We start from the raw sequence: 125,311 nt of genomic DNA on the forward strand, positions 1-125,311 counted from the left end.
GTTGACTATGGTCCCAGCTGCCTTGAGATCATTGACAAGATCCTCCCGTGTAGTTCTGGGCTGATTCCTCACTGTTCTCATGATCATTGCAACTCCACGAGGTTGGATCTTGCATGGAGCTCCAGGCCGAGGGAGATTGACAGTTATTTTGTGTTTCTTCCATTTGCGAATAATCGCACCAACTGTTGTCACCTTCTCACCAAGCTGCTTGGCGATGGTCTTGTAGCCCATTCCAGCCTTGTGTAGGTCTACAATCTTGCCCCTGACATCCTTGGAGAGCCCCTGACATCCACCCGGGACCACCCATACACAAAAATGTATGCACACATGACTGTAAGTCGCTTTGGATAAAAGCGTCTGCTAAATGGCATATTATTATTATATTTACAATTACAAAATAGGTGTTCAATAGATTCAGTTTCTAGTTCACAAAAACTGCATTCACTGGTAACATCAGGTACAGTGCATTCGGAAAGTATTCAGACCCCTTGACTTTTTCCACATTTTGTTACATTACAGCCTTATTCTAAAATTGATTAAATCGTTTTTTTCCTCAATCTACACACAATAACCCATAATGATAAAGCAAAAACAGGTTTTTAGAAATTGTTAATTTATTAAAAATAAAAAACGGAAATATCACATGTATATAGTATTCAGACCGTTTACTCAGTACTTTGTTGAAGCACATTTGGCAGCGATTACAGCCTCTACCATCCGTTCTATTGGCCAACTTGCAATCACTGGAGAATAAACTGGACGATCTCCGTTTCCGAGACAATCCTAACAATGGGGACATTAAAAAACGGTAATATCTGATGTTTCACCGATTCGTGGCTGGGTTTTCTGTGCATCGGCAGAACAGAACAGCTACGTAAGACGAGGGGTGAGAGGGGAGTAACTGCTGGAGTCGCCATGTCTAATATTAAGGAAGTCTCGAGGTTTTACTCGCCTGAGGTAGAGTACCTCATGATAAAGCTGTAGACCACACTATCTACTAAGAGAGTTTACATCTATATTTTTCGTAGCCGTCTATTTACCACCACAAACTGATGCTGGCACTAAGACCGCACTCAATGAGCTGTAGAAGGCCATAAGCAAACAAAAAAAATGCTCATCATGAATGTACATCACTGGGGCCAAGCTTCCTGCCATCCAGGACCTCTATACCAGGCGGTGTCAGAGGAAGGCCCAAAAAATTGTCAAAGACTCCAGCCACCCTAGTCATAGACTGTTCTCTCTGCTACCGCACGGCAAGCGGTACCGGAGCGCCAAGTCTAGGTCCAAAAGGCTCCTTAACAGCTTCTACCCCTATGCCATAAGACTGCTGAACAATTAATACAATGGCCACCCGGACTGTTTACATTGACACCCCCTACCCCCCCATTTGTTTTTACACTGCTGCTACTCGCTGTTTATTATCTATGCATAGTCACTTTACCCCTACCTACATGTAAAAATTACCTGGACTAACCTGTACCCCAGCCCATTGACTCGGTACCGGTACCCCCTGTATATAGCCTCGTTATTGTTACCTTTAATTACATTTTTTACTTTAGTTTATTTAGTAAATATTTCCTTAACTCTATTTCCTGAGGTTGCACGGAATCAGGGAATAATGTGTACATCACTGGTTAGAGGACAATTTGTAGAAAACAGCTATCTACATTTTGAAGTGTTGCATTTTGATTCAAGAGGGGCGCATATCCGCAGCAGGTCTCCAAGGTGAACAGCCTCTGGCATGTTAGAACAATGTAGGTAAGGGAAGTCGGCAAGTCAGATCTGTAACTTGGGGATAAGGATTGGCTCTAAGGGCTGGGTCGGTCGGGGCTGGGGTGCGAAGCGGGGCTGGGCGGTAAGTGTAACACAATACTTTTTTTTGTTAATTACTTTTTGTACTCTTTCAATTCAGAGCCTGGATTTTCCCCCTGATGAGGTTAATAACCATATCACGCTGAAATCAATAGAACAGGGGGCAAACATTTAAGGGTCTACATTATGACATTATTAATTAAAATACTCCTACTACAATGTTAAAACATTCTACATCGTGACATTATTTCATTGATATCATGGAACAACTCCTTCATGTATGAATTGTCTGATGTTTAACCAGAGATCTTTTATCAGAGTATCTCTTGTCACATTGATCACAGATATGAGGTTTCTCTCCTGTGTGTGTTCTCTGGCGTATAGTACAACAGCTAGATGTAACAAAACCTCTCCCACATTGGTACCACCTATATTCGTTCTCTACAGTGTGAATTCTCTGGTGTGTTTTTAGAGAATCTGACCGTGAGAAACTTTTCCTACAGACAGAGCAGTGGTAAGGCTTCTCTCCTGTGTGCGTTCTGCTATGTACTATCACGCTGCTTGAATGACTAAAACTCTTCCCACATTGATTACAGCTATAAGGTTTCTCTCCTGTATGGATTCTCTTATGTACCATCAGGGAGCCTGAATGACTAAAACTCTTCCCACATTGAGTACAGCTATAAGGTTTCTCTCCTGTGTGCGTTCTCTGGTGTGATTTTAAATGTCCTGACATAACAAAACTCTTCCCACAGTCAGAGCAGCTATAAGGTTTCTCTCCTGTATGGATTCTCTGATGTATTTTAAGGGTTGCTAAAGAGTTGCATCTCCTCCCACAATCAGAGCAGCTGTGTGATTTCGCTCCAGTGTGTATTCTCAGGTGTAATATCAGTGCTTTTGAGTGAACAAAACTCTTCCCACATTGAGTACAGCTATAAGATTTCTCTCCTGTGTGTGTTTTCCGGTGTGATTTGAAATATCCTGAGATAACTGATCTCTTTCCACAGTCAGAGCAGTGGTGAGCTTTCTTCCCTGTGGGTCTCCGCTGGTCTTTGAGATGTTCTGATGTGGAGAGACTCTTTCCACAGTCACAGCAGTGGTGAGCTTTCTTCCCTGTGGGTCTCCGCTGGTCTTTGAGATGTTCTGATGTGGACAGACTCTTCTCTGCCACGTCAGCTTCATGATGTTGTTGAGGCTCCCCAGAGGATCCACGATAGTCACGTCTCTCTCCTGTGTGAACAACAAAGTCAGACAGATGGTTAACCTCTTAAGGATCGGACCCTTTTTTTCAATTTTTCACCTAAAATGACACACCCAAATCGAACTGCCTGTAGCTCAGGACCTGAAGCAAGGATATGCATATTCTTGATACCATTTGAAAGGAAACACTTTGAAGTTTGTGGAAATTGTAAATAAATGTAGGAGAATATAACACATTAGATCTGGTAAAAGATAATACAAATGTTATGTTACATCTATTATGTTTTTGTTCCATCATCTTTGAAATGCAAGAGAAAGGCCACAATATAATATTGCAGTTTAGGCGCAATTTAGATCTTGGCCACTAGATGGCAGCAGTGTGTGTGCAAAGCTTCAGATTGATCCAGTGAAGCATTGCTATACTGGACTATTTTGTATCAAGTCTGCCCAAATGTGCCGAATTGGTCAATTGATACATTTTCAAATACATAACTATAGACTAACTAACATTGTAGTCCGGGTGGCCATTTGATTAATTGTTCAGCAGTCTTATGGCTTGGGGGTAGAAGCTGTTAAAGAGCCTTTTGGTCCTAGACTTGTCCCTCCGGTACCGCCTGCCGTGCGTTAGCAGAGAGAACAGTCTATAACTTGGGTGAACAGAGTCCTTGACTATTTTTTTGGGCCTTCCTCTGACACCGCCTAGTATGTAGGTCCTGGATGGCAGGAAGCTTGGCCCCAGTGATGTACTGGGCCGTACGCACTACCCTCTGTAGCTCCTTACGGTCAGATGCAGAGCAGTTGCCATACCAGGCGGTGATGCAACCGGCCAGGATGCTCTCGATGGTGCAGCGGTAAAACTTTTTGAGGATCTGGGGACCCATGCCAAATCTTTTTCAGTCTCCTGAGGGGGAAAAGGTGTTATCGTGCCCTCTTCACGGCTGTCTTGGTGTGTTTGAACCATGATAGTTCGTTGGTGATGTGGACACCAAGGAACTTGAAACTCTCGACCCGCTCCACTACAGCCCCGTCGATGTTAATCGGGGCCTGTTCGGCCCGCCTTTTCCTGTAGTACACGATCAGATCCTTTGTCTTACTCACATTGAGGGAGAAGTTATGGTCCTGGCACCACACTGCCAGGTCTCTGACCTCCTCCATATAGGCTGTCTCATCATTGTCGGTGATCAGGCATTCCACTGTTGTGTCGTCAGCAATTGGAGTGGGTCTAGGATTTCTGGGATGATGGTGTTGATGTGAGCCATGACCAGCCTTTGAAAGCACTTCATGGCTACCGACGTGAGTGCTACGGGGCGGTAATCATTTAGGCAGGTTACCTTCGCTTCCTTTGGCACAGGGACTATGGTAGTCTGCTTGAAACATGTAGGTATTACAGACTCGGTCAGGGAGAGGTTGAAAATGTCAGTGAAGACACCTGCCAGTTTGTCTGCGCATGCTTTGAGTACACGTCCTGGTAATCCGTCTGGCCCCGCGGCTTTGTGAATGTTGACCAGTTTAAAGGTCTTGCTTACATCGGCTACTGAGAGCGTGATCACACAGTCGTCCGGAACAGCTGGTGCTCTCATGCATGCTTCAGTGTTGCTTGCCTTGAAGCGAGCATAGAAGTAATTTAGCTCGTCTGGTAGGCTCGCATCACTGGGCAGCTCGCGGCTGGGCTTCCCTTTGTAGTTTGTAATAGTTTTCAAGCCCTGCCACATCCGACGAGCATCAGAGCCGGTGTATTAGGATTCAATCTTAATTCTGTATTGACTCTTTGCCTGTTTGATGGTTCGTCTGAGGGCGTTGGGGGATTTCTTATAAGCGTCCGGATTAGTGTCCCGCTCCTTGAAAGCGGCAGCTCTAGCCTTTAGATCGGTGCAGATGTTGCCTGTAATCCATGGCTTCTGGTTGGGATATGTACGGACGGTCACTGTGGGGACAACGTCGTCGATGCACTTATTGATGTAGCCGGTGACTGAGGTGGTATACTCCTCAACGCCATTGGATGAATCCCGGAACATATTCCAGTCTGTGCTGCAAAACAGTCCTGCAGCGTAACTGAGGGAGAGAGAGCCTACTTTTTCATGGTTGGTTGATCAATAGGACTGTAAAGTTCCCAAATGTAAGAGGACTCCCGTGGCATTTACATATTTGCAGAAATCCATTCAGGTGTATTTTTTGTGGCTTTTATCAAATGCGTTCTAATGATCTAAAGTTGTGCTGTTGCAACTGCCTGTAAACACACAGTCCAGTTCAAAGTGAATGATGGCAGGCCTGTGTGCAAATGGCTTGTTTGTATAAAGGCCAACTGTAGATCTGATTGGCTATGGCGCACCGGTCTGTGTAGACTCCGGTCCTGGACGAGACAGATGTTTTTATTAGGTTTTATTTACTGCAGTGTCTATTAATTGTCCAAACGCACGGCCGCTTTCCCACTCTATATTGCTATAGAATTTTCACAAACGCCTTAGTATACATAATTCCCAAACATTCTAACAATTTATGAATACATGAAAATGACCTAAGAGCTCGCTTGTCAGAAAATGTTTCTAAAAGTGTCATATTCTTCCTGGGGGTGTATATGAACAGATATGAATAAGATTTCATGTTGCTAAAATGCTGTCAGTTCCACTTTAAAGGAGTGATCCAGGATTGGTTCATCCATTTTAGTTTTAAACTAATGCTATACTGTATATGAGTCTCTCTATTAATAAAGAGGACAATGTGTGACATTGGGATCACATTTCTAAATGATTGGAAACAAAAGTAAAAACACATTTCATTCAGTTACACATGTGAACTTACATGGACAAAAGACTATATACACGGAGAGTACAAAACATTATGAACACCTGCTCTTTCCATGACAGACTGTCCAGGTGAAAGATATTATCCTTATTGATGTCACTTGTTAAAATCACTTTAAATCAGTGTCGATGAAGAGGAGGAGACAGGTTAACCCCCTAGAGTTGATGTCTGCTGAAATCTAATTTTTAAAAATCTGTCTAAATTAGAGATATAATTTTTTTTGCATGGGCTGTGTCTCAATCCACCACATCCGCCGATCATCTCACGAAAACATCTGTAGCGTCCGAACAGTTTGGGTTCACACTAATATGAACAGTTTGGTTCCAAAATGTCTAATGGTAAGTGTGGAAAGGTAAGTCTCTCAAAAACATGTAGGACCCATAACTTCACCCAACAATAACCCAGACCTACTGTAGGACCCATAACTTCACCCAACAATAACCTAGACCTACTGTAGGACCCATAACTTCACCTAACAACAACATAGACCTACTGTAGGACCCATAACTTCACCTAACAACATAGACCTACTGTAGGACCCATAACATCACCTAACAACATAGACCTACTGTAGGACCAATAACTTCACCTAACAACATAGACCTACTGTAGGACCCATAACATCACCTAACAACATAGACCTACTGTAGGATCCATAACTTCACCTAACAATAACATAGACCTACTGTAGGACCCATAACTTCACCTAACAACATAGACCTACTGTAGGACCCATAACTTCACCCAACAATAACCTAGACCTACTGTAGGACCCATAACTTCACCTAACAACAACATAGACCTACTGTAGGACCCATAACTTCACCTCACAATAACACAGACCTACTGTAGGACCCATAACTTCACCTAACAACAACATAGACCTACTCTAGGCCCCCTAACAATAACATAACAGACCTACTGTAGGACCCATAACTTCCCAAAGATCCTCCTTTAAATCAAGCAGACAATAGCACATTATAAACTAGGGCTGTTCCCGACTAAAAGCGATCTGGGCCGATTTTTAGAAAGTGTATTTTTCCATACCCTATGTTTGAATAAAATCAACTAAACTCCGCAAAAAAAGAAACGTCCCGTTTTCAGGACCCTGTCTTCCAAAGATAATTCGTAAAAATCCAAATAACTTCACAGATCTTCATTGTAAAGGGTTTAAACACTGTTTCCCATGCTAGTTCAATGAACCATTAACAATTAATGAACATGCACCTGTGGAACGGTGGTTGAGATACTAACAGCTTACAGATGGTAGGCAATTAAGGTCACAGTTATGAAAACTTAGGACACTAAAAATCAACTATATGTAAGCAACTGAGCTTGTCTGATGCTTTAAGCACTGTGAGCTCCTGAGTGGCGCAGTGGTCTAAGGCACTGCATCGCAGTGCTAACTGTGCCACTAGAGATCCTGGTTCGAATCCAGGCTCTGTCGCAGCCGGCCGCGACCGGGAGACTCATGGGCGGCGCACAATTGGCCCAGCGTCGTCTAGGGTAGGGGAGGGAATGGCCGGCAGGGATGTAGCTCAGTTGATAGAGCATGGCGTTTGCAACGCCAGGGTTGTGGGTTCGATTCCCACGGGGGGCCAGTATAAAAAAAATATCTAATCGCTAACTGTAAGTCGCTCTGGATAAGAGCGTCTGCTAAATGACTAAAATGTAATTAAAAATTAAGACACAAATGACCAAAGAGGGAGCCAGAGATCAATATAGCCTAACCAGAATTTGAAAGAAAAAAAAACAGTTCCCAACCCCCTCTCCTCCCGCTGCTCGAATGAAAGTCATCTGTTCTTTCGACCAATCGATTGCTAGAAATGTTTAAACATGTATTTTTCCATATATAGACACACACTATGTGTTTTTAGTGAAATCAACTATATGCATTGAGCTTGTCTGATGCGTTAAGCTTACGGTTTGATGCCTTGAGGGCACAAGAGATCCAGATCAACTGACAACCCTTCTCCTCCCGCTGCTGCTGGCCTTCACAGACTCTGCCGTTATGCTCTTGTAGTTGCCGGTAAAAGGGGTACACCAGGGGGTCAAGTTATCCTGCCATTTCTACTGATCTGCGTGTGCCAGTTATGATTTTCATATGCACATTTTCGTGGAACAGTTTTCATTTCATTTATGACAAAGTCTCAATATCTCAAAATTAATGTCATGAGGTTAATAAAAATTATATCTAAATGAAAACGATGCAAGTCTAAAAGTAACTTCTCTTGCCATTGCCAACTACAGTGGGGAGAACAAGTATTTGATACACTGCCGATTTTTGCAGGTTTTCCTACTTACAAAGCATGTAGAGGTCTGTAATTTTTATCATAGTCAACTGTGAGAGACGGAATCCAAAAAATCACATTGTATGATTTTTAAGTAATTAATTTGCATTGTTATGGCTTTATAGAGTGAACTATGAATGTCTTATCTCCCGCATTTGTTATGGTTTTTTAGTGTCCACTCCGACAATGAGAATGTTTAAAGACTGTAATAATAATATATTGAATGCATTAACAGAAGTTTCCGTAACCAAACAAACATTGTAGATTAGAAATGGGAATGAATGGTAAATGTACTACTGGTGATATATGTATTGGGGGAATTGATAGACACTAACAATCCAAGGGCAAACAATTCACACCATGAAGTTAGGAAACAATTAATGTGCACGAATTGGTGGGAGAGAGCGCCTTCTGGAGAGAGACGTGCCTTGAGCATCTTACGCCGGGTGGACACTACACGACTTTCAAAATCCTAACATGGCTGAGCCTCTCACATTAAACAACCCGTCTTTCCTCTAGTTTTAAGTCTTGCCAGTGTAGTGGTGAGCGCACTAAACGATCTGGCACAGACGGGGTGTCACATACTACAATATTCTCCACTTGGTCGTGAGGATTCTCCATACCACCACGCTGTCTGGTGAAAACAATGATGTGATGATGTGATTAGATTGTTAACATAGCTAGAACAAGCTGTGGTTCAAAAGCAGCCTCATAAACATTTTCAAATCAGACATTCATCCTTGCCCTACAGAGTGGAAATATCTACCAAACATGTTGAATTGAATAACATTGCTTGTAACGATTTTCACGCCGTCTTTGGTTAAAGGCACAAACGCATCCTATTAGTGATCGCTCCTGCTCGAGAGTCTGCCCAACGCCATCATCTCGCTGGCTTCCCCTCTCTGGCGAGCTCTCATTGGCTGTTGCTGATCACCCGTTCTCAAAACTTGTCGTTGCACATCTCACACTAAAAGAGCATTGCAGATTTTTTTTTTTTTTTTGCAGATAAAATCAAAACATGCTTGAAAATATCGGGACGCCTGGGGACTGCTCAAAGACGTGATCGGTAGCCCTCAGATGGTGTCTCTGACCCGTTAACATTAAACGAGTGTCGGTGACGGCCGCACACCCCGAGTAGGCAAACGACATGGGGATTTTGTCGCCGATCTCAAAACTTGTCTGTGACAGCTAAAACCGGGGCCAAAATCATGTAATGCCCCCTTCTTTGGACTGTACCATCCCCGCAGCCTCCGCAATGGATTAGACCACTGAGACAGGCGCGAATCAGACAGGTGTCTCTTGTGCCATAAAACAAATATATATTTGCGACTGCTCAACAAAAAAATCTTGGTCGATCAACAGCCCATCGACCAAACAAATGTTTCAACTGTCTTACACCATCAGAAACCAAAATATAAGCTTGTATAACGCCACTGTTTGTAAACAAACACTCTATATCTACAAAACCAGGTTAAAACTGTGATTTTGACCTTATGGATGGCCAGTCCTTGTATTCGTAGTGTAGTGAATTCAGGGGGTAGCCCTGAGCTGGACTCAACATTATAGTTTTGAGGCAGTGTTGGTTTACATGTGTTATATTCTTCAAGAATCAATGGATGTAGCAATTGCAGATTTCCCCTTTAACACCACACATCAGTTCAACAACTGCAGTATGTGCCTTTGTTTTTAAGACAGTACTTACTAGTGTTAATCAGGGCCCGGTTTCTCAAAACCATCTTACGGCTAAGGCTAAGTTCATCATTAGAACCATTGGATGCCTTAAGATGCCTTTGGGAAACCGGAACCAGATATCCAGTTTCCTCCTCTTCTTCCTCCTCCTTTTTCGATGTGACAGTCATCTCCCCCTCCTCCTCTTTCACTCTGAACGCGTATTCCTCTAATTTCACTGTAACATCTTCCTCCTCTTTCACTCTGAACGCGTCTTCCTCTTCTTTCACTGTAACATCCTCCTCCTCTTTCACTCTGAACGCGTCTTCCTCTTCTTTCACTGTAACATCCTCCTCCTCTTTCACTCTGAACGCGTCTTCCTCTTCTTTCACTGTAACGTCTTTCTCTTCTTCTTTCACGGTAACAGCCTCACCCTCTACTTGTTTTTGTATTGTAACATCCTCCTCTTCCTCCTCCTCTTTCACTAGAGCTTCTTTCTCCGTCCAGCAGATCTCCTCTTCTTTAGCAGGAGGAGAGTAGCTTAGTGAGCTCATGGTCGGGGATGTTAGCTAGCTAGGCTAGTGCTAACTTAACCAGCCAGCTAGCTAGCTGACCAATAACAACAACACCGTAAATATGAAATTAAATGGGATAACTAACTAGACGACAGAAGTGGGTTTAAAACCCAGTGGCTAATATACACGAAAGCGTCTAAAGAGCTTTATTAGTTGGGCTATTTTGTCTAGCAAGCTACCGAGGTGTCTGACTAACTGTTGCTGCTGTTGAAAGAAGCGTCCCGTCCACTAGATTATACGTCACACTAGCAGCATAGCCTTAAAGTTCCACATCGCCATCTGCTGACTGGAGTGGGTAACGAAGTTGAGTAAAATGTAGATTTTATTTTTTGAATAAAAGTTCAAAGGTAGGAAGCCAATGTAACAACACAGTGTGGTTAAATACTTAGTAACTTAGTTGTAGTCACGATCTGGTTACCTATTAAGTACAAGCAGTTATGTTTTAGCATTATTACATATTTATTCACTTATTTCCGGATATCTTCTAAACTACCCGCAATGCATTATTTCTCAACGTCATATTGATGTACTCTTTTTTTATTTATTGTTTAAAATATTTTTTATTGAACAGTAACATGCATATTGGTCTACTCTGTGCTATCGAGTTTGAATGCTATCTCTGCAGCTAGCTCAAGCTGGCTAACGTTAGCCACACCTGGACTTGTGTGGCTAAAGACTTGAACTAACCCAAGATAGACCAGAGCCTGTCGTTTCCGATAGGAGCAAATTAATCATAGTGGGCAGAACAAGCAAGGAGGTGGGCAGAGCCAAGCAGGAGCAAGAGAGCTCCTATTGGCGCGTTCTAGCATTTATTTGCATTATTCCGTTAGGGAATGGCTACTGTGCAATAACTCAATTCGCCCTTGCACTCCTTCTAAACAACACAATTATTAGAAACTTTGGCAAAGGTTAAAGTCTACAAAACGTAGTCCACTCTGTTTGACACAGATTCTAGTTTTGAAAATAGAAAACTGTATTGAGATCAAACGTTCATCATGAGAAAATTAGCATAATGTCGGATAAAATCCATCTCGCTCCATCTTCTCCCACTGCCGGCCACTTCCTTCCTTCTGTGTTTATTATAGATTCAAGTTTTGGAAACATAAAAACTGTATTGAGATTAAATGTTTAATCGAGGAGAAAATGTGCAGAATGTCTGACTCGATCTCCATCTTCTCCCGCCACTGGGCTTCCTCTCATCACCATATTTGGTAGTGAGCGGAAACGTCAACCGGATGCTTAACATTTATACATCAGGTGAAATATCTGGCTCATTGTTCTATCTGTGGTGTGGTTGTGTTATTAGGTGGTGGGCAGAAGCTGAAAAGAGCGAAGTTAATCGATGCCAGTCGAGGGAGGACCTGATTTTTGTATATGACAGTAAAATATTGTTATGATGACTATAACATTTGTTGGCACCTTCAATTCTTGCACATTTTCGAAAGACCGGCGGGGGGTTGAGACCGAGTCAAGACCGAGACCGGAAGGGGGACAAGGGGTCCGAGACCGAGACCGGGAGGGGGACAAGGGGTTCGAGACCGAGTCAAGACCGAGACTGGGAGGGGGACAAGGGGTCCGAGACCGAGTCAAGACCGAGACCGGGAGAGGGACAAGGGGTCCGAGACCGAGTCAAGACCGGGAGGGGGACAAGGGGTTCGAGACCGAGTCAAGACCGAGACCGGGAGGGGGACAAGGGGTCCGAGACCGAGTCAAGACCATGGGAGTCCAATTCAAGACCATGATTGAAATTTTGTCAAATCACCACCATAATAAGAGTCCAAAATGTCCAGTATTTCTGTGTTCATATTTCAGAACAACATATGGATTCTTTAGACATTCAGATTAGTGAAAAAATGCATGCTTTGGGATAAAAATGATGACTAACCCAAACACATGAGCAATGGGCCTTCTACGCCTTCAGAGAAGGGCTAAGTATTTAAATTATAATTATAATTATATTATTATTTTCAGTGATGTTCTGATTTAATCTCTGCAGCTTTTGTTGGAAAGGAATCGGTTAACACTGAAGAGATAAAAATATTATTTTCTGGTCTCTGGGGAGATAAATCTAGCTGGCAAAGTCAGCCATTGGCTAGGTCATCAGAAGCCAAATAGAAGGCATCTGCCATTCAACTGTATTAGGGGGAAAATGTTGGAGTGACAGTAGAATCAACCAATCACATTTTGACTTAATGGGTGGGAACGTTTTTACAAAAACTTCTGCCTTCTTGAAGGCAAACAGGTCACTGCACAATAGCGAGCAATAGTTTTCCCACGGTCTAGCTAGCTAGCTTTTGTTGTCGGCTAGTTTGCAGCGGTTGCAGCAGGTGTTATCAAAGAGGATGTTGTTGCTAATTTGTTAGCTATATCAGGTTGGATGGGGAGCGTCACTGCACAGCTATTTTCAGATCTCTCCAGAGATGTTCGATCGGGTTCAAGTCCGGGCTCTGGCTGGGCCACTCAAGTACTTCAACAAGAAGTTAAGTTTCAAATGATCATCATCTCATGAGTGGAACTGTGTTTTTTATTGCAGCATGTTTGCTGTTGTTAGCCATCTCTTTGAAAATAACTTCTGTGTGTGAAACATTGTTGCATTTAAAGTGGAACTGACAGCAACCCTAACCCTAACCCTAACATTCGGAAAGTATTCAGACCCCTTCCCTTTTTCCACATTTTGTTGGATGGGGAGTGTCACTGCACAGCTATTTTCAGATCTTTCCAGAGATGTTCGATCGGGTTCAAGTCCGGGCTCTGGCTGGGCCACTCAAGGACATTCAGAGACCGAAGCCACTCCTGCGTTGTCTTGGCTGTGTGCTCAGGGTCGTTGTCCTGTTGGAAGGTGAACCTTCACCCCAGTCTGAAGTCCTGAGCGCTCTGGAGCAGATTTTCATCAAGGATCTCTCTGTGGGCCTCCCGAGTGGCGCAGCGGTCTAAGGCATTGCATCGCAGTGCTAGAGGCATCACTACAGGGCTGTATCGCAGCCAGCCGCGACTGGGAGACCCATACAATTGGCCCAGCGTCGTCCGGGTTAGGGGAGGGTTTGGCCGGCCGGGATGTCCTTGTCCCATCGTGCTCTAGCGACTCCTTGTGCGGCCGGACGTATGCACGCTGACTTCAGGTCACCAGCTGTACGGTGTTTCCTCCGACACATCGGTGCAGCTGGCTTCCCGTTAAGCGAGCAGTGTGTCAAGAAGCAGTGCGGCTTGGCGGGTCGTGTTTCGGAGGACGCATGGCTCTCGACCTTCGCCTCTCCCGAGTCCGTACGGGACTGTAACTACCAATTGGATATCACAAATTTTTTAAATAATAATAATAATAATGAAACATGTAAAAAAGGATCTCTCTGTACTTTGCTCCGTTCATCTTTCCCTCGATCCTGACTAGTCTCCCAGTCCCTGCCACTGAAAAACATCACCACAGCATGATGCTGCCACCACCATGCTTCACCGTAGGAATGGTGCCAGGTTTCCTCCAGACGTGACGCTTGGCATTCAGGCCAAAGAGTTCATTCTTGGTTTCATCAGACCAGAGAATCTTGTTTCTCATGGTCTGAAAGTCCTTTAGGTGCCTTTTGGCAAACTCCAAGCGGGCTGTCATTTGCCTTTTACTGAGGAGTGGCTTCCGTCTGGCCACTCTACCATAAAGGCTTGATTGGTGGAGTACTGCAGAGATGGTTGTCCTTCTGGAAAGTTCTCCCATCTCCACAGAGGAACTCTGGAGCTCTGTCAGAGTGACTATCGGGTTCTTGGTCACTTCCCTGACCAAGGCCCTTTTCCCCTGATTGCTCAGTTTGGCCGGGTGGCCAGCTCTAGGAAGAGTCTTGGTGGTTCCAAACTTCTTCCATTAAGAATGATGTGTTCTTGGGGACCTTCAATGCTTTTCCCCTGATTGCTCAGTTTGGCCGGGTGGCCAGCTCTAGGAAGAGTCTTGGTGGTTCCAAACTTCTTCCATTAAGGCCACTGTGTTCTTGCGGACCTTCAATGCTGCAGAAATGTTTTGGTACCCTTCACCGGATCTGTGCCTCGACACAATCCTGTTTCTGAGCTCTACGGACAATTACTTCGACCTTATGGCTTGGTTTTTGCTCTGACATGCACTGTCAACTGTGGGACCTTATATAGACAGGTGTGTGCCTTTCCAAATCATGGCAAAACAATTGAATTTACCACAGGTGGACTCCAATCAAGTTGTAGAACCATCTCAAGGATGATCAATGGAAACAGGATGCACCTGAGCTCAATTTCGAGTTTCATAGCAAAGGGTCTGAATACGTACTGTTTAAAAAAAAAAATTAATACATTTGCACACACATTTTTTAAAACTGTTTTTGCTTTGTCATTATGGGGGTATTGTGTGTAGATTGATGAGGGAAAAAATATGTAATCCATTTTAGAATAAGGCTGTAACGTAACACAGTGTGTAAAAAGTCAAGGGGTCTGAATACTTTCCGAAGGCTCTGGAATTGATAAGTCGTATTCCTCCACTACATTACTATCACATGCATCAGTAGGGATTAACCAATGAGTATTACGCAACGCCCACTGAAAAAGGAAGTGGGTTTACGGTTTATACCTGCGTATAGCCTCCACTACACCACTGGCCCTTTGGGTTTACGGTTTATACCTGCGTAGAGCCTCCACTACACCACCGGCCCTTTGGGTTTACGGTTTATACCTGCGTAGAGCCTCCACTACACCACTGGTCCTTTGGGTTTACAGTTTATACCTGCGTATAGCCTCCACTACACCACTGGCCCTTTGGGTTTACGGTTTATACCTGCGTAGAGCCTCCACTACACCACTGGCCCTTTGGGTTTACGGTTTATACCTGCGTAGAGCCTCCACTACATCACTGGCCCTTTGGGTTTATGGTTTATACCTGCGTATAGCCTCCACTACACCACTGGCCCTTTGGGTTTACGGTTTATACCTGCGTAGAGCCTCCACTACACCACTGGCCCTTTGGGTTTACGGTTTATACCTGCGTATAGCCTCCACTACACCACTGGCCCTTTGGGTTTACGGTTTATACCTGCGTAGAGCCTCCACTACACCACTGGCCTTTTGGGTTTATGGTTTATACCTGCGTAGAGCCTCCACTACACCACTGGCCCTTTGGGTTTACGGTTTATACCTACGTAGAGCCTCCACTACACCACTGGCCCTTTGGGTTTACGGTTTATACCTGCGTAGAGCCTCCACTACACCACTGGCCCTTTGGGTTTATGGTTTATATCTGCGTATAGCCTCCACTACACCACTGGCCCTTTGGGTTTACGGTTTATACCTGCGTAGAGCCTCCACTACACCACTGGTCCTTTGGGTTTATGGTTTATACCTGCGTATAGCCTCCACTACACCACTGGCCCTTTGGGTTTACGGTTTATACCTGCGTAGAGCCTCCACTACACCACTGGCCCTTTGGGTTTATGGTTTATACCTGCGTAGAGCCTCCACTACACCACTGGCCCTTTGGGTTTACGGTTTATACCTGCGTAGAGCCTCCACTACACCACTGGCCCTTTGGGTTTACGGTTTATACCTGCGTATAGCCTCCACTACACCACTGGCCCTTTGGGTTTACGGTTTATACCTGCGTAGAGCCTCCACTACACCACCGGCCCTTTGGGTTTACGGTTTATACCTGCGTAGAGCCTCCACTACACCACCGGCCCTTTGGGTTTACGGTTTATACCTGCGTAGAGCCTCCACTACACCACCGGCCCTTTGGGTTTACGGTTTATACCTGCGTAGAGCCTCCACTACACCACCGGCCCTTTGGGTTTACGGTTTATACCTGCGTAGAGCCTCCACTACACCACTGGCCCTTTGGGTTTACGGTTTATACCTGCGTAGAGCCTCCACTACACCACTGGCCCTTTGGGTTTACGGTTTATACCTGCGTAGAGCCTCCACTACACCACTGGCCCTTTGGGTTTACGGTTTATACCTGCGTAGAGCCTCCACTACACCACTGGCCCTTTGGGTTTACGGTTTATACCTGCGTAGAGCCTCCACTACACCACCGGCCCTTTGTGTTTACAAAAAGTGAACTCTCCTACATGAGTTCTCTGGTATTACGGTTGCTGTTCTTTCAGAATCACGAACCTGTCACACTCTGAAGTCCTATAGGTTCACCACTGTCACCACTGAAGGCCTATAGGTTCACCACTGTCACCACTGAAGGCCTTTAGGTTCACCACTGTCACCACTGAAGGCCTATAGGTTCACCACTGATCAAACAAGTCTATAATAGATAACGTTGTTAAGATATTAATGTATCAATGAAGGAGTGTATATATTTGGCCTGGATAAGCGGTTTTATGCACTGACTAAATGGAAGCTGATAATGATGAGTTTTCTACTCTGCTGGTCTCGGCTGGTCTCGGGAGTCCTCACCGTCCGAGACCGAGTCAATTCAGAGTATAAATGTATCCGACACCGGTCCTCTGTAGCTCAGCTGGTAGAGCACGGCGCTTGTAACGCCAGGGTAGTGGGTTCGATCCCCGGGACCACCCATGAGTAAAAATGAATGCGCACATGACTGTAAGTCGCTTTGGATAAAAGCGTCTGCTAAATGGCATATTATTATTATTATTATTATTATTATTAAGACCGAGACACTCAATATTTGGTCTCGAGACCCGACTCGCGTACTACAATACTGCCTAATAGTACTGTAGAGCTCTTTAGGATCGTTCTGCCACCCTGGGGGTCCACCGCCCTGCAGCGCTCCAAACCAACACACCCCACTCAGCTTTAGGATGTTAGTGAAACGTTCATTATTGGTTTTGAGTGTGTTAGGCCAAGGCCAGAGTGACAACCAACAGTACAGCAGACCCCCAGGGCCAGGACTGAGCAGCCCAGCAGACCCCCAGGGCCAGGACTGAGCAGTACAGCAGACCCCCCAGGGCCAGGACTGAGCAGCCCAGCAGACCCTCAGGGCCAGGACTGAGCAGTACAGCAGACCCCCAGGGCCAGGACTGAGCAGTACAGCAGACCCCCAGGGCCAGGACTGAGCAGCCCAGCAGATCCCCAGGGCCAGGACTGAGCAGCCCAGCAGACCCCCAGGGCCAGGACTGAGCAGTACAGCAGACCCCCCAGGGCCAGGACTGAGCAGCCCAGCAGACCCCCCAGGGCCGGGACTGAGCAGTACAGCAGACCCCCCCCCCCCCCAGGGCCAGGACTGAGCAGTACAGCAGACCCCCAGGGCCAGGACTGAGCAGCCCAGCAGACCCCCTGGGCCAGGACTGAGCAGTACAGCAGACCCCCAGGGCCAGGACTGAGCAGTACAGCAGACCCCCAGGGCCAGGACTGAGCAGTACAGCAGACCCCCAGGGCCAGGACTGAGCAGCCCAGCAGACCCCCAGGGCCAGGACTGAGCAGCCCAGCAGACCCCCAGGGCCAGGACTGAGCAGCCCAGCAGACCCCCAGGGCCAGGAGCAGTACAGCAGACCCCCAGGGCCAGGACTGAGCAGCCCAGCAGACCTCCAGGGCCAGGAGCAGTACAGCAGACCCCCAGGGCCAGGACTGAGCAGTACAGCAGACCCCCAGGGCCAGGACTGAGCAGCCCAGCAGACCCCCAGGGCCAGGACTGAACAGCCCAGCAGACCCCCAGGGCCAGGACTGAGCAGCTCAGCAGACCCCCAGGGCCAGGACTGAGCAGCCCAGCAGACCCCCAGGGCCAGGACTGAGCAGCCCAGCAGACCCCCAGGGCCAGGACTGAGCAGCCCAGCAGACCCCCAGGGCCGGGAGCAGTACAGCAGACCCCCAGGGCCAGGACTGAGCAGTACAGCAGACCCCCAGGGCCAGGACTGAGCAGCCCAGCAGCTAGGGATTTCCTAAATAGGTATCTCCCTTGATGTGGGCGTGTTTTCAATACAGACTCCTTTAGTCGTCCAGTATCTGATATAAGGCATCCAGACCTTATGAAAGTTGCCCAGTAGACCCTTCATCGTGTAATAAATCAAATCTGGTGATACATAACTTGACATTTCTCCCATCCATTGTGACATTGTGGGAGGATAACCAACCTTCCAATTAATGGCAATGCATTTCCTAGCCGCTATAAATGCTTGATTACACAGTTTCTTCTGATAACAGTCTCCAGTATCAACATTTCCAAGCAAACAAAAAGCAGGGAGAAGGGAGAATCTGTAGACATGCTGAGATAAAAGTACATACTCTTTGCCAGAATTCCACCAGCCTTCACAAGACCATAAAATATGCAATTACTTTTTTTGTGTTTTACACCTCCAGTTTTACACCTCCAGCAGAGGAATTACTTTTCTGAGTGCATGTAATTCAGTTTCACTGGCACATAGTACGTTCTATGGATGGTCTTAAACTATGTCTGAGATTATATGAACATGACTGGGCATTCAAACATATCTGTATCCATTCATGATCATCAATAGCTTCTACCAGGTCTTCCTCACATTTTTGTTTGACATATTTTGTGTCATCGGGAAAAGCCTCTATCAACCCCTGATACAGTTTGTAAATTAACATTGGAGGTTTTGTCAGACTGCCTTAAAATAGTTTCAATCTTTGAAGCTTCTGGCTTGTCCAGTGTTTGCTGCACAGATAGAATAAAGTGTTGTATCTGCATCTGCAGATATTACTACTCAGCTCCATCACAGCCTGGTCTTCCCTGGCTGCCTGACCCTGCTGTCCCCATCTGATCCCCCTAAAATGAGGCATGACAAATAAATACCTTGGTGTACATTTATTTATATATTTATTTAATCTTTATTTAACTAGGCAAGTCAGTTAAGAACATATTCTTATTTACAATGACAGCCTACACCGGCCAAACCCGGACGACGCTGGGCCAATTGTGCGCCGCCCCTATGGGACTCCCAATCACTGCCGGTTGTGATACAGCCTGGAATCGAACCAGGGGGTCTGTAGTGATGCCTCAAGCACTGAAACGCAGTGCCTTAGACCACTGGCGCCACTCGGTCTGTAGTGACGCCTCAAGCACTGAGACACAGTGCCTTAGACCACTGGCGCCACTCGGTCTGTAGTGACGCCTCAAGCACTGAGACGCAGTGCCTTAGACCGCTGCAAAATTCACCTGAGCTCCGCAGACTGGTCTTCCCTGGCTGTCTGACCCTGCTGGGACACCATCTGATCCTGCTAAGACATGATGAGCACAGCGTTGTGTACTGACACTGCACCACGACAGTGAAGCCCATAGAGCTGTTTATTACCGTGTCAGTGTGAAAGGTAGGGAATTAGCTTGGGAAACTGACAGACCAATAATGTTACATTGCTATACTGACTAATAAAAAAACTCACATTGCACTGAAAAAAATACGTCTGAATATCGGTCTTCAATCGTTCGGCCGCTGGTTTCATCATTTGATTCAGGTCTAGTGTGATTGAGGCAAAAAAGAATAGCTAATGTTAGCATTATTGTTAGCATAGCATAGCATTACGGTTAGCATAGCATAGCATTATGGTTAGCAGTGTGGTTAAGGATGGGGTAATTTACTGGTAAAATCTAGCAAAGTTCATCTACTTCTGAAAAGGGAAAAAAAAGGCTACAAAAACATTTCCATACCAACAACAGCTGTTAGATAGTAATGATGAAACATTTACACAAGTTTACATACACTTTAGCCAAATACATTTAAACTCAGTTTTTCACAATTCCTGACATTTAATCCTAGTAAAAATTCCCTGTCTTAGGTCAGTTAGGATCACCACTTTATTTTAATAATATGAAATATCAGAATAATAGTAGAGAGAATTATTTATTTCAGCTTTTCTTTCTTTCATCACATTCCCAGTGGGTCAGAAGTTTATTAGTATTTGGTAGCATTGCCTTTAAATTGTTTAACTTGGGTCAAACGTTTTGGGTAGCCTTCCACAAGCTTCCCACAATAAGTTGGGTGAATTTTGGCCCATTCCTCCTGACAGAGCAGGTGTAACTGAGTCAGGTTTGTAGGCCTCCTTGCTCGCACATGCTTTTTCAGTTCTGGCCAGACATTTTCTATAGGATTGAGGTCAGGGCTTTGTGATGGCCACTCCAATACCTCGACTTTGTTGTCCTTAAGCCATTTTGCCACAACTTTGGAAGTATGCTTGGGGTCATTGTCCATTTGGAAGACCCATTTGCGACCAAGCTTTAACTTCCTGACTGATGTCTTGAGATGTTGCTTCAATATATCCACATAATTTTCCTTCCTCATGATGCCATCTATTTTGTGAAGTGCACCAGTCCCTCCTCCAGCAAAGCACCCCCACAGCATGATGCTGCCAACCCCGTGCTTCACGGTTGGGATGGTGTTCTTCGGCTTGCAAGCAACCCCCTTTTCCTACAAACATAACGATGGTCATTATGGCCAAACAGATCTATTTTTATTTCATCAGACCAGAGGACATTTCTCCAAAAAGTACAATCTTTGTCCCCATGTGCAGTTGCAAACCGTAGTCTGGCATTTTTATGGCGATTTTGGAGCAGTGGCTTCTTCCTTGCTGAGCGGCCTTGCAGGTTATGTCGATGTTGGTCTCGTTTTATTGTGGATATAGATACTTTTGTACCTGTTTCCTCCAGCATCTTCACAAGGTCCTTTGCTGTTGTTCTGGGATTGATTTGCACTTTTCGCACCAAAGTACGTTCATCTCTATGAGACAGAACGCGTCTCCTTCCTGAGCAGTATGACGGCTGCGTGGTCCCATGGTGTGAACAAAGAACACCATCACAAATAGTGTTTCACCATTTATTGAGTAGGGAGACAAATAGCAAAGGTGTCTCAGGCAGTATGTGAAGTATCTAAATATAGTGCAACCTACCAATCAATGTGTATCAAGTGCTATGGAGAGCACAATCTTACAATGTTGCAGTCCAGAAATGAGAGCTTTACCCTCTATGCCAAAGTCTGGGCATCTGATGGAGGCTGTAGAACTGTCAAACATATGCTTCAGTATTCCCCCTTCTCTCTAGGAGCATTTGTGTGCCCAGTCCCCAAAGGTGTATGGAAAAGATGCCACCCTGGTCACCAATGTAGCTGACCGATGTAGAGAGACAAGTGCCTTAGCAGAATAAAATCTAAAGCTTGTGTGGTCCAGAGATGAGAACATTACCATCCATGGTAAAAGCCTGGCCTACTGACGGGGACAATAGAATTCTCCCCATTGCATGTCGTTACATGTCAGTTACACTAGCTAATAGCTCAGCACCGGGAATAAACACTACTTTAGTTTTTTTCTGTTAAGTTAAACAGCAGTTACCTTGCCAGCTACATCAATCAACTAAAGAGTAGCCAGTTTCTGTTCTGCTTGCTTTTACAACTGGGAAAAAGAGCAACACACAGACTCTTTGCCACTTTTTGTATCATATTGCAATGATAAAACTGGGGGGGTGGACAAAAGTGCAATTTCTGAATGTGGGTGGGACGTGACCCCCCCCCCGTCTCCAGTGAAAGTTGCGGCCCTGCAAATATCCCTTTTCAGTAGTGCTCAAAGCATGCCTTTCCGAGAACAGCATTTCTTTTTCAACTAGAAGCAATGAGCCGAATCAGTCCTCCATGACAACAAAATCATAAACAACAGAGTAGGTTAATAGGTCCTTAGTTTATGAGTTACAGTGCATTCGGAAAAGTATTCAGACCCCTTTCATTTTCCACATTTTGTTATGTTTCAGCCTTATTCTAAAATGGATTAAATAAAAGGAGTCCATTGTTTTCACCCCTCATCAATACCCATAATGACAAAGCAAAAACAGGTTTTTAGAAATGTTAGAACATTTATAAAATAAAATAAACAGAAATACACCAAGCCATGAGGTCGAAGGAATTGTCCGTAGAGCTCCGACACAGAATTGTGTCGAGGCACAGATCTGGGGAAGGGTACCAAAAAATGTCTGCAGCATTGAAGGTCCCCAAGAACACGGTGGCCTCCATCATTCTTAAATGGAAGAAGTTTGGAACCACCAAGACGCTTCCTAGAGATGGCCGCCCGGCCAAACTGAGTAATCGGGGGAGAAGGGCCTTGGTCAGGGAGGTGACCAAGACTCTATGGCCTGAATGCCAAGGCTGCAAGAAAAATACATGTGTTCAACTTTCACTTTCAACCAAATGCAGATTATATGTCGGGTATAGTCTTCTTTTCAACATCTTTTCAACAACATTTTGCTAGGTGGGGTAGCCCAATATCAAAACACAGTTTTATTGTGTTCAATAATGATATTACTTGTATTTTTTTAAACGAGCATCTTAAAACAACAATGTTGTTTTGTGGCAATAAATCACTGATATCGATTAAATTACGTTGTACGTGCAGTTGAAACTAACTAAAAAGTCACATGGAAATGGGAGATATCTTTTACCTCACTGGTTGGAGGACAACCTGCAGAATACAGTCAGCTACATTTTAAGTGATGCATTTAAATTCAGGGGTCCCCAAAACAAAGACAAATGCAATACTTATTTGTCATCACTCATCGATATCACGTTGAAATCAATTGGGGAGGGGGGAGATGAGGTTGCTGGTCCTGTTAAAACTAACAGCTCAAAAAACCACACAGAATCTGGGAATAATGTGTAGAGGAACATTTGTAGAAAACATCTAGCTACATTTTGAAGTGTTGCATACATTCTAAATCATGACATTATTCATTAAAATACTCCTTCTACATTGTTAAAACATTCTACATTGTGACATTATTTCATTGATATCATGGAACACCTCCTTAATGTATGAATTGTCTGATGTTTAATCAGACATCTTTTATCAGAGTATCTCTTGTCACATTGATCACAGCTATGAGGCTTCTCTCCTGTATGGATCCTCTGATGTACTATCAGGCTGCTTGAGTTACTAAAACTCCTCCCACATTGATTACAGCTAAAAGGCTTCTCTCCTGTGTGTGTTCTCTGGTGTCTAGTCAGCTTGTTAGATGCAACAAAACGCTTCCCACATTGATCACAGCTATGGAGGTTCGCTCCTGTATGGATCCTCTGATGTACTATCAGGCTGCTTGAGCGACTAAAACTCTTCTCACATTGATCACAGCTATAAGGCTTTGCTCCTGTATGGATCCTCTGATGTACTATCAGGCTGCTTGAGTGACTAAAACTCTTCTCACATTGATCACAGCTATAAGGCTTCGCTCCTGTATGGATCCTCTGATGTACTATCAGGCTGCTTGATTGAGTAAAACTCTTCCCACATTGATCACAGCTATAAGGTTTCTCTCCTGTGTGTGTTCTCGTGTGTATTTTTAGTGAATCTGAGCTTGAGTAACTCTTCCCACAGTCAGAGCAGTGGTGAGATTTCTTCCCTGTGGGTTTCCGCTGGTGTTTCTTGAGGTGTTCTGATCTGGAGAGACTCTTCTCTGCCTCGTCAGCTTCATGATGTTGTTGAGGCTCCCCAGAGGATCCACAATAGTCACGTCTCTCTCCTGTGTGAACAACAAAGTCAGACAGATGGTTAATGTCCCACAACAGCAGATATCCACTGTTTATTTGAGCTAAAATGTGATGTCCATGATGCTGTACATCAATTTACGTCTGTAATTCATGTTTAAATGCTTTTACAAACTTATTTGACAATTGTCTTAATAAGACATCAAGTGAGCAACAACAGCCATATTCTGTCTTATTTTTTCACTAGTATAGTGAATGATTCTAGGCTAGAAATGAGTTATTAAAGTTTCTGAAACCCTAAGCACTTTGCCAGATGACTTTTGGTCACCAATATAGGCCCATTTCTGTGATTGCAAGAATTGCAGCATTAAGATCTGTGTCGGTATTCACAATTTCACCACCGTGGGGTAAACTCAAGGAGTTCTCAGAGGCTGCCAGCAAAAATAGCCTCCATTTACAGAGTGCATTTCACACTACTTTTGGATTATAATTGTAAGGCTCGTTTGAACGTCCTGTTTAATATAATGTTTGTGCCATCGTCTCAAATCAACAGCTTTATACTTTAAAAAACACTTCAACTTCAACCAGTAAAATGCTCTTTGGCTAGCTTTGCTACCAGCCTGTTAATGAGCGTTAGCATTCAAGCTAACAAGTGCTGCATCCAAAATACATATTTTGCAACTATCACAAACAAATATGTGACCCACCGTCCCTTTTCAGTCTCATGTAGTTACATATATTTAGAAAAGGAATACTTTCACCAAATTGCCAAAATGGATTCTCTGAACATTATCTCACCAGGTTACCTGATTAGGCAAACCATTAACATTATTACATTGTCTACTGTTGGATAGCTACAGTACTGCTCTTTGTTAGGGTTAGATCATCAGATCCTTCTACTGTTGTATAGCTACAGTACTGCTCTTTGTTAGGGTTAGATCATCAGATCCTTCTACTGTTGTATAGCTACAGTACTGCTCTTTTTTAGGGTTAGATCATCAGATCCTTCTACTGTTGTATAGCTACAGTACTGCTCTTTGTTAGGGTTAGATCATCAGATCCTTCTACTGTTGTATAGCTACAGTACTGCTCTTTGTTAGGGTTAGATCATCAGATCCTTCTACTGTTGTATAGCTACAGTACTGCTCTTTGTTAGGGTTAGTGTAACCCTAAGCCAGGACATGTAATGTCCACGGCCTTTTCATTGCAAAAGTCCTGCTCTTCTCAGAAATATATGTTTGCTGGGTTGTGTCTAGTCCGGGGGATGCTTTCACGGCAGAATGCAACTGGCCAGCTCAGCTATCTGTCTTAACGTTGCTTCATCCCGCAACGAGACATCTGTAAACAATGGTTTGTTGCTATAGGGACTTAGAAGACTTCTGTAAACAATAGCTTGTTGCTATAGGGACTTAGAAGACTTCTGTAAACAATGGCTTGTTGCTATAGGGACTTAGAATACTTCTGTAAACAATGGCTTGTTGCTATAGGGACTTAGAAGACTTCTGTAAACAATGGCTTGTTGCTATAGGGACTTAGAATACTTCTGTAAACAATGGCTTGTTGCTATAGGGACTTAGAAGACTTCTGTAAACAATGGCTTGTTGCTATAGGGACTTAGAATACTTCTGTAAACAATGGCTTGTTGCTATAGGGACTTAGAAGACTTCTGTAAACAATGGCTTGTTGCTATAGGAACTTAGAAGACTTCTGTAAACAATGGCTTGTTGCTATAGGGACATAGAAGACTTCTGTAAACAATGGCAAGCTATAACGGTACCTGTATGCAACTGTCTAGCTAGCTAGCTATATAGCTAATATGAAAATGACTTTTTGATACAGTTGAGACAATAACGTATGTACATGTAGCTATTTTAGCATTTTACCTGTAGACTCTTACCGGTGTATGGATTATGATAATTCATGGCAGACAAACACTTTCTAAATAATCCTTCCCACTCAGCTTCAACCAGTTCAGACTGCTTTAGCCACAGTAGACAGAACTGTGTCGATACCAGCGGCTGTATTCAGGACAACACTGGTATTGAAAGCTGTAGATACACTTTGCATGTAGTCCATGATGAAAATATTAGTAAATCCAATGGATCTTTGAAATATCCACGGTAGCAGAGAGCAGGACGTGCCATTTGACAGAGAAGCCTTGAGTCACAGAATAGACTCTCTTTCACCTGAATGTCCCACACCCTCATTATCTCAACCAATCATGGCTAGGCAAGATTCTGTAATTTCTCCATGTCTAATCAGCTTAGAGAGTTCACATTTTATTTATATTTCCAGATTACATAAGAGTTTGTTATTAAGGCACATGAAAGTTCACGTTATTTATATTTCCAGATTACATAAGAGTTTGTTATTAAGGCACATGAAAGTTCTAGTTTTTCTGCAAAAAAAAAAAAGCGACTGTTCAAGCAAGAATCAAGACAACAATTGTAAGTCTACGAGAACGCAAAAAAAGTGTCTATTGTTTAGAAGTAATAACCTGGTAAATCTAGGATGTTGAATGGTCCCAGATGGTGAACAGCAGTTTATTTAGAAGTAATAACATGGTAAATCTAGGATGTTGAATGGTCCCAGATGGTGAACAGCAGTTTATTTAGAAGTAATAACCTGGTAAATCTAGGATGTTGAATGGTCCCAGATGGTGAACAGCAGTTTATTTAGAAGTAATAACCTGGTAAATCTAGGATGTTGAATGGTCCCAGATGGTGAACAGCAGTTTATTTAGAAGTAATAACCTGGTAAATCTAGGATGTTGAATGGTCCCAGATGGTGAACAGCAGTTTATTTAGAAGTAATAACCTGGTAAATCTAGGATGTTGAATGGTCCCAGATGGTGAACAGCAGTTTATTTAGAAGTAATAACCTGGTAAATCTAGGATGTTGAACGGTCCCAGATGGTGAACAGCAGTTTATTTAGAAGTAATAACCTGGTAAATCTAGGATGTTGAATGGTCCCAGATGGTGAACAGCAGTTTATTTAGAAGTAATAACCTGGTAAATCTAGGATGTTGAATGGTCCCAGATGATGAACAGCAGTTTATTTAGAAGTAATAACCTGGTAAATCTAGGATGTTGAATGGTCCCAGATGGTGAACAGCAGTTTATTTAGAAGTAATAACCTGGTAAATCTAGGATGTTGAATGGTCCCAGATGGTGAACAGCAGTTTATTTAGAAGTAATAACCTGGTAAATCTAGGATGTTGAATGGTCCCAGATGGTGAACAGCAGTTTATCTAGAAGTAATAACCTGGTAAATCTAGGATGTTGAATGGTCCCAGATGATGAACAGCAGTTTATTTAGAAGTAATAACCTGGTAAATCTAGGATGTTGAATGGTCCCAGATGGTGAACAGCAGTTTATTTAGAAGTAATAACCTGGTAAATCTAGGATGTTAAATGGTCCCAGATGATGAACAGCAGTTTATTTAGAAGTAATAACCTGGTAAATCTAGGATGTTGAATGGTCCCAGATGGTGAACAGCAGTTTATTTAGAAGTAATAACATGGTAAATCTAGGATGTTGAATGGTCCCAGATGGTGAACAGCAGTTTATTTAGAAGTTATAACCTGGTAAATCTAGGATGTTGAATGGTCCCAGATGATGAACAGCAGTTTATTTAGAAGTAATAACCTGGTAAATCTGTATGGTTGAGAGGCATGACGCAAAAGGAATGGCATATAAGTCTGGCTGCATAACCGATTAGCATACGTACTGAAAATAAAATAAAATGTATGCACTCTGGATAAGAGCGTCTGCTAAATGACTAAAATGTAAATGTAAAATGTTTTACTGCAAATTGAGAAATCATGTGTCTAAACTGAATAAAAATAACAAACTACCCAATGAAACAAAGATAAATTACAAAGAATGATAGTAAAAAGCTTTGGAACAGCTTAAATTACATTTTGGACAAAAATACAAACTCGGCTCCATCATTCATTGAATCAGATGGCTCATTCATCACAAAACCCACTGATATTGCCAATTACTTTAATGATTTTTTCATTGGCAAGATTAGCTAATTTAGGCATGACATGCCAGCAACAAACGCTGACACTACACATCCATGTATAACTGATCAAATTATGAAAGACAAGCAATTGTAATTTTGAATTCCGTAAAGTGAGTGTGGAAGAGGTGAAAAAAGTATTGTTGTCTATCAACAATGACAAGCCACTGGGGTCTGACAACTTGGATGGAAAATTACTGAGGATAACAGCGGACGATATTGCCATTCCTATTTGCCATACATTCAATTTAAGCCTACTAGAAAGTGTGTGCCCTCAGGCCTGGAGGGAAGCAAAAGTCATTCCGCTACCTAAGAATAGTAAAGCCTCCTTTACTGCCTCAAATAGCCGACCAATCAGCCTGTTACCAACCCCTAGTAAACTTTTGGAGAAAAAAATGGTTTGACCAGATACAATGCTATTTTACTGTAAAAAAAATTGACAACAGACTTTCAGCATGCTTATAGGGAAGGACATTCAACAAGCACGGTACTTACACAAATGACTGATTGGCTAAGATAAATGAATTATAAAAAGATTGTGTGTGCTGTTTTGTTAGACTTCAGTGCGGCTTTTGACATTATCGATCATAGTTTGCTGATGGAGAAACGTATGTGTTATGGCTTCACACCCCCTGCTATATTGTGGATAAAGAGTTACCTGTCTAACAGAACACAGAGGGTGTTCTTTAATGGAAGCCTCTCCAACATAATCCAGGTAGAATCAGGAATTCCCCAGGGCAGCTGTCTAGGCCCCTTACTTTTTTCAATCTTTACTAACAACATGCCACTGGCTTTGAGAAAAGCCAGTGTGTCTATGTATGCGAATGACTCAACACTATACACGTCAGCTACTACAGCGGATGAAATCACTGCAACACTTAACAAACAAAGAGCTGCAGATAGTTTCAGAATGGGTGGCAAGAAATAAGTTAGTCCTAAATATTACAAAAACTAAAAGCATTGTATTTGGGACAAATCATTCACTAAACCCTAAACCTCAACTAATTCTTGTAATGAATAATGTGGAAATTGAGCAAGTTGAGGTGACTAAACTGCTTGGAGTAACCCTGGATTGTAAACTGCCATGGTCAAAACATGTTGCTACAACAGTAGCTAAGATGGGGAGAAGTCTGTCCATAATAAAGCGCTGTTCTGCCTTCTTAACAGCACTATCAACAAGGCAGGTCCTACAGGCCCTGGTTACAAATACATGGGACCAACACTTTACATGTTGCGCTTATATATTTGTTCAGTGTAGTTCAATGTCGAGACCTAATTTAACTGTTAAATGCTTAATACATCATATGACAAGCGTAACGGTATGACTATAACTACTGTTCCCTGAAGGAGGGAAACTAGGTGCAACATACTATTAAATCCACGCCTCGCTGGAAGCCCCGCCTTCCACAGGTGATGAGCATGAGGCTCGGATTTATTCCTTCAATTTAATACCGTTGGGGGGCGGCTAAACTGACATATGGAATCATTTTAAGATGATCGTACTATGGATTACTTAGGTTACTTAGACTGAAGCAAATTTGCATCAGTCTACTCTAAGGGGTTAATGATATGATCACGTATGATCATGCTCTCCTTAGCCGATGTGAGTAAGACCTTTAAACAGGTTAACATTCACAAAGCCGCAGGGACAAACGGATTACCAGTCTTCACTGCCATTTTCAACGTCTCCCTAACTCAGTACCTACATGTTTCAAGCAAACCACCATAGTGTTCCACACCATAGTGCCCTCAAAGCTCATCACTAAGCTAAGGACCCTGGGACTGAACACCTCCATCTGCAACTGGATGCTGAACATCCTGACAGGCTGCCCCCAGGTGGTGAGGGTTGGCAACAGTTGAACTAAGCTCATGAGGAGGTTATATTCTTCAAGAATCAAAGGCTATATATAAATAATTTAAAAGTCTAAATATGGATGTACTACAGATTTCAGCTTTAAAACCACAGAGCAGTTCAACAACTGCAGAGTTTGTGCCTCTGTTTTTAAGACAGTAATTACTAGTGTTAATCAGGGCCCGGTTTCTCAAAACCATCTTACGGCTAAGTTCATCATTAGAACCATTGGATGCCTTAAGATGACTTTGGGAAACCGGAACCAGATATCCAGTTTCCTCCTCTTCTTCCTCCTCCTTTTTCGATGTGACAGTCATCTCCTCCTCCTCATCTTTCACTCCAAAAACTGCATCCTCCTCCTCTTTCACTCTGAACGCGTCCTCCTCTTCTTTCACTGTAACGCCTTTCTCTTCTTCTTTCACGGTAACAGCATCACCCTCTACTTGTTTTTGTATTGTAACATCCTCCTCTTCCTCCTCCTCTTTCACTAGAGCTTCTTTCTCCGTCCAGCAGACCTCCTCTTCTTTAGCAGGAGGAGAGTAGCTTAGTGAGCTCATGGTCGGGGATGTTAGCTAGCTAGGCTAGTGCTAACTTAACCAGCCAGCTAGCTGACCAATAACAACAACACCGTAAATATGAAATTAAATGGGATAACTAACTAGACGACAGAAGTGGGTTTAAAACACAGTGGCTAATATACACGAAAGCGTCTAAAGAGCTTTATTGGTTGGGCTATTTGGTCTAGCAAGCTACCGAGGTGTCTGACTAACTGTTGCTGCTGTTGAAAGAAGCGTCCCGTCCACTAGATTATACGTCACACTAGCAGCATAGCCTTAAAGTCCCACATCGCCATCTGCTGACTGGAGTGGGTAAAATATCACAGTAAAATATTATGATGACTATAACATTTGTTGTCACCTTCAATTCTTGCACATTTACTCATAAAAAGTATGTATTTTCCGAACTCCTAAACTCGGAACCAATCAGAGGTCCCGTACATATCCCTCGTGATGAAGGCAGCCAATGGCCTGCTTCTATCTACGATGTAACTACAGCCTCTTGTGAAAACTGCTGTTTGATGAAGAGAAACAGATATATGTAGCTCCCGAAGACTGAAATCAGATAAATATAATGTTTCGAGTGCACTTGAAATATTCAGCATGCAATACAAATTGTCTTGATAGTATGAAGAGGTAACTCCATGGACCATTTATCAAATGTATTGAAAGCTAGTCAATGTTACAGTTTGAATAGCCTAGCCAGCTACTGTAAATGTCAATTTGTGTTTCATTAGCTAGCTATCTCCCTGTCAATGAATTACATTTTGAATCATGTTTTGGCATGATTATATGTCTCATTTCAAGTAACTAGCTGCAGGCTTAAAGAAACATTCCAATCACATACTTTGCATAGAAACCCAAATATGATTACATTATAAATACATAAATACATTATTCTAACTATGACTGAGTGTGAGACAAGTTTTCCATAATGTACGTTTCATGCATATACATTTGAACAAAGAACACTATAACAAAAAGTGTTTCACCATTTATTGAGTACGGAGAGAAATAGCAAAGGTGTCTCAGGCAGTATGTGAAGTATCTAAATATAGTTTAACCTACCAATCAATGTGTTTCAAGTGCCATGGAGGGCACAATCTTACAATGTTGCAGTCCAGAAAAGAGACATTTACCATCTCTGCCAAAAGTCTGGGCATCTGATGGAGGCTGTAGAACTGTCATCAACACATGCTTCCATATTCCCCCTTCTCTCTAGGAGCATTTGTGTGCCCAGTCCCCAAAGGTGTATGGAAAAGATCCCCCCCCTGCTCACAAATGTAGCTGACCGATGTAGAGAGACAAGTGCCTTAGCAGAATGCTATCTTTTACAATTCGGAAAAGAGTGTAACACACTGACAGCAGCTCCCTCTGTTCAACTCTCCCGTGCTGGTCCAGCCAGCCTTCCAGAAGTTTAGCCTTTCACACAGCCTGTCCGCTCGCTCAGTGGTGTCTGCACAGTCCTAAATCCAGCAGACTGAAAACTCCAAACAGACTACCCGACCTCTCTGAGGCGTTCGCATGATCCTAATGCACACCGTTACCGCTTGTTGTATCACATTGCAATGATAAAACAGGGGGGGAGTGCAATTTCAGAGTGTGGGAGGGACATGACCCCCCCACCCCCCTGTCTCCAGTGAAAGTTGCTAACCTGCAAATAGTACTTTTTGTTGCTGCTGAAATAAAGCATTTCTGATAGCAGCGTTTATTTTTCAACTGGAAGCAATAAGTTCTCCATGACAACACAATCATAAACAACAGAGTAGGTTAATAAGTCCTTAGTTTATGAGTTATGCTCAGGTAAAACTATTTGGCTAATCTATACTTCCATAATTCCAAATCCTATTCTTGAAGACTGGAAATCTGACAGACAGTTTTTTCTGTAGGCCTAAAGATATAACCTAATCGTATTATTATCTGTAGTAGAAAGCAATGGGTTAGAAGAATCCTATATAACAAACTCATAAAGTTAAATGCAACATCTAATATGGCCAGCTATGTAAACTCTAACATTGATTTATCCTGCAATAGATGTTCAATTGGTAATATTAAATGTGTCTTCTTCTAATGCCTCTTAAGCAGGTTGACGTTTATTGTGATGAGTCTTGTCCTGGAGGCAGAACTGAGGGATTTCCGCTAGATGGGCCAGCTGCAGTCAACATTTGCTATATAGTAAAAATTCATGAAAACAAAACAATGTAAGGTAAGAGTTAGGCATTAGGGTTAGCAGTGTGGGTAAGGTTAGGCATTAGGGTTAGCAGTGTGGTTAAGGTTAGGCATTAGGGTTAGCAGTGTGGTTAAGGTTAGGCATTAGGGTTAGCAGTGTGGTTAAGGTTAGGGTTAGGCATTAGGGTTAGCAGTGTGGTTAAGGTTAGGGATATTTAAGGTAAGAGTTAGGCATTAGGGTTAGCAGTGTGGTTAAGGTTAGGGTTATTTAAGGTAAGGTTTAAGGTATTAGGGTTAGCAGTGTGGTTAAGGTTAGGGTTATTTAAGGTAAGAGTTAGGCATTAGGGTTAGCAGTGTGGTTAAGGTTAGGGTTATTTAAGGTAAGAGTTAGGCATTAGGGTTAGCAGTGTTGTTAAGGTTAGGGTTATTTAAGGTTAGGGTTAGGCATTAGGGTTAGCAGTGTGGTTAAGGTTAGGGTTATTTAAGGTAAGAGTTAGGCATTAGGGTTAGCAGTGTGGTTAAGGTTAGGGTTATTTAAGGTAAGAGTTAGGCATTAGGGTTAGCAGTGTGGTTAAGGTTAGGGTTATTTAAGGTAAGAGTTAGGCATTAGGGTTAGCAGTGTTGTTAAGGTTAGGGTTATTTAAGGTTAGGGTTAGGCATTAGGGTTAGCAGTGTGGTTAAGGTTAGGGTTATTTAAGGTAAGAGTTAGGCATTAGGGTTAGCAGTGTGGTTAAGGTTAGGGTTATTTAAGGTAAGGTTTAGGTATTAGGGTTAGCAGTGTGGGTAAGGTTAGGGTTATTTAAGATTAGGGATAGGCATTAGGGTTAGCAGTGTGGGTAAGGTTAGGGTTATTTAAGGTTAGGGATAGGCATTAGGGTTAGCAGTGTGGTTAAAGTTAGGGATAGGTATTAGGGTTAGCAGTGTGGTTAAGGTTAGGGTTATTTAAGGTTAGGGATAGGAATTAGGGTTAGCAGTGTGGTTAAGGTTAGGGATAGGCATTAGGGTTAGCAGTGTGGTTAAGGTTAGGGTTATTTAAGGTTAGGGATAGGCATTAGGGTTAGCAGTGTGGTTAAGGTTAGGGTTATTTAAGGTTAGGGATAGGCATTAGGGTTAGCAGTGTGGTTAAGGTTAGGGTTATTTAAGGTTAGGGATAGGCATTAGGGTTAGCAGTGTGGTTAAGGTTAGGGTTATTTAAGGTTAGGGATAGGCATTAGGGTTAGCAGTGTGGTTAAGGTTAGGGTTATTTAAGGTTAGGGATAGGCATTAGGGTTAGCAGTGTGGTTAAAATGAGATTTAAAGTCAGATTTTATGACTGTGGTACTAAACTGTGCTCTTAAGGGGAAATTAATCTAAAAGCAATCAGCCTTATTCTAAAATGTATTAAATTGTTTTTTTCCTCATCAATCTACACACAATAATGACAAAGCAAAATACATGTAATTATTTTAGCAAATGTATTAAAAATAGAAAACTGAAATATTACATTCGCATAAGTATTCAGACCCTTTACTCAGTACTTTGTTGAAGCACCTTTGGCAGCGATTACAGCCTTGAGTCTTCTTGGGTATGACGCTACAAGCTTGGCACATCTGTATTTGGGGAGATTCCCCCATTCTTCTCTGCAAATCCACTCAAGCTCTGTCAGGTTGGATGGGGAGCGTCGCTGCACAGATATTTTCAGGTCTCTCCAGAGATGTTTGATCGGATTCAAGTCCGGGCTCCGGCTGGGCAACTCAAGGACATTCAGAGACTTGTCCTGAAGCCACTCCTGCGTTGTCTTGGCTGTGTGCTTAAGGTCGTTGTCCTGTTGGAAGGTGAACCTTCGCCCCCAGTCTGAGGTCCTGAGTGCTCTGGAGCAGGTTTTCATCAAGGATCTTTGCTCTGTTCATCTTTCCCTCGATCCTGACTGGTGTCCCAGTCCCAGCCGGTGAAAAACATCCCCACAGCATGATGCTGCCACCACCATGCTTTACCGTAGAAAGTGATCTAAAAGTAACTGAAAGTAATGAGATTACGTTACTGAGTTTGGGGAATCAAACAGTTACGTTACTGATGACAATTTTGGACAGGTAACTAGTAACTGTAAAGACTCCATTTAGAAAGTAACCTACCCAACCCTGGATCCAGTATATAGGTCTCTCCATGGGTGGGAGATGGATATTTAAGCTGATCAACACTCTCTTTATATGACTGACTGGTTGACTGATTGATCCATTCATCCTTCCATCCCTCCTCAGCCAGAGAGGTGAGAGGTCACACATGGTTTAGATGGTAAATATTTATGTCCCCTTAGCGGTTCATCACGTGAGCAAAAGGGAACATGTTCCATCATCTATGTTAACTTACATTAGTGCAAATTGTCACACATTTGTTCTTTGTTAGTACGAAGGTAATTTGCGTATACTGAACAAAAATATAAACGCAACATGCAACAATTTCAAAGATTTTACTAAGTTACTAAGGAAATCAGTCAATTGAAATAAATTCATTAGGCCATAATCTATGGATTTCATGTAACAACTCCTTCATAAATGAATTTTCTGATGTTTAATCAGAGATCTTTTATCAGAGTATCTCTTGTCACATTGATCACAGCTATGAGATTTTCTCTCCTGTGTGTGTTCTCTGGTGTGATTTTAAACTTCCTGACGAAACAAAACTCTTTCCACAGTCAGAACAGTGGTAAAGTTTCTCTCCTGGGACCAACACTTTACATGATGCGTTCATATTTTTGTTCAGTGCAGAATGTACTTTCCCCCATCATTCACCCCATCTCTTTACATTGCTTATGCATATTCGGTGGCCGGACTGCTCCAGACTGTCAAACTCCGAACCCATCCTAGCAGATCTAAACCTAATTCGAGCACATTGTTACTTTTGTGCATCCAGACCTAATGCAGCTTGATCGGATGACAGAAGTCACATTTAAGTGTCGGGTGTAACTGAGGCCGTAGATGCTCCATATCCATTACTTTGAGGGTTTTATATAATATGACTAAATGTGTTTCTTTCTGTGTTGGAGGGGCAGTCAAGAAATGGAACGGCAAGGCCACAGAACATGACATATGCAGAGCTGTGGGAGACAACCTCAAGCATGCCCCTGGTAGAGCCGGGGGTGGTGTTAACCAAGGCCACCACGCCTTCAGCAGGCTTGAAAAGTGGGATTGATCTGTTTGATCCATTTGTTTGTTTCAGTTTTCAGTAGTTGAATCCTTTGACGTATTGTTGATTTTAAAAATTTCATTTTCAACACAAATGCACTGGATTGGTTGAAGTCAGTCATTGGGTTAATTTGTTTTGCAATTTGTTCAAATCAAGCTTTATTTATACATTTAATTTGTTTATTTATCCCATTTTTTATATTGCGTTTATAGGCTGCAAGTACGTTCAATTTAGTTGTTTTCAAGTCGTTGAAAAAACGACCTGAAAAATACATCCTTTAAACTTTTACTTTCAACCAAAACGTAGATTGGACATCGGGCATAGTCTTATTTTCAACGTATTTTCAATGACATTTTGCTAGGTGGGATAGCACAATATCAAAACACAGTTTTAATGTGTCCAAATCAATAACCAATATGCAAAAACAGTTTGTGATACAGTTGAAGTCAGACGTTTACATACACCTTAGCCAAATACATTTAAACTCAGTTTTTCACAATTCCTGACATTTAATCCTAGTAAAAATTCCCTGTCTTAGGTCAGTTAGGATCACCACTTCATTTTAAGAATGTGAAATGTCAGAATAATAGTAGAGAGAATGATTTATTTCAGCTTTTATTTCTTTCATCACATTCCCAGTGGGTCAGAAGTTTATTAGTAGTTGTTAGCATTGCCTATAAATTGTTTAACTTGGGTCAAACGTTTTGGGTAGCCTTCCACAAGCTTCTCACAATAAGTTGGGTGAATTTTGGCCCATTCATCCTGACAGAGCAGGTGTAACTGAGTCAGGTTTGTAGGCCTCCTTGCTCGCACATGCTTTTTCAGTTCTGGACACACATTTTCTATAGGATTGAGGTCAGGGCTTTGTGATGGCCACTCCAATACCTTGACTTTGTTGTCCTTAAGCCATTTTGCCACAACTTTGGAAGTATGCTTGGGGTCATTGTCCATTTGGAAGACCCATTTGCGATCAAGCTTTAACTTCCTGACTGACGTCTTGAGATGTTGCTTCAATGTATCCACATAACTTTCCTTCCTCATGATGCCATCTATTTTGTGAAGTGCACCAGTCCCTCCTCCAGCAAAGCACCCCCACAGCATGATGCTACCAACCCCGTGCTTCACGGTTAGGATGGTGTTCTTCGGCTTGCAAGCAACCCCCTTTTCCTACAAACATAACGATGGTCATTATGGCCAAACAGATCTATTTTTGTTTCATCAGACCAGAGGACATTTCTCCAAAAAGTACAATCTTTGTCCCCATGTGCAGTTGCAAACCGTAGTCTGGCATTTTTCTGGCGGTTTTGGAGCAGTGGCTTCTTCCTTGCTGAGCGGCCTTGCAGGTTATGTCAATATTGGACTCGTTTTACTGTGGATATAGATACTTTTGTACCTGTTTCCTCCAGCATCTTCACAAGGTCCTTTGCTGTTGTTCTGGGATTGATTTGCACTTTTCGCACCAAAGTACGTTCATCTCTAGGAGACAGAACGCGTCTCCTTCCTGAGCAGTATGACGGCTGCGTGGTCCCATGGTGTTAATACTTGCGTACTATTGTTTGTACAGATGAACGTGGTACCTTCAGGCGTTTGGAAGATTTCTTTTGATTTTCCCATGATGTCAAGCAAAGAGGCACTGAGTTTGAAGGTAGGCCTTGAAATACATCCACAGGTACACCTCCAATTGACTCAAATGATATCAATTAGCCTATCAGAAGCTTCTAAAGCCATGACATCATTTTCTGGAATTTTCCAAGCTGTTTAAAGGCACAGACAACTTAGTGTATGTAAACTTCTGACCCACTGGAATTGTGATACAGTGAATTATAAGTGAAATAATCTGTCTGTAAACAATTGTTGGAAAAATTGCTTGTGTCATGCTCAAAGTAGATGTCCTAACCGACTTGCCAAAACTATAGTTTGTTAACAAGAAATTTGTGGAGTGGTTGAAAAAATTAGTTTTAATGACTCCAACCTGTACGTAAACTTCCGACATCAACTGTATATTTAAAACATAAAATGTACTATCTACACAAACATGTGCTGAAAAATCATAGTCAATCGATCAATAATATAATAATACTTTTAGCAAAAATGTTTATTTTCAATTTACAATCTGTAGAAACAATGAGAATAGAAAGGTTCAGAACTTTTGTAAAACATCACAGTACAGTTGAAAAATATATGGCAAATAGAAATCCAATATGGGTGGTGTTAAGAGATAGATGGGTGGTGTTGAATGGAGTTGAAGGATGGGAATAATAACAACTAACAACAACTAATAACAAGATAACTAATAATGTAAGCATACTGTGTCCATAATAAGTATATAGGTTGGGAGCTTTTGTGAAAGAGCACAGTTAGAAAGATATGGCATATAGAAGCAAACCGGATGGACATCATGAAAATGATCGGAGAGGTTGAGAGTAGAAGAAGTTCAGGAGAAAAAACAAACAAAATATAATTATTGTAAAATTGACTGTGTCCATAAAATGTATATAGTATGTATAAGCTGGAAGTAGAGGCCTAAGCATTGTTGTTCACTAGTTTACTCCAATTAGGGAAGGGGTGGTGGGGTTGGAAAGTAATAAAGGGAAATATATATATTTTTAAAGGATATGTATGTGTATATATGGATGTATGTATGTAAATGTGTATGTATATGTGTGTATGTATGTGTATATATATATACACAGTGGGGAAAAAAATATTTAGTCAGCCACCAATTGTGCAAGTTCTCCCACTTAAAAAGATGAGAGAGGCCTGTAATTTTCATCATAGGTACACGTCAACTATGACAGACAAATTGAGAAAAAAAAATCCAGAAAATCACATTGTAGGATTTTTAATGAATTTATTTGCAAATTATGGTGGAAAATAAGTATTTGGTCATCTACAAACAAGCAAGAGTTCTGGCTCTCACAGACCTGTAACTTCTTCTTTAAGAGGCTCCTCTGTCCTCCACTCGTTACCTGTATTAATGGCACCTGTTTGAACTTGTTATCAGTATAAAAGACACCTGTCCACAACCTCAAACAGTCACAATCCAAACTCCACTATGGCCAAGACCAAAGAGCTGTCAAAGGACACCAGAAACAAAATTGTAGACCTGCACCAGGCTGGGAAGACTGAATCTGCAATAGGTAAGCAGCTTGGTTTGAAGAAATCAACTGTGGGAGCAATTATTAGGAAATGGAAGACATACAAGACCACTGATAATCTCCCTCGATCTGGGGCTCCACGCAAGATCTCACCCCGTGGGGTCAAAATGATCACAAGAACGGTGAGCAAAAATCCCAGAACCACACGGGGGGACCTAGTGAATGACCTGCAGAGAGCTGGGACCAAAGTAACAAAGCCTACCATCAGTAACACACTACGCCGCCAGGGACTCAAATCCTGCAGTGCCAGACGTGTCCCCCTGCTTAAGCCAGTACATGTCCAGGCCCGTCTGAAGTTTGCTAGAGTGCATTTGGATGATCCAGAAGAGGATTGGGAGAATGTCATATGGTCAGATGAAACCAAAATATAACTTTTTGGTAAAAACTCAACTCGTCGTGTTTGGAGGACATAGAATGCTGAGTTGCATCCAAAGAACACCATACCTACTGTGAAGCATGGGGGTGGAAACATCATGCTTTGTGGCTGTTTTTCTGCAAAGGGACCAGGACGACTGATCCGTGTAAAGGAAAGAATGAATGGGGCCATGTATCGTGAGATTTTGAGTCAAAACCTCCTTCCATCAGCAAGGGCATTGAAGATGAAACGTGGCTGGGTCTTTCAGCATGACAATGATCCCAAACACACCGCCCGGGCAACGAAGGAGTGGCTTCGTAAGAAGCATTTCAAGGTCCTGGAGTGGCCTAGCCAGTCTCCAGATCTCAACCCCATAGAAAATCTTTGGAGGGAGTTGAAAGTCTGTGTTGCCCAGCGACAGCCCCAAAACATCACTGCTCTAGAGGAGATCTGCATGGAGGAATGGGCCAAAATACCAGCAACAGTGTGTGAAAACCTTGTGAAGACTTACAGAAAACGTTTGACCTGTGTCATTGCCAACAAAGGGTATATAACAAAGTATTGAGAAACTTTTGTTATTGACCAAATACTTATTTTCCACCATAATTTGCAAATAAATTCATAAAAAATCCTGCAATGTGATTTTCTGGATTTTTTTTCCTCATTTTGTCTTTCATAGTTGACGTGTACCTATGATGAAAATTACAGGCCTCTCTCATCTTTTTAAGTGGGAGAACTTGCACAATTGGTGGCTGACTAAATACTTTTTCCCCCCACTGTATATATAAATAAACGGTGGATTGGAAGTGATGCAGACAATTACATTGATGGAAGTTACAATCTATCTGCAATATTAAGCTGATCTACCCTATAAAAAATATGTAAAAAAAACGTGCCACAATAGTAATTAAATTACTGGTATTGTTATGTGCTGTTGAAACTAACACAACTAAAAACACACATGTAAATGGGAGATATATTTTACCTCACTGGTTAGAGGACAACCTGCAGAAGACAGTCAGCTACATTTTGGAGTGATGCATTTCAATGTAGGGGTCCCCAAAACTAAGAAAAACGCAACACTTATTATATATTGAAATCAATTGCGCGAGAGGGGGGAGATGAGGTTGCACGTCCTGTTAAACCTAATAGCTCAAAAACCACACGGAATCTGGGAATAATGTGTACATCACTGGTCAGAGGACAATTTGTAGAAAACAGCTAGCTACATTTTGAAGTGTTGCATTTTGATTAAAGTGGGTCGCCAACGGGGTAAGTGTAACGCAACACTTTCAATGTTAAAGACGTTCTACATTGTGACATTATTTCATTGATATCATGAAACAACTCCTTCATGTATGAATTTTCTGATGTTTAATCAGAGATATTTTATAAGAGAATCTCTTGTCACATTGATCACAGCTATGAGGTTTCTCTCCTGTGTGTGTTCTCTGGTGTGATTTTAAACATCCTGCTGAAACAAAACTCTTTCCACAGTCAGAGCAGTGGAAAGGTTTCTCTCCGGTGTGTGTTCTCTGATGTATTTTAAGACCACTAGCTGTAAAAAAACTCTTCAAACATTGATTACAGCGATAAGGTTTCTCTCCTGTGTGTGTTCTCTGGTGTATAGTCAGCGGCCTAGATCCAGTAAAACTCTTCCCACATTGACCACAGCTATAAGGTCTCTCTCCTGTGTGTGTTCTCTGGTGTACTATCAGGCTGTTTGAGTGACTAAAACTCTTCCCACATTGATCACAGCTATAAGGTCTCTCTCCTGTGTGTGTTCTCTGGTGTGATTTCAGGCTGTTTGAGTGACTAAAACTCTTCCCACATTGATCACAGCTATAAGGTTTTTCTCCTGTATGGATTCTCTGATGTATTTTGAGGGTTGCTAAACAGGTGCATCTCTTCCCACATTCAGAGCAGCAGTGAGATTTCTCTCCTGTGTGTGTTCTCTGGTGTGATTTTAAACATCCTGATGAAACAAAACTCTTTCCACAGTCAGAGCAGTGGAAAGGTTTCTCTCCGGTGTGTGTTCTCTGATGTATTTTAAGATGGCTAGCTTTTAAAAAACTCTTCAAACATTGATTACAGCTATAAGATTTCTCTCCTGTGTGTGTTCTCTGGTGTGATTTTAAACATCCTGATGTAACAAATCTCTTTCCACAGTCAGAGCAGTGGAAAGGTTTCTCTCCGGTGTGTGTTCTCTGATGTATTTTAAGATGGCTAGGTTTAAAAAAACTCTTCCCACATTGATCACAGCTGTAAGGTTTCTCTCTAGTGTGATGTCTCTGGTGTGCTTTTAGTAACTCTGAGCTTGAGTAACTCTTCCCACAGTCAGCGCATTGGTGAGGTTTCTTCCCTGTGGGTCTCTGCTGGTGTTTCTTGAGGTGTTCTGATGTGGAGAGACTCTTCTCTGCCTTGTCAGCTTCAAGATGTTGTTGAGGCTCCCCAGAGGATCCACGATAGTCACGTCTCCCTCCTGTGTGAACAACAAAGTCAGACAGATGGTTAAAGGTCCACAACAGCAGAAATCCAGTTTATTTGAGCTAAAAGGTGATGACCATTATGTTGTACAACAATTTGTTTGGATGATTCTAGACAAAAAAATCAGTTCTTAAAGTTGCTGAAACCCTAAGCAGTTTGCCAGACGACTTTTGGTCACCAATATAAGCCCCTTTCTGTGTTTGCAAAAATGGCTGCATTAAGATCTGTGTCGGTTTCACAATTTCACCACCGTGGGGGAAAACTCAGGGGAGTTCTGGTAGGCTGCCAATTTCACCACCGTGGGGGAAAACTCAGGGGAGTTCTGGTAGGCTGCCAATTTCACCACCGTGGGGGAAAACTCAGGGGAGTTCTGGTAGGCTGCCAATTTCACCACCGTGGGGGAAAACTCAGGGGAGTTCTCGTAGGCTGCCAGCAAAAATAGCCTCCATTTACAGGTTGCTTATGATTGCATTTCCCACTACTTTTGGATTATAATTGTAAGACTCATTTGAATGTCCTGCTTAATATAATGTTTGTGCCATCGTCTCAAATCAACTGCTTTATACTTTAAAAAACACTTCAACTTCAACCAGTAAAATGCTCTTTGGCTAGCTTTGCTACCAGCCTGTTAATGAGCGTTAGCATTCAAGCTAACAAGAGCTGCATTCAAAATACAAACTATTAACAGTATTACATTGTCTACCGTTGCTATTAAATATTTTATTAACTTCAAGTACTAAAGGTAGTAGATTACAATTAGGGAAAACCTAAAACCCAAAGACAAAAACAATATCTAGACCTAGGGCCTATATCATCAGATCCTCTGAGGAACTTTGGTTGAACAAATTAACCCCTTTGGGGCTGGACATTTAATGAACTACACGGCAGGACCTGGTCAATGACCTGAAGAGAGCTGGGACCACAGTCTCAAAGAAAACCATTAGTAACACACTACGCCGTCATGGATTAAAATCCTGCAGCGCACGCAAGGTCCCCCTGCTCAAGCCAGCGCATGTCCAGGCCCGTCTGAAGTTTGCCAATGACCATCTGGATGATCCAGAGGAGGAATGGGAGAAGGTCATGTGGTCTGATGAGACAAAATAGAGCTTTTTGGTCTAAACTCCACTCGCCGTGTTTGGAGGAAGAAGAAGGATGAGTACAACCCCAAGAACACCATCCCAACCGTGAAGCATGGAGGTGGAAAAATCATTCTTTGGGGATGCTTTTCTGCAAAGGGGACAGAACGACTGCACCGTATTGAGGGGAGGATGGATGGGGCCATGTATCGCGAGATCTTGGCCAACAACCTCCTTCCCTCAGTAAGAGCATTGAAGATGGGTCGTGGCTGGGTCTTCCAGCATGACAACGACCCGAAACACACAGCCAGGGCAACTAAGGAGTGGCTCAGTAAGAAGCATCTCAAGGTCCTGGAGTGGCCTAGCCAGTCTCCAGACCTGAACCCAATACAAAATCTTTGGAGGGAGCTGAAAGTCCGTATTGCCCAGCGACAGCCCCGAAACCTGAAGGATCTGGAGAAGGTCTGTATGGAGGAGTGGGCCAAAATCCCTGCTGCAGTGTGTGCAAACCTGGTCAAGACCTACAGGAAACGTATGATCTCTGTAATTGCAAACAAAGGTTTCTGTACCAAATATTAAGTTCTGCTTTTCTGATGTATCAAATACTTATGTCATGCAATAAAAAGCAAATTAATTACTTAAAAATCATACAATGTGATTTTCTGGATTTTTGTTTTAGATTCCGTCTCTCACAGTTGAAGTGTACCTATGATAAAAATTACAGACCACTGTATAACATTCTATTGGTTGCAAGAATTGTATATAATAATTTAAATTTAACAATTCTACGTTTTGAATCCGGCGTCGTTTTGCATGTCAGTTCATACACCATGTGCCATGGAATGGAAAATGTATTCCCAACTATTTTGCATCTATACGGCACAGCTGTCAATTGGTATGTCCTTGAAACTGGTATAAAAAAAATGTATCAACATTTTCTTTAACCAATTTTGGTCTTTAATGCAGGGCCGACAGACAAGTTCCTTACCTATTCCCCCTTCCATTTTTGCGGTAATGCTGCAATTAGTTGGTTGTAATTGTGGGTAGAGCAGACATTTCCATATATTTTTGTTAGCTGCATGTGTGACATACAGTGAGGGAAAAAAATATTTGATCCCCTGCTGATTTTGTACGTTTGCCCACTGACAAAGAACGGTGAGGAATCAGCCCAGAACTACACGGGAGGATCTTGTCAATGATCTCAAGGCAGCTGGGACCATAGTCACCAAGAAAACAATTGGTAACACACTACGCCGTGAAGGACTGAAATCCTGCAGCGCCCGCAAGGTCCCCCTGCTCAAGAAAGCACATATACAGGGCGGTCTGAAGTTTGCCAATGAACATCTGAATGATTCAGAGGAGAACTGGGTGAAAGTGTTGTGGTCAGATGAGACCAAAATCGAGCTCTTTGGCATCAACTCAACTCGCCGTGTTTGGAGGAGGAGGAATGCTGCCTATGACCCCAAGAACACCATCCCCACCGTCAAACATGGAGGTGGAAACATCATGCTTTGGGGGTGTTTTTCTACTAAGGGGACAGGACAACTTCACCACATCAAAGGGACGATGGACGGGGCCATGTACCGTCAAATCTTGGGTGAGAACCTCCTTCCCTCAGCCAGGGCATTGAAAATGGGTCGTGGATGGGTATTCCAGCATGACAATGACCCAAAACACACGGCCAAGGCAACAAAGGAGTGGCTCAAGAAGAAGCACATTAAGGTCCTGGAGTGGCCTAGCCAGTCTCCAGACCTTAATCCCATAGAAAATCTGTGGAGGGAGCTGAAGGTTCGAGTTGCCAAACGTCAGCCTCGAAACCTTAATGACTTGGAGAAGATCTGCAAAGAGGAGTGGAACAAAATCACTCCTGATATGTGTGCAAACCTGGTGTCCAACTATAAGAAACGTCTGACCTCTGTGATTGCCAACAAGGGTTTTGCCACCAAGTACTAAGTCATGTTTTGCAGAGGGGTCAAATACTTATTTCCCTCATTAAAATGCAAATCAATCTATAACAGTTTTGACATGCGTTTTTCTGGATTTTTGTTGTTGTAATTCTGTCTCTCACTGTTCAAATAAACCTACAATTAAAATGATAGACTGATCAAGTCTTTGTCAGTGGGCAAACGTACAAAATCAGCAGGGGATCAAATACTTTTTTCACTCACTGTAACTCCACCAGTCCTATTTATGATGTCATTTACAAAGATTATAGCTTTTTAAACATTTTATCGAAAAATACCGTTTTTTTTATCAATTAGTATATTTGAGATTTACCACAATATTTGTTGTATTATTTGTTCAGTCCTTTCTGGTAGATTAAACTGAAATTGCAACCAACTTTCTATGGCTTGTTTTAAAAATAACTATATTTTGGAGATGATTTCGTTTTTCAAATAATGGCCTTTTTCTGAATAAAGGGAAAAAGGCCATTCTTGAACATAGGGTGAGACATTCTTACTAATCAGCTAGAGAACCAGTTCGGATTTAAGTATAACTTTTGTATGACTGATGCCTTTAGTGAGAGGTCTAATGCTTTAATATTTAATAATTTCTGCCCTCTGAATTCAAATTCATTATATAAATAGGCCCTTTATAATTTTGTCTGTCTTGCCATTCCAAATAAAATTGAATATTTTTTGCTCATATAATTTCTTTAAAAACAGGTCGCTAGGTGTTGGCAAAACCATAAGCAAATAGGTCAACTGAGATATGACAAAAGAGTTAATCAGGGTGATTTTTCCACAAATAGACAGGTATTTTCCTTTGCATGGTAGCAAGATCTTATCTATTTTTGATAACTATCTATTAAAATGTGAGATCATTTATTTATTTCGGGATACGTATACCGAGTATGTCCACATCCCCATCAGACCATTTTATTGGTAAACTACAAGGTAATGTAAAAGTTGTATTTTTTAGTGATCCAATACGTAATATAGTACACTTATCATAATTTGGTTAGAAAAAGTGTCTAGATCCTCTATGAGGCTGTGGATTGATCCTAATTTGTGGATTTTAAAGAAAACATTAAAATCATCAGCGTACAATGACACCTTTGTTTTTAAGCCCTGGATTTCTAATCCCTTAATATTATTGTTGGATCTGATTTTAACAGCTAACATTTCAATGGGCATAATAAATAGATATGCCGATAATGGACAACCTTGTTTTACTCCTCTTGACAGTTTAATACTTTCTGAGAAGTAACCATTATTGACTATTTTACACCTAGGGTTACTATAACTTTAACCCATTTTATAAGAGATTTTCCAAAATTGAAATATTCCAGGCATTTATATATAAACTCCAGTCGTACTTTATCAAAGGCCTTTTCAAAGTCAGCTATGAATACCAGGGCTGGTTTCCCTGATTTTTCATAGTCTTCTATCGTTTCCAGTACTTGTCTTACAGTGGGGGGAAAAAGTATTTAGTCAGCCACCAATTGTGCAAGTTCTCCCACTTAAAAAGATGAGAGAGGCCTGTAATTTTCATCATAGGTACACGTCAACTATGACAGACAAATTGAGAAAAAAAATTCCAGAAAATCACATTGTAGAATTTTTTATGAATTTATTTGCAAATTATGGTGGAAAATAAGTATTTGGTCACCTACAAACAAGCACGATTTCTGGCTCTCACAGACCTGTAACTTCTTCTTTAAGAGGCTCCTCTGTCCTCCACTCGTTACCTGTATTAATGGCATCTGTTTTAACTTGTTATCAGTATAAAAGACACCTGTCCACAACCTCAAACAGTCACACTCCAAACTCCACTATGGCCAAGACCAAAGAGCTGTCAAAGGACACCAGAAACAAAATTGTAGACCTGCACCAGGCTGGGAAGACTGAATCTGCAATAGGTAAGCAGCTTGGTTTGAAGAAATCAACTGTGGGAGCAATTATTAGGAAATGGAAGACATACAAGACCACTGATAATCTCCCTCGATCTGGGGCTCCACGCAAGATCTCACCCCGTGGGGTCAAAATGATCACAAGAACGGTGAGCAAAAATCCCAGAAGCACATGGGGGGACCTAGTGAATGACCTGCAGAGAGCTGGGACCAAAGTAACAAAGCCTACCATCAGTAACACACTACGCCGCCAGGGACTTAAATCCTGCAGTGCCAGACGTGTCCCCCTGCTTAAGCCAGTACATGTCCAGGCCCGTCTGAAGTTTGCTAGAGTGCATTTGGATGATCCAGAAGAGGATTGGGAGAATGTCATATGGTCAGATGAAACCAAAATATAACTTTTTGGTAAAAACTCAACTCGTCGTGTTTGGAGGACAAAGAATGCTGAGTTGCATCCAAAGAACACCATACCTACTGTGAAGCATGGGGGTGGAAACATCATGCTTTGGGTCTGTTTATCTGCAAAGGGACCAGGACGACTGATCCGTGTAAAGGAAAGAATGAATGGGGCCATGTATTGTGAGATTTTGAGTGAAAACCTCCTTCCATCAGCAAGGGCATTGAAGATGAAACGTGGCTGGGTCTTTTAGCATGACAATGATCCCAAACACACCGCCCGGGCAACGAAGGAGTGGCTTCGTAAGAAGCATTTCAAGGTCCTGGAGTGGCCTAGCCAGTCTCCAGATCTCAACCCCATAGAAAATCTTTGGAGGGAGTTGAAAGTCCGTGTTGCCCAGCGACAGCCCCAAAACATCACTGCTCTAGAGGAGATCTGCATGGAGGAATGGGCCAAAATACCAGCAACAGTTTGTGAAAACCTTGTGAAGACTTACAGAAAACGTTTGACCTGTGTCATTGCCAACAAAGGGTATATAACAAAGTATTGAGAAACTTTTGTTATTAACCAAATACTTATTTTCCACCATAATTTGCAAATAAATTCATTAAAAATCCTACAAAGTGATTTTCTGGATTTTTTTTCCCTCATTTTGTCTGTCATAGTTGACGTGTACCTATGATGAAAATTACAGGCCTCTCATCTTTTTAAGTGGGAGAACTTGCACAATTGGTGGCTGACTAAATACTTTTTTTCCCCACTGTATATTATCTCCAATGTATCGTCCATGTAAAAAACCTGTCTGATTAGGATGAATAATAGCCGACAATACCTTTTTCATTCTATGCGCTAAGCATTTTGCTAGAATTTTTTGCATCACAACACTGAAGTGTAAAAGGCCTCCAATTTTTTTAATGGACCTTTATATTTACTACTTGTGTCCTGTTTCAGTAATAATGAAATCAGACCTTCTTGTTGAGTGTCCGATAATCTACCATTTATATAGGAGTGGTTAAAACATGCTAATAACGGTCCTCTGAGTATATCAAAAAAGGTTTGGTATACCTCCACTGGTATGCCATCCAGCCCAGGAGTTTTCCCGGACTTAAAGGCTTTAATTGCATCAAGATGTTCCTCCTCTGTAATATGGCCTTCACATGAGTCTTTCTGTACAGCTGTTAATTTTACATTATTAATAGAAAATAAATCCATACAATTAGCTTTGGTTAGTGGAGATGGAGGAGACTGAAACGAAAACATATGCTTAAAGTACTTTGCTTCCTCTTTCAAAATATCGTTTGGTGAATCATGGGTGACTCCATCATTTGCAACAAGTTTCAGTAAATCCTTTTTGGTAGCATTTCTATGTTGATGATGGCAAAATAATTTGATGCATTTTTCCCCATATTCCATCCAGTTCATTTAATTTTAATAATATATTACACTGGATCTTTCTTGAGTAAGTTCCTCCATTTCTTTTTGTTTTTCCTCTAACTTATCCTGAGCCTCTTTGGTACAGTTTTTATTGCTATCTATCTGTACTGTTAGTCCTTCCATTTCCTTTGTTAATATGGAGTCTTTTGACCTAAATTGCTTTAGTTTTAGAGATGAGTACTGAATTGCATGACCTCTAAACGCACATTTAAAAGTGTCCCACACAATTAAGGGGATCTGCTGTACCTATGTCATGTCGGAAAAATTAAGTTATAAATTCCTCTGTCCTAGTTAAAAACAAATTATCATCCAATAGGCTTTGATTAAATTCCAATACCATTGCCCACGTGGAAATTCAGTAAGGGTAATGTATATGCCAATTATATGATGGTCTGACCAAATTCTGTCCCCATCAACACTTTTTAAACTTTTGGTGCCAGCGAGAATGAGATACGAAAGTAGTGAAGACGACTAGCTTGATTGAGTCTCACTGGGTCAGGATATTTAAGCCTCCATATATCCCTAGCAAGTTGTGGGATACACACACACACACACACACACACACACACACACACACACACACACTCATTAACACTCAACCCCTTTCCCCCACAAACAACCATAAACTCAGATGCTCAACAGATGTTCACATCCCAGAGCCCAACTCAAGAAAGGACTTGATTTACAAATGCATATACAGTTGCAGCTGTAGGAGAAGGCAATGCAAAATTGAGTAAAAAATGGCAGAAACAGGGAGATTTGATGAACCATTGTCAAGTCCTAGGTGATGGAGATCAGATCCACCCCCTTCCCCTGAAACACACACCCACTAGTCCCCTGTTGTGACCATTTCCCCCAGCATCTCTGTCCAGTCAGACCTTTGACGTGCCTTGAGTATCTTACGCCGGGTGGACACTACACGACTTTCAAAATCCTATTAGCCTCATTAACGTTTTCAAATCAGACATTCATCCTTACCAAACATTTTGAATTGAATAACATTGCTTGAGAACTTCAAAGCTGTAACGATTTCACACTGGCTTTGGTTAAAGGCATGTACACCTCATAACCGTTACGCAAAGATGTCTGAACTTCTTGACGAGGTCGCTAGGTTTTGGGTTACGGTTGCTACAATAGCTTTCTCTATGAATTTGAGAGTGGTTACATTTCTCCAGCCCCCATCCCTCAGCTGTTTACCAAACCAAGTCTCAGGGCAGCCATTTTGTTGCTGTTTAAAAACCTAGGTTGTCCCTTTAAAAAAAGCCACTCATCAATCAATCAACCAATCTGCAGTTCAAACAATAACAAAGCTGTCATTCCACCACTGTTTTGGTAATAAGATGATGGATGGGACTGGAGAAATGTAACTACTCTCAAAATCATAGACACACCTAGGGTAGGTAAGGGTAAGGGTAGGTAACAACACATCTGCCACACTGATCCTCAACACGGGGGCCCCTCAGGGGTGCGTGCTCAGTCCCCCCCTGTACTCCCTGTTCACCCATGACTGCATGGCCAGGCACGACTCCAACACCATCATTAAGTTTGCCGACGACACAACAGTGGTAGGCCTGATCACCGACAACGATGAGACAGCCTATAGGGAGGAGGTCAGAGACCTGGCCATGTGGTGCCAGGATAACAACCTCTCCCTCAACGTGACCAAGACAAAGGAGATGATTGTGGACTACAGGAAAAAAAAAGAGGACTGGGCACGCCCCCATTCTCATCGACAGGGCTGTAGTGGAACAGGTTGAGAGCTTCAAGTTCCTTGGTGTCCACATCACCAACGAACTATCATGGTCCAAACACACCAAGACAGTCATGAAGAGCGCACGACAAAGCCTATTCCCCCTCAGGAGACTGAAAAGATTTGGCATGGGTCCTCAGATCCTCAAAAAATTATACAGCTGCACCATCGAGAGCATCCTGACTGGTTGCATCACCGCCTGGTATGGCAACTGCTTGGCCTCCGACCGCAAGGCACTACAGAGGGTAGTGCGTACGGCCCAGTACATCACTGGGGCCAAGCTTCCTGCCATCCAGGACCTCTATACCAGGCGGTGTCAGAGGAAGGCCCTCAAAATTGTCAAAGACTCCAGCCACCCTAGTCATAGACTGTTCTCTCTGCTACCGCACGGCAAGCGGTACCGGAGTGACAAGTCTAGGTCCAAAATACTTCTCAACAGCTTCTACCCCCAAGCCATAAGACTCCTGAACAGCTAATCATGGCTACCCGGACTATTTGCACCGGTACCCCCCTGTACATACAGCCTCCCTACTGTTATTTTATTTGACTTCTGCTCTTTTTTTCTCAACACTTTTTTTGTTGTTGTTTTATTTTACTTTTTTATTAAAAATAAATGCACTGTTGGTTAAGGGCTGTAAGTAAGCATTTCACTGTAATGTCTGCACCTGTTGTATTCGGCGCATGTGGCCAATAAAATTAGATTCGATTTGATTTGAAACCTATGGATGCAAGGATTGACCATCCATGATATCACCATTATAGTTTTAACCATGTTGAGGCGATACAGTGTTGGTTTACATTTACATTGTTTCTAAACATTGGAGTAAAAAAAGCTTACTTTAGGTTCTGATGGGAGTACAACAGTTGAACTAAGCTCATGAGGCATGTGTTATATTCTTCAAGAATCAATGGCTATATATAAATAATTTAAAAGTCCAAATATGGATGTAGCAACTACAGATTTCACCTTTAACACCACACATCAGTTCAACAACTGCAGAGTTTGTGCCTCTGTTCTTAAGACAGTACTTACTAGTGTTAATCAGGGCCCGGTTTCTCAAAACCATCTTACTGCTAAGTTCATCATTAGAACCATTGGATGCCTTAAGATGCCTTTGGGAAACCGGAACCAGATATCCAGTTTCCTCCTCTTCTTCCTCCTCCTTTTTCGATGTGACAGTCATCTCCTCCTCCTCCTCTTTCACTCCAAAAACGGGAGCCTCCTCCTCTTTCACTCTGAACGCGTCTTCCTCTTCTTTCACTGTAACATCCTCCTCCTCTTTCACTCTGAACGCGTCTTCCTCTTCTTTCACTGCAACATCTTTCTCTTCTTCTTTCACGGTAACAGCCTCACCCTCTACTTGTTTTTGTATTGTAACATCCTCCTCTTCCACTCTGAACGCGTCTTTTTCTTCTTTCACTGCAACATCCTCCTCTTTCACTCTGAACGCGTCTTCCTCTTCTTTCACTGTAACATCCTCCTCTTCTTTCACTGTAACATCCTCCTCTTTCACTCTGAACGCGTCTTCCTCTTCTTTTACTGTAACATCCTCCTCCTCTTTCACTCTGAACGCGTCTTCCTCTTCTTTCACTCTGAACGCGTCTTCCTCTTCTTTTACTGTAACATCCTCCTCCTCTTTCACTCTGAACGCGTCTTCCTCTTCTTTCACTGTAACATCCTCCTCTTCTTTCACTCTGAACGCGTCTTCCTCTTCTTTCACTGTAACATCCTCCTCCTCTTTCACTCTGAACGCGTCTTCCTCTTCTTTCACTGTAACGTCTTTCTCTTCTTCTTTCACGGTAACAGCTTCACCCTCTACCTGTTTTTGTATTGTAACATCCTCCTCTTCCTTCTCCTCTTTCAATAGAGCTTCTTTCTCCGTCCAGCAGACCTCCTCTTCTTTAGCAGGAGGAGAGTAGCTTAGTGAGCTCATGGTCGGGGATGTTAGCTAGCTAGGCTAGTGCTAACTTAACCAGCCAGCTAGCTGACCAATAACAACAACACCGTAAATATGAAATTAAATGGGATAACTAACTAGACGACAGAAGTGGGTTTAAAACACAGTGGCTAATATACACGAAAGCGTCTAAAGAGCTTTATTGGTTCGACTATTTTGGCTAGCAAGCTACCGAGGTGTCTGACTAACTGTTGCTGCTGTTGAAAGAAGCGTCCCGTCCACTAGATTATACGTCACACTAGCAGCATAGCCTTAAAGTGCCACATCGCCATCTGCTGACTGGAGTGGGTAAAATATCACAGTAAAATATTATGATGACTATAACATTTGTTGTCACCTTCAATTCTTGCACATTTCCTCATAAAAAGTATGTATTTTCCGAACTCCTAAACTTGGAACCAATCAGAGGTCCCGTACATATCCCTCGTGATGAAGGCAGCCAATGGCCTGCTTCTGTCTATGATGTAACTACAGCCTCTTGTGAAAACTGCTGTTTGATGAAGAGAAACAGATATATCTAGCTCCCGAAGACTGAAATAAGATAAATATGTTTTCGAGTGTACTTGAAATATCCAGCATGCAATACGAATTGTCTTGATAGAATGAAGAGGTAACTCCATGCACCATTTATCAAATGTATTGAAAGCTAGCCAATGTTACAGTTTGAATAGCCTAGCCAGCTACTGTAAATGTCAATGTGTGTTTCATTATCTAGTGCTCTCTCTGTCAAGTGAATTGAATTTGAATCATGTTTTGTCATGATAATATTTCTCATTTCAAGTAACTAGCTGCAGGCTTAAAGAAACATTCCAATCATATACTTTGCACAGAAACCCAAATAAAAGCATGTATATAGAAAGAAGTGTGTGTGTCATGTCTGCTAGAATGGAGGTTTAGAAACGACAGCAGCATATTAACCAGTACATATGGCATAGCCTACACATATAGTATACCTTGCAGTACAATCTACTCTAAAAACAGTTGTACAATGTGCTGTGCAATAAGATACCCAGAGTTTGATTTCTAAACCAGATGAGTTCTCAAATAGCAGCTGACCAATACCATGGTGGGCATAATGTTGGATGCATTGGAATATAAGACATGGAGACTGATAAAGAGCCTGTAGGATTATAGAAAAAACTGTTGGGAAATGAATGTTTGAATTTCAAATACTAAATGTTCAGTGAATGTGAGTATATTTAGGTGGTTTTCATGATTCACTTTCCTACTAACCTTCTAAAAGTCGACGGTGCCAAAATATTGCCGATCCATTCATTATTCTACTAACTATGAACGAGACATGTTTTCCATAATGTACGTTTCATACATATACATTTGAACAAAGAACACCATCACAAAAACTGTTTCACCATTTATTTAACGATTAAAGAGCAGCCAGTTTCTGCTCTGCTTGCTTTTACAACTCAGAAAAATAACGCAACAAACTGACAGCAGCTGCCTCTGTTTAACTCTCCCGTGCAGTCCTAAATCCAGCCATCTGAAAACTCCAAACAGCTCTCAGGCGCCCGCATGGTACTAAAGCACACCGTTGGCGCAATTTCAGTATGTGGGAGGAACACCCCCCTGTCTCCAGTGAAAGTTGCGCCCCTTCAAAATAGCACTTTTAGGTGCTGCTCAAATAAATCATGCCTTTCCGAGAGCACCGTTTATTTTTCAACTGGAAGCAATGAATCCATGACAACACAATCATTAACAACAGAGTAGGTTGATAAGTCCTTAGTTTATGAGTTATGCTCAGGTAAAACTATTTGGCTAATCTATACTTCCATAATTCCAAATCCTATTCTTGAAGACTGGAAATCTGACAGACAGTTTTTTCTGTAGGCCTAAAGATATAACCTAATCATATTATTATCTGTAGTAGAAAGCAATGGGTTAGAAGAAGCCTACATAACAAACTCATAAAGTTAAATGCAACATCTAATATGGCCAGCTATGTAAACTCTAACATTGATTTATCCTGCAATAGATGTTCAATTGGTAATAATAAATGTGTCTTCTTCTAATGCCTCTTAAGCAGGTTGACGTTTATTGTGATGAGTTGGGGCGGCACACATTTGGCCCAGCGTCGTCCAGGGTAGAGGAGGGAATGGCCGGCAGGGATGTAGCTCAGTTGGTAGTGCATGGCATTTGCAACGCCAGGGTTGTGGGTTCGATTCCAGTATAAAAAAATATTTAAATGTATGCACTCACTAACTGTAAGTCGCTTTGGATAAGAGCGTCTGCTAAATGACTAAAATGTAAATGTAAATTAGTCTTGTCCTGGAAGAAGAACTGAGGGATTTCCGCTACATGGGCCTGCAGCAGTCAAAACATTGCTATATTGTAAAAAAATAATGAAAAAAAAAATTAAAGGTTGGGGTTAGGCATTATGGTTAGCATAGCATAGCATTATGGTTAGCATAGCATAATGGTTAGCATAGCATTATGGTTAGCATAGCATTATGGTTAGCATAGCATTATGGTTAGCAGTGTGGTTAAGGTTGGGGTTTAGCATTATGGTTAGTATAGCATAGCATTGTGGTTAGCATAGCATAGCATTATGGTTAGCATAGCATAGCATTATGGTTAGCAGTGTGGTTAAGGTTGGGGTTTAGCATTATTGTTAGCATAGCATAGCATTATGGTTAGCAGTGTGGTTAAAGTTAGGTTTAAAATCAGATTTTATGAGCACTAACCTATGCTCTTAAGGGGAAAGTAATCTAAAAGTAACTGAAAGTAATGAGATTACGTTACTGAGTTTGGGGAATCCAACAGTTACGTTACTGATGACACTTTTGGACAGGTAACTAGTAACTATAAAGACTCCATTTAGAAAGTAACCTACCCAACCCTGGATCCAGTATATAAGTCTCTCCATGGGTGGGAGATGGATATTTAAGCTGATCAACACTCTCTTTATATGACTGACTGGTTGACTGATTGATCCATTCATCCTTCCATCCCTCCTCAGCCAGAGAGGTGAGAGGTCACACATGGTTTAGATGGTAAATATTTATGTCCCCTTAGCAGTTCATCACGTGAGCAAAAGGGAACATGTTCCATCATCTATGTTAACTTACATTAGTGCAAATTGTCCATTGATATTTGTGTGATTTCTCTCCCCTTTTGGCTGTATGAAAGTTAATATCCCCTCAGGCACACACATTTGTTATTTGTTAGTATGAAGGTCATTTGTGTAGAATTTACTTTCCCCACTCATTCACCCCAACTCTTTACATTGCTTATGCATATTCGGTGGCCTGACTGATTGGACAAAACCGAGAGTAGATTGGACGTCAACGGCAGAGGCATGGAATAATTACAAATGTATCTTTTGTCAGGCTGAATGTTTGAAACATGAGTAGGTGATTTGAGTCATGCTTATTTAGTTGTGGAATAAAGACAATTAGCACTTGAATGTTGTCAAGAAATACTGGAGTGATGTAAGATCGTTAATAAAATTGTTCATAGACCAATTTTTTATACTGCGTCCACGTGTAAGCTGCAAGTACGTTGAAAGTAAGTTGTTTTCAAGTTGTCTCTTCAACTTTCAACCAAAACTGAACTTATATTGGACGTCGGGGATAGTCTTTGCTAGGTCACACAGTTTTAACGTGTGTGAATCAATAACCAATATCCAGAAACAGTATGGGATATATTGAAAACATAAAATGTACTTTTCATGTATTAAATGTCAGGAATTGTGAAAAACTGAGTTTAAATGGATTTGGCTAAGGTGTATGTAAACTTCAGACTTCAACTGTATATTGAAAACCTAAACATTAAATGTACTATCAACACAAACATGTGCCACAATAGTAATCATAGTACTTGTATTTATTCAAACAACCACCTTATTAACTGCACAAGCACCAAAAACACTGTTGTTTTGACAAGTGGCAATAAATCACTGATATCCATTAGGGGGGGAAATCAGCTGCTGTTGAAACTAACACAACTAAAAACCACATGGAAATGGGAGATATCTTTTACCTCACTGGTTAGAGGACAACCTGGTGTATAACAACTCTTTTTGTTAATCATTTTTTATTCATCACATGAACTCTTTCAATTCAGAGACTGGATTTTTCCACCTGTTGAGGATAATATCCATATCACGCTGAAATCAATAGAACAGGTGGAAAACGTTTAGGGTTCTACATTGTGACATTATTAATTATCTACACCCTACCTAATAACGTGTTCCATCATCTATGTTCATTTTTGTTCAGTGCAGAACGTACACTCCCCAATCATTCACCCCATCTTTTAACATTGCTTATGCAGATTTGGTGGCCTGACTGCGCCCAGACTGTCAAACTCCGAACACAACGCCCATCCTGGCAGATCTAAACCTAATTCGAGCACATTGTGACTTTTGTGCATCCAGACCTAATGCAGCTTGATCGGATGACAGAAGTCACATTTAAGTGCCGGGTGTAACCGAGGCCGTAGATGCTCCATATCCTATTACTTTGAGGGTTTTATATAATATGACTAAATGTGTTTCTTTTCTGTGTTGGAGGGGCAGTCAAGAAATGGAACGGCAAGGCCACAGAACATGACATATGCAGAGCTGTGGGAGACCACCTCAAGCATGCCCCTGGTAGAGCCGGGGGTGGTGTTAACCAAGGCCACCACGCCTTCAGCAGGCTTGAAAAGTGGGATTGATCTGTTTGATCCATTTGTTTGTTTCAGTTTTCAGTAGTTTATTCCTTTGATGTTGTTGATTTCAACATTTTAAATAAAAAAAAGTAAAAAATGCACTGGATTGGTTGAAGTCGGTAATTGGGTTAATTTGTTTTGCAATATGTTAAAATACAATCAAGCTTTATTTATACAGCACATTTCAGACATGGATGCAACACAATGTGCTTCACAGGAAAAAACTAATAAAAACTATGAAAATAAACACTGAAATATTTACTAGACAACAAACATAAGAGAATAAAAAAACTAAAGAATATCAACGAAAGCTAAAAGACTAAAGAGCATCTAATGAAATAACATTGGTTAAAACAGTAAGAATATGATGTAATATCCAGCCCAAAATATAAGCTGGTTTTACTACACTGTTTATAAACAATATAATTGTGCAAAAAATAAATCTGTTAATCACATAAATTATTATGATTACTAAATGTTACATAAAATGCAAATATGATGAAATATCAAAACCAAATGTACACCCCTTTGTTAATATGTATTGGCAATAATTAACTTAAAGGTGAGGCATGGGATAATTAAACATGTATATTTTGTCAGGCTGGATGTTTGAAATATGAGTAGGTGATTTGAGTCATGCTTCTTCAGTAGTGGAATAAAGACAATTAGCACTTAAATGTTGTAAAGAAATATTGGAGTGATGTAAGATTGTTAATAAAACTGATCATAGACCAATTAATGATACTGGGTCTATGTGCATAGACTGCAAGTACGTTGAATTTAAGATGTTTCCAACTTTCACTTTCAACCATAACCAAACATAGATTGGACTTAGGGCATAGTCTTCTTTTCAACGTCTTTTCAATGACATTTTGCTAGGTGGGAAATCCCAATGTCAAAACACAGTTTCAACATGTCCAAATCAATAAGCAATATGCAGAAACAGTTTGTGATATATCGAAAACATAAACATAAAATGTATTATCGACACAAACATGTTCCACAATAGTAATCATAATACATATCCCTCGTAATGAAGGCAGCCAATGGCCTGTTTCTATCTACGATGTAACTCCTTGTGAAAACTGCTGTCTGATGGAGAGAAACAGAAATATCTAGCTCCCAAAGACTGAAATAAGATAAATATAATGTTTCGAGTGCACTTGAAATATTCAGCATGCAATACGAATTGTCTTGATAGTATGAAGAGGTAACTCCACGGACATTTTATCAAATGTATTGAAAGCTAGTCAATGTTACAGTTTGAATAGCCTAGCCAGCTACTGTAAATGTCAATTTGTGTTTCATTAGCTAGCTATCTCTCTGTCAGTGAATTGAATTTGAATCATGTTTTGTCATGATTATATGTCTCATTTCAAGTAACTAGCTGCAGGCTTAAAGAAACATTCCAATAATATACTTTGCATAGAAACCCAAATAAAAGCATGTATATAGAAAGAAGTGTGTGTATCATATCTGCTAGAATGGAGGTTTAAAAATGACAGCTACATATTAGCCTGACCCTGCCAGCCGTTCTGTACCTTGTCACACCACCCTGGATTATTGACCTCTGCCTGCCCTGAGACTGCCTGCCGTTCTGTACGTTTTGGACTCTGATCTGGATTACTGATCTCTGCCTGCCCTTGACCTGTTGTTTACCTGCCCCCTGATTTTGCATTAACCTTTTGTTACTTCGACACTGTCAACATCTGAGTCTTCTCCTGGATTGGTTGAAAACTGATACTGAAGTTACATACTATATTGACCAAGATATGTGTTGATTTTGCACCATATTGGTCGGTCATTGGGTTCATTTGTTTTGCAATATGTTCAATTCAAATCAAGCTTTATTTATACAGCACATTTCAGACATTGATGCGACACAATGCGCTTCACAGGAAATAACTAATAAAAACAATGAAAATAAAAACTGAAATATTTACACAACAATCGCAAGGATAAAAAAAACTAAAGAATAACAATAAAAGCTGAAAGACTAAAGAGCATCTAAGGAAATAACATTGGTTAAAACAGTAAGAATATGATGTAATATCCAGCCCAAAGTATAAGCTAGTTTTACTACATTGTAAATAATAGAATTGTGCCAATAAAATTCAGTTAGTCGCATAAATGATTGTGATGACTAAATGTTACATTACATTGAACATTATGAAATATCAAAACCGAAACCCCATTGTTAATATGTATTGGCAATAATTCACTTCCAATAGGGAGTCATGGAATAATTAAAAATGTATCTTTTGTCAGGCTGGATGTTTGAGATATGAGTAGGTGATTTGAGTCATGCTTCTTCATTAGTGGAATAAAGACAATTAGCACTTGAATGTTGTAAAGAAAATACTGGAGTGATGTAAGATTGTTCATAAAATTGTTTATAGACCAATTTTCTATACTGCGTCAATGTTTATAGGCTGCAAGTACGTTGAAATAAGTTATTTTGAAGTCGTTGAAACAACGACCTGAGAAATCTCTTCAGCTTTCACTTTCAACCAAAACCGAACATAGATTGGACCTCGGGCATAGTCGTCTTTTCAACTACATTTTGCAAGGTGGGATACTGCCCAATGTCAAAACACAGTTTTAACGTGTCCAAATCAATAACCATTATGCAGAAACAGTTTGTGATAAATGGAAAACATAAACATAAAATGTACTATCAACACAAACATGCCACAATAGTAATCATAATACTTGTATTTTTTTTTAACAACCACCTTATAAACTGCACAAGCACCAAAAACACTGTTGTTTTGACAAGTGGCAATAAATCACTAATATCGATTAGGGGGGAGATCAGGATGTACGTGCTGTTGAAACTAACACAACTAAAAAAACACATGGAAATGGGAGATATCTTTTACCTCACTGGTTAGAGGACAACCTGCAGAAGACAGTCAGCTACAGTGATGCATTTACATTTAGGGGTCCCCAAAACGAAGAGAAACTTAACACTTATTTTGTGTTTATGTTAATCACATAAAAGTACTCGTTAAGGGTTCTACATTGTGAAATTCATTAAAATCCTCCAACTACAATGTTAAAACATTATTTCATTGATATCATGAAACAACTCCATGTATGGACTTGCTGATGTTTAAATCAGAGCTCTTTGACCAGCATTTCTCTTCCCACATTAAGCACAGCAGTAAGATTTCTCTCCTGTGTGTGTTCTCTGGTGTATAGTCAGACAGCTAGATGTAACAAAACTCTTTATCACATTAAGCACAGCTATAAGGTTTCTCTCCAGTGTGTGTTCTCAAATGTACCATGAGGTTGCTTGAGTGAGTAAAACTCTTCCCACATTGATCACAGCTATAAGGTTTCTCTCCTGTGTGTGTTCTCTGGTGTGATTTTAAATATTGGGATGAAACAAAACTCTTTCCACAGTCAGAGCAGTGGTAAGGTTTCTCTCCTGTGTGTGTTCTCTGGTGTATAGTCAGCTGGCTAGATGAAGTAAAACTCTTCCCACATTGATCACAGCTATATGGTTTCTCTCCAGTGTGCGTTCTCAAATGTACCATCAGGTTACTTGAGTGAGCAAAAATCTTCCCACATTGATCACAGCTATAAGGCTTCTCCCCTGTGTGGGTTTTCTGGTGTGATTTTAAATATTGGGATGAAACAAAACTCTTTCCACAGTCAGAGCAGTGGTAAGGTTTTGCTATTGTGTGTCTTCTCTTGTGTGATTTTAAATATTGGGAAGAAACAAAACTCTTTCCACAGTCAGAGCAGTGGTAAGGTGTCTCTCCTGTGTGTTTTCTCTGGTGTATAGTCAGCTGGCTAGATGTAGTAAAACTCTTCCCACATTGATCACAGCTATAAGGTTTCTCTCCTGTATGGATTCTCTGATGTCTATTAAGGTCTGTTGAAGAGGTGAATCTCTTCCCACAGTCAGAGCAGTGGTGAGATTTTTTCCCTGTGGGTTTCCGCTGGTGTTTCTTGAGGTGTTCTGATCTGGAGGGACTCTTCTCTGCCTCCTCAGCTTCATGATGTTGTTGAGGCTCCCCAGAGGATCCACGATAGTCACGTCTCGCTCCTGCGTGAACAACAAAGTCAGACAGATGGTTAAAGGCCAACAACAGCAGAAATCCACTTTTTATTTTTAGCTAAAAGGTGATGCCCATGATGTTGTACAACAATGTATATCTGTAATGAATGTTTAAATGCTTTAAACTTTTTTGACTATTGTCTTAATAACAACTGAGCAACAACAGATATATCTAGGATGTTGAATGGTCCCAGATATTAACAGCAGTTTATTTAGAAGTAATAACCTGGTAAATCTAGGATGTTGAATGGTCCCAGATGATGAACAGCAGTTTATTTAGAAGTAATAACCTGGTAAATCTAGGATGTTGAATGGTCCCAGATGATGAACAGCAGTTTATTTAGAAGTTATAACCTGGTAAATCTAGGATGTTGAATGGTCCCAGATGGTGAACAGCAGTTTATTTAGAAGTAATAACCTGGTAAATCTAGGATGTTGAATGGTCCCAGATGGTGAACAGCAGTTTATTTAGAAGTAATAACCTGGTAAATCTAGGATGTTGAATGGTCCCAGATGATGAACAGCAGTTTATTTAGAAGTAATAACCTGGTAAATCTAGGATGTTGATTGGTCCCAGATGGTGAACAGCAGTTTATTTAGAGGTAATAACCTGGTAAATCTAAGATGTTGAATGGTCCCAGATGATGAACAGCAGTTTATTTAGAAGTAATAACCTGGTAAATCTAAGATGGTGAATGGTCCCAGATGGTGAACATCAGTTGTTTCCCCCCACGGTGGCCGTTGTCCTTGTTTATGACGTGACTCTGAGTCATCAGGTTGCCATGGGCTACATGGGGTGTTTTAGTTTCACTCTGGGTTGAGTAGAGAAACAGAGAGGGGACAGAGTCTCTCCTATTTCAGTGGCTGATAATACAGGGGGCGATCCAGGATTGGTTCATCCATTTTAGTTTTAAAACTAATGCTATACTGTATATGGGTCTTTTGTGACATTGGGATCACATTTTCTAAAAACACATTTAAATGCAGTTCCACATGTGAACTTACAGGAATAAAATGCATTACAAACTGTGGGTTCGAGCCCTGAATTCTGATTGGCTGACAGCCGTGGTATATCAGACCACGGGTATGACGAAACCTTTATTTTTACTGCTCTAATTGGTAACCAGTTCATAACAGCAATAAGGCACCTCGTGGGTTTGTGGTATACGGCCAATTGCAATGCGTTGTGCCTAAAAACAGCCCTTAGCAGTGGTATATTGGCCATATATCACACCCCATCATGTCTTATTGCTTAAATATACACTGAGTGTACAAAACATTCTCTTTCCATGACTGACTGCCCAAGTGAATCCAGGTGAAAGCTATGATCCTTATTGATGCCACTTGTTAAATCCACTTCTATCAGTGTTGATGAAAGGGAGGAGACGGGTTAAAACCCCTAGAGTTGATGTCTGCACCTCCGGTGAAATCTAATTAGCATAGTACACAAATCCCCATATAAATATATCTGTTTAACACAGACCTACTGTAGGACCCATAACTTCACCTAACATTAACATAGACCTACTGTAGGACCCATAACTTCACCTAACAATAACATAGACCTACTGTAGGACCCATAACTTCACCTAACAACATAGACCTACTGTAGGACACATAACTTCACCTAACAACAACATAGACCTACTGTAGGACCCATAACTTCACCTAACAATAACACAGACCTACAATAGGACCCATAACTTCACCTAACAACATAGACCTACTGTAGGACCCATAACTTCACCTAACAATAACATAGACCTACTGTAGGACCCATAACTTCACCTAACAATAACATAGACCTACTGTAGGACCCATAACTTCACCTAACAATAACATAGACCTACTGTAGGACCCATAACTTCACCTAACAATAACATAGACCTACTGTAGGACCCATAACTTCACCTAATAACATAGACCTACTGTAGGACCCATAACTTCACCTAACAATAACACAGACCTACTGTAGGACCAAATAATACTTTGTAAATAATCCCACTAGGCTACTCTGTAATGTGTTGTCATTCTAAATGTCCTGAATAAAGGAAAATAGCTATCTATGTTTTGCAATAGCCAATCCATCAAGGAACAGTTCTCTACACATTACGCACAACATTACGCTCCGTTTCAGTCGGTCAACTCCGGTACAATATACTATGGGGAAATAGAATCCCGCCCCAAACCAACCCCAACGAATACTAAATGAAAAGGCCCATTGCAGACCACCCAGACCTGACCCAGCAAGATGCGGCAGTCTGGGTATTTCACACACGGTGCACTGCCTAGTGACTGGGAGCAGTGACGTCCAAGTCTCCCCCAGCTGTTAGCACACTGGGAGCAGTGACGTCCAAGTCTTCCCCAGCTGTTAGCACACTGGGAGCAGTGACGTCCAAGTCTCCCCAAGCTGTTAGCACACTGGGAGCATTGACGTCCAAGTCTTCCCCAGCTGTTAGCACACTGGGAGCAGTGACGTCCAAGTCTTCCCCAGCTGTTAGCACACTGGGAGCAGTGACGTCCAAGTCTTCCCCAGCTGTTAGCACACTGGGAGCAGTGACGTCCAAGTCTCCCCCAGCTGTTAGCTGTTAGCACACTGGGAGCAGTGACGTCCAAGTCTTCCCCAGCTGTTAGCTGTTAGCACACTGGGAGCAGTGACGTCCAAGTCTTCCCCAGCTGTTAGCTGTTAGCACACTGGGAGCAGTGACGTCCAAGTCTTCCCCAGCTGTTAGCACACTGGGAGCAGTGACGTCCAAGTCTCCCCGAGCTGTTAGCACACTGGGAGCAGTGACGTCCAAGTCTTCCCCAGCTGTTAGCACACTGGGAGCAGTGACGTCCAAGTCTTCCCCAGCTCTTAGTACACTGGGAGCAGTGAAGTCCAAGTCTTCCCCAGCTGTTAGCTGTTAGCACACTGGGAGCAGTGACGTCCAAGTCTTCCCCAGCTGTTAGCTGTTAGCACACTGGGAGCAGTGACGTCCAAGTCTTCCCCAGCTGTTAGCACACTGGGAGCAGTGACGTCCAAGTCTTCCCCAGCTCTTAGTACACTGGGAGCAGTGAAGTCCAAGTCTTCCCCAGCTGTTAGCACACTGGGAGCAGTGACGTCCAAGTCTTCCCCAGCTGTTAGCACACTGGGAGCAGTGACGTCCAAGTCTTCCCCAGCTCTTAGTACACTGGGAGCAGTGAAGTCCAAGTCTTCCCCAGCTGTTAGCTGTTAGCACACTGGGAGCAGTGACGTCCAAGTCTTCCCCAGCTGTTAGCACACTGGGAGCAGTGACGTCCAAGTCTTCCCCAGCTCTTAGTACACTGGGAGCAGTGACGTCCAAGTCTCCCCGAGCTGTTAGCACACTGGGAGCAGTGACGTCCAAGTCTTCCCCAGCTGTTAGCACACTGGGAGCAGTGACGTCCAAGTCTTCCCCAGCTCTTTGTACACTGGGAGCAGTGAAGTCCAAGTCTTCCCCAGCTGTTAGCTGTTAGCACACTGGGAGCAGTGACGTCCAAGTCTTCCCCAGCTGTTAGCACACTGGGAGCAGTGACGTCCAAGTCTTCCCCAGCTGTTAGCACACTGGGAGCAGTGACGTCCAAGTCTTCCCCAGCTCTTAGTACACTGGGAGCAGTGAAGTCCAAGTCTTCCCCAGCTGTTAGCTGTTAGCACACTGGGAGCAGTGACGTCCAAGTCTTCCCCAGCTGTTAGCACACTGGGAGCAGTGACGTCCAAGTCTTCCCCAGCTCTTAGTACACTGGGAGCAGTGACGTCCAAGTCTCCCCGAGCTGTTAGCACACTGGGAGCAGTGACGTCCAAGTCTTCCCCAGCTGTTAGCACACTGGGAGCAGTGACGTCCAAGTCTTCCCCAGCTCTTAGTACACTGGGAGCAGTGAAGTCCAAGTCTTCCCCAGCTGTTAGCTGTTAGCACACTGGGAGCAGTGACGTCCAAGTCTTCCCCAGCTGTTAGCTGTTAGCACACTGGGAGCAGTGACGTCCAAGTCTTCCCCAGCTGTTAGCACACTGGGAGCAGTGACGTCCAAGTCTTCCCCAGCTCTTAGTACACTGGGAGCAGTGAAGTCCAAGTCTTCCCCAGCTGTTAGCACACTGGGAGCAGTGACGTCCAAGTCTTCACCAGCTCTTAGTACACTGGGAGCAGTGAAGTCCAAGTCTTCCCCAGCTGTTAGCACACTGTGAGCAGTGACGTCCAAGTCTTCCCCAGCTGTTAGCTGTTAGCACACTGGGAGCAGTGACGTCCAAGTCTTCCCCAGCTGTTAGCACACTGGGAGCAGTGACGTCCAAGTGGTAAAACCTCACAGAAATGTGTGGTGATGCCCAACTCGCCACAGCGCAAATACCTCCTACAGGCAAACCTTTAAATATCGCCCAAGACGTTGCCAGATCCCTGGTGGAGTGGGAGCGTACACCGCTGGGTAACCTTTGACCCTTGCTGCTATACGCCAGTGGGAGAGAGACCCCTGGTGGAGTGGGAGCGTACACCGCTGGGTAACCTTTGACCCTTGCTGCTATACGCCAGTGGGAGAGAGACCCCTGGTGGAGTGGGAGCGTACACCGCTGGGTAACCTTTGACCCTTGCTGCTATACGCCAGTGGGAGAGAGACCCCTGGTGGAGTGGGAGCGTACACCGCTGGGTAACCTTTGACCCTTGCTGCTATACGCCAGTGGGAGAGAGACACTGTGCAGGGAGCGCCCTACCGTGAGCCTGAATATCAAAACAGACAAAGGGCTGGTCACATAACCAGATATCCTGGGTCCGAAAAGCTCGGACCGGACACAGGGCATGTAACCTCTGTTGCTCTTCAGACCCAAAAGGAGGAGGTGAAAAGGGAATTCACTCCAAAGCTAAGGACTGGACACAGGGCATGTAACCTCTGTTGCTCTTCAGACCCAAAAGGAGGAGGTGAAAAGGGAATTCACTCCAAAGCTAAGGACCTGTAGGACATAGCCATGACTTTAGTGGGCAAAGGCCGCATTTGGACGCAACGTCACCTTAGAGTCGCCCGGGGCGAACTGAGTACAGGAAGGGTGTATGGATAACGCGTGGAGGTCCCCCAACACATTTAGCCGAAGCCACAAGGTTTTATAGTAGAGGATCTTCAGATCCACAGAATCCTGTGGTTCAAAAGGGGGCCTCACACAGAGCATCCAAAACCAAATCCCAACGGGCGCAATATGTTTACAAACCGGTCCGAGACGGTGCACACCCTTTAGGAACCGCACCAACCCCAGGCACAAGCACCCGCCTGGCGCCATCAACCCTTTAGGAACCGCACCACACCAGGCACCCGCCTGGAGCCATCAACCCTTTAGGAACCGCACCACCCCAGGCACCCGCCTGGCACCATCAACCCTTTAGGAACCGTACCACCCCAGGCACAAGCACCCCGCCTGGCGCCATCAACCCTTTAGGATCCGCACCACCCCAGGCACAAGCACCGCCTGGCGCCATCAATTCTCAGATGAAATGATGAGTCAGGTGAACACCTAAACAACATTTGGCATCTCTAAGCTTTACATATAAACAACACCTCCCCCATTGGCATTCCTGTCTTTCCTGTAGATGTTAAATCCTTGTATTGCTACTCCTGTATCATCAAAAGGAATGATATACAGCGCCTTGCTAAATTATTCATCCCCCTTGGCATTTTTCCTATTTTGTTGCATTACAACCTGTAATTTAAATGGATTTTTATTTGGATTTCATGTAATGGACATACACAAAATAATCCAAATTGGTGAAGTGAAATGAAAAAAATAACTTGTTTCAAACAATTCTAAAAAAATTAATAACGGAAAAGTGGTGCAAATGTATTCACCCCCTTTGCTATGAAGCCCCTAAATAAGATCTGGTGCAACCAATTACCTTCAGAAGTCACATAATTAGTTAGATTGCACACAGGTGGACTTTATTTAAGTGTCACATGATCTGTCACATGATCTCAGTATATATACACCTGTTCTGAAAGGGCCCGGAGTCTGCAACACCATCAAGCAAGCGGCACCATGAAGACCAAGGAGCTCTCCAAACAGGTCAGGGACAAAGTTGTGGAGAAGTACAGATCAGGGTTGTGTTATAAAAAAATATCCGAAACTTTGAACATCCCACGGAGCACCATTAAATCCATTATTTAAAAATGGAAAGAATATGGCACCACAACAAACCTGCCAAGAGAGGGCCGCCCATGAAAACTCACGGACCAGGCAAGGAGGGCATTAATCAGAGAGGCAACAAAGAGACCAAAGATAACCCCTGAAGGAGCTGAATAGCTCCACAGCGGAGATTGGAGTATCTGTCCATAGGACCACTTTAAGCCGTACACTCCACAGAGCTGGGCTTTACGGAAGAGTGCCCAGAAAAAAGCCATTGCTTAAAGAAAAAAAGGCATGTGGAAGTCTCCCCAAACATATCGAAGAAGGTACTAGACTCCACCCACACACTAACTGGACTCTACCCACACACTCACTGGACTCTACCCACACACTCACTGGACTCTACCCACACACTCCCTGGACTCTACCCACACACTCCCTGGACTCTACCCACACACTCCCTGGACTCTACCCACACACTCACTGGACTCTACCCACACACTCACTGGACTCCACTCACTGGACCCTACCCACACACTCCCTGGACTCTACCCACACACTCACTGGACTCTACCCACACACTCCCTGGACTCTACCCACACACTCCCTGGACTCTACCCACACACTCACTGGACTCTACCCACACACTCACTGGACTCTACCCACACACTCACTGGACTCCACTCACTGGACCCTACCCACACACTCACTGGACTCCACTCACTGGACCCTACCCACACACTCACTGGACTCCACTTACTGGACTCTACCCACACACTCACTGGACTCTACCCACACACTCACTGGACTCTACCCACACACTCACTGGACTCTACCCACACACTCACTGGACTCTACCCACACACTCACTGGACTCCACTCACTGGACTCTACACACACACTCACTGGACTCTACCCACACACTCACTGGACTCTACCCACACACTCCCTGGACTCTACCCACACACTCACTGGACTCTACCCACACACTCACTGGACCCTACCCACACACTCACTGGACTCTACCCACACACTCACTGGACTCTACCCACACACTCACTGGACTCTACCCACACACTCCCTGGACTCTACCCACACACTCCCTGGACTCTACCCACACACTCCCTGGACTCTACCCACACACTCACTGGACTCTACCCACACACTCCCTGGACTCTACCCACACACTCCCTGGACTCTACCCACACACTCCCTGGACTCTACCCACACACTCCCTGGACTCTACCCACACACTCACTGGACTCTACCCACACACTCACTGGACTCTACCCACACACTCACTGGACCCTACCCACACACTCCCTGGACCCTACCCACACACTCCCTGGACTCTACCCACACACTCCCTGGACTCTACCCACACACTCACTGGACTCTACCCACACACTCCCTGGACTCTACCCACACACTCACTGGACTCTACCCACACACTCCCTGGACTCTACCCACACACTCACTGGACTCTACCCACACACTCCCTGGACTCTACCCACACACTCACTGGACTCTACCCACACACTCCCTGGACTCTACCCACACACTCACTGGACTCCACTCACTGGACTCTATCCACACACTCACTGGACTCCACTCACTGGACCCTACCCACACACTCCCTGGACTCTACCCACACACTCACTGGACTCTACCCACACACTCCCTGGACTCTACCCACACACTCACTGGACTTTACCCACACACTCACTGGACTCCACTCACTGGACCCTACCCACACACTCACTGGACTCCACTCACTGGACCCTACCCACACACTCACTGGACTCCACTCACTGGACTCTACCCACACACTCACTGGACTCTACCCACACACTCACTGGACTCTACCCACACACTCACTGGACTCTACCCACACACTCACTGGACTCTACCCACACACTCACTGGACCCTACTCACACACTCACTGGACTCTACCCACACACTCACTGGACTCTACCCACACACTCACTGGACTCTACCCACACACTCACTGGACTCTACCCACACACTCACTGGACTCTACCCACACACTCACTGGACTCTACCCACACACTCCCTGGACTCTACCCACACACTCACTGGACTCTACCCACACACTCACTGGACTCTACCCACACACTCACTGGACTCTACCCACACACTCACTGGACTCTACCCACACACTCCCTGGACTCTACCCACACACTCCCTGGACTCTACCCACACACTCACTAGACTCTATCCACACACTCCCTGATGTCGCCGAAACTACTCTCAAATTCATAGACAGACCTATGGATGCAAGGACTGACCATCCATGACATCAACATTATAGTTTTAACCATGTTGAGGCGATACAGTGTTGGTTTACATTTACATTGTTTCTAAACATTGGAGTAAAAAAAGCTTATTTTGGGAACTGATGGGGTACGACAGTTGAACTAAGCTCATGAGGCATGTGTTATATTCTTCAAGAATCAATGGCTATATATAAATAATTTAAAAGTCCAAATATGGATGTAGCAACTGCAGATTTCCCCTTTAACACCACACATCAGTTCAACAACTGCAGAGTTTGTGCCTCTGTTTTTAAGACAGTACTTACTAGTGTTAATCAGGGCCCGGTTTCTCAAAACCATCTTACTGCTAAGTTCATCATTAGAATCATTGGATGCCTTAAGATGCCTTTGGGAAACCGGAACCAGATATCCAGTTTCCTGCTCCTTTTTCGATGTGACAGTCATCTCCTCCTCCTCCTCTTTCACTCCAAAAATGACATCCTCCTCCTCTTTCACTCTGAACGCGTCTTCCTCTTCTTTCACTGTAACATCCCCCTCCTCTTTCACTCTGAACGCGTCTTCCTCTTCTTTCACTGTAACATCCTCCTCCTCTTTCACTCTGAACGCGTCTTCCTCTTCTTTCACTGTAACATCCTCCTCCTCTTTCACTCTGAACGCGTCTTCCTCTTCTTTCACTGTAACGTCTTTCTCTTCTTCTTTCACGGTAACAGCTTCACCCTCTACTTGTTTTTGTATTGTAACATCCTCCTCTTCCTCCTCCTCTTTCACTAGAGCTTCTTTCTCCGTCCAGCAGACCTCCTCTTCTTTAGCAGGAGGAGAGTAGCTTAGTGAGCTCATGGTCGGGGATGTTAGCTAGCTAGGCTAATGCTAACTTAACCAGCCAGCTAGCTGACCAATAACAACAACACCGTAAATATGAAATTAAATGGGATAACCAACTAGACGACAGAAGTGGGTTTAAAACACATTGGCTAATATACACGAAAGCGTCTAAAGAGCTTTATTGGTTGGGCTATTTCGTCTAGCAAGCTACCGAGGTGTCTGACTAACTGTTGCTGCTGTTGAAAGAAGCGTCCCGTCCACTAGATTATACGTATTCTTCTTCTATGGTATAACGGCGTTCGCAACAATTAAATGTGCATTCCGCCACCTACTGTGCGGGTGGATAATAGAGATGCCAAAAAGGGAAAACATTTGGGTAACAATTAAAATATCATCCAAACTACCCCAAAATAAATTAACTAAAGTAAATCAACCTGATTTTCTGTAAAAAGAAAAACTCATTCTAATCAGGTCCCAACACAGGCTCAGAAGCCTCCTGTGACGGCGGGACATTTCCTAGCGACAAATGTCCTTGTAGTGCTTCTGCCGTGAAGTCTTGGAGCCCCCCAAAAACGTATCGGATGCAGATAATGATATTCAGCTTCTTTGACACGTGTGCTGTACAATTAATCACTGTGGCTATAAATGCCACAAAATCCATCTTCTTCCAATCCATGCAATCTGGTTTCCCGAGCTGGTCGTGGGTGCCATGAAGCCGATTCTAGATTTAACTTTGGATTGGAGATGCTTAATGTGTGTCTGGAAGGAGAGTTTACGGACTAACCAGACACCTAGGTATTTGTAGTTGTCCACATATTCTAAATCAGACCCGCCGAGAGTAGTGATTCTAGTCGGGGCGGGCGGGTGCAAGCAGCGTTCGATTGAAGAGCATGCATTTAGTTTTGCTAGTGTTTAAGAGCAGTTTGAGGCCACGGAAGGAGTGTTGTATGGCATTGAAGCTCGTTTGAAGGTTTGTTAACACAGTGTCCAATGAAGGGCCAGATGTATACAAAATGGTGTCGTCTGCGTAGAGGTGGATCTGAGAGTAACCAGCAGCAAGAGCGACATCATTGATATACACAGAGAATAGAGTCGGCCCGAGAATTGAACCCTGTGGCACCTATATAGAGACAGCCAGAGGTCCAGACAACAGGTCCTTTACTTCGGCGATGTCATTTACAAAATAGCCTCCAACACTCTAATCAGCAAATTGGATGTAGTCTATCACAGTGCCATCCGTTTTGTCTCCAAAGCCCCATATACTACCCACCATTGTGACCTGTACGCTCTCGTTGGCTGGCCCTCACTACATATTCTACAAAAAAAAAATATATATATATATATATATATTCGTCACCAAACCCACTGGCTCCAGGTCATCTATAAATCACTGCTAGGCAAATCCCCGTCTTACCTTAGCTCACTGGTCACCATAGCAACACCCACCCGTAGTATGTGCTCCAGCAGGTATATCTCACTGGTCATCCCCAAAGCCAACACCTCCTTTGGCCGCCATTCCTTCCAGTTCTCTGCTGCCAATGACTGGAACGAACTGCAAAAATCTCTGAAGCTGGAGACACTTATCTCCCTCACTAACTTTAAGCATCAGTTGTCAGAGCACCTTACCGATCACTGCACCTGTACACAGCCCATCTGAAATTAGCCCACCCAACTACCTCATCCCTATATTGTTATTTATTTTGCTCATTTGTACCCCAGTATCTCTATTTATATCTCTTTTACACATCTATCACTCCAGTGTTAATACTAAATTGTAATTATTTTGCACTATGGCCTATTTATTGCCTTACCTCCATAACTTACTACATTTGCACACACTGTATATATTATATTCTATTGCATTTTTGACTGTACGTTTTGTTTACCCCATATGTAACTCTGTGTTGTTGTTTTTATCGCACTGCTTTGCTTTATCTTGGCCAGGTCGCAGTTTTAAATGAGAACTTGTTCTCAACTTGTTCTCTACCTGGTTAAATAAAGGTGAAATTAAAAAAATTCACAATGAGTGTATCCAGATCACCCGATTGATTTAAAACACTAGCAACCGGTTGCAGTGCATCCACCATCATATCTACACTGTTGCCTCTTTCCCCTTCGACTCTCTTCACCGCCTCCACATAGGAGATCCGCTGCGCGGCCCTGATCCTTCACACCTCGACCTCCTCCACCCAAACAGGGCACTCTGGGAAGTCCCGGAGTATGATCCTCACCACAGTTGCAACATTTTCCATTCACGGATTCTTCAATATCATACTTCTCCCGTCTGCAAACATTTGACACGTGACCATACCCTTTACAATTTCCACACTGTAATGGTTTGGACACAAATGCTCTCACCGCATACCTCACATATCCAAGCTTCACATATTCAGGCAGACTCTCCTCAAACAATAATAATAATAATATCGACAGGCTTTTCTCCTTCCTCCCATGTACCATACGGGTCAGGCGACGTGCACTGACCACCCCTGGGGATTTTCTGACTACGGTAATAATATAATATGCCATTTAGCAGACGCTTTTATCCAAAGCGACTTACAGTCATGCGTGCATAATTACACTCTGTTCTCTCTGAGCTGTGTCCCAGTTAGAGAGCCTATATAACAGAATACACTCTGTTCTCTCTGAGCTGTGTCCCAGTTAGAGATCCTATATAACAGAATACACTCTGTTCTCTCTGAGCTGTGTCCCAGTTAGAGATCCTATATAACAGAATACACTCTGTTCTCTCTGAGCTGTGTCCCAGTTAGAGATCCTATATAACAGAATACACTCTGTTCTCTCTGAGCTGTGTCCCAGTTAGAGATCCTATATAACAGAATACACTCTGTTCTCTCTGAGCTGTGTCCCAGTTAGAGATCCTATATAACAGAATACACTCTGTTCTCTCTGTTCTCTCTGAGCTGTGTCCCAGTTAGAGAGCCTATATAACAGAATACACTCTGTTCTCTCTGTTCTCTCTGAGCTGTGTCCCAGTTAGAGAGCCTATATAACAGAATACACTCTGTTCTCTCTGAGCTGTGTCCCAGTTAGAGATCCTATATAACAGAATACACTCTGTTCTCTCTGAGCTGTGTCCCAGTTAGAGAGCCTATATAACAGAATACACTCTGTTCTCTCTGTTCTCTCTGAGCTGTGTCCCAGTTAGAGAGCCTATATAACAGAATACACTCTGTTCTCTCTGTTCTCTCTGAGCTGTGTCCCAGTTAGAGAGCCTATATAACAGAATACACTCTGTTCTCTCTGAGCTGTGTCCCAGTTAGAGATCCTATATAACAGAATACACTCTGTTCTCTCTGAGCTGTGTCCCAGTTAGAGAGCCTATATAACAGAATACACTCTGTTCTCTCTGAGCTGTGTCCCAGTTAGAGATCCTATATAACAGAATACACTCTGTTCTCTCTGAGCTGTGTCCCAGTTAGAGAGCCTATATAACAGAATACACTCTGTTCTCTCTGAGCTGTGTCCCAGTTAGAGAGCCTATATAACAGAATACACTCTGTTCTCTCTGAGCTGTGTCCCAGTTAGATATCCTATATAACAGAATACACTCTGTTCTCTCTGAGCTGTGTCCCAGTTAGAGACATAACAGAAAACACACTCTGTTCTCTCTGAGCTGTGTCCCAGTTAGAGACATAACAGAATACACTCTGTTCTCTCTGAGCTGTGTCCCAGTTAGAGACATAACAGAATACACTGTGTTCTCTCTGAGCTGTGTCCCAGTTAGAGATCCTATATAACATAATACACTCTGTTCTCTCTGAGCTGTGTCCCAGTTAGAGAGCCTATATAAGCAGGCCGTGAGCACAGTACCAGTCAATAGTTTGGACACACCTACTCATTCAAGTGTTTTTCTTTATTTTTACTATTTTATACATTGTAGAATAATAGTGAAGACATCAAAACTATGAAATAACACATGGAATCATGTAGTAACCAAAAAAAGTGTTAAACAAATCTAAATATATTTTATATTTGAGATTCTTCAAAGTAGCCACCCTTTGCCTTGATGACAGCTTTGCACACTCTTGGCATTCTCACAACCAGCTTCACCTGGAATGATTTTCCAACAGTCTTGAAGGAGTTCCTACATATGCTGAGCACTTGTTGGCTGTTTTTGGTAGGCCAATTGTTTTTGATGGTAGGCCACTCTGGTTGGCCTACATTATGATCCAATAGCCACAGTAGCCTACTTGGCCACTGTTAAAACTGTAACTTAAAGCGGATACAGCCTCAGTGTTCACAGTAAATGTGCGTCGGAAGTTGCACAGAATTCTCACAGCGTTAAAGTTTGTACTCAGTAGACCTCAAATTTGCTCAGTGCCTACATTTTTTTGAGGGAACGTTGCTCTGGTGAGAAGCCTTACCATTGCTCCTAATGTGGAAAGAGTTTTAACCAGTTAGACCATTTAAAATTACACGAGAGGACAGGAGAAATGCCCTACCACTGCTCCCAGTGTGATGTGTTTCACCCAGTTACAGCACCTAAAATCACATTACATTTACGTCATTTAGCAGACGCTCTTATCCAGAGCGACTTACAAATTGGTGCATTCAACTTATGATAGCCAGTGGGACAACCACTTTTTTTTTTATGGGGAGGGAGGGGTGGGGTAAAATGATTACTTTTAGACTATTCCAGGTATTCCTTAAAGAGGTAGGGTTTCAAGTGTCTCCGGAAGGTGGTCAGTGACTCCGCTGTCCTGGCGTCGTGGAGGAGCTTGTTCCTCCATTGGGGTGCCAGAGCAACGAATAGCTTTGACTGGGCTGAGCAGGAACTGTGCTTCCGTAGAGGTAGGGGGGCTAGCAGGCCAGAGGTGGATGAACGTAGTGCCCTCGTTTGGGTGTAGGGTCTGATCAGAGCCTGAAGGTAAGGAGGTGCCGTTCCCCTCACAGCTCCGTAGGCAAGCACCATGGTCTTGTAGCAGATGCGAGCCTCAACTGGAAGCCAGTTTAATGACAGGACACACACAGGACAATCTACCACGGCTCTCTGTATGGAAAGACATTTAACCGGTTAAGACATCTGAATAAGCATGAAAGAATACATACACAGGAGGAGAAGACATACCACTGCTCTCATTGTGGAAAGACATTTTCCCAGTCAGAGGACCTGAAATCACATGAGAGAATGGAGAGGCTGTGTTCCGACTTTTGACTGAGAATGTATGTCTTTGTTTATGCCACACAAAACCAAATTGTATATATGAAAGCTTGCTCAAAAACAGGCCTACATTTGTTTGGCATCTCGAGACATAGTCATACCTAAATTCAGATAAATAAGTGTATTTTATTTTGATTATGAACTTGGTGATTGGATACAAACCCTTAGATGTTGTTTTATTATGGATATTGGCCTTAAGTGTTGTTTGGATATTGGAAAATGTAAATTATTATATAGATGGATGGAATTTACCCTTTCTTGATTCTAACTTTGAATATTGCAAAATGTATATTATTATATAGATGGATGAAATTTTCCCTTTCTTGATTCTAACCTTGAAACCGTTTGAATTTGACTTGATATATGATTTGGATATTGATAAATACATTTGATTGGATATATGATTAAGATTTTTCAACAACAACAAAAATGTGGATGGATTTATGATTTGGATATTGCGAAATGTACATTATTAAATGGATGAATATAATGGGCATTTATTAATTATAACCTTGAAACCCCTTGAACTGAGTCGTTTTGTTTCATTGAGATAATCTGTGTAGTATTCATCAAGCTAAATAATACATGTTTTCACTTTTTCATTATGGGGTATTGTGTGTAGATGGGTGAGGGGGGAAAAAATGTTTTTCATATATTTTGAATTCGGGCTGTAACAACAAAATGTGGAAGAAGTCAAAGGGTCTGAATTGTTTCTGAAGGTCCTATCCATCTACATTAGGTATTGGTACACCGTGTAGGAGCAGTATGGACCTAGTGTAGGGGTATGAATTATTTCTGAAGGTCCATCTACATTAGGTATTGGTACACCGTGTAGGAGCAGTGTGGACCTAGTCTAGGGGTATGAATTGTTTCTGAAGGTCCATCTACATTAGGTATTGGTACACTGTGTAGGAGCAGTATGGACCTAGTCTAGGGGTATGAATTGTTTCTGAAGGTCCATCTCCATTAGGTATTGGTACACCGTGTAGGAGCAGTATGGACGTAGTCTAGGCGTATGAATTGTTTCTGAAGGTCCTATCCATCTCCATTAGGTATTGGTACACCGTGTAGGAGCAGTATGGACCTAGTCTAGGGGTATGAATTGTTTCTGAAGGTCCATCTACATTAGGTATTGGTACACCGTGTAGGAGCAGTGTGGACCTAGTCTAGGGGTATGAATTGTTTCTGAAGGTCCATCTACATTAGGTATTGGTACACCGTGTAGGAGCAGTATGGACCTAGTCTAGGGGTATGAATTGTTTCTGAATGTCCTATCCATCTACATTGGGTATTGGTACACCGTGTAGGAGCAGTGTGGACCTAGTCTAGGGGTATGAATTGTTTCTGACGGTCCATCTACATTAGGTATTGGTACACCGTGTAGGAGCAGTATGGACCTAGTCTAGGGGTATGAATTGTTTCTGAAGGTCCATCTACATTAGGTATTGGTACACCGTGTAGGAGCAGTGTGGACCTAGTCTAGGGGTATGAATTGTTTCTGAAGGTCCATCTACATTAGGTATTGGTACACCGTGTAGGAGCAGTATGGACCTAGTCTAGGGGTATGAATTGTTTCTGAAGGTCCATCTACATTAGGTATTTGTTGTCCAACCAATCAAAGGATCAGAGAATTCCTCTAGTACTGAAAGCATAAGCTACAGCTAGCTAGCTATCACTGCAGTGCATAAAATGTGGTGAGTAGTTGACTCAAAGAGAGAGAATGTGATGAGTGTGATAGAAGGAGTCAGGCGCAGGAGGGTAAATCACCGAATACAGAGTTTATTCCGTCGTACACAATTGCGCTGGATAGCGACACACGAAAACAGGCACAGTGGAAACTATCTACCCTGGCAATACACGGTACAGGATACTCCAACAAATTACATGCTTTTCCTTCACTCTGCGGTTCGACTCATCCCAAACCATCTCAATTTGGTTGAGGTCGGGGGATTGTGGAGGCCAGGTCATCTGATGCAGCACTACATCAATCTTCTTCTTGGTAACATAGCCCTTACACAGCCTGGAGGTGTGTTGGGTCATTGTCCTGTTGAAAAACAAATGATAGTCCCACTAAGCCCAAACCAGATGGGATGGCGTATCGCTGCAGAATTCTGTGGTAGCCATCCATGCTGGTTAAGTGTGCCTTGAATTCTAAATAAATCACAGACATTGTCACCAGCAAAGCACCCCCACACCATAACACCTCCTCCTCCATGCTTTACGGTGGGAAATACAATTGCGATCATCTGTTCACCCACACCGCATCTCACAAAGACATGGCGGTTGGAACCAAATATCTCAAATTTGGACTCCAGACCAAAGGACAAATTTCCACCGGTCTAATGTCCATTGCTTGTGTTTCTTGGCCCAAGCAAGTCTCTTCTTCTTATTGGTGTCCTTTAGTAGTGGTTTCTTTGCAGCAATTCAACCATGAAGGCCTGATTCACACAGTCTTCTCTGAACAGTTGATGTTGAGATGTGTCTGTTACTTGAACTCTGAAGCATTTATTTGGGCTGCAATTTCTGAGGCTGGTAACTCTAATGAACTTATCCTCTGCAGCAGAGGTAACTCTGGGTCATCCATTCTTGTGTCGGTCGTCATGAGAGCCAGTTTCATCATAGCGCTTGATGGTTTTTGCAACTGCACTTGAAGAAACTTTCAAAGTTCTTGAAATTTTCCGGAGTGACTTACCTTCATGTCTTAAAGTAATGATGGACTGTAGTTTCTCTTTGCTTACCTTGTCACAACACAACTGATTGGCTCAAACTCATTAAGAAGGAAAGAAATTCCACAAATTAACTTTTAAGAAGGCACACCTGTTAATTGAAATGCATTCCAGGTGACTACCTCATGAAGCTGGTTGAGAGAATGCCAAGAGTGTGCAAAGCTGTCATCAAGGCAAAGGGTGGCTATTTGAAGAATCTCAAATATAAAATATATTTAGATTTGTTTAGATTTTTGGAGCCCAGGAAGAGTGGCAGCAGCTAATGGGAATCCCTAATAAATACAAATACAAACACTTTGTTGGTTACTACATGATTCCATATGTGTTATTTTATAGTTTTGATGTCTTCACTATTATTCTACAATGTAGAACATAGTAAAAATGAAGAAAAACCCTTGAATGAGTAGGTGTTCTAAAACATTTAACCGTTAGTGTATGTAAATTAGATATTTCTGTATTTCAATAGATTTGCATTTTTAACAACATGTTTTCACTTAGCCATCATGGGGTATTGTGTAAGGGGGAAAAAAATAATTTAATTCATTTTGAATTCAGGCTGTAACACAACAAAATGTGGAGTAAGTCTAGGGGTATGATTCCATTCGATAATAATAATAATAATATATAATATGCCATTTTCATCCATACATTATTTGTGTATGGGTGGTCCCGGGGATCGAACCAACTACCCTGGCGTTACAAGCGCCGTGCTCTACCAGCTGAGCTACAGAGGACCACAATTCTGAAGGCACAGTAGCTATAGATAGTACACTGAATAATGAAACAATCCCTAGTAAGCTAATTGTCGTGTATTAGGATTACACCTTTGTTAAATGTTTTTAAGTGGAACTGAAAGAATGTTGATTTTAGTATCAAGAGGGAATGTTTTAGTGTAACGCCACATACAACAGACAGGAAGTGTGTTGTAGACAGGGGATTGGACAGTAGAGGGAGCCACCCACATCTTGGGGAGTTTATATATACTGGGGGGAAAACGAAGAAGGGTCAGAAGCATTCAGATTAAATTGGGAAGGGGCTTCTCCAGACTCCGCGGGTCTGTAATTTACGCTGTAACCTCGTGATTTTAATAAAAGCCTTTGAACACGGACTCCTTGATTGACGGCAACAGCCACGAACAACAGACACGACATAATGTTTCGAGGGCGTGCTGACAGTATTATTTGCCATTAATAGACTGGTTTTACGCACAACAGCGTTCTATCCAAGCTGGGAGAGAGCACGAGGAGGGTTCATGTCATGCAGGTTCAGATAGCAGCTACAGGACAGTTGTATATTATTTTAAACATCAATTGGTAGCTGATTAGTATGCATGGTTAATTTATTTAAAAAATCTGCAATGTTTGAATGTCCAGCTTTAATTACTGAACAATAATGGCATTATTACCACCAGCCAGCAGTCTAAAAAAATTGCAGCATTATGACACCGTGTATAGATTTCGTTAAACGTTAGACCCCGTGTAGTTCAGTTGGTAGAGCATGGCGTTTGCAAAGCCAGGGATGTGGGTTCGATTCCCACGGGGGGCAGTATGAAAAAATAAAATAATGTATACACTAACGAACTGTAAGTCGCTCTGGATAAGAGCGTCTGCTAAATGACTAAAATGAGAAAATGACAACCAAATAGAGGCCTACCAATAAACCTTTATATATATTATTTAAAGCAAAGCTTTACATGCTCTTGCACCACAGGAACCCTATCATCGATTAATTAGGCATGAAGCCGCATAGACATGTCTCTATTTCAGCACGATGTACAGCGATCGGTTTGTGAGTGGATATCTGGCTGGAACATTCGATTTTATTTCATATATAGAGGCCCAAAGTCCAACCTTGCGGGGTCCAGAGAAACTGCATTAACTTTAGAAAATGAGTTACTAAAAGCAGAAGGCTTCCTACGACTGGAGTATTATTTGTATGTTGGCCGAATCCCAACGTTTCAGTTGAACGGAAGTGAAGGCGGAGCCTGGCTCTTTTCTCTTGTGACTTTACGCTCCGTGCAGAGTAGAACACCAGACAACATGATTGAACAAAGGAGGAATGTTAAAATGATATCGGACTGTAACTTTTGAAAATGAGCTAAGCAGACTACTGCTGTATTATTATTTGTATGTTGGCGGAAGTCCTATTTTTCATTCGAACCGAAGCGAAGGTGGAGTCACATGTTCTCTATTCTCCATTTTGTCTTTTGACTTTAGGCAGAACTTCGCAATTGACCATAAACACACGTTTCTACAATGAATCAGGTGAGTTCAGATTAATTTTACAAATTTTTATAACGGTTCTTTGTAGCCTACTTCATGCTTTTACACTGCACGCATTTAATGGTCCTTGACTTTTGGAAAATCGTTTGTGTAGTTTAGCTGGTTACTCGTAGCCAAGCCCGGCGCCAGGATGAACTCGGCAAGGGGGCATCAGAAATGACTAAGGGGCACAACTATTTTCGCTTGCTGATAACACAGGATTGATAATAATCGATAGTACAATTACACACATTGCTGTCTTGCAGCAAGAATACAGGCTACTGCACCGCTTTACAAACATGGACAGTTCATAAATCGCAAGTTATGACAACGCTACACAGCTACATGCACAATATCCAACAATCCAATGCAAAACAGTGGCTAATTACCGTAATACAATGCATTTCCAATCGCGGAAAGCAAACAATAATGTACAATGCACTACCAACAACTTATTGGTACAATGCAGCTTGGACGCAGCTACCAAGCTGTCTTCCCACTAGAGTGCCATACTACGCTGCGTGTGATAACAGTGAAATTACTATTCCATAGCTACGAGTTGTTTATGGCAACACTATAGCTACATCGTTACTCATCCATTGTTCAAGGTCTGCTCACCCTCATCAATGTAATGCAAAGCACCTCTTCTACATTATAAAACAATCCAATTATATTATAAACCAAACATTTCCAATCTAATCACAAAAAGGCCAATAAAGAAAATCACGTCTACGCCTATTTTTGACGTTTGCCACGCATTTCCAAAAGCTAGCAAATAACAAAATAACCCAAGCCCAGCCAGGCTGCCTGTTCTTACCCAGATTCAAGAGTTGTAGCCTCCTTGATGCTGTGTTGAACCTCCTCAGCAGTCTCTTGTTCCCCACGGAATGTGCTTGTAAGATCCCTCTCATATCCATATATAGATTAATAAGATAAGTCTTGCTGACATTTCTCCCAGTACAGCATCCAGACTCTGTTCCACTCCCTCTCATTGTCCTCTTCTAGCTGGCCCATTGTTGTTTCCACCACATATTCTTTCAGATTACTACTCACTACTCTTTGCCATTTGCTTGGGGGGGGGGGGGGTCCAAGTGTGCTTGCATTTCTCCCATAACTCATCAAACTGCATCTGCCTTTGAACCACGCGCTACAAAATGCCCATTTTCTCTCCCAGTCCAGGCGGGTTGGGTATTTCCCCAGACAAACCTGTGCTGGGTCCTCATCACCTCCTATGTCACCAGGCTGCAAGACGGTTGCTCAGGTGCCTTTGCTGCTGGGCTCGGCGGCCTTGGCCTCAGTGATTAGCGTCGGCCCAGCGGCCTTGCCTTTGGCCTCTGTGGCAGGCTTCTCCCAGCCGCTTTGATCCGATGCTGCCGTTGTGCCCTGTCGAAGCCACTTTGATGTCTTCACTATTATTCTACAATGTTAAACATTTTCAAAAGAAAGGAAAACCCTTCAATGAGTAGGTGTTCATATGTTACTGGCCAAGTACTGGTCAAAACTGACTTCCTGTTTCTGATCATGAGAGAAATACGTGTATTTCTCAAATGTGATGTTCTGGCTTGCTTCAAAGTACTCCTCAAATTTAGACATGAGCACAGTCAATGTCAAGTTTGCCTCGTCTAGCTGAAAGCTATTTTATACAGTGCATTCGGGAAGTATTCAGACCCCTTGACTTTTTCCAGATTTTGTTACGTTAGTCTAAGTCTAAAATTGATTAAATCATTTATTTTCCCTCATCAATCCACACACTACCCCATAATGACAAAGCGAAAACATATATTTTCAGACCCTTTGCTATGATTGTGTCGAGGCACAGATCTGGGGACGGTACCAAAACAATTCTGCATTATTGAAGGTTCCCATGAACACAGTGGCCTCCATCATTCTTAAATGGAAAAAGTTTGGAACCACCAAGACTCTTCCTAGAGCTGGCTGCCAGGCCAAACTTAGCAATCGGGGGAGAAGGGCCTTGGTCAGGGAGGTGACCAAGAACCCGATGGTCACTCTGACAGAGCTGCAGAGTTCCTCTGTGGAGATGAGAGAACCTTCCAGAAGGACAACCATATCTGCAGCACTTCACCAATCAGGCCTTTATGGTATAGTGGCCAGACAGAAGCCACTCATCAGTAAAGGGCACGACAGCCTGCTTGGAGTTTGCCAAAAGGCACCTAAATGACTCTCAGACTAATGAAACCAAAATTGAACTCTTTGGCCTGAATGCCAAGCGTCACGTCTGGAGGAAACCTGGCACCATCCCTACGGTGAAGCATGGTGGTGGCAGCATCATGCTGTGGGGATCCTTTTCAGCGGCAGGGACTGGGAGACTTGTCAGGATTGAGGGAAAGATGAACACCGCAAAGTACAGAGAGATCCTTGATGAAACCTGCTCCAGAGCGCTCAGGACCTTTGACTGGGGCGAAGGTTCACCTTCCAACAGGACAACGACCCTAAGCACACAGCCAAGACAACGCAGGAGTGGAATATGGTCTGGGTAAAGCATAATATAATTAGTCTCTGACATCCCTGACCTAGGGAAACAGCACGTGGTCTGGGTAAAGAATATTATATAATTAGTGTCTGACATCCCTGACCTAGGGAAACAGCACGCGATCTGGGTAAAGCATATTATAATTGGTCTGACATCCCTGACCTAGGGAAGCAGCATGTGGTCTGGGTAAAGCATATTATAAATAGTCTCTGACATCCCTGACCTAGGGAAGCAGCATGTGGTCTGGGTAAAGCATATTATAAATAGTCTCTGACATCCCTGACCTAGGGAAACAGCACGTGGTCTGGGTAAATTGGGGGGTTAAAGCCAATCCAGAGATCACTGGGGTTTTTTGTTGGTGTGGGCATGGGCGGACTCTGATCTTTTGGAGCAATATGCACCTGTTGGTAACATGATATCCTCACCGTTCCATGTGTGCCTAGACCCCCGAATAGCAATATTCACAATGGGGATAGCAGTGACTCTCCATTTGGGATAAAAGCAAAACATGATCCTGTTGAAAACATCACCACTGTTAGCTCATTTCAAAGAAATGGCATATTTGAATAGTAGCTACATGTAATACAAGTTTAGGTTTGTATTACATTTACATCGTTTTGTGCCAGTTGGCTGTAGGCTACTCTACTAGCAGTTTACCAGTTGGAGGTAGGCTACTCTACTAGCAGCTTAGCAGTTGGCTGTAGGCTACTCCACTAGCAGCTTGCCAGTTGGCTGTAGGCTACTCTACTAGCAACTTACCAGTTGGCTGTAGGCTACTCCACCAGCAGCTTACCAGTTGGCTGTAGGCTACTCTACTAGCAGCTTACCAGTTGGCTGTAGGCTACTCCACTAGCAGTTTACCAGTTGGCTGTAGGCTACTCCACTGGCAGCTTACCAGTTGGCTGTAGGCTACTCTACTAGCTGCTTACCAGTTGGCTGTAGGCTACTCCACTATCAGCTTGCCAGTTGGCTGTAGGCTCCACTAGCAGCTTACCAGTTGACTGTAGGCTACTGTAGGCTACTCCACTAGCAGCTTGCCGGTTGGCTATAAGCTACTCTGCTAGCAGCTTACCAGTTGGCTGTAGGCTACTCCGCTAGCAGCTTACCAGTTGGCTGTAGGCTACTCTGCTAGCAGCTTACCAGTTCGCTGTAGGCCACTCCGCTAGCAGCTTACCAGTTGGCTGTAGGCTACTCCGCTAGCAGCTTACTAGTTGGCTGTAGGCTACTCCGCTAGCAGCTTACCAGTTGGCTGTAGGCTACTCCACTAGCAGCTTACCAGTTGGCTGTAGGCTACTCCGCTAGCAGCTTACCGGTTGGCTGTAGGCTACTCCGCTAGCAGCTTACCAGTTGGCTGTAGGCTACTCCGCTAGCAGCTTACCAGTTGGCTGTAGGCTACTCTACTAGCAGCTTACCAGTTGGCTGTAGGCTACTCCACTAGCAGCTTACCAGTTGGCTGTAGCTTACTCCACTAGCAGCTTACCAGTTGGTTGTAGGCTACTCTAATAGCAGCTTACCAGTTGGCTGTAGTCTACTCCACTAGCAGCTTGCCAGTTGGCTGTAGGCTACTCCACTAGCAGCCTACTAGTTGTCTGTAGGCTACCCTACTAGCAGCTTACCAGTTGGCTGAAGGCTACCCTACTAGCAGCTTACCAGTTGGCTGTAGGCTACTCCACCAGCAGCTTACCAGTTGGCTGTAGGCTACTCTACTAGCAGCTTGCCAGTTGGCTGTAGGCTACTCCACCAGCAGCTTACCAGTTGGCTGTAGGCTACTCCACTAGCAGCTTACCAGTTGGCTGTAGGCTACTCCACTAGCAGCTTGCCAGTTGGCTGTAGGCCACTCTACTAGCAGCTTGCCAGTTGGCTGTAGGCTACTCCACTAGCAGCTTACCAGTTGGCTGTAGGCCACTCCACTAGCAGCTTACCAGTTGGCTGTAGGCTACTCCACTAGCAGCTTGCCAGTTGGCTGTAGGCCACTCCACTAGCAGCTTGCCAGTTGGCTGTAGGCTACTCCACTAGCAGCCTACTAGTTGTCTGTAGGCTACCCTACTAGCAGCTTACCAGTTGGCTGAAGGCTACCCTACTAGCAGCTTACCAGTTGGCTGTAGGCTACTCCACCAGCAGCTTACCAGTTGGCTGTAGGCTACTCTACTAGCAGCTTACCAGTTGGCTGTAGGCTACTCTACTAGCAGCTTGCCAGTTGGCTGTAGGCTACTCTAATAGCAGCTTGCCAGTTGGCTGTAGGCTACTCTACTAGCAGCTTGCCAGTTGGCTGTAGGCTACTCCACTAGCAGCTTACCAGTTGGCTGTAGGCGACTCCACTAGCAGCTTACCAGTTGGCTGTAGGCTACTCCACTAGCAGCTTACCAGTTGGCTGTAGGGTACTCCACCAGCAGCTTACCAGGTAGGCTACTCCACTAGCAGCTTACCAGTTGGCTGCAAAACACTCTACTAGCAGCTTACCAGTTGGCTGTAGGCTACTCCACTAGCAGCTTGCCAGTTGGCTGTAGGCTACACCACTAGCAGCTTACCAGTTGGCTGTAGGCTACACCACTAGCAGCTTACCAGTTGGCTGTAGGCTACTCCATTAGCAGCTTACCAGTTGGCTGTAGGCTACTCCACTAGCAGCTTACCAGTTGGCTGTAGGCTACTCCACTAGCAGCTTACCAGTTGGCTGTAGGCTACTCCACCAGCAGCTTACCAGTTGGCTGTAGGCTACTCTACTAGCAGCTTACCAGTTGGCTGTAGGCTACTCTACTAGCAGCTTGCCAGTTGGCTGTAGGCTACTCCACTAGCAGCTTGCCAGTTGGCTGTAGGCGACTCCACTAGCAGCTTACCAGTTGGCTGTAGGCTACTCCACTAGCAGCTTACCAGTTGGCTGTAGGCTACTCCACTAGCAGCTTGCCAGTTGGCTGTAGGCTACTCCACTAGCAGCTTGCCAGTTGGCTGTAGGCGACTCCACTAGCAGCTTACCAGTTGGCTGTAGGCTACTCCACTAGCAGCTTGCCAGTTGGCTGTAGGCGACTCCACTAGCAGCTTACCAGTTGGATGAAGGCTACTCCACTAGCAGCTTACCAGTTGGCTGTAGGCTACTCCACTAGCAGCTTACCAGTTGGCTGTAGGCTACTCCACTAGCAGCTTACCAGTTGGCTGTAGGCTACTCTACTAGCAGCTTACCAGTTGGCTGTAGGCTACTCTACTAGCAGCTTGCCAGTTGGCTGTAGGCTACTCTACTAGCAGCTTGACAGTTGGCTTTAGGCTATTCCACTAGCAGCTTACCAGTTGGCTTTAAGCTACTCCACTAGCAGCTTACCAGTTGGCTGTAGGCTACTCCACTAGCAGCGTACCAGTTGGCTGTAGGCTACCCTACTATCAGCTTGCCAGTTGGCTGTAGGCTACTCCACTAGCAGCTTGCCAGTTGGCTGTAGGCTACACCACTAGCTGCTTACCAGTTGGCTGTAGGCTACTCTACTAGCAGCTTGCCAGTTGACTGTAGGCTACTCTACTAGTAGCTTACCAGTTGGCTGTAGGCTACTCTGCTAGCAGCTTACCGGTTGGCTGTAGGCTACCCTACTAGCAGCTTACCAGTTGGCTGTAGGCTACTCCACTAGCAGCTTACCAGTTGGCTGTAGGGTACTCCACCAGCAGCTTACCAGTTGGCTGTAGGCTACTCTACTAGCAGCTTGCCAGTTGGCTGTATGCCACTTTACTAGCAGCTTACCAGTTGGCTGTAGGCTACTTTACTAGCAGCTTGCCAGTTGGCTGTAGGCTACTTTACTAGCAGCTTGCCAGTTGGCTGTAGGCTACTTTACTAGCAGCTTACCAGTTGGCTGTAGGCCACTTTACTAGCAGCTTACCAGTTGGCTGTAGGCTACTCCACTAGCAGCTTGCCAGTTGGCTGTAGGCGACTCCACTAGCAGCTTACCAGTTGGATGAAGGCTACTCCACTAGCAGCTTACCAGTTGGCTGTAGGCTACTCCACTAGCAGCTTGCCAGTTGGCTGTAGGCCACTCTACTAGCAGCTTGACAGTTGGCTTTAGGCTATTCCACTAGCAGCGTACCAGTTGGCTTTAGGCTACTCCACTAGCAGCTTACCAGTTGGCTGTAGGCTACTCCACTAGCAGCGTACCAGTTGGCTGTAGGCTACTCCACTAGCAGCTTACCAGTTGGCTGTAGGCTACTCCACCAGCAGCTTACCAATTGGCTGTAGGCTACTCTACTAGCAGCTTGCCAGTTGGCTGTAGGCTACTCTACTAGCAGCTTGCCAGTTGGCTGTAGGCCACTCTACTAGCAGCTTGACAGTTGGCTTTAGGCTATTCCACTAGCAGCGTACCAGTTGGCTTTAGGCTACTCCACTATCAGCTTGCCAGTTGGCTGTAGGCTACTCCACTAGCAGCTTGCCAGTTGGCTGTAGGCTACACCACTAGCTGCTTAATAGTTGGCTGTAGGCTACTCTACTAGCAGCTTGCCAGTTGACTGTAGGCTACTCTACTAGTAGCTTGCCAGTTGGCTGTAGGCTACCCTACTAGCAGCTTACCAGTTGGCTGTAGGCTACTCCACTAGCAGCTTACCAGTTGGCTGTAGGGTACTCCACCAGCAGCTTACCAGTTGGCTGTAGGCTACTCTACTAGCAGCTTGCCAGTTGGCTGTAGGCCACTTTACTAGCAGCTTACCAGTTGGCTGTAGGCTACTCCACTAGCAGCGTACCAGTTGGCTGTAGGCTACCCTACTAGCAGCTTACCAGTTGGCTGTAGGCTACCCTACTAGCAGCTTGCCAGTTGGCTGTAGGCTACTCCACTATCAGCTTGCCAGTTGGCTGTAGGCTACTCCACTAGCAGCTTGCCAGTTGGCTGTAGGCTACACCACTAGCTGCTTAACAGTTGGCTGTAGGCTACTCTACTAGCAGCTTGCCAGTTGACTGTAGGCTACTCTACTAGTAGCTTACCAGTTGGCTGTAGGCTCCTCTGCTAGCAGCTTACCGGTTGGCTGTAGGCTACCCTACTAGCAGCTTACCAGTTGGCTGTAGGCTACTCCACTAGCAGCTTACCAGTTGGCTGTAGGGTACTCCACCAGCAGCTTACCAGTTGGCTGTAGGCTACTCTACTAGCAGCTTGCCAGTTGGCTGTAGGCCACTTTACTAGCAGCTTACCAGTTGGCTGTAGGCTACTTTACTAGCAGCTTGCCAGTTGGCTGTAGGCTACTTTACTAGCAGCTTGCCAGTTGGCTGTAGGCTACTTTACTAGCAGCTTACCAGTTGGCTGTAGGCCACTTTACTAGCAGCTTACCAGTTACATTTACATTTACATTTTAGTCATTTAGCAGACGCTCTTATCCAGAGCGACTTACAGTTAGTGAGTGCATACATGTTTTCATACTGAATGTTCCGGGCATTCAGTATGAATGTATAGAATAGCTCCAACACTACTTTTTCGCCAGGGCCGGCTTACCGAACGGGTATGCAAGGCACATGCCCCGGGCCCCCAGATAGCATATGACAGAAAAAATTGTAGAATTGTACAAAATGTGCTTTAAACTGCATATTTTTCTCTCAGCCTCATTGCAGAATGTTTAGAATAGCAGGAAATTTGCTTTAAAACAGCAACATTTTCTCTCAGCCTAATGGCAAAATGTGTACAAAAGCATGAGATGAGCTATAAAACAGCACACGTTCTTCTCTGCCCCATGGCAGAAAGTGTAGAATTAGCTATAAAACTGAAACATTTTCTTAGCCTCATGACAAAATGTGTAGAATAGCATTCTAAAACTGCTAATTGTTCTCTGTGCACCATGGCAAAATGTGTTCAAATGCAGGTGGTTAGCAGATTTCACTCCGCTCCCCATGAAAATATACATTTTTGGGGGTGGGGGCCCCCAAATGCGGTAGTATGGCCCTGTTTTTCCCCCAGAATGTTAGATCTCTAGTCCAAGTATTACCTTACCCATTCTTCTCCCTTTCCGCATGAACTTGAGACAATGTTGGAAATACATTACCAGGGTCCCTGCGGTCCACACATCTTGTGACGGTCCAAGGTGTTAAAATCAAGCTGCCCCTCTAGGGCTCGGCGATATGGACAAAATATCATATCACAATATTTTTGACAGTACGCCGGTATTGGACAGTATTTTATGTTTTTTAATAATAAAAGTTCTAAATATGCTTTATGAGTAGTTCATGACCCTAGGGTGGCAACAAAGTGATTTCAATGGGGCTTTCTCCGTTTATACTGTTCAATCCAACTTGATAAATTCCCTGCACTTTTATTATTTCCACACTTTGCCACGCAGCATGATATGGGCAAAAAATATAGGCCTAGTTAATTGGTGAACTGTTGGAATCATGGAAATATGATTATTCTATATTTAACACAAAATAAAAAAGCAAAATGCAACATTTTCAACAATTTTACTGAGTTACAGTTCATATAAGGAAATCAGTCAATTGAAATAAAATCATTAGGCCCTAATCTATGGATTTCACGACTGGCACTACAGAAATGCATCTGTTGTTGGCTGTAGGCTACTTTACTAGCAGCTTGCCAGTTGGCTGTAGGCTACTCTACTAGCAGCTTACCAGTTGGCTGTAGTCTACTCCACTAGCAGCTTACCAGTTGGCTGTAGTCTACTCCACTAGCAGCTTACCAGTTGGCTGTAGGCTACTCCACTAGCAGCTTGCCAGTCGGCTGTAGGCTACTCTACTAGCAGCTTGCCAGTTGGCTGTAGGCTACTCCACTAGCAGCTTACCAGTTGGCTGTAGGCTACTCCACTAGCAGCTTACCAGTTGGCTGTAGGCTACTCCACTAGCAGCTTGCCAGTTGGCTGTAGGCTACTCCACTAGCAGCTTACCAGTTGGCTGTAGGCTACTCCACCAGCAGCTTACCAGTTGGCTGTAGGCTACTCTACTAGCAGCTTACCAGTTGACTGTAGGCTACTCCACTAGCAGCTTGCCAGTTGGCTGTAGGCTACTCCACTAGCAGCTTGCCAGTCGGCTGTAGGCTACTCTACTAGCAGCTTACCAGTTGCCGATTTATTGTGAATAGTCACATGTACAGGGTTGCAGGTGGTCATTATTGGGGATTATTGTGAACATCTTTGACGTGTCTGGGTGGCTTAATATACCATACACAACATCATTATTAACAGAGGTAGGGTTAGTCATTCAAAAAAATCATGTTAACCGCTATTATTTTACAGTCCATATCACTTATTATGTGATTTCTTACCACTAACTTTACTTATGAACTAATTTAGGCTTACCTAAACAAAGGGGGTGAATACTTATGCAATGACTATATTTTAGTTATTTGTTTGTACAAATTTGTAGAATTTTGTTTTCACTTTCACATTATGGAGTATTTTGTGTAGATCAATTACAAAAAATTATAATCAAATCTATTTCAATCCCACTTGGTAAAGCAACATAATGTGAAAAAAGTTATAGTGGGTGTAGACTTTCCATAGGAACTGTATAGCCTAATAATATTTAGGAAGTTAATTTCCTTGGGAAGATAACTGCCGTGCTTATCTGTCCATTCATATATAGACTACTCTATTTAATTGAGACCAAACGCTCACCTGATCTGGCACGCCCAACTAGGAGAGGAGAGGTATGGCTGCTGAACTAGGAGAGGAGAGGTATGGCTGCTGAACTAGGAGAGAAGAGGAGAGGTATGGCTGCTGAACTAGGAGAGGAGAGGTATGGCTGCTGAACTAGGAGAGGAGAGGTATGGCTGCCCAACTAGGACGGGAGAGGTATGGCTGCTGAACTAGGAGAGGAGAGGTATGGCTGCTGAACTAGGAGAGGAGAGGTATGGCTGCTGAACTAGGAGAGGAGAGGTATGGCTGCTGAACTAGGAGAGGAGAGGTATGGCTGCTGAACTAGGAGAGGAGAGGTATGGCTGCTGAACTAGGAGAGGAGAGGTATGGCTGCTGAACTAGGAGAGGAGAGGTATGGCTGCTGAACTAGGAGAGGAGAGGTATGGCTGCTGAACTAGGAGAGGAGAGGTATGGCTGCTGAACTAGGAGGGGAGAGGTATGGCTGCTGAACTAGGAGAGGAGAGGTATGGCTGCTGAACTAGGAGAGGAGAGGTATGGCTGCCCAACTAGGACGGGAGAGGTATGGCTGCTGAACTAGGAGAGGAGAGGTATGGCTGCTGAACTAGGAGAGGAGAGGTATGGCTGCTGAACTAGGAGAGGAGAGGTATGGCTGCTGAACTAGGAGAGGAGAGGTATGGCTGCTGAACTAGGAGAGTAGAGGTATGGCTGCTGAACTAGGAGAGGAGAGGTATGGCTGCTGAACTAGGAGAGGAGAGGTATGGCTGCTGAACTAGGACAGGAGAGGTATGGCTGCTGAACTAGGAGGGGAGAGGTATGGCTGCTGAACTAGGAGGGGAGAGGTATGGCTGCTGAACTAGGAGAGGAGAGGTATGGCTGCTGAACTTGAAACAGCAAGAAAGATGAGCGGTCCGTTGCACTTTTTCTTGACCTACGTTTTGCATGTAGGATATAACCTGTCTTTTAGGAGCGGGAATATTTTCAGTCAGAGACAAATAAATGGATAATTAATATATATTGAAAAGGACAAGACTCAACGCTCGATCCCCATGTTGCGCCTTTTGCTTTATATTGATAATCACATTTTGGGATTTCACCTCGACTCACGTTGGTTGAGCGTCCCCAACTTCTTTCTATTAACAGACACTGTAGTAAACTATAGCCTAATTATATTTAAGTGAATTTCCTTCGAAAGATAACTGCCAAGTGATTTATTCGCCCATTCATAGGTAGCCTGGTAGGCTAGTGTGTGAATAATTTGACAGAGGTGCTTTTAGTACAATAGCTAGGCTAACGCATACACACCAGAAAGACACCGTTTCCAAATAATCTGCGGAACAAGTATATTTATCACAACGTTTTCTGTCTGACTGCCCTCAACGTGTAAAATACGGACCGCGCTGCAATGATCTCTGTCGGAGGCCACAGCCCTCTACCTCTAAACGACTTTGTTGTACCATTTGAAAGTGGAAAGAAATATATACAGTACCAATCAAAAGTTTGGACACTCCTACTCATTCAAGGGTTTTTCTTTATTTTTACGTTGTAGAATAATAGTGAAGACATCAACACTATGAAATAACACATATGGAATGATGTAGTATCCAAGAAAGTGTTAAACAAATCAAAATATATTTTATATTTGAGATTCTTCAAAGTAGCCACCCTTTGCTTTGATGACAGCTTTGCACACTCTTGGCATTCTCTCAACCATCTTCATGAGGTAGTCACCTGGAATATATTTTGATTTGTTTAACACTTCGTTGGTTACAGCATGATTCCATATCACATCGATTACAAAAAAAATATATTTAATATATTTAAATCCCACATTGTAATGTAACAAAATGTGAAAAAGGTTCAAGGGAGTGCAGACGTTCTAAAGGCAATGTATTATATTAGGTTAACATTTCAAAATAGTCTGATGCATATCCTGTAGATCAGATCAAATAGCCTGTAGATCAGATCAAATAGCCTGTAGATCAGATCAAGGAACGCTGTCTATACTTCCATCCCTTTGGTTATTGGCTGATTCCATCGCCAGCAATGCCCAAAAATATTATTGGAATTCTCACATAGAAAGTAATTGGAGTCTGTTATGATGAGTTTCTGTTCAAAGAATCAAGGATATACTTAGACATTCTGTATTTAATGATCGGTACCGGGTTAGAAACACCAACGGACATAGCTATGCCGTTTTGCTGTTTCCAACTAACTAACAAAGAAGACCCTCTACCTTTTATATACCCTCTTGGTCCTCCTTCCTTTCACATCCACCTGGAAACCATCATAGGCCACCCTGTCTCTGTTCTTATTGCCCTTTGCCCTCAGGTCACTACATCCTGTCCATCACTCACACTACCCTGACCATCACTAACCTACTTTGACATAAGGAATGTAGACTTCCTGGCACCAGACTAATTATCTAGTAACTCTGTCCCCACAATACCATGACATTGCATCATTACAGAGTCTAAAATAAAAAATAAGCTAAATCAATTTGCCCTTTTTCCCGATAGGGAATGTCCTATTGGTCTGAAGTGTAAGATATTGGTTTCTCCCTTGGGAGCCCCGGGTTCATATCGTGCGTGTTACATACAGTTACAATATTTTGAGCGCTGGAAATCTGCGTAGCAAGCAAACAGACTGTGGATTATCTTTAACATTCTGTGAAAGTAATACTCACTTTTAGGAATGGGTAATCGTTTACAAGTTGCAAGCTATATCATGAACCCATTGTTGAAAAACACATTTTTGTTTGGTAACTTCCTGTTGTTCAACGGACCGGAATGAAGAAGCAGTGTTTGGAAAAAATGTATTTGGTGTCCATTAAGTCTTAAACAGCAAGGGGGCATTGTTTCCACTCCGTTGTGGCCGTCCCCATTTAAATGCAAGACCTCATACCATTGTTGTGTTGTTTTACCCTCAGTGTACTAACTTGAACTCCACTACCCTCTTTTTGGGATTTACAGGAAACACCTATCCCCCCCCCCTCCTCCCTCTCCCTCCAACCCTCCTCCCCCCCCCCCCCCCCCCCCCCCCTTCTTGGGGTCCCCAGATCGTGCCTCTCCTGGTAACTTACTGCTGGGTCTGAAGAGGGTGTCTGTGCTGCTGGTCGACTGCAGGAAAACACCGGGACAGAGTGGGTTTATGCTCTTACATACATTTATTTTGGGACACTCCCTAGATGTCCTTAATTACCATTAAATACAATCACTAACCTTCTTAAAATGTATAATCATTAGAAGCACTCCTACCCCATTGGTTACATTGATGATTTTAACCCATCCAAAATGCTCAAATCTGATCACAAGAGTTTGGAAAGCTGGGCCTTTAACTAACTTCGATATGAAGAAGGAACCCTAACTGTCTGTCTTTGTTTCACAGGGGACAGCCCTAACCGTCGCTCTCTCATTAGAAGGGGCTTATCATCTGGGGAGGCTAACCAACATCATGATGCTGACGAGGCAGAGAAGAGTCTCTCCAGATCAGAACACCTCAGAAAACACCAGCAGAGCCTTACAGGGAAGAAACCTCACCGCTGCTTTGACTGTGGAAAGAGTTTCACCTCTTCAGCAAGACTTAAAACACACCAGAGAATACACACAGGAGAGAAGCCTTACAGCTGTGATCAATGTGGGAAGAGATTCACTGAGTCAGGAAGCCTGGTTGAACACAAGAGAATACACACAGGAGAGAAGCCTTTTGGTTGTGATCAGTGTGGGAAGAGATTCACTCAGTCAGGAAGCCTGGCTTTACACAAGAGAATACACACAGGAGAGAAGCCTTTTGGTTGTGATCAGTGTGGGAAGAGATTCACTCAGTCAGGAAGCCTGGTTGAACACAAGAGAATACACACAGGAGAGAAGCCTTACCACTGCTCAGACTGTGGAATAAGCTTAACCACTTCAGGTGGACTTCTAGTACACCAGAGAACACACACGGGAGATAAATCTTATAGCTGTAATCAATGTGGGAAGAGATTCACTCGGTCTGGAAGCCTGGTTTTACACAAGAGAATACACACAGGAGAGAAACCTTACAGCTGTGATCAATGTGGGAAGAGTTTTCCTAGATCAGACCATCTGGTAATACACCAGAGAACACACACAGGAGAGAAGCCTTACCACTGCTCAGACTGTGGAATGAGCTTCACCAATTCAAACGGACTTGTAGTACACCAGAGAACACACACAGGAGAGAAGCCTTACCACTGCTCAGACTGTGGAATGAGCTTCACCACTTCAAACGGACTTGTATTACACCAGAGAACACACACAGGAGAGAAACCTTTTGGTTGTGATCATTGTGGGAAGAGATTCACTCAGTCAGGAAACCTGGCTTTACACAAGAGAAAACACCACACTGTTGGGTAACCTTTCCACTTTTGTTAGCTTAATCCAGTTAATGGTAGACTAGTGTACATACACCGGAGAGAAGCCCTACAGGGTGAGTTTTGCCACCTCAAGCTTTCTTAATGTGGCCTTCCTTAGTGTAATTTGATGTACTGTCAACAAGGGGTCCACCCTCTGATAACTTTAACTATCTATTATTTCCAGATTTCTATTAATTGCAATGTGAGTGAAATAGTCTGTGTTTGAATGGTGTGGGCGTACGTACCCCAACAACAGAATGGTGTGGGTGTTTCCCAACAACAGGATTGGTCAGCTCAGAGAAAGCAGGGCGGTAGCTCCTCCCCATCTCTCTGCAAGTCTATCGTTAGGGTTAAGGCAAGGGTCCGTTTAGCATGTTGACTAGTTGGGATGTGGTCAGAAAAGTCCCTTAAGTCGCTGCCGTCCCACAGTCTGTTGACAGATGCTATGATACCAGTTAAGTCTGTTCACCAGAGATTACAGAAATGTTGGCAGGTAGATTTCTTTGGTTTGCTTAGCGAGCAAGTTAGAGGGATCTGAAGACTGATAACAATGTCTGAGGACAATTCACCATCACCATGATCAACCCTGTCTACCATCCAACTCACCATGATCAACCCTGTCTACCATCCAACTCACCATGATCAACCCTGTCTACCATCCAGCTCACCTTATTTTGAAATGACATGATATTGTTTGGCAGAATGAACACAGTGTAGTGAATATTTTCCCAAACTGCGTTACCCACTCCAGTCAGCAGATGACGATGTGAGTCTTTTAAGAGCTGTTTCCTCCAATGGACAGGACGCTTTTTCAACAACAACACTGACTCATCAGCCGCCTCGGTAGCTTGCTAGAAAACAAACAAACCACACAGTTTGCTGCTTCAGTGTTTTTTAGATATTTTTCTCAGATGTTACTATGGTATACTGAAGTATAATTACAAGCATTCCATAAGTGTCAAAGGCTTTTATTGACAATAACGTTAAGTTCAGGCAATGAGTTAATATTTGCAGTGTTGACCCTTCTATTTCAAGACCTCTGCAATGGCATGCTATCAACATCCTGACTGATGGCAGCCCATTCTTGCATAATCAATGCTTGGAGTTTGTCAGAATTGGTGGGTTTTTGTTTGTCCACCCGCCTCTTGAGGATTGACCACAAGTTCTCAATGGGATTAAGGTCTGGGGAGTTTCCTGGCCCATGGACCCAACATTTCGATGTTTTGTTCCCCAAGCCACTTAGTTATCACTTTTGCCTTATGTCAATGTGCTCCATCATGCTGGAAAAGGCATTGTTCGTCACCAAACTGTTCTTGGATGGTTGGGAGAAGTTGCTCTCTGAGGATGTGTTGGTACCATTCTTTATTCATGGGTGTGTTCTTAGGCAAAATTGTGAGTGAGAGAGCATTTAATGTGATTCATTGGAAATAAATGACTGTCTTTGATACAGGACCACATTTTTTTCATGAAGATTGTATACATATTTCATATACATTACCCTATGTTTCAGTCTGTTTTAACATCTAAGATTTCCCTTCATGCCAACAACTGTAAGAATGCATTTGCTGGCCTCCTGAGTGGCGCAGTGGTCTAAGGCACTGCATCGCAGTGCTAGAGGTGTCACTACAGACCTGGGTTCGATCCCAGGCTGTGTCGCAGTTGGCTGCGACCGGGAGACCCATGAGGTGGCGCACAATTGGCTCAGCGTCATCCTGGTTAGGGGAGGGTTTGGTCGGCCGGGATGTCCTTGTCCCGTTGTGCTCTAGCAACTCCTTGCGGCGGGCTGGGCGCATGCACGCTGACATCGGTCGCCAGTTGTACGGTGTTTCCCGCCGACACATTGGTGCGGCTGGCTTCCGGGTTAAGTGAGCAGTGTGTCAAGAAGCAGAGCGGCTTGGCGGGGTCGTGTTTCGGAGGATGTGTGGCAATGGACCTTCGCCTCTCTCTCGAGTCCGTACGGGAGTTGCAGCGATGGGACAAGACTGTAACTACCAATTGGGGAGAATAATGCATTTGCCTACCAGCAGCAGATAACCATTGTCACATTCAGTTTGCTTATAGTGAGGTGTTAAGTTATTTATCTTCTAATAAATTCATTAAAAATCTTACAATGTGATTTTCAGGATTTGTTTTTCTCATTTTGTTGACGTGTACCCATGATGAAAATTACAGGCCTCTCTCATCTTTTTAAGTGGGAGAACTTGCACAATTAGTGGCTGACTAAATACTTTTTTTCCCCACTGTAGTTTTGATGTCTTCACTATTATTCTACAATATAGAGCATAGTAAAAATTTAGAAAAACCCTTGAATGAGTAGGTGTTCTAAAACTTTTGACTGGTAGTGTATGTAAATTAGATTTTTCTGTATTTAATTTAAATAGATTTACGCACAACAGCGTTCTATCCAAGCTGGGAGAGAGCACGAGGAGGGATCATGTCATGCAGGTTCAGGTAGCAGCTAAAGGACAGTTGTATGTTATTTTAAAAATCAATTGGTAGCTGATTAGTATGCATGGACAATTTATTTTAAAATCTGCAATGTTTGAATGTCCATTTTTAATTACTGAATTAGAAATGACATTATTACCACCAGCCAGCAGACTATAAAATTGCAGCATTACGACACCGTGTATAGATTTCGTGAAATGTTAGGCCCTGTGTTGCTCAGTTGGTAGAGCATGTCGTTTTGAAACGGCAGGATTGTAGGTTCGATTCCCGCGGGGGGCCAGTATGGAAAATATATATATATGCACTCACTAACTGTAAGTCGCTCTGGATAAGAGCATCTGCTAAATGACTAAAATGAGAAAATGACGACCAAATAGAGGCCTACCAATAAACCTTTATCCATTAGCTAAAGCAAAGCTTTACATGCTCTTGCACCACAGGAACCCTATCATCGATTAATTAGGCACGCAGCCGCATAGACATGTCTCTATTTCAGCACGATGTACAGCGATCGGTTTGTGAGTGGCTGTCTGGCTGAAACATTCAATTTTATTTTATATTAGGGAGAGGCCCAAAGTCCAACATTGTGGGGTCCAGAGAAACTGCGTAAACTTTAGAAAATTAGTTACTAAAAGCAGAAGGCTTCCTAAGACTGGAGTAAAAGTAATTTCCTCTCAATCTTAAATAAGCATGCCCCATTCAAAAAATACAGAACTAAGAACAGATATAGCCCCTGGTTCTCCTCAGACTTGACTGCCCTTGACCAGCACAAAAACATCCTGTGGCGTACTGCATTTGCATTGAATAGCCCCCGCGATATGCAACCTTTCAGGGAAGTTAGGAACCAATATACACAAGCAGTTAGAAAAGCAAAGGCTAGCCTTTTCAAACAGAAATTTGCATCCTGTAGCACTAACTCCAAAAAGTTTTGGGACACTGTAACGTCCATGGAGAATAAGAGCACCTCCTCCCAGCTGCCCACTGCACTGAGGCTAGGAAACACTATCACCACCGATAAATCTACAATAATCGAGAATTTCAACAAGCATTTTGCTATGGCTGGCCATGCTTTCTTCCTGGCTACCACTACTCCAGCCACCAGCTCTGCAGACAGTGATGTTCTGAAAGAGCTGCAAAATCTGGACCCCTACAAATCATCTGGGGTAGACAATCTGGACCCATTCTTTCTAGAATTAGCCGCCAAAATTGTCGCAACCCCAATTACTAGCCTGTTCAACCTCTCTTTCGTAACGTCTGAGATCCCCAGAGATTGGAAAGCTGCCGCGGTCATCCCCCTCTTCAAAGGGGGTGACACTCTAGATCCAAACTGTTACAGACCTATATCCATCCTGCCCTGCCTTTCGAAAGTTTTTGAAAGGATCACCGACCATTTCAAATCCCACCGTACCTTCTCCGCTATGCAATCTGGTTCCCGAGCTGGTCATTGGTGCACCTCAGCGACGCTCAAGGTCCTAAACGATATTATAACCGCGATCGATAATAGACAGTAAAACATTAAACATTTAAACATTTTAGTCATTTAGCAGACGCTCTTATCCAGAGCGACTTACAGTTAGTGAATACATATATATATTATTATCTTTTATACTGGCCCCCCCTGGGAAACGAACCCACAACCCTGGCGTTGCAAACGCCATGCTCTATCAACTGAGCTACATCCCTGCCGGCCATTCCCTCCCCTACCCTGGACGACGCTGGGCCAATTGTGCGCCGCCCATGAGTCTCCCGGTCGTGGCCGGCTGCGACAGAGCCTGGATTCGAACCAGGATCTCTTGTGGGACAGTTAGCACTGCGATGCAGTGCCTTAGACCACTGCGCCACTCAGGAGAAGCAGTACTGTGCAGCCGTCTTCATCGACCTGGCCAAGGCTTTCGACTCTGTCAACCACCGCATTCTTATTGGAAGACTAAATAGCCTTGGTTTCTCAAATGACTGCCTCGCCTAGTTCACCAACTACTTCTCAGATAGAGTTCAATGTGTCAAATCGGAGAGCCTGTTGTCTGGACCTATGGCAGTCTCTATGGGGGTGCCACAGGGTTCAATTCTTGGGCCGACTCTTTTCTCTGTGTATATCAACGAGGTCGCTCTTGCTGCTGGTGACTCTCAGATCCACCTCTACGCAGACAACACCATTTTGTATACAGCTGGCCCTTCATTGGACACTGTGTTAACAAACCTCCAAATAAGCTTCAATGCCATACAACACTCCTTCAGTAGCCTCCAACTGCTCTTAAACACTAGTAAAACTAAATGCATGCTCTTCAATCGAACGCTGCTGGCACCCGCCCACCCGACTAGAATCACTACTCTCGACGGGTCTGACCTAGAGTATGTGGACAACTACAAATACCTAGGTGTCTGGTTAGACTGTAAACTCTCCTTCCAGACTCACATTAAGCATCTCCAATCAAAAGTTAAATCTAGAATTGGCTTCCTATTTCGCAACAAAGCCTCCTTCACTAATGCTGCCAAACATGCACTCGTAAAACTGACTATCCTACCGATCCTTGACTTCGGCGATGTCATTCACAAAATAGCCTCCAAGCAAATTGGATGTAGTCTATCACAGTGCCATCCGTTTTGTCACCAAAGCCCCATACACTACCCACCACTGTGACCTGTATGCTCTTGTTGGCTGGTCCTCACTACATATTGGTCACCATAGCAACACCCATCCGTAGTATGCGCTCCAGCAGGTATATCTCACTGGTCATCCCCAAAGCCAACACCTCCTTTGGCCGACATTCCTTCCAGTTCTCTGCTGCCAATGACTGGAACGAACTGCAAAAATCTCTGAAGCTTGAGACTCTTATCTCCCTCACTAACTTTAAGCATCAGTTGTCAGAGCACCTTACCGATCACTGCACCTGTACACAGACCATCTGAAAGTAGCCCAGAAGCCTACTGCTGGAGTATTATTTGTATGTTGGCGGAAGTCCTATTTTTCAGTCGAACTGTAGTGGTGGAGTCACATGTTCTCTATTCTCCATTTTGTCTTGTGACTGTAGGCAGAGAGTCACATGTTGAAATATAACGTTTCGGTCCTCTACCTCCCTGATCTAAAAGGTCCGTAGACTAGAGATAAACATCTAGTTAACTTCGCCTGAACTCTGCAATCGACCATAAACACGTTTCTACAATGAATCAGGTGAGTTTAGATTAATTTAAACGTTTTTATAACGGGTCTTTGTAGCCTGCTTCATGCTTTTACACTGCACGCATTTAATGGTCCTTGACTTTTGGAAAATCATTTGTGTAGTTTAGCTGGTTACTCGTAACCAGTCCGGGGTAAGGATGAACTCGACAAGGGGGCATCAGAAATGACTAAGGGGGCACAACTATTTTGGCTTGCTGATAACACAGGATGGATAATAATCGATAGTACAATTGTAATTATCTAGACAATTTTTGCTGATGTTTGCAAATGGTGTCTTAGAGGATGTTGACTCAGCTTGTAGAAGCATCTGGAGAGCATTTCTATAGGGGAACCCTAAAACTGAGGAAGTCTGTTATGTGGAGTCCTGGGATTGGTCTGGAAAACACCTATATCAGGTTACATAGGATATATATATACTATGGTTTGGGACAAAGGAGGGGGGAACAACATATTAAGAGATTGGGCCGTTGTTCTCCAGATGTCTGCAGAAGTCTGTAAATTGGCGCTGAAATCTTCAAATGTAATAAATAATTATAACGAGGACAGTGTCAGCGGATTCCTTGTTCTCACAGCATCTCAGCATCGTTTCTCGACACAATTACACATTACACAGGTCTCAGGCAGCCTCTGGAACTGCCGTTCTGCTGCCAACAAGGCAGAGTTCATCCCAGCCTATGCTACCCTCCAGTCCCTCGACACCTTGGCGCTGACAGAAACATGGATTACCACTGAAAACACTGCTACTCCTACTGCTCTCTTCTCGTCTGACCATGTGTTCTCGCATACCCCGAGAGCATCTGGTCAGCGGGGTGGTGGCACAGGAATCCTCATCTCTCCCAAGTGGACATTCTAAATTTTTCCCCTGACCCATCTGTCTATCTCCTCATTTGAATTCCATGCTGTCACAGTCACTAGCCCATTTAAGCTTAATATCCTTGTCATCTATCGCCCTCCAGGTTCCCTTGGAGAGTTCATCAATGAGCTTGACGCCTTGATAAGTTCCTTTCCTGAGGATGGCTCACCCCTCATAGTTCTGGGGGATTTCAACCTCCCTACGTCTACATTTGACTCATTTCTCTCTGCCTCCTTCTTTCCACTCCTCTCCTATTTTGACCTCACCCTCTCACCGTCCCCCCCTACCAGTGGCGGCTCCTGAAAAAATTCTCAGGAGGGGCAATTTTTCTGATGATTTAGGTGACCTACACACATTTTAAAAAAGATATGTCCAGCAACAACATGAAGACAGGGGCAGCATATAAGTCAATACCAGAAGCATTTATTGACTGATCTGGGGAGATGGATTCCAGTTTCTGTGACAGATTATAAATAATCTCTGATGCCTTTGTTATATTAGCTTTTGGTTGAATGTACTGTCGTAGTAAATATATAATGTTATAGCTTGGTCTGACTAAAATCTTGTGCATGACCCATTTTGTGTTGGGCGTTTGTTTTCAATCAATGCTGTTCCTATCCTATAACAATGGACAAAATAGTCCTATCTTGTCAGCCTTGTCAGCAGGTGGCCAAGGACAACACCCACGCCATAGGTCTCTCAGTTCTTCCAACTCACAAGTTCTTGCTCTGAGGACACACACACACACACACACACACATCATCACTGATAACACACACACACACACACATCATCACTGTTAAACACACACACACACACACACATCATAACTGTTAAACACACACACACACACACACACAAAAATCCCCTCTCTTTAGGCTGAACATTTGAAGACAGAGAACCCGACTCAGAGCCAATGCAACAGTGGAGGGGACCTCGCCCAACTCATCAGGACCAATCAGAAGATCAGAACTACTAGATTCAACCTACATCATTTATTGTATAAAATGTCTGCACACAATGTTTTCGGGGCTCTCTTCAGATAGCTCCCTAAGAGTTTGACGAACGAGTCCGTGCACGCGATTCCAGATATCTTTACCTCTGAATAAACTGCCTTTATTATACCATATCCACCCTGTCCAAAGTCTCTACTTGGTCTCAGTTCTCCAGTAAACTTGTGATTATCAACAGTACACAACGGTAACAAACAATTGGGGGAACTCACGGGGCAGATAGTAAGGTCGCAGTGACACAGAAAGCAGTTCAATGTCGGGGCTCGGGGGTACAGAGTCGCTCTCTTACCAGGATCGATTTTCCCTGTGACTGTCAGATCGCGGTCCGCTCTGACCAGGGTGAAGCCGGCCGGCTCCACTTCTCTGTCCGGGACTCTGTCATCCAGCCAAGTCTCCCAGCTGTATTGGATTCCGCTGCCAGCAACGTTTTCATTATTTAGTCCGTTCGTAGCGGGTATGTACACGATCAACAAGATCAGTCCAAAACCCACCACTGGAAATCCATGGTTGGCAGAATGTTTGTAAACTAAGTGTACAAATTAAAAACATAAAATAACGCCACTAAGTGTACAAATTAAAAACATAAAATAACGCCACACTGCAGGTCGCAACAGAGACGCTGCTAGCCGCTATTTTCTTAGTTACGTTCATGGTTACATCACGTATGACGAAAGCGCGTAAGTGCAAGCCCACAGACACCCATAGAGATTGTACTGAAAGCTTTGAAATTTGAAAAAAATAGATTTTACATGACAGGCTATGAGAGACTTCTGGGCGATTTTCAACCTGACTGAAATCGCCCCAAAAACGGGCGGGGCCATTTGAAGCACGACTTTAGCCTGATTTGACATTTAGTGGCAGTCAGATCAGATTAGAACACTGATAACTACTGTTGCCGTGATATAATTGATTAGAAAAAAAATCCCTTCCTTTTCCCGTTTGGCAGTGCGTCGCCCATATCGCCCTATTGAACAGGCCGTCCCTGCCCCCTACTCACAAGGCAGGCAATACACTTGACCTCATCTTTACTAGATGCTGTTCTTCTACTAATCTCACTGCAACTCCCCTCCATGTCTCCGACCACTACTTTGTATCCTTTTCTCTCTCCCTCTCCTCCAACACTACTCACTCTGCCCCTACACAGATGGTAATGCGCCGTCGCAAACCTTCGCTCTCTTTCTCCCGCTACTCTCTCCTCTTCCATCCTATCATCTCTTCCCTCTGCTCAATCCTTCTCCCTCCAATCTCCTGATTCTGCCTCCTCAACCCTCCTCTCCTCCCTTTCTGCATCCTTTGACTCTCTATGTCCCCTATCCTCCCGGCCGGCTCGGTCCTCCCCTCCAGTCCTTTGTTTAAGACATGGTATTTATATCCTATGTGACATAATATGGCACAATTAACACAGGATGGATAATAATCGATAGTACAATTACACACAATGTATTTGCAGCCACGCACGGCTGTCTTGCAGCAAGAATACGAGAATACAAGCTACTGCACCGCTTTACAAACATGGACAATTCATAAATAGCAAGTCATGACAACGTTACACAGCTACATGCACAATACCCAACAATCCAATGCAAAACAGTTGCTAATTACCGTAATAACACTTTCTCATGCCAATACAATGCATTTCCAATCGCGGAAAGCAAACAATAATGTACAATGCACTACCAACAACTTATCGGTACAATGCAGCTTGGATGCAGCTACCAAGCTGTCTTCCCACTAGAGTGCCGTCCTACGCTAGTATGATAACAGATAAATTACTATTCCATAACTACCAGTTGTTTATGGCAACACTATAGCTACATCGTTACTCAACCATTGGTCAAGGTCTGCTCACCCTCATCAATGTAATGCAAAGCACCTCTTCTACATTATAAAACAATCAATTATATTATAAACCAAACATTTCCAATCAAAGAAATTAAGCAGTATACTTGGCTGCAACGGCAATAAAGAAAATCACGTCTACGCCTATTTCTGACGTTTGCCACGCATTTCCAAAAGCTAGCAAATACCAAAATAACCCAAGCCCAGCCAGGCTGCCTGTTCTTACCCAGATTCAAGAGTTGTAGCCTCCTTGATGCTGTGTTGAACCTCCTCAGCAGTCTCTTGTTCCCCACGGAATGTGCTTGGAAGATCCCTCTCATATCCAGATATAGATCCACCACATATTCTTTCAGATTACTACTCACTACTCTTTGCCATTTGCTTGGAGCGGGGGTGTACAAGTGTGCTTGAATTTCTCCCATAACTCATCAAACTGCATCTGCCTTTGAAACACGCGCTACAAAATGCCAGTTTTCTCTCACAGTACAGGCGGGTTGGGTATTTCCCCAGACAAACCTGCGCTGGCTCCTCATCACCGAGGTCGTCAGGCACTAACGGAGGCGTCGGTGCTTGTAATATACTGTCGGTGCTGCTGCTAGGTTCGGTCTTGGCGGCTGCAGGCCCCTCCTCGGGTTGGTTACCTCCTATGTCACCAGGCTGCAAGACGGTTGCGCAGGTGCCTTTGCTGCTGGGCTCGGTGGCCTTGGCCTCTGTGATTAGCGTCGGCCCAGCGGCCTTGCCTTTGGCCTCTGTGGCAGGCTTCTCCCCGCCGCTTTGATCCGATACTGCCGTTGTGCCCTGTCGAAGCCACTTTCTAATATCCATCATACTATCAGCTACCTACCTAACTGTTAACATTAGCTAAATTCCATCCAGCTGTGCGGTGAATGTTTTTTTTTCTTCGTAGTACGTAACTTTGAAAGTAAACCTAAACAGTCAAATTGACCCCACCCTTCTACTGTGAAAATCATCCTTAATTACTGTGAAGGCCAATCAAAATCTGGGTTTTTTCAACCGGTAAAATGTGTTTGACGTACGTATGATACCTGCAAGGGAGTTGCATGAATGAAGCACAACAAATGGGTTGAGCATGACGGAGGGGGCAGATTGTGGGACAGAACATTGAAAGTAAACCTAAACCGTCAAATTGACCCCGCCCATCTACTGGGCTTATTGTGGGACAGAATATGGGCACAGTATTCCAACTAAGGGGGCATTGGCCCCTTTTTGCCCCCTGGTGGCGCCAGGCCTACTCGTAACCTACATTTCTGCCCACAATGTAAAGGCTGACACACTTTGTTTATTCTTTCGTAAAGAACAGAATGTCCCGGCCACCGAACAAAGTGTAACTTGAAGTCAACCTCGTTCGTGATGTCCGAGGAAGTAGGTGTAGGGTGAAGTTTAGCGTTTTCCCACTAATAATTAAGGTTAGGATTGTGAGAGGCTAACTGAGCCTAGATCTGTAGGGAGGGAGTGAAGCAAAGTCTAGGCTACACCATCGATGGTTCTGAATTCTCATAATGTCAGTACATTGCTTTTATAATCGAATGAGACAAGTAATGTGATGTTTTGTAAAAATGATGATTCATTTGACGGATGACTATCAATGCAAACAAACTCTGTGCAATGTTTGTTCCTTGTTTAATGACAAACCGTACTCTCTAATGACAAACCGTACTCAGTCAGTAGTGATTCTTGGTCATTTTCAGTCTGTGATGTCACTACCGACACTCTTTTCATCAAATTGAGCTTTTCACATGCTCTGATTCCTAGAATAGGCTGTACACTATTTTCCACGATCAGCAGCTGTGCTTTTGAACTGTTTCCCTTAGTGCTGTAAAGTTACTATGCAGCTTCCTGTGACTGGTACGTTCTCCCCAGTAGAACCAGTAACCTTCCTGTGACTGGTACGTTCTCCCCAGTAGAACCAGTAACCTTCCTGTGACTGGTACGTTCTCCCCAGTAGAACCAGTAACCTTCCTGTGACTGGTACGTTCTCCCCAGTAGAACCAGTAACCTTCCTGTGACTGGTACGTTCTCCCCAGTATAACCAGTAACCTTCCTGTGACTGGTACGTTCTCCCCAGTAGAACCAGTAACCTTCCTGTGACTGGTACGTTCTCCCCAGTAGAACCAGTAACCTTCCTGTGACTGGTACGTTCTCCCCAGTATAACCAGTAACCTTCCTGTGACTGGTACGTTCTCCCCAGTAGAACCAGTAACCTTCCTGTGACTGGTACGTTCTCCCCAGTAGAACCAGTAACCTTCCTGTGACTGGTACGTTCTCCCCAGTAGAACCAGTAACCTTCCTGTGACTGGTACGTTCTCCCCAGTATAACCAGTAACCTTCCTGTGACTGGTACGTTCTCCCCAGTAGAACCAGTAACCTTCCTGTGACTGGTACGTTCTCCCCAGTATAACCAGTAACCTTCCTGTGACTGGTACGTTCTCCCCAGTAGAACCAGTAACCTTCCTGTGACTGGTACGTTCTCCCCAGTAGAACCAGTGACCTTCCTGTGACTGATACGTTCTCCCCAGTAGAACCAGTAACCTTCCTGTGACTGGTACGTTCTCCCCAGTAGAACCAGTAACCTTCCTGTGACTGGTACGTTCTCCCCAGTATAACTAGTAACCTTCCTGTGACTGGTACGTTCTCCCCAGTAGAACCAGTAACCTTCCTGTGACTGGTACGTTCTCCCCAGTAGAACCAGTAACCTTCCTGTGACCGGTACGTTCTCCCCAGTAGAACCAGTAACCTTCCTGTGACTGGTACGTTCTCCCCAGTAGAACCAGTAACCTTCCTGTGACCGGTACGTTCTCCCCAGTAGAACCAGTAACCTTCCTGTGACTGGTACGTTCTCCCCAGTATAACTAGTAACCTTCCTGTGACTGGTACGTTCTCCCCAGTAGAACCAGTAACCTTCCTGTGACTGGTACGTTCTCCCCAGTAGAACCAGTAACCTTCCTGTGACCGGTACGTTCTCCCCAGTAGAACCAGTAACCTTCCTGTGACTGGTACGTTCTCCCCAGTAGAACCAGTAACCTTCCTGTGACCGGTACGTTCTCCCCAGTATAACTAGTAACCTTCCTGTGACTGGTACGTTCTCCCCAGTAGAACCAGTAACCTTCCTGTGACTGGTACGTTCTCCCCAGTAGAACCAGTAACCTTCCTGTGACCGGTACGTTCTCCCCAGTAGAACCAGTAACCTTCCTGTGACTGGTACGTTCTCCCCAGTAGAACCAGTAACCTTCCTGTGACTGGTACGTTCTCCCCAGTAGAACCAGTAACCTTCCTGTGACTGGTACGTTCTCCCCAGTAGAACCGGTAACCTTCCTGTGACTAGTACGTTCTCCCCAGTAGAACCAGTAACCTTCCTGTGACTGGTACGTTCTCCCCAGTAGAACCAGTAACCTTGGATTTTCACGGGGCCTCCCGAGTGGTTGTTGTGGAAAATCGTCCTTATCTGCATTAAAAAAAGAAATAGAGACCAGCTGGTCTGCAGAGCGACTACTCTTCAGCTTCTGTTTGTTTTTAATGGTGCCGTAATATGACTTCTCCTCCTGTTACTACTCAGTTTTTAGAAACAATAGTGACGTGACCAAACCCTATTTAGTAAAAATAACAGAGCCATTTCAGCCACCTAGGGGTTTTAAACCTTCTTTCCATAGCCCCTATTCAGTCAGATTATATTCTATCAAAAAGTAACGGTTTCCATTTATATTCCTGATACCCCATCCCTAATGTTTTACTAGGTTTCGCTATGTGTACTCTCCCTCGCGGACACCTACCTGACAATTTTTCCTGATTTTAAAGCAGAACCTGTACAGGGCAGTAAGAGACTGGTCCTCAGCCACTTGGAACCGGCTTGCCTCTGCTACCTACAGTGAGGGGGAAAAGTATTTGATCCCCTGCTGATTTTGTACGTTTGCCCACTGACAAAGACATGATCAGTCTATCATTTTAATGGTAGGTTTATTTGAACAGTGAGAGACAGAATAACAACAAAAAAATCCAGAAAAACGCATGTCGAAAATGTTATAAATTGATTTGCATTTTAATGAGGGAAATAATTATTTGACCCCTCTGCAAAACATGACTTAGTACTTGGTGGCAAAACCCTTGTTGGCAATCACAGAGGTCAGACGTTTCTTGTAGTTGGCCACCAGGTTTGCACACATCTCAGGAGGGATATTGTCCCACTCCTCTTTGCAGATCTTCTCCAAGTCATTACGGTTTCGAGCCTGACGTTTGGCATCTCGAACCTTCAGCTCCCTCCACAGATTTTCTATGGGATTAAGGTCTGGAGACTGGCTGGGCCACTCCAGGACCTTAATGTGCTTCTTCTTGAGCCACTCAAGCCACTCCTTCGTTGCCTTGGCCGTGTGTTTTGGGTCATTGTCATGCTGGAATACCCATCCACGACCCATTTTCAATGCCATTTTCAACCCATCCTCTTCCTGCCACTACCCCATATAGACATTCTGGGTTTTCATAAGGGCAGTCAAGTGGTCCTCCTTTGATGTTGCAGGGCTTCCCACTAGCATTTGTATAATGTCCTGGTTTCACTGGGACTGGGATCACCACTGTCAAACTCATGCCCCATTCGGTTCTGGTCCTTATGGTCCACTACTAAGAAAGTCGCAAGCTTTATGATGAAACTGGCTCTCATGAGGACCGCCACAAGAATGGAAGACCTAGAGTTACCTCTGCTGCAGAGGATAAGTTCATTAGAGTTACCAGCCTCAGAAATTGCAGCCCAAATAAATGCTTCACAGAGTTCAAGTAACAGACACACCTCAACATCAACTGTTCAGAGGAGACTGTTTGAATCAGGCCGTCATGGTTGAATTGCTGCAAAGAAACCACTACTAAAGGACACCATTTCGCTATGTGTACTCTCCCTCGCGGACACCTACCTGACCATTTTTCCTGATTTTAAAGCAGAACCTGTACAGGGCAGTAAGAGACTGGTCCTCAGCCACTTGGAACCGGCTTGCCTCTGCTACCTACAGTGAGGGGGAAAAGTATTTGATCCCCTGCTGATTTTGTACGTTTGCCCACTGACAAAGAAATGATCAGTCTATAATTTTAATGGTAGGTTTATTTGAACAGTGAGAGACAGAATAACAACAAAAAAATCAGGAAAAACGAATGTCAAAAATGTTATAAATTGATTTACATACTGTGTAACTGAATACAAAACCAACATTGTTATACATATGATTAGATCGGCATATTACACCAACATTCATTTATATTATTACACCAACATTCATTTATATTATTACACCAACATTCATTTATATTATTACACCAACATTCATTTATATTATTACGCCAACATTCATTTATATTATTACGCCAACATTCATTTATATTATTACACCAACATTCATTTAAATTATTACACCAACATTCATTTAAATTATTACACCAACATTCATTTATATTATTACACCAACATTCATTTTTAACATGATCATCTAAATATGGTAAGCGCAGCACTTATTCACATTCATTAATGAATAACTTCATGACTTCCAATGGAGTACCACAGTATGAGTCATAATACCCATAAAACCGAACCTAACCTAGGCTAGTATCTCAGATCTGGAGCAAGCCCTATTAAACAACCTTGTCTCAAAACCTGAATATGAATACCTTTGCTGCAAATGTGCCATACGTCCGTGCCTGTACATTTTGCCGAAATTACACAAACCTAAAACACAACAAGGCAATTATCCAGGCAGACCAGTGGTTGCAGGAATAGACTCAATGTTAAAGCCATTGTCGAGCTTTGTAGACTATTTTATTAAATCTCATGTGCAAAAGCATTGCCATCATATGTGAAATACTCTATAGACTTCATAAACAAGATCTCACCAATAAGGGGATTAACAGAAGACTGTATTTTGGTCACATTAGATGTGGAGAGTCTGTATAGCAGCATTCCCTACACGAGGGCTGGCAGCCTTAGCTCACTACTTGAGAGACCGAGACACGAGGGCTGGCAGCCTTAGCTCACTACTTGAGAGACAGAGACACGAGGGCTGGCAGCCTTAGCTCACTACTTGAGAGACCGAGACACGAGGGCTGGCAGCCTTAGCTCACTACTTGAGAGACCGAGACACGAGGGCTGGCAGCCTTAGCTCACTACTTGAGAGACCGAGAATCTGACAAACACCCACCTACAAACTTTATTCTAGAGCTGAATGTGTTTTGACATAATTTATAACTATTTAAGGTTTGATGATGAATACGACCTCCAAACGAATGGAACATGGATGGGCTCCACATTCGCTCCAAGCTATGCTAACCTTTATGTGGTCTGTTTGAAAATCGTTTTTGTTAACAATGAAATACCATTATTGAATAAAACCCTGAAGTGGTATCGATATATTGATGACATTTTTTGCATATGGGGAGGAACGGGAGAAGAGCTGTCAGACTGTATGGCATTACTCAATGACATTGACCCTAATCTCAAATTCACTATTGAATGTGACACTAAACATGTTCATTACCTCGAGCAAAGTGTGAGATGCTGTCAAGAAACAATGGCATGTTTTATCATCGGACCCAGCTCTGCCAGCTGAATTTAAGAAACCACCACTTATTGTACAAAGGAGAGGTTGCAATTTACGCGACATGTTGGTCGATGCCAACTGCCAGCCACAAAATAAAATGAGCCAGGCTCGTTTACGCCCTCTTCCGAATGGCAGCTATCAAATAAAATCCAATCAGATTTTATTTGTCACATACAGTGGGGGAAAAAAGTATTTAGTCAGCCACCAATTGTGCAAGTTCTCCCACTTAAAAAGATGAGAGAGGCCTGTAATTTTCATCATAGATCCACGTCTACTATGACAGACAAATTGAGAAAAAAAATCCAGAAAATCACATTGTAGGATTTTTTATGAATTTATTTGCAAATTATGGTGGAAAATAAGTATTTGGTCAATAACAAAAGTTTCTCAATACTTAGTTATATACCCTTTGTTGGCAATGACACAGGTCAAACGTTTTCTGTAAGTCTTCACAAGGTTTTCACACACTGTTGCTGGTATTTCGGCCCATTCCTCCATGTAGATCTCCTCTAGAGCAGTGATGTTTTGAGGCTGTCGCTGGGCAACACGGACTTTCAACTCCCTCCAAAGATTTTCTATGGGGTTGAGATCTGGAGACTGGCTAGGCCACTCCAGGACCTTGAAATGCTTCTTACGAAGCCACTCCTTCGTTGCCCGGGCGGTGTGTTTGGGATCATTGTCATGCTGAAAGACCCAGCCACGTTTCATCTTCAATGCCCTTGCTGATGGAAGGAGGTTTTCACTCAAAATCTCACGATACATGGCCCCATTCATTCTTTCCTTTACACGGATCAGTCGTCCTGGTCCCTTTGCAGAAAAACAGCCCCAAAGCATGATGTTTCCACCCCCATGCTTCACAGTAGGTATGGTGTTCTTTGGATGCAACTCAGCATTCTTTGTCCTCTAAACACGACGAGTTGAGTTTTTACCAAAAAGTTATATTTTGGTTTCATCTGACCATATGACATTCTCCCAATCCTCTTCTGGATCATCCAAATGCACTCTAGCAAACTTCAGACGGGCCTGGACATGTACTGGCTTAAGCAGGGGGACACGTCTGCACTGCAGGATTTGAGTTCCTGGCGGCGTAGTGTGTTACTGATGGTAGGCTTTGTTACTTTGGTCCCAGCTCTCTGCAGGTCATTCACTAGGTCCCCCCCGTGTGGTTCTGGGATTTTTGCTCACCGTTCTTGTGATCATTTTGACCCCATGGGGTGAGATCTTGCGTGGAGCCCCAGATCGAGGGAGATTATCAGTGGTCTTGTATGTCTTCCATTTCCTAATAATTGCTCCCACAGTTGATTTCTTCAAACCAAGCTGCTTACCTATTGCAGATTCAGTCTTCCCAGCCTGGTGCAGGTCTACAATTTTGTTTCTGGTGTCCTTTGACAGCTCTTTGGTCTTGGCCATAGTGGAGTTTGGAGTGTGACTGTTTGAGGTTGTGGACAGGTGTCTTTTATACTGATAACAAGTTCAAACAGGTGCCATTAATACAGGTAACGAGTGGAGGACAGAGGATCCTCTTAAAGAAGAAGTTACAGATCTGTGAGAGCCAGAAATATTGCTTGTTTGTAGGTGACCAAATACTTATTTTCCACCATAATTTGCAAATAAATTCATTAAAAATCCTACAATGTGATTTTCTGGAAAAATAATTCTCAATTTGTCTGTCATAGTTGACGTGTACCTATGATGAAAATTACAGGCCTCTCTCATCTTTTTAAGTGGGAGAACTTGCACAATTGGTGGCTGACTAAATACTTTTTTCCCCCACTGTACACGTGTTTAGCAGATGTTATAGCGGGTGTAGCGAAATGCTTGTGCTTCTAGCTCCGACAGTGCAGTAATATCTAACAATTTCACAACATATACCCAATACACACAAAACTAGTAAGGAATGGGATTTAAGAATATATACATATATGGACAAGCAATGACAGAGCGGCATGGACTAAGATACAGTAGAATATTATAGAATAGAATGCAGTATATACATATGAGATGAGTAGTGCAAGATTTGTAAACATTATTAAAGTGACTAGTGTTCCATTTCTTAAAGTGGCCAGTGATTTCAATAGGCAGCAGCAGCCTCTAATGTGCAAGTGATGGCTATTTAACAGTCTGATGGCCTTGAGATAGAAGCTGTTTTTCATTCTCTCGGTCCCAGCTTTGATGCACCTGTACTGACCTCGCCTTCTGGATGATAGCGGGGTGAACAGGCCGTGGCACGGGCGGTTGATGTCCTTGATGACCTTTTTGACCTTCCTGTGACATCGGGTGCTGTAAGTGTCTTGGAGGGCGGGTAGTTTGCCCCCCGGTAATGCGTTCGGCAGACCGCACCACCCTCTGGAGAGCCCTGCGGTTGCGGGCGGTGCAGTTGCCGTACCAGGCGGTGATACAGCCCGACAGGATGCTCTCAATGGTGCGAGCTAATAATGTAAAAAATAATACATAAGAGTTGGATGACCATTGAAATAAATGTTTCACAGTCAGAGCTTGTTTTTCCGAGCTACTTTAAAGGGGCAATCTACAATTGCTACATCCAATTTCAAACTTTTAAATTAATTATATATACCCATTGACTCTTTTAAGAATGTAACTTGTAAATAATATGCCCACACTGTAATCCCAAACAGTTGTACTAGCTCATAAGTAATAAGGTCATAACAGTCAAATGTCGTTATGCAGTTGACCAAACTATAAAGTGTTGAGCTCTGTTGAGATTTAAGCCACTTTAATGGAAGAGGGCTCAATATTTTATAGGTAATTTGTAGGGGTGTAACGATTCATCTACTACATCGATGTATCGATTTATATTCATATGATCCAACTACATCGATCTGTGCGCGGCGAGTTGGCCTTTTGGACAACATATATCGATCTAACATCGTTTTAAAATGTAATAAATCGATTGTATCGATACTAGGAAATAACCCATTGGATTTAAGCACGTCAGACTTTATATGCAGGGGTGCACATAACTGGTACGCAGATACGCAAGCGCGACAAAAATCAGGAATGCGTAATGTCACTTGTGTTACTACGCGCCTTTGCGTACTTGACCGATCTTCTCATCTAACCTTACACATGACATGTTGCTTGTCAACTACTGTCAGGGATGTCCAAAAAGCAACAGACATTAAGCAGCCTTTTTGGCGTTTCGCCACCTACAAAGAAACGCCAACTGGAGCCAGAGCCGAAGAAAATACTTTTTTCGGAAAAGTGGCTCCAAGATGTGCAGTGGCTTGAAGCTAACGATGAGCGCACTGAAATGTGGTGCAAGATTTGCCGCTCAAATCTACATCTAGCAGACAAAACAGGTGCATTTTATAAAGGCTCAAAGAATTTCAACCATCCTTTATTTGACCAACATGAAAAGAGCAAGGAGCACACGAATGTGGCGCAAGCCATTGCTAAAAGCTAGCCGAGAATAAATGTATAAAGCTAAACACGCACGTCCCATGTCTTCCTATTCTGAGGATGTTCCTTTACTGAATGCTTTTTGATGGATCTGAGGACATCACAAAAACTGAGCAGGAAATAGTTTACATTGTGTCTGTGTCCAGCAACGGAGAGTTTACTTCGGACTTTATTGGACTGATTGAATTGGGTGCTGACCGAACCGCACAGGCCATAACAGACATCGCTGTGTGCACAGACGGGGCTGCTGTCAACGTAGGTATGGGTAAGTTTCATAATACCAGATGGTCTGCATGGAGGCATGAAACACTGTTAAAAATATCAAGACTATTGCCAGCCATTAAAATGCAACTGGTTACCAGGTATTTATTTCAGTCACACTGGTTGAATTTTTGGCTAAAAGGTTACTGAATCGATTTCAAGTCACTGAATCGTTTCGGATCGTATCGTTCTAAATGAACCAATATCGTCCTTGAATCGTATCGACAACCACGAATCGTGATACAAATCGAATCGTTGTTAAAACGAATCGTTACACCCCTAGTAATTTGTGTGGAACGCTCAAAAAAGTTTAGGTAGTGTCATGACGTTATCGACGTCATGACGTTCTGGTGGGTGGGTCATCTCTCCCTCAGGAAATCTTGCCATCTTGAATTTGCCTTGATGCGGGGATGTTTGGGCCCCCCGTGTGGATGTGGAACACAGTTTAATTTGTTTTAATTTGTTTGCAATGCGCACTTTTATGCTGCCCGCTTGAAACCACCACCACCTCCGTTTTTATCATTAGTCTTATTGCCTTCGTTTTCTTAAGCGCCATCTTATCATCACCTCTGATTTGGTAAGTAACTCTAATGTTGTTTTTGTTTAAATTGAATTTCGATAGTCTTAAATGTGGAACTGGGAATACATTTGTACAATGTGCACAGTGAATATTTGTTGTAAATAGTTTAAAAATCCAAGTAATTGTAACTTTAGAAGTTGTTAAATATGTGACAAATACGTTACGTTACTTTATCTTACAACGGTGTAACGTTATCAGCAGGTTTCCTGGATGAACTACATTTCCCATAATGCATGTTTGCCCGGGACATTGACGGTGGAGGAAGGTCCATGAGTTTTCGCTGTTCGCTGGTAATGCAAGTGCGTACTGTGAGTATACTTATTTCAATAAGTGTCTGCCTTACACAGTAAATATTTTACGATATCGAGCTGTGTGTACGTGTGTGCTAGCGTGAAACGAACAATGCTAAACAACATAATGTGAGTGTGTTATCATGATGCTAACCAGGCCTGTGTTTGTATTTCTTCCTAGGCTCAAGTGTGTGGTTGTGAGATCATCTCGAAATCCTTTTAACAGTTCAGGTAGGATGTATTATGAAATAGTGTTACTAATGTAATACATTGCTAAAACCAAGTATAGAGTGTATTTGTTATAATTCATTGGTATTAGATTTAAAAGGTGATCGAATAGCTCCTGATTTGTAATGTCATTAATGCATTTCTTTTGAAGCAATGTTTTTAAAAAATGTACAAGTGAATAGGTTGGTTTACTTTTAAGTTTAAATTTCCCACGTATCTCGTTAAAGTTTTGACCAATGAGCTAACTTGTTAAGTTGTGGCCAATGGGAGAGTGGACTGGTTGCTGGGAAAGAGAAGGGAGGGAAAAGTTGAAAGAAGGGAGAGGAGAGACGTTAGTGGGGTTGGTGAAGGAAAAACGACCAAAGGAAACGATAAAGAGAGAACAAAACCATACCTACAGAGTTTTTTTAAGGGTAATCCTGATTTTATTTATATAAGAGAGTGATTATTATTTAGTTAAGAAAGACCAAGTGGAGACTGAAGCTGCCGTCGCATTGTGGAGACATTCGACATCCTAGAGGTTAGCCTAGCATCGTGCAAGACTTGGAGAGAATTGCTTGTGACGATCAGTTCGGGTTTCCAACGGATGTCTGTTGCTGCTACCGAGTACTGGCTTCATTGATAGCTGTGTTCGCTGTGGATCTTGTGAGGACACCTGCAAGGAACTACTATATTTTGCTGAGGCATTATCTACAAGTAGTGAGTAACTACAAATGTGGGGTGGACTTCGGGACTTTATGTATGTCGTCTTTTTTTTTATGAGCTCCAACGCGCGCCCAGGGTTTAAGCAAGCTTGCAAATAATTTGGACATGGGGTTGTGGAAAAATCATTGGGGTTTATAATTTGTATTTCTTTTGATGTGATACATTGAACATTTGATTAATATAGATCTTGAACCTTATGTCTGTTGTATTGGTGGAGTCATTTACTGTTTCAGTTTCATTTAATGCATGGGAAAGCATATCCTTATAACAATAACCAAGTCTATAATCATTCTATCTGAAGTTAATACCCTATTTGTCATTCACCCTAGCAAGTTTACAATAGGGATTCTTATTGGAGATGTCCTTCTCACCTAATATCCCATGCTGTTCAGATATTCTAAATAAGGTAATATCTGAGAGTCAAATTCGAGCCTGGTGAGAGGGTTACACTAATAATTGGTTTTATTTTATGTGTTTCCACAGTCATTCCTTTGCTATTTCTCTAAATGTTTTTATCTCAACTGTGGGGTCAACAGTTGATCACTTGAACCCTTGAGTGGCGCAGTGGTCTACGGCACTGCATCGCAGTGCTAACTGTGCCACTAGATCCTGGTTCGAATCCAGGCTCTGTCGCAGCCGGCCGCGACCGGGAGATTCATGGGCGGCGCACAATTGGCCCAGGGTAGGGGAGGGAATGGCCGGCAGGGATGTAGCTCAGTTGATAGAGCATGGCGTTTGCAACGCCAGGGTTGTGGGTTCGATTCCCACGGGGGGCCAGTATACAAAAAAATATGTATTCACTAACTGTAAGTCGCTCTGGATAAGAGCGTCTGCTAAATGACTAAAATGTAAATGTAAATGTTTATTAATACTTTGTTAAATACAAAGAACAACAACAGAAATAGCAGATCTATAAGCACACAACTTTGATGCTTTGCTTGTTAATAACTAACTTGCTTATCTTTTAACATTTTCATTTTTACTATAATTAGTGTACAATGAATGTTTTTGATATTTGTGTAATTATTATTGTAATGGATATTTTTTGTCCATGTAGGAACAACGTGATTTAAATATGAGACGGGCCCTCGTCCTTCGTGCACTTCCTGTGTACCTGCGTGAAGATGCCTCCAAGTTTTTCAGGACCTGTAATGTAAGTGTACTGGCCTCACTATCAATCCCTTTGCTTAGCTATTCATTCAGCTTAAACATGACATCACTCAAAGAACTCTAGGAGAACCAGAGGGGCATTCCAGAAAGCAGGTTATGTGAAAACCATCAGTATAGCCAATTGTATTTTTTCCAACAACGTAATTTCAAAGTCCGTGTTTCTAGTTTGTCGCCGCATTGAGTATGAGAAAATATTTTTATATTTCATTTTCAGCCGATTTTAAATAAAACAAAATAGCCTAAAATAAAACATTGAACAACATTCAACCACTTCCTTAAAGGCTAATATAAAATAAAGTGATGTTAAATTCAAAATGAAAAGACGACTGCATCTGAAACTCTGTCAGTGATTTATATAACAGCCGCAGCCAGAAAATGTCTGCTTCCTGTTTTCTCCTGTTGCCATGGTGAATAACCGTATCGGAGCTCCATTGATGATGGCTTTTTACTAGTCGTCAGGCACAAGCTCAACTCCGAGTTAACATACTCTGAGTCAACTTACCTAACTCAGATCAGCTGTTCTGTAACTGAAAACTCAGTTTCACTTCACAGGGTAAGTCAACTCTGAGTTCAGGGTTAGGCTCAGTTTGTTGAACCTCCTTTCTGGAATAGCCCCCAGGACCTGTTTATGAAGTTACCTTGAGTTGTTATTCTGCAAACTGACATGTAGAAATTACATAAATGAAAAGGTAGGTATAAAGAATTCCACTAAACAAAAAGTATGCTTACAGGTAGGTGTGAAACTAACATAAAATAATAAGCATGTGTAAAGAAAATAGTTTAAACATGTAGCTTAGTTGCAGTCTAAGTGCAAAGTGACCGTAATGTCTAGACATCATTAGCATGATTTGTATCCTTGAGGGGCTGAACTCATTTTTGTATTATTTGTGTTTTATAGTCAGCAGATGGTCCAGACCTCACTGACACTCCGGTGGCTCTCCTGACAGTTGTCACTGATGATACTACTGATGCGGCCCTCTTCAGCCCTGAGAGCATCTGTATTGTCGTGGAAGATGAAATACTTGTGAGTGGTCCCACAAACCTGGCTGACTCATTTCTCCTGCTCTTTGGGTATGTCTATGCACTAGACCTACAGTACCCAAAGAATCTCGAGCTTACATTCACATTTATCCAAAAAGTTGTGATGTGTCTTGAGGACAACAAACCACTGAAAGGCCGTCTACTGACACTGAAGAATGATTTGTTCAATGAGTGAATCACTCAGAATGGACTATTTGTTGAGCTGAGTATTGAGGATGTTTTTAGTTTTTTTCCCCTCTTTACAAATGTAATAATTTGCCTCTTCTACCTCATGTTTAATATGTTACACTGTTTGCCTCTTCTACCTCAGATTTAATACATTGATTGTTAATAGATAAATATCACAACATTGACGTATTGCCAAGCCCAAGTTTTTGTACTGTACTTGTGGGAAACGACTGTTGAATTCATGCACTATACATTTTTAATGTTGTGTGACCTAATGCTTACCTTGATGTTGCCAGTTGAAGTACGGCACAGTAGAAACCAGTACTTTTATTTGAATGTTTTATTTTAAAAAAGTGAGTTGCAGCCTTCAAGGTACAGTAAGTGCCAAAACGTTTTAAATGGCTCCACATTCTAATAGTTGTCATTGCTGTTGAGGATGGATTATAATTAGAATCTTATTGAATTTTATCATGAAGCCTTTGTGAGTTTTTATCATAATGTTTACTGAATAATGTGATATGGAGACCCAAAATACTGAATCTACCCTCTGTAGCAATGACCACTATCAGAATATGGAACTATTAACACTTAATGTACTTTAAAACACATTTTGTTTTTATGGAGTCATTTCCTTTTCCTTTTTTGTTTTAATTTATGACAAGCACTTTGTTTTGACTGAGCTCCTTTTGATTCATGCCTTTTTAAAAGCACATTGTGTTGAATTAAAAAAAAGTTAAATTGTCACTGTGGTGTCACTTTCATGTTTTCTAACATTATTTGCTGATTATAATTGTGTAATGGACCGACATCAGTATTTCAGTTTAGAATTAATTTTGATTGCATGTCCCACATTATGAGTTGAAGAATATTGAAAATTTTGAGTGTATTTCACACATTATATGAGTTGAAGAATATTTAATATTTTGAGTGTATTTCCCACATTATATGAGTTGAAAAATATTGAAAATTTTGAGTGAATTACTCCCTAATTATAAGTTGAGGAATATCAATATTTATAAGATAACATTGAGATAATTTAAGGCAACTGTAAATGTAATTTTTATTTTATGTAAACTTAAAACATTTAAAAAATCACTAAAATATTTTTGTGTAATCTGTTACAAAATAATTTTTGAGTTATGTGAACTTATTAGGGTTTACAGTGCAATGAGCTTTGTTCAACTGTCGTCCCTCATCAGAACCCAACAAGCCTGTTTAACTCCATTGTTTGTAAACAATGTAAACAAGGTTCGCCTGAAAACATGAATAAACTAGAATTGAAATATCACGGAAGGTCAGTTCTTGCGTCCCATAGCAGTATGAATTTGAGAGGGGTTGTATTTCTCCAGCCTCAGATTTTACCAAATCGGGTGGGGTGCAGATTATTTTTAACACATACTTATCTAATTTTTAGGTACAACTTTTTTTTTTTTTTTCTTAAAAACTGCATTGTTGGTTAAGGGCTTGTAAGTAAGCATTTCACTGTAAGGTCTACACCTGTTGTATTCGGTGCATGTGGCAAATACAATTTAATTGTATTACCTTTTCTAACAGGGTATTTTCTAACAGGGTTTATTCATAACAGGCTCTGTCGTAGCCGGCCGTGACCGGGAGACCCACGTGGCGGCGCACAATTGGCCCAGCGTTGTCCAGGGTAGGGGAGGGAATGGCCAGCAGGGATGTAGCTCAGTTGGTAGAGCATGGTGTTTGCAACGCCAGGGTTGTGGGTTCGATTCCCATGGGGGGTATGACATTTTTTTTTTTTTATAATGTATGCACTAACTGTAAGTCGCTCTGGATAAGAGCGTCTGCTAAATGACATAAAATAATAAATAATAACACGATTTATTCATAACAGGGTTGATTCATAACAGGATTGATTCATAATGTACAAATCCCTATTCAGCTTCAACATCTGCGTAGAGGAAATTATTATCTGTAGGAAGTAAGAGAACTGGTTATTTACCAATTATTTGTTTACATTGGGCCTCATTCACCAACCGTTCTTACGAAGTAATGTGTTCTTAAACCCCACTTACGCACTTTTTAACGAAGATTCTGACATTCAGGTACTCTCCACCTTGGGATTTTTAGCCTCTGGGACATTTCAGCGGGAGTTAGCAGACCGGGTGGGGCATATCACAGCCATCCATCAGCCCCGCTCTCCCACGAGTTGTGGATGGAATAAATCAACTGGCCACACAATATATTTTCTTCCCCTACACAGCGCAACAACAGCTGCCGGTCAAGAGAGGGTTCTACTCTATTGCGGGTCTGCACAACGTAATCGGGGCAATAGACTGCACTCGCGTGCGCATTAAGGCGCTCTCACCAGACCCGTTCCCGTACCTCAACCGCAAGCAATATCACTCAAATCAATGTACAAGTCATCTGCGACTCCGACAACCATCTCTTGAACGTGGTCTCCCGCTTCCCAGGAGGTGCACATGACTCTTATATTTTGCAGAACAGTTCTGTGGGAATGCGCCTGGAACAAGGAGCTGCTGGAGACGCATGGCTCATTGGTAAGCATCGTTCAGTAATTTCAAATTCCAATTGTTGGTTTCAAAAAGTGGGTTTCTTCATTAATTACTTGTTTCATTAGGAGATCGGGGGTATGCCCTTGCGCCCTGGCCAATGACGCCACTAACAAACCCTCAGACGCACCAAGAGGCCTCTTATAACCAGAGGCACGCACGCACCCGCTCCAGCATTGAGTGAACCATTGGTATTCTGAAGGGACGCTGGCTGTGTTTGGACACAGCATGGGGTAAGCTGCTTTCCAAGCCAGAGAAGGTGAGTAGGACTACTTGTTTTATTCAGGTTTGAAAAATGGAGAACATGTTGTAGGATAATCTAATTCCAACAATTCATTTTATTGAGTTTTTCTAGCTTTTGATCATCTTTACAGTTTTTTTTAGGTTTGCAGAATAATCATGGCCTGTTGTGTGTTCCACAACATTGCTATGAAGCGTGGCGTTCCACTTCCGGCACCACACCAGGATGTGCGTCCTGACCCATTGCTGGGACCAGACAACCGACATGGCCTGGAAGTCAGACAGCCTCATTTCTCGTTTTTGATTTGTTTTGTCCTTTAAATACCACAAATTAAACACGTGAAATGACACAGGTTTCAGTGCGCGTTCTTAATATTTTTAAATGTGTGTTTATGTCTTTGAATGTTTCTGATATTGTGGCCAGAGTAGAAGCAATTTCACAGAGACTTTGCGCAATCCGCTCCTGGTTATCCAAGACCTCATCGGAGATGACACGTGCAGTTGGACGGAACCTGGGGACAGGTACAGAGGCAGGGCTACTGCAGGAAGGCCGAATGGTGGCAGGTTCCTCTTCACAGAGGGGTTGCCTGGATTGGAGATCTGTAAATAACAAAAACCATACTGAAAGTAAAACAGTCACAGTGCACTGATTTTCTTTTTTTTTTTTTTTGATGTTTCAGTTTGTTCAATATAGGCCTACTGCAAAAGCAATAGGATTTCAAACTGAATAAACTAGGAATTCAGGTGAGGACTCATTCACAGTCACATAGGCCCACATTTGGTCTGACAAACTGGTGTAAAATTCCTTTCCAATCGTTTCACCGTTGCTTTCAGTTAAATTATGGCATGAAATTGTATAAATTCAGAAAGACTTGCTTACCGTCTGATTCACTGGTGGGAGATGGCCTTGGAGGATATGAAGCTGTTGATATAGGGCCCTGGTCAGTGTCCAGTTGCTCCACTGATGGCACACCTGAGAGTGCCGTCTCACCAATAATGGTCCCGATGCGCTGGTCAATCTCAGATAACTCAGGGCCTGCATGCCCCCCCTCCAGTGGTCAGCGTATGTCTCTTATGTTTGGCGAATGATTGTTTTGTGCTCTGATTTTAAGTCAAACCATTTCTTTTTTACATCTTCAGCGACGTTATCCAATAAAACAGAGTTCCCGGAATCCGTGATCTCCTTCCATGCCTCCGTTTTGTTGGTGGCTTTAAAAACCACTGGATACACTACTAAATATTATGCCTCGTTTGGCATTTTACCTGTTGCAGTAGAATTTCTATTTCAGAATTACTGAAGTTCCTTTTTTCGTTTGGTGATCGGTGGACCACCACCGTCTATGCGTCTTTTGGACATTCTCCAACTTTTCTTGCACACGGCCTTGAAGTGTCATGTCCTTAATATGGGAATTTGCGGGGCGTTTTCTTATGCTAATTAGGAACAACTGGCACACGCTTTCAATTACGAAGACGTGGGATTCATCAATCCTAAGGAGACAGGTGCGAACAATTCTGTTTAAGAATCCGACGTATACTTTTCTTAGGGAGTTTATTAAGAACAAAGTTTAGAAAATTCTTAGGTAGATATTGGTGAATGAGGCCCATTGTCTTATATTGTTGACTGATATTGTGTTTACTTGTTTATACCATAAGAAATGTGTTTATACAAAGTATACTTAAACATTTATTTGTATTATAAAAAAAAAAAAATGTAGGGGGTAGATCAGCGTTAATATTGCAGATAGATTGTAACTTCCATCAATGTAATTGTCTGCATCACTTCCAATCCCCCAATATATATATATATATATATATATATATATATATATATATATATATATACACATACATATCCTTTAAAAATAGAGAACAAGTATTTGATACACTGACGATTTTGCAGGTTTTCCTACTTACAAAGCATGTAGAGGTCTGTCATTTTTATCATAGGTACACTTCAACTGTGAGAGACAGAATCTAAAACGAAAATCCAGAAAATCACATTGTATGATTTTTAAGTAATTAATTTGCATTTTATTGCATGACATAAGTATTTGGTCACCTACAAATCAGTAAGCATTCCGGCTCTCACAGACCTGTTAGTTTTTCTTTAAGAAGCCCTCCTGTTCTCCACTCATTACCTGTATTAACTGCACCTGTTTGAACTCGTTACCTGTATAAAAGACACCTGTCCACACACTCAATCAAACAGACTCCAACCTCTCCACAATGGCCAAGACCAGAGAGCTGTGTAAGCACATCAGGGATAAAATTGTAGACCTGCACAAGGCTGGGATGGGCTACAGGACAATAGGCAAGCAGCTTGGTGAGAAGGCAACAACTGTTGGCGCAATTATTAGAAAATGGAAGAAGTTCAAGATGACGGTCAATTACCCTCGGTCTGGGGCTCCATGCAAGATCTCACCTCGTGGGGCATCAATGATCATGAGGAAGGTGAGGGATCAGCCCAGAACTACACGGCAGGACCTGGTCAATGACCTGAAGAGAGCTGGGACCACAGTCTCAAAGAAAACCATTAGTAACACACTACGCCGTCATGGATTAAAATCCTGCAGCGCACGCAAGGTCCCCCTGCTCAAGCCAGCGCATGTCCAGGCCCATCTGAAGCTTGCCAATGACCATCTGGATGATCCAGAGGAGGAATGGGAGAATGATGATGTAATGGAGAACAAAATTGTAGACCTCCACAAGTCTGGTTCATCCTTGGGAGCAATTTCCAAACGCCTGAAGGTACCACGTTCATCTGTACAAACAATAGTACGCAAGTATAAACACCATGGGACCACGCAGCCGTCATACCGCTCAGGAAGGAGACGCGTTCTGTCTCCTAGAGATGAACGTACTTAATAAAAAAAGGTCACTCTCCCCCCCAAAAAAGATCCCGCAACAGAAAGCAGTACAATATGTTGAGTAAAGTATGTTGCAAAACTATTTTGAACTGCAATAAATGCTGCATTTAGTAACAATGTCTAACAAAATGGCAGTAAAAATGGAATATGGTATGAAATATTATAGCTTACACTGACTATATCCAACTCTACTCCATGTGTTGCCACTATCATGTATCCTACCATGACTATATCCAACCCAACTCCATGTGTTGCCACTATCATGTATCCTACCATGACTATATCCAACCCAACTCCATGTGTTGCCACTATCATGTATCCTACCATGACTATATCCAACCCAACTCCATGTGTTGCCACTATCATGTATCCTACCATGACTATATCCAACCCAACTCCATGTGTTGCACTATCATGTTTTTATTTATTGTATTTCTATTTAACCAGGCAAGTCAGTTAAGAACAAATTCTGCCAAAAGGCAAAAGGCCTCCTTCAGGGACGGGGGCTGGGATTTAAAATGTAAATATAGGACAAAACACACATCACGACAAGAGAGACACCACAACACTACATAAAGAGAGACCTAAGACAAGAACATAGCATGGCAGCAACACATGACAACAACATGGTAGCAACACAACATGGCAGCAGCACAACATGGTAGCAGCACAAAACATGGTACAAACATTATTGGGCACAGACAACAGCACAAAGGCAAGAAGGTACAGACAACAACACATCACCTGAAACAGCCACAACTGTCAGTAAGAGTGTCCATGATTGAGACTTTGAATGAAGAGATGGAGATAAAACTGTCCAGTTTGAGTGTTTTTTGCAGCTCGTTCCAGCCGCTAGCTGCAGCGAAGTGAAAAGAAGAGTGACCCAGGGATGTGTGTGCTTTGGGGACGTTTAACAGAATGTAACTGGCAGAACGGATGTTGTATGTGGAGGATGAGGGCTGCAGTAGGTATCTCAGATAGGGGGGAGTGAGGCCTAAGAGGGTTTTATAAATAAGCATCAACCAGTGGGTCTTGCGACGGGTATACAGAGATGACCAGTTTACAGAGGAGCATAGAGTGCAATGATGTGTCCTACAGTGAGGGAAAAAAGTATTTGATCCCCTGCTGATTTTGTACGTTTGCCCACTGACAAAGAAATGATCAGTCTATCATTATAATGGTAGATTTATTTGAACAGTGAGAGACAGAATAACAACAACAAAATCCAGAAAAACGCATGTCAAAAATGTTATAAATTGATTTGCATTTTAATGAGGGAAATAAGTATTTGACCCCCTCTCAATCAAAAAGATTTCTGGCTCCTAGGTGTCTTTTATACAGGTAATGAGCTGAGATTAGGAGCACACTCTTAAAGGGAGTGCTCCTAATCTA

General features: G+C 43.0%; 1 protein-coding gene across 1 annotated transcript; it reads right to left on the bottom strand.

Moving 5' to 3' along the window:
* Nucleotides 1-40,070: 40,070 nt before the first annotated feature.
* Nucleotides 40,071-104,145, bottom strand: LOC311120496 (uncharacterized protein; the record flags this gene model as incomplete). The annotated part of the gene is made up of 3 exons (XM_084195082.1): nt 40,071-41,377; nt 41,740-41,918; nt 104,052-104,145. The coding sequence occupies 3 exons, from the start codon at nt 104,143-104,145 to the stop codon at nt 40,358-40,360; spliced, it is 1,293 nt and encodes a 430-aa protein (XP_084051208.1). The 3' UTR covers nt 40,071-40,357.
* Between the last annotated feature and the right edge of the window lie 21,166 nt (nt 104,146-125,311).

This window comes from Coregonus lavaretus (assembly GCF_964263955.1).
Source record: "Coregonus lavaretus genome assembly, contig: HAP1_SCAFFOLD_47, whole genome shotgun sequence".
Taxonomy (NCBI): Eukaryota; Metazoa; Chordata; class Actinopteri; order Salmoniformes; family Salmonidae; genus Coregonus; species Coregonus lavaretus.